This window comes from Scyliorhinus canicula, chromosome 2 (genome assembly GCF_902713615.1).
Source record: "Scyliorhinus canicula chromosome 2, sScyCan1.1, whole genome shotgun sequence".
Lineage (NCBI taxonomy): Eukaryota > Metazoa > Chordata > Chondrichthyes > Carcharhiniformes > Scyliorhinidae > Scyliorhinus > Scyliorhinus canicula.
In genome coordinates this window covers 245,217,671-245,361,849 of record NC_052147.1, presented here as the reverse complement: position 1 = coordinate 245,361,849, position 144,179 = coordinate 245,217,671, and the positions used below count along the sequence as shown (strand labels likewise).

The 144,179-nt window shown below is 46.8% G+C and overlaps 2 long non-coding RNA genes across 3 annotated transcripts; both read right to left on the bottom strand.

Annotated features, from left to right (window-relative positions):
- Positions 1–47,313: 47,313 nt before the first annotated feature.
- LOC119962079 lies at positions 47,314–52,333 on the bottom strand. The gene is made up of 3 exons (XR_005459804.1): positions 52,183–52,333; positions 51,826–51,946; positions 47,314–48,095 (listed from the first exon to the last, which is right to left on the bottom strand). It is a non-coding gene; the product is annotated as an uncharacterized LOC119962079 (long non-coding RNA).
- A 756-nt stretch (positions 52,334–53,089) lies between these two features.
- LOC119962078 lies at positions 53,090–113,631 on the bottom strand. 2 transcript variants are annotated; one of them, XR_005459802.1, is made up of 3 exons: positions 113,197–113,631; positions 89,905–90,020; positions 53,090–54,168 (listed from the first exon to the last, which is right to left on the bottom strand). It is a non-coding gene; the product is annotated as an uncharacterized LOC119962078 (long non-coding RNA). The 2 variants fall into 2 exon arrangements; XR_005459803.1 differs by lacking the exon at positions 113,197–113,631 and adding an exon at positions 98,570–98,647.
- Between the last annotated feature and the right edge of the window lie 30,548 nt (positions 113,632–144,179).

Sequence of the window (144,179 nt, the reverse complement as noted above, 5' to 3'; positions counted from 1 at the left end):
TAGTTTAGACAGGCAGGATGGTCGGCACAGGCTTGGAGGGCCGAAGGGCCTGTTCCTGTGCTGTACTTTTCTTTGTTCTTTGTACTGCAATTTTCTCTTATTCAGAAAATGTTGCTTACTCGTCTTTGAATTCTTCTGAACAATACCTTGGTCTCTGTTCTCTTACAGACTTCTTAAGTCCTTTTTGCCCATTTCACTGATTATCTGGGCTGTATCTTGTTCCTTGGGAAGCTTGTATACTTACAACCCTCCTGTCCTGTCCAGCTTACTACTGGCAGAATTGAGAGCTGTTCTCTCGCCAGTGTCATGTCTCCAATTTCCCACAAATTCAGCTAAAACTAAAACTTAAATGCTTCCCTGCCTTTCAAGGCCCCAGTTGCTAAGCAACCACCACTGGTTTATTTATTCTTCACATTGTAGCCCTATGTAAGCACAATAGACACACAGTTGGAACATATCCAACCTCCACATATAAACACCAGAGTCCCGAATGGACGGATCTGATCTCTTCACACATCTTCTCTATTGAGTAGTACTGTACTCTGTATGCTCAGCCATTGCCTATATATTTCCATACATCCTGGGCTGGATTCTCCATCCCGCCAGCGGAATGCACCATTACGCCGGCTGGTGAATGGGGTTTCCCATTACAGGGCAGCCCCACGCAATCGGGAAACCTGAGGGCTGCCGGCAAATGGCGGAGAATCTAGCCCACTATGTTTCTCTTTCATATATGGAACAATTTTCTGGACAGTACACAGAACAATACTCTTCACTGTACCTCAGTATAGATGACAATAACAATAAATCTAAATCTTACACCTTTGTCCAGCATGAATCTAACTATAGGTTTACCCTTCTGGTAACAGAAACATTAAATTAAACACATTTAAAATTGCAACCTCATTTTTAATGTTTGCCAATACAACTCTGATTCCTTTAAAACTGTCTTTGTTTTCCTCCAAATACATCTCTCAATTAGAATTCTGACTAATGCACCTCTCAGTTAATGAACGGGGTTAATATAATTATTGGAAAACAAGCCAAAGGGTTGGCCTACCTCATTAATTGTAAAGCGTAGATACTTGGGCCATGTCACTTTTTGAGTTTTTCACATTTGAGCTCAACATAGAGAAATTGGATCACAATGTTCAACTAAACTCAAGTGAGTGACTTTATCTTCTTGTTTAGGGATTGCTTCACTCTACAATGACTTTGAGTCAATGTTCTGTTTTGTTCATAGAGCTCGTAAGAAATTTAGTGGGAAGCAAAATTGCACCAGCAGTTTCATTTTATCCATAGGAGACTTAATTTATTATTTTTAAACTGTATTTTTTACTGTTGACACATTTATTCCAGTTCCATTGATAGATAAGTCTTTAGACTGCATTCCCAGTCAGGCTGCTGAAAGGCACGTAGTTACCTTTATAATGTGATGGATAGCATATTTCACATAAAAACGAGATTGCTGAGTTCTATCCTTATATGAATTCTTTCAACCTATTTTTCTCTTTTCTAACTGCTTCTTTTGCAGTTTACATTGATGACACTAAGATGAGTGGTAAAGCGAAAAGTGCAGAGGATACTGGAAGTCTGCAGAGGGATTTGGATAGGTTAAGTGAATGGGCTCGGGTCTGGCAGATGGAATACAATGTTGACAAATGTGAGGTTATCCATTTTGGTAGGAATAACAGTAAACGGGATTATTATTTAAACGATAAAATATTAAAGCATGCCGCTGTTCAGAGAGACTTGGGTGTGCTAGTGCATGAGTCACAGAAGGTTGGTTTACAAGTGCAACAGGTGATTAAGAAGGCAAATGGAATTTTGTCCTTCATTGCTAGAGGGATGGAGTTTAAGACTAGGGAGGTTATGTTGCAATTGTATAAGGTGTTAGTGCGGCCACACCTGGAGTATTGTGTTCAGTTTTGGTCTCCTTACTTGAGAAAGGACGTACTGGCACTGGAGGGTGTGCAGAGGAGATTCACTAGGTTAATCCCAGAGCTGAAGGGGTTGGATTATGAGGAGAGGTTGAGTAGACTGGGACTGTACTCGTTGGAATTTAGAAGGATGAGGGGGGGATCTTATAGAAACATTTAAAATTATGAAGGGAATAGATAGGATAGATGCGGGCAGGTTGTTTCCACTGGCGGGTGACAGCAGAACTAGGGGGCATAGCCTCAAAATAAGGGGAAGTAGATTTAGGACTGAGTTTAGGAGGAACTTCTTCACCCAAAGGGTTGTGAATCTATGGAATTCCTTGCCCAGTGAAGCAGTTGAGGCTCCTTCATTACATGTTTTTAAGGTAAAGATAGATAGTTTTTTGAAGAATAAAGGGATTAAGGGTTATGGTGTTCGGGCCGGAAAGTGGAGCTGAGTCCACAAAAGATCAGCCATGATCTAATTGAATGGCGGAGCAGGCTCGAGGGGCCAGATGGCCTACTCCTGCTCCTAGTTCTTATGTTCTTATGTGTAAAAAGGTACCGGTCAGAATTACAACGGAAACACATCTGCAATCCCCTCGCTGTCTACTCCAGTTATTACTGCATGCAATCATAATTATGCACCTGTATAACTTGGCAATAAGATTATTACAGTAGGTTGTACATAACAAATTTAGATTTTAAGTTTGGCAATTTGCCATTTTTCAAAATGGCATTTGTCTCAATCAAAATTAAATACTTGAAAATGAAATGAAACTCATTTATTTTCACAAGTAGGCTTCAAATGAAGTTACTGAGAAAAGCCCCTAGTCGCCACATTCTGGAGCCTGTTCGGGGAGGCTGGTACAGGAATTGAACCGTGCTGCTGGCCTGCCTTGGTCTGCTTTAAAAGCCAGAAATTTAGCTTTGTGGTAAACCAGCCTCTATATCTGCATCTGGTCATTCTAGCATAAAAGGTATTTGAAAGATTCATACTTAATAACCTAAACAATTGTTCTTGAACTGATCAAGCAGCTATGGCCTAGAAATTTGAATGCAAGACATTTGTTGAGTGCTAAAATGGTCTCTGAAGTGTCCAACATTACAAGCTGAAAAAGCACCATATGAGAGCAGATAAAAATAAAAATCAGTTTCCAGGGCCCAAAACTGAAATGGACATTGTTATACCACAATTTGTGGTAATATGTCGTTATTCTTTGCCTTTTGATCCAGAATGGTCTGCTGAATTGATGACAAAGAAACCACCAATCTTTAGATTGAAGCAAAACTAATTGATTGAATGATGATGAATTAAATAAAGTTTGCACACACTACTGAGCTATAACTACTAATAAAGTAAGGTTGAATCTGTTAAACAGTAATCTATAATCTAGTATTAACTAATGATGCCCTCGTGCTAACTCTCTCTAATCTAAACTACGCCTCATGCTGTCCAATACTTCTCAATACTTCTCTTCTGCTAACACCTAACTACCCAAGATTCCCTGAGGTCTAATATTTATACTGGGAACTGGTGGTGCCCTCTAGTGTTTGTATTACACTGAGATGTAATAATTAACCCTTCACTGGCGTACCTATATACATATCATTACAGGCATTTGACTCCTCATACATTCAACTGAAGAGCTGTTTGAAGCCCCCTTTACAATATTGAGCTACCCTGCTCATAGCTGGTGGTGGGCCAACTGCAGTCAGGAAAACCAGCTCTGTATTGCCGATAAGATGGGTGTTAGGAATCACTGAAAGTCACCACCAACAGAAACAATTTGAAACATACTGATCTGAATGTGATACTAGGAGGAACAATATTTCTCGTGATCCCACATTAAAACCAAATCATGGCTCCCTCCTCTTCCTGATTTCCCCAAAATCCCAGATCCTGTTTGAGATGCCTATTCATTTGCAATTGTTGATTTCTTTTTGAAAAGTAGCTGAAATTTAATTGCAAAGTATTTGAGACTGGATTACTGCAATCAGCTCAATCACACTGATTGTTAGTATTTTCATGTTAAATACATGTGAAGCCGACTCAATTTTGACTGTGATTCAAAAGTCTCATTGACTTTAATAAAACCTTTACTATTTGCAAATTATCATACTTATATTCTGGGAAATTTCAAATCCCATAAGGGATTGGAACAGGTCAAAGAGAAGTTGTATACCACTGACATGTTAACAACCTTTATAAGGAGTGATTTTCACAATTAAGAATTGACAAATACCCTCTTGAAGGCTTGTAGAAAGTTTGCAGTCATCACAAAGCCTGTAACTTATTCCATCAGTCTTATATTTATTTTGGAGCTCCATAACTCAGTAGACTAACAGAAATTAACAGAAGGACAAATTAAAAGGGGCCGCACCTATTCGGAACACAGTCCAAAAATAACAAAAGAGAAGTGGAAATTTAAAAGAATCAAACCAAAATGTGGAAACAAAGGTCAATAAAGCAATCCAACCCCTGTGATTCCCACTGAGCACGGGAGGCCTCGCGTGTGCCCATGGATAATGCATGCCCCCTCTCCAGGGATACTTGGTCGCGAATGAAGCCGCGGAAGAGGAGCGGACAGTCTGGTCGGATGATTCCTTTGGTCGGCTGCTGCCTGGACCTGTTAAGGCAAATTTCGCTAGGTCCAGAAGCAGGTTCATGAGGAGCTCTTATGCCTTCCCCACCCCCTCCCCTCCGGATGCTCATTGATCAGGGGCTTATGTGCAACCAGAACCTTAACAGCATTGTTAAAAAACTGAAAAGGGAGTGCAGTCCAGGACATTCAACGTAGACATGGCTCAAGGATTCTAGAAGACCGCAAAAAAGGCAGGAATCTTGGGCGTCCATGAACTGGTGCAACCGCCGATTGCACAGTACGTATGCATGCACAATCCTCCACCCCTGGTCCCCAGGTTTTAGGTGGAGGACGCCTCCGAAGAAGGACCTCCAGCGGGGACCTCTGCCGCCAGATGGCAATGAGGTATGCCAAGGCGTGTCTGGATGGTGGGCGAGGGTAAAGAGGTGGAAGGTGTGCAGTAGCAAACCGTACAGGAAACCCCTCTGCGAGTGCGAAAAGGTACGGAAGGTATTTCCTTGAGGCGGTTAGGGTTGTGGGCCACTGGCGCCCGGGGGAGGTTCCGGGGTTTGGAGCCACTGTGGTATTCCATCCGAGCAGGAGTTCACTCATAAGGGATGCCACCATACACCTGCACCACCTCGAGATCGAGAGTGCCCTCGGGCACGAGCACGACTATTTTGAGGCATTGAATGGCTGTGGCTGCAACCTGGACGGAGACCACTTCACACTCAGCACGCTCATAGGGCACCATCCAGCTCACTTCTCCACCACATAACATATCCCTGATCCTGGTCACTCCGCCAGCCACCTGAAAGGATGCTGGTTGAGGTGCAGATTCCTGAGTAGTGGCTCCTCAACGACAGCCACTACTTATGATGTGGGGGGTGCTGCGGCACATGGCGACCATGCTCCAGACTTTAAGAAGGTTCTGGTCCAAGATGGCCAGCGGCAGCAAAGATTCCCAAAGACTATGCTGGTCAATGCACAGGAGTTGTGCACCATAGTTCAGGCAGTGCACTTGGTGGAAGAAATACGTCACCACGGCACGCCATCCATCAGTCTTCTATCTTCTCGGAAAATAAAAGGCATCTGAAAATTAACCTAATGCTACCCTTGCATAGCTAAACTGAAAGATTAGCACTTGGCTCCATTTATCGCGTTGAAATGGCCCGTTAAGAAGAAGTCAAGTGTTTTAACTATGATGTACATAATGAAATCATCTTTAGTCTACATCTTCCAAAGAAAACAGATCCAGCCTTTTTGAAGAAACAAATTATTTAAAGTTGTCTGGCCCTCATTTTCATGTTTTCTAAAGCTTCCATATTTCTCACAATGTGAGGACACTAAAACTGGATTCCAAATGGGGCCTTGGGCGCCATTGCACTTATCTAACTTATTGAACTTATTGAAGACTATTTTACAGAGTTTGACCTGTTTTCCCAGCACATTTAGATACAATTGTACAAGATTACTTTAGATTTGTTCACAAATGTATGCATATGCCTAATTCTGTTACCATAGAACATAGAACATAGAACAGTACAGCACAGAACAGGCCCTTCGGCCCTCGATGTTGTGCCAAGCAATGATCACCCTACTCAAACCCACGTATCCACCCTATACCTGTAACCCAACAACCCCCCTTAACCTTACTTTTTAGGACACTACGGGCAATTTAGCATGGCCAATCCACCTAACCTGCACATCTTTGGACTGTGGGAGGAAACCGGAGCACCCGGAGGAAACCCACGCACACACGGGGAGGGCGTGCAGACTCCGCACAGGCAGTGACCCAGCCGGGAATCGAACCTGGGACCCTGGAGCTGTGAAGCATTTATGCTAACCACCAAGCTACTGTGCTGCCCTTATGGGAAAGGTTCACACCACTATGGGAAAGGTTCACAGTTGGGCAGCACGGTAGCATAGTGGTTAGCACTGTGGCTTCACAGCGCCAGGGTTGCAGGTTCGATTCCCCGTTGGGTCACTGTCTGTGCGGAGTCTGCACGTTCTCCCGTGTCTGCGTGGGTTTCCTCCGGGTGCTGCGGTTTCCTACCACAATCCAAAGACTTGCAGGTTAGGTGGATTGGCCATGCTATATTGCCCTGAGTGTCCAAAAAGGTTAGGAGAGTTTTGTGAGGGCCACGAAGAATCCAGCAGGAGTTGAAGGATGGAAAGAAATAACATTTATATACAATAAGAGATATATATATATACACACACAACAGCAGCAGCAACTTCCCTTGCTGCTCACTCTCCTCTAGCCGGTTCCAAACTGGCCAGCTTTATTTAAGCAGGGAATCTGCTCATGATTTCTCCGCCCCCCTCATTGGGAAGCTCATACTCCCACAGGATTGTGGGATTGTCATTAGTCCCCAGCCAATGGTAAGCAGGCAGGTTATAACATCCCTCCCCCCCAAAGTCCAAGGAATCCACCGAAGACCCTGGCGAAGGAGGGCATCGGACTCGTTTTGCTGTAGGCCGGACACCATTTGCACGAGGCGCTGGATTGGGCGGTGTGTAACGAAACGGAGAACGGCGCTTCTACGATGAACGGCGTAACGGTTGTACATCCACGGCCCGTGGGCCCGAGGATTCTCCTCTGAGGCGTCTTGTGTCTCCATCTCGGAGTTGGAGTCTGCTGCCTCCGTCATCTCGGCGTCTCTATCTCCACGCAGTTCTGCAATGACCTGCGCAGGCTTTGAGTGCAGCACCAGAGGAAGATTGTGAGGAATACTTTCCACTGTGTCTGGTCTCTGTGGCTGTAGAAATGAGCTCTGGGGGCGGGGTATCTTTGGAAGGGGTGGTCTTCTGGACCGAACGTGGTCTACATGCTTGCGCTGGAGACGACTCTGGGTTTGCACCTGGTAATAGATAGGGCCCATTTGGCGAAAGATTACGCCAGGGACCCACTGGGCACCACCTGCAAAATTCCGAATTAACACTGGGTCACCGGGCGCAAACTGCCGAATCGGCCGATGCTGAGAAAAACCATGTCCCTGCCATTCTTGTGTGTGGCGCACTTTTGCGCCAATGTCCGGGAAAACCATGCTAAGGCGGGTGCGAAGTCACCTGCCCATAAGGAGTTCTGCGGGAGCTACCCCAGTCACTGCTTGTGGGGTGGTCCTATATGAAAACAAAAAACAAGCCAGTCTCGTGTCCATTGACCCGGAAGACAGCTTCTTTAGGTCTCGTTTGATTGTCTGCACTGCGCGCTCCGCCAACCCATTTGAAGCTGGGTGGTATGGGGCAGTGCGGATATGGCGTATGCCGTTCAACTTCATGAACCTCGCAAACTCCTCACTTGTGAATGGAGTGCCATTGTCCGTGACCAGCACCTCGGGAAAGCCATGCGTACTGAAAGACAAACGCATCTTCTCGATTGTTGCGCAGGACGCTGTGCCTACCATCTTATGCACCTCTAGCCATTTAGACTGGGCATTAATTAATAGAAGGAACATGGATCCTTGAAAAGGGCCGGTGAGATCCACATGCAAGCGCGCCCAAGGTCGCCGTGGCCATTCCCAGTGATGTAGGGGTGCTTCTGATGCTCCTGGCAAATGGAGCAGTTTTGGGCCACCTTCTCAATGTCAGTGTTGAGGCCTGGCCACCAGACATAACTCCGGGCAAACATTTTCATTTTGGTCACAACTGGATGCCCATTGTGCAAGTCTCTTAGTATCAGCTCCTGTCCTTTTTCCGGGACAATCACACGCGTCCCCCACAAGAGGATGCCGTCTTCCACGCTAAATTCGGACAGCTTGAAGGAAAATGCCCGCAACTCGACATTCAGGACTATGTGCCGAACCTTTGACAGGACTGGCTCCATCTCACAGATCTGGGATGCCGTGACAGGCAAGGTGTCCATAAAATTTAGGGTTGCAACCACGTGGGGGTTGACATGGGACATGCCGATAAAGGCAATCGGCTTAGTGCGTCGGCATTCCCTATGTGGGTCCCTGGTTTGTGCTCCAGAGAATACTCGTATGCAGTGAGCAACAAAGCCCACGTTGGATTCGGGCGGAAGCAATCGCGGTATTGGCTTATCCTCTCAGAAAAGTCCCAGCAGAGGCTTATGATCAGACACGATAGCGAAGTGGCGGCCATACACATACTGGTGGAAGCGTTTCACTGCAAAGATCACTGCCAGGCCCTCCTTCTCGATCTGCGCGCACTTTTTTTCCGCTGCACTCAATGTGCGGGAGGCGAAAGCTATCGGCTGCTCGGCCCCGTTCTCCATCTTGTGGGACAGGATGGCCCCAATACCATACGGGGATGCATCACATGTGATGAGCAGAGGCTTTCCAGGATCATAGTAGGTTAGTAACCCAGACGATGACAGTTGTTGTTTTACCCGACGGAAAGCGGTTTCTAGCGGCTGACCCCAAACCCAGGTGTGATTCTTCTTTAACACAAGGTGCAACGGGGCAAGCGCAGTTGCCAGAATGGGGAGGAACTTCCCGTAATAGTTTACGAGGCTGAGAAAAGAACGAAGATGCGAAGTGTCAGTCGGGGCGGGGGCCTGTTGAATCGCATGCACCTTCTCTGCGAAGGGGGGCAAACCTTTGCGGTCCACCCCATAACCCAGGTAGACTTTTTCCTTCGCTTGAAAGATGCACTTTGTGCGACGTAAACGGACTCCGGCCTCCGAAAAGAGTCTCAGGACAGCCTCCAAATTTTCCAAATGATCCTGCTCCAACTTCCCTGTAATCAAAACATCATCTAAGTAAACAGCAACACGCGGTAAACCTCTCAAAATGCCCTCCATGACGCGTTGAAAAATATCGCAGGCAGAGGATACTCCAAAGGGCAACCGTGTATATTCATACAGGCCCCGGTGTGTATTAATCATTACGTAAGTTGAAGGTGCACCTGCATCAGTGACCCGAGGAGTTCGACAGGTGAGCATCCAGCAGAGGGCAGCAGAGCAGAGCTTCTGATTGGCTGTTCCGGGGAGATTTGCATACGTGCAGTGCGGTCAGCGTAAGTTGAAGGTGCACCTGCATCAGTGACCCGAGGAGTTCGACAGAAGGTGAGCATCCAGCAGAGGGCAGCAGAGCAGAGCTTCTGATTGGCTGTTCCGGGGAGATTTGCATACGTGCAGTGCGATCAGCGTAAGTTGAAGGTGGTTTGTGAAGGGGCTGTTCTCGAGTGACAGCTTTACCCGAAACACTACTTACGTAGTGTTTCCCACCCATCCTCCTCCTCTAACCAAAAATAAAGCTCTGTCCGTTGGATTACTAAACTAACAAGTTTTTTATTTTTTTTATTTTTCAGTAGTTGGGAAGTTAGTTCAGTGGGAATGGAGGCTAGGGCAGTTGAATGTTCCTCCTGCAGAATGTGGGAGGAAAGGGTCACCTCTCGTGTCCCTTCTGATTACATCTGCGGGAAGTGCACCCAACTCCAGCTCCTCGAGAGCCGCATTAGGGACCTGGAGCTGGAGCTGGATGAACTTCGGATCATTCGGGAGGCAGAGGAGGTTATTGAGAGGAGTTATAGGGAGGTAGTCACACCTCAGGTAAAAGAAGAAAGTAGATGGGTTACCGTCAGGGGAGGCAGAGGGAACCGGCAGGCAGTGCAGGGATCCCCTGTGGTCGTTCCCCTCTATAACAAGTATACCGTTTTGGATACTGTTGCGGGGGACGACTTACCAGGGGTAAGCAATAGGGCGCAGGTCTCTGGCACAGAGTCTGTCCCTGTTGCTCAGAAGGGAAGGGAGAAGAGGAACAGAGCACTTGTCATTGGGGACTCCATAGTTAGAGGAACAGACAGGAGGTTCTGTGGGAACAAAAGAGACTCACGGTTGGTGTGTTGCCTCCCAGGTGCCAGGGTTCGTGATGTCTCTGATCGTGTTTTTGGGATCCTTAAGGGGGAGGGGGAGCAGCCCCAAGTCGTGGTCCACATAGGTACCAACGACATAGGTAGGAAGAGAGATGGGGATTTGAGACAGAAATTCAGGGAGCTAGGGTGGAAGCTGAGAGCTAGAACAAACAGAGTTGTTATCTCTGGGTTGTTACCCGTGCCACGTGCTAGCGAAGTAAGAAATAAGGAGAGAGAGGAGTTGAACACGTGGCTACAGGGATGGTGCAGGAGGGAGGGTTTTGGTTTCCTGGATAATTGGGGCTCATTCTGGGGTAGGTGGGACCTCTACAAACAGGATGGTCTTCACCTGAACCAGAGGGGTACCAATATCCTGGGAGGGAGATTTGCTAGTGCTCTTCGGGGGGGTTTAAACTAATTCAGCAGGGGGATGGGAACCTAAATTGTAGTCCCAGTGTACAGGATGTTGAGAGTAGTGAGGTCAGGGATAGGGTTAAAAGTTCGAAAGAGGGCACCGGCAAGCAGGACGCTGGTTTGAAGTGTGTCTACTTCAACGCCAGGAGCATCCGGAATAAGGTGGGTGAGCTTGCAGCATGGGTTGGTACCTGGGATCTCGATGTTGTGGCGATTTCGGAGACATGGGTAGAGCAGGGACAGGAATGGTTGTTGCAGGTTCCAGGATTTAGATGTTTCTGTAAGAACAGAGAAGATGGTAAAAGCGGGGGGGGGGTGTGGCATTGTTAATCAAGGAAAGTATTACGGCGGTAGAAAGGACGCTCGAGGACTCGTCTACTGAGGCAGTATGGGCCGAGGTTAGGAACAGTAGAGGAGAGGTCACCCTGTTGGGAGTTGTCTATAGACCTCCGAATAGTCCCAGAGATGTAGAGGAAAGGATTGCAAAGATGATTCTTGACAGGAGCGAGAGTAACAGGGTAGTTGTTATGGGGGACTTTAACTTTCCAAATATTGACTGGAAATACTATAGTTCGAGTACTATAGATGGGTCAGTTTTTGTGCAGTGTGTGCAGGAGGGTTTTCTGACACAGTATGTAGACAGGCCAACAAGGGGCGAGGCCACATTGGATTTGGTACTGGGTAATGAACCCGGCCAGGTGTTAGATTTAGATGTAGGTGAGCACTTTGGTGATAGTGATCACAACTCGGTTATGTTTACTTTTGCAATGGGCAGGGATAGGTATATACCACAAGGCAAGAATTATAGCTGGGGGAAAGGCAATTATGATGCTATTCAGCAAGATTTAGGAGGTATAGGATGGGGAAGGAAACTGCAGGGGATGGGTACAATCGAAATGTGGAGCTTTTTCAAGGAACAGCTACTGCGTGTCCTTGATAAGTATGTACCTGTCAGGCAGGGAGGAAGTTGTCGAGCAAGGGAGCCGTGGTTTACTAAGGAAGTTGAAGCACTTGTCAAGAGGAAGAAGAAGGCTTATGTTAGGATGAGACATGAAGGCTCAGTTAGGGCACTTGAGAGTTACAAGTTAGCCAGGAAGGACCTAAAGGGAGAGTTAAGAAGAGCGAGGAGAGGACACGAAAAGTCGTTGGCGGATAGGATCAAGGAGAACCCTAAGGCTTTCTATAGGTATATCAGGAACAAAAGAATGACTCGAGTAAGATTAGGGCCAATCAAGGATAGTAGTGGAAAGTTGTGTGTGGAATCAGAGGAGATAGGGGAAGCATTAAATGGATATTTTTCGTCAGTGTTTACACTGGAGAAAGACAATGTTGTCGAGGAGAACACTCAGGTTCAGTCGACCAGGCTAGATGGAATTGAGGTTCAAAAGGAGGAGGTGTTAGCAATTTTAGAAAATGTCAAAATAGATAAGTGCCCTGGGCCAGATGGGATTTATCCTAGGATTCTCTGGGAAGCCAGGGAGGAGATTGCTGAGCCTTTGTCCTTGATCTTTATGTCGTCTTTGTCGACAGGAATAGTGCCGGAAGACTGGAGGATAGCAAATGTTGTCCCCTTGTTCAAGAAGGGGAGTAGAGACAACCCTGGTAATTATAGACCTGTGAGCCTTACTTCGGTTGTGGGTAAAATGTTGGAAAAGGTTATAAGAGATAGGGTTTATAATCATCTTGAAAAGAACAAGTTGATTAGCGATACTCAACACGGTTTTGTGAAGGGTAGGTCATGTCTCACAAACCTTATTGAGTTTTTTGAGAAGGTGACCAAACAGGTGGATCAGGGTAAAGCTGTTGATGTGGTGTATATGGATTTCAGTAAGGCGTTTGATAAGGTTCCCCACGGTAGGCTATTGCAGAAAATAAGGAAGTATGGAATTGAAGGTGATTTAGCGGTTTGGATCAGTAATTAGCTAGCTGAAAGAAGACAGAGGGTGGTGGTTGATGGCAAATGTTCATCCTGGAGTTCAGTTACTAGTGGTGTACCGCAAGGATCTGTTTTGGGGCCACTGCTGTTTGTCATTTTTATAAATGACCTGGAAGAGGGTGTAGAAGGATGGGTTAGTAAATTTGCAGATGACACGAAGGTCGGTGGAGTTGTGGATAGTGATGAAGGATGTTATAGGATACAGAGGGACATAGATAAACTGCAGAGCTGGGCTGAGAGGTGGCAGATGGAGTTTAATGCGGAAAAGTGTGAGGTGGTTCACTTTGGAAGGAGTAACAGGAATGCAGAGTACTGGGCTAATGGCAAGATTCTTGGTAGTGTAGATGAACAGAGAGATCTCGGCATCCAGGTACATAAATCCCTGAAAGTTGCCACCCAGGTTAATAGGGCTGTTAAGAAGGCATATGGTGTGCTAGCCTTTATAAGCAGGGGGATTGAGTTTCGGAACCACAAGGTCATGCTGCAGCTGTACATAACTCTGGTGCGGCCACACCTGGAGTACTGCGTGCAGTTCTGGTCACCACATTATAGGAAGGATGTGGAAGCTTTGGAAAGGGTTCAGAGGAGATTTACTAGGATGTTGCCTGGTATGGAGGGAAGGTCTTACGAGGAAAGGCTCAGGGAATTGAGGTTGTTTTCGTTAGAGAGGAGAAGGCTGAGAGGTAACTTAATAGAGACATATAAGATAGTCAGAGGGTTAGATAGGGTGGACAGTGAGAGTCTTTTTCCTCGGATGGTGATGACCAACACGAGGGGACATAGCTTTAAATTGAGGGGTGAGAGATATAGGACAGATGTCAGAGGCAGTTTCTTTACTCAGAGAGTAGTAGGGGTGTGGAACGCCCTGCCTGCAATAGTAGTAGACCCGCCAACTTTAAGGGTATTTAAGTGGTCACTGGATAGACATATGGATGAAAATGGAATAGTGTAGGTCAGATAGGCTTCAGATGGTTTCACAGGTCAGCGCAACATCGAGGGCCGAAGGGCCCGTACTGCGCTGTAGTGTTCTATGTTCTATGTTCTATGTTCTATTACGTATGGCCGGGAGGCAGGGTCCAACTCCAACTGTAGGTAGGCGTGACTCATATTTAATTTTGTGAACAAGAGTCCGCCTGCAAGCTTTGCTTAGAAATCCTCTCTGCGAGGCATTGGATATCAGTCGAGTCGGGAAGCCGTATTCACTATAAGTTTATAGTCGCCGCACAGGCAGACTGTGGCATCTGGCTTCATTACAGGTACAATTGGTGCTGCCCAGTCAGCAAAACGGATGGGCCTGATAATACCCAATGTCTCCAAACAAGTGAGCTCCCCTTCTACCTGCTCGAGCAAGGCGTAAGGCACCGGGCGCGCCCGGAAATAGCGCGGTGTGGCTACTGGTTCGACTTGCATACGAGCTACTTCACCTTTTATTTTCCCCAAACCAGGCTGGAATACATCTGGGTATCGTCCTCGCACCTCAGTCAACCCTCCAGAAACTGTTTGGAGGATGTGCTGCCACTGCAACTGCAAATGGCGCAACCAGTCCCGACCCAACAGGCTGGGCCCATGGCCGCGCACCACGATAAGTGGGAAACGCCCCTCCTTGCATCCATAAACAACAGGGGTCATTGTAGTTCCTGCAATATCCAATGATTCCCCCATGTAGGTGGCCAACCTGGCCTGTGTGTCGGTTAAGGGAAGGGTCTGTATACCCTGCTTGATGCAGTCGAATGTCTTCTGGGAGATGACGGAGACTGAAGAGCCAGTGTCCAACTCCATCTCAAGCGGGTGACCATTGACCCGTACTGTCACCTTAATGGGGGCCACATGGGGAGCTGCCACACAATGCAGCTGCAGGCATTCGTCCTCCGTCTCCACGTCCTCGGGAGTAGTCGCCGCAGGTTCATCCAAATGGAAGGTATGGCCCCTGGGCTGACCCCAGTTACTGTTGGAAAAACGGCGCCTCTGGCACCCCCAGGACCGGCGTCCGCGACAGGGTCGGCGCCTACAAGTCTGACACTGACATGGCTCCTCATCCATTGGTTCTGCAGAAGGCTCCCTTCGGTGAGGAATGTCTGACGGCCACTGGCGTCCATCCGGACGTTGTCTCGTCCAAGGTACCGCAGGTGTGCGGGGGGATGCTTTCGGATGGAAGGGTTTGCGCCCCAAGGCATGCACCTCCATTCCCTGTAGCTCCTGCTCTCCTCGTTCTGCGCTCTCTCAGGACAATACTATTTGAATGGCCTGTTGAAAAGTCAATGTTGGCTCAGCTAACAACTTTCTCTGGGTGGCCGCATTATTAATAACCCAAACCAAATGGTCGCGTAACATTTCTGACAAGGCCTCACCATAGTCACAGTACTCCGCAATCCTGCGTAGCCTGGATATAAAGTCGGCAAGGGATTCTCCTGGGGTCCACTCAGTGGTATTAAACCAGTAACGTTGGTCTATCGTGGACGGGGTTGGGTTAAAATGTTGCCCCACTAAGTTCACAAGTTCATCAAACGTTTTGGTGTCTGGCGCAGCTGGGTACGTAAGGCTCCTAATCAACCCAAATGTATGCGGGCCGTAGGCGGTGAGCAATATGACCACCCGCCGCTTATTTTCGGTGATGTTGTTTGCCCGGAAATAGTAACGCATCCGTTGTGCGTACTGGTTCCAGCTTTCCAGCGCAGCATCAAAAACATCCAAACGTCCATACAGAGGCATGGTGTGATAGAAAACAACTTCCAACCTGTATCCAACAAAAATCCAGGGAGTTGGCTTCAGCAGTGTAGACAGCTATTCACTTTAACCCTCGTCGCCAGTTTTGTGAGGGCCATGAAGAATCCAGCATGAGTTGAAGGATAGAAAGAAATAACATTTATTTACAATAACATACATATACAATAGCAGCAGCAACTTCCCTTGTTGCTCACTCTCCTCTAGCCGGTTCCAAACCGGCCAGCAGGGAATCTGCTAATGATTTCTCCGTCCCCCTCATTGGGGAAGCTGATACTCCCACTCCTTGGTGAGGATTGGAGGCAGTGATGGGGAGTGGTGGTGGCCTATTCAGTAATCGGAGGCCTTGAGAGAACTTCAGTTTCCTGGAATTCAGCATCAGATACCTGGGGCGTTCAGAGGCCTCAGAAAGCTATTGGAGCCTCTGAGGGAGAGCGGAGGCCAGAGGGGTGGGTGAATTAGAGCCCTGCCTGGAGAATCAGAGGTTTAAAGATGAGGGGCGCGATTCTCCGCACCCGCGGAAAATCGCGAAGTTGGCCGTGAAAACGGCCGACTTTTGCGACGGACCGACACGGCCCATTTCCCGAGGTATTCACGTCCGGGAAATGGGCTAGGAACGGGGCCGCGTCAATCATGTGCGCGATGACGCCGGAATGCGGCGACGCTACGAACACGCCCACGTGACGCCGCCCGACGCTGTAAAAAGGCGCGGGAGAGCACAGAAACTAGGCCAGGATGTCGGAGCTCAGGAGAGCAGCCCCTCGATTCGTTGAGGCTGACGTGGAGATGTTGCTTGAATCAATCGAGCAGAGGAGGGGCATTATCTGCCCGCGTAGAGGGCATCGCCACCCTGCCAGCGTGGTGCGCCAAGCCTGGCGTGAGGTGGCTGTTGCCGTTAGTGCTGTGGGGCAGACCCCTCGCTCTGCAGACCAATGTCGGAAGAAGATGCACGACCTCACCAGGGCTGCCAGGGTAAGTGGCAAGCGGATGTCCCCGGGTCACAACCATCCCTCCCCCCTTAACTTAATCACCCACCCCGCCCCCCCCCCCCCCCCCCACCCGGCACGGGGGGTGGAGGGGGATTGGGGCTGCAATGGTCTTATTACAACTTGACCCCCAAACTGTGCCAGGATCTGAACGGCCTGCTGATACCTGCCGTACTGTAATGATATACCTATGCCCCCTCCCCCAACAGGACAAGACCGCTCACAACACCCGTGAGCGGAACAAGACTGGAGGGGGTTCGCCCATCCTGCGCCCCCTCACCATGTTTGAGCAGAGGGCACTGGACCTTGTTGGGGGATCTGCCACCCGAGAGATCGCGCAATGCGAGGTTGGCGGAGCTGCAACAAGTGAGACAACCCTGCATGACAAACACACACCCTCCCCCATCCTCTGTCCCTTCACACACCCTGCCCACTGGGACACCTCCCCCATCCTCTGTCCCTTCACACACCCTGCCCACTTGGACACCTCCCCCATCCTCTGTCGCTTCACACACCCTGCCCACTTGGACACCTCCCCCATCCTCTGTCCCTTCACATCCTGCCCACTGGGTCACGGTCCAGCGCCCGGCCGAGCGAATCTAAATAACCCGTTTCATTCTCTTCCCTAGGACGTGATGCCGAACGACCAGGGCTCTCTGCCTCCAGGCAGACACAGGCATCTGCCCCCACCTCACCCAGGGCCGCACAAGAGAGGGTGCCCGATCAGCGGGGAGTCCCATCCTCCCCAACTGAATCTGTGGAGCAGGACGCCCAGAGGGCGGCGACAGAGCAAGAGAGAGAAATGGCCCGCGAATGCCCTGCGGCCTCTCAGCGGGCCGATGACATAGAGGAGGCGTCAACCCAAGACGACCTCGAGCTTGCGGCACAGCTATCTCCCACACCATCCACCATCCGAGAGACACTCACCCCGGTTGGCCTATTTAGTGATGAGGCTCCTGGGTCACAGTCTGGGTCGCACATCACAGCTGAGCAGGTACAGCAGGTGGAGGTCGGAGCAGCCGAGGGCCCGGACTGGCGGAGGCCAGGCCAGGCCCAGCATGCAGCTGGCTCCCAGATGTTTCCGGAGTTCCTGGACTTTTTCAACCCACCCGCACAGCCGATGCATCAAGAAACCCAGGGAAACAATGACGGGATGAGGGCTGTCTTCCAGACTCTGCAGACGCTGTTAGAGGAGTCGAACCGCGTCCACGAGCAGGGAGTGGTGCCGCTCATGGCAGCAACCCAGGCCGACACCGCACGGGTGGCATCCGCGGTGGAGGCAATGGGTCAGGTTATGCAAGGCGTTGGGCTTAATGTGCACGCGTCATCCTCGGCCCTGGACAGGGTTGCCCTCTCACAGGCAGCAATGCGCCAGAGCCCACACGACATTGCCGGCGCGCTGCGGGCCTTGGCCGAGTCTCAGCAGGTCATGGCCCAGTCGCAGCACGCCATGGCACAGTCACAGCAGTCGATGGCCCAGTCCCAGAAGTCGATGGCACAGTCCCAGCAGTCAGTCGCAGAGAGCATCAACCGCCTGACACATGTGCTGGATGGTGTCGTGCACTCACAGGTTGAGATCGCACAGTCCCTGGCGGGAATGTCTAACTCCCTGGACTCCGTCTCTGCAAACCTTCGGATCCTGGTGGATACCGTTGCAGGCATCCAGGACTGGCAGCGCCAGGTGTCGGTGGCGCGATGGAGCACCTCCCCACTCGCACCTCTGTCCCAAAGTGAGGCCCGGGGGCCACCGGGCTCCCCGAGGGAGGAGGAGGTTTCGGGGCCCGTCCCATTAACTCCATCACAGGACGTCCCGGAATTCTCGGCCTCCCCCCGTCCCATCCCTGGTGCATCGGGTGGGCAGCAGGCAGAGCAGGGTGGCACAACGTCACCCGAGACGCCCGCAGAGCAGCCTGGCCCATCAAGACCGGGTCGCCCCAGGAAACGCTTGCCGAAGGAGAAATGAGTCGAAGGGGACGATTCGCAGCAGTCCTCCTCCTCTCCTGCTGTATCATCTGGGGAATCACTTAGACGTAGTGGTAGGGCCCGTAAGGCAACAAAGAGAGACACTGAGTAAGTTGGCACGGGTGAAGGGCACAGTTTAGTTGTAGGGGCTAAGGCACCTGTAAATTTTTGTTCACATTAAACGCACTGTTCCACATTACTTGTAATACCGTGTGATTGTTCCACAGCCACAGGAATCGTGATGGTGACCGAGTGTCGCTGGGGTTGACGAGCGATGAAACTTCGGTGCCGGGTGTGCAGTCCCTTCCCCCCACCCCCTCCCACAGCTAGCCCACATGGGCACGTGATGGAGTGTCCGTGACGATCTCAGCGGCCACCAAGGTGGATGGTTCAGCTATTGCCATGGGTCAGACTCTCTAACGATTCTGAGCTCACAGCTCTTCGCAGAGCGGCCTGTCATCATTCCACATGGCACTGATCACACCCGCTGACACAGCCATCAATGTTGTGCCATACCGTCTGGACCCAGTGGTAAGGGTGATGTCGAAGTGGAGCAGTGTACACTGAGAGGGGGTGGGGGTGGGGGGTTGTGGTGGTGGCAGTTATGTGTTGACCCTCTGCACGACTAGCGATGCAGGTGGTGGTTTGGTGTTCAGCGGGGACGTCGCATACGACGCGTGAACCGTGCTGCCACCAAGGCGTCACGTGCCCGCCATCCTCGCCGAGTCCGTTGTGCTGCCTCCTGGACATCACCAGCACCTGGGTCGTGTCTGCGTGCTGCGCCCGCCACTCCGCCCGCCTCCTCCTCCTCCTCTGTGCTGGCACCACTGCCACTTGCTTCTCCCTCCGCCTCCTGCAGCAGGTCATCTCCCCTCTGCATCGCGATGTTGTGCAGCGCACAGCAGACCACAACAATGCGAGCGACCCTGTCGGGCTGGTACTGCAGGGCCCCTCCGGAGCGGTCCAGGCACCTGAATCTCATCTTCAGGAGGCCAAGGCAGCTCTCCACCACACCCCTGGTTGCTGCATGGGCCTCGTTGTATCGGGTTTCCGCATTGGTCTGAGGCCTCCGTATAGGCGTCATCAGCCAAGACCTCAGCGGATAACCCCTGTTGCCTAGCAACCAGCCCCTCAGCCGGGGGGACATCCCTCAAACATCGCAGGGATGTACGACTGCGCCAGTATGTAGGAGTCATGCACACTCCCTGGGAACCTTGCACAGACGTTCATGATCCTCATGTGGGGGTCGCATACTACCTGGATATTCATGGAGTATGTCCCCCTCCTGTTTGTAAACACGTCCCTGTCCCCTGCAGGCGGGCACATGGGGACGTGAACACAATCGATTGGCTCCTGCACCATCGGTATCCCGGCCATGCTGGCAAATCCACGAGCTTGTGAGTCTTGAGTTGCTCGGTCCTCGGGAAAGGTGATGTAGCGATCGGCGATGGCATAGAGGGCGTCGGTCACATCCCGGATACACCTGTGCACCGATGACTGGAGATCCCGGAGAGGTCCCCGCTCGGAGACTGGAAGGAGCCGGTCGCATAGAAGTTAAGAGCGACCGTCACCTTGATGGCAACCGGGATCGCGTGTCCTCCCCCCGTTCCACGTGGGGCGAGGTGCGCCAAAAGGTGACAGATATGTATCACCGTCCGCCTACTCAGCCGGAGTCTCCTCCTGCAGGTGATGTCCGTCATTGTTAGGAAAGAGATCCGGACACGGTACACCCTCGGCCTTGGTCGTCACCTCTGGTGCCGTGGTTGCACCCTCACTCTCTCCTCCTCCCCCTCCTCCTCCTCCCCCCCATGCTGCTCGACGACTGGCAACTCCTCGGCCCTTCCCTCTGCTGCTGCAGCTGGCCCTGCATCCACTGCGGGTTGTGGCTGTGGATGCTGCTGCATCTCCAAATGCAGTGCAGCAGCCCCAACCACTGCGCAGAACATAGCCGTTCTGTTCGCAGACATTGTGCTAACCTACAGAAGGGTGGTGGGGGGCAGAGAAACGGGACATGTTAGACGGACATGTTAGACGGAGGTTAGTCAACACCTCGGCAGCCGCCTGCCACGGGATACCTGTGTGTCCCGGTGGCCTGGTCACACTGCTGACACGCGAGCAGCCTAACCCCTAGCCACTTTCTGCATCCAACGGGCAGTTAACTACGTCCTCTTCAGGGCAGCACGGTGGCCTAGTGGTTAGCACAACCGCCTCACGGCGCTGAGGTCCCAGGTTCGATCCCGGCTCTGGGTCACTGTACGTGTGGAGTTTGCACGTTCTCCCCGTGTCTGCGTGGGTTTCGCCCCCACAACCCACAAATGTGCAAAGTAGGTGGATTGGCCACGCTAAATTGCCCCTTAATTGGAAAAAAATAATTGGCTAATCTAAATTTAAAAAAAATTTTTTTTTTTTTAAACTACGTCCTCTTCCCCGGTGCGTCAGTGGCCTGTGGCCGTAAGCCACAGGGGAACCAGCGGCCGTGTCCTCGTGACCGGCACGCCATGGCATGGTGGCAGACATTTTGTCACGGGGTTGGACGGCTCACTCGCTCACTCTCTCCCTACCCCCCCACTCTCACTCCCCCCGTCTCCCCCACTCCCCCCTCCATCTCCCCCACTCCCCCCTCAGTCTCCCCCACTCCCCCCTCAGTCTCCCCCACTCCCCCTCAGTCTCCCCCACTCCCCCCTCAGGTCTCCCCCCACTCCCCCCCTCAGTCTCCCCCACCTCCCCCCTCAGTCCCCCCCACTCCCCCCTCATCTCCCCCACTCCCCCCCTCAGTCTCCCCCACTCCCCCTCAGTCTCCCCCACTCCCCCCTCAGCTCCCCCACTCCCCCCTCAGTCTCCCATACTCCCCCCTCAGTCTCCCCCACTCCCTCTCCCCCACTCCCCCCTCAGTCTCCCCCACTCCCCCCTCAGTCTTCCCCACTCCCCCCTCAGTCTCCCCCACTCCCCCCTCCAACTCCCCGCACTCCCCCCGCCAGTCTCTCCCCTCCCCCCTCCAGTCTCCCCTACTCCCCCCTCAGTCTCCCCCACTCCCCCCCTCAGTCTCCCCCACTCCACCCCCTCAGTCTCCCCCCACTCCCCCCTCAGTCTCCCCCACTCCCCCCCCGCTCTGGACCCCCCTCCCGTTCTCAGGGATGCCTTCCCTGTTGTGGCCAGACTCCAGCAGTGCGCTGAGCGGTGCGCTCACCTAATCGAAGCTCTCGTCAGCCAGCACGACTGGTTCCAAACTTGAAAAGCAGGTGTGTTGGCCGGCGTGAAAACAGTGCGTGATGACGTCGGGACTTCGGCCCATCCGGGCCGGAGAATAGCGGGGGGCCAATAAGCAGCGATTCTGGTCGTGTCGGGGGCGCGTTCGAGGCCTTTGCCGGGAATCCCGACGTGTAGTTTGTGCGGGGTTCGGAGAATAGCGGGAGGGCATCGGACCTGCGTCGCCGTGAAAATTTGCGCGGCCTGCTATTCTCCGAACCGGCGTGAGTGCGGAGAATCGCGCCCGTGATCTCAGGGTACAGTGTGGAGGTCATGGCAAATGGTGAGGAGATGTCCATTTGCAACGTGTTATCCAGGCAGAGGCACACTGCATCCAATAGGTAGGTGGAAAGGCCTTTACCTCCAAGATCTGAGCATGCAGGCCGAAGCTTAAATGCTGGGTCATTAAAATTAAATCCCCTCCTGTCCATAACCCCAATGCTTTTTATGGTATTTTAAATAGATAATGTTCTATTAAGCTTTTTGTTAAAATATAACTGAGAATTAACATTCAAAATTCTGTAATTTTCACGTTGAGCTCATTGCAAAAATAAATGTGCTCCATAGTAACTTTGCAAATTTGGTGCAAAGACTTTGCTCTTCAGATACTGGACAATGCACGGACAACCCACTGCCTAATGCTTTTCAACTGTTCAAATGCAGAAGGCAAAAACAATGTTTTTTCTACATTTTGTTGCTCGTCAAACTGTGAAGAATTACAAACATATGAAATCAGAGCCTTTTACAAAGTACAGTGTATAACATCTAGTTGACTTCTTGTAATACATGTGATTATGTTTTCTTTCAACTGCATTATTTTATTGCAAACATGTTTACATTTTTCCTGATCCTTCACAGAGTGAGTGTCTGATCTCAACCACACTGCTACGAGAAATCGCGGAACAGAGGCACAGTGCAGCACTCGAAGGAAAAGATGGAAAAGAGAGAAAATTGTTCAATATATATCCTAGCAGAGAATGCAGATAGGCAAAGACAGAGACCGAGAAGTGGTTCTCCGCTTGATGTACTTGACTGAGTACCAGAGTGACAGAAGAACAATATGTAATTTACATTCAACAAACCTTGTAATGTAGGGCAGCACGGCGGTGCAGTGGTTAGCACTTGTGGTGATATGATTTGCATAGCTGTCTGCCATGGGGGCAGAACACTGGCTTACCATTGGCCCTGGTCGGTCATGTGCCTCTCGACCGATTGGTTGAGACCAGTCATGTGACAGCTCTCCGATTGGTCGAGAGGCTGAGTTAACCACGCCTCCTTGCCGAGGTATAAATAGTCAAATGCCCGGCGGTCGTCCATTTTATTGCAGACAACCGCAGGGCTAAGTTCTAGTTTATTAAAGCCTAACTTTTGTAAAGCAACTCGTCTCTCGTGCAATTGATGGCTCATCAGCACTGCTGCCTCACGGCTCCGAGTCACTGGTTTGATCCCAACCCCGGGTCACTGTCTGCGTGGAGTTTGCACGTTCACCCCATGGCTGTGTAGGTTTTACCCCCACAACCCTAAAGATGTGCAGGGCAGGTGGATTGCCCACGCTCAATTACCCCTTAATTCAAAAAATTTTTAAAAATATATTTAGAAAGGAATATGCTCTAGAAATTGAAAAAAAACTTTGTAATGTGAATTAGTCATGTGAATTAATTAATAACAGTGGCATTTTGAAAACAAAAAGACACAAACCTCAGGTGGGATCTTCTGCGCCTCCAGCTTCCTGTCATTGGCCAGCAGTGAGGTCTTCTGGGGTTTTCCATCCTATGCACCAGCAGGTACGACCAGAAAATTCCTCTTTCTTGTGTTTAGATTGTTGTAAAATACCTGCCGATTTTTTTTCCTATCCACAAGATTGAATTACCTAATAACTTTTCAAGCAGTTCTACAATAGATGCAAGCTTTTCTCAGCTCGTTAACTTTTTGCTTTGCATATGTTTTATAGTTTGAATGCATAGAATTTTCAAACAAAAGTTTACTTTTTTAGCTATTGTGTCAATTGAATAAGGTACTTTTAAAAAATAGTTTATGCAGGTTTTCAATTAAATTTTCATTAAACAAGTGAACAAGGAAAATCTTGTATAAAAATATCGATTGTATTATGGATTTATTCAACAGTAATTTTATAGTTTATCAATTCAGCTTATGTAATCATATTGGATTAGTTTAATTATTTATTGCTATAGCCCAATATAAACCATTCATATTGAAACGTATTACAATCGATATTTGCATTAAGTATTCTCTTAATGATAAATTATTCCTTAATTTCAAAATCCTATTTAGGCTTTCTCCTTTGCAATGGATATAATAGTATTGTAAATTTCAGATATTTATCATTTAAACATTTATTTTTATTATAGATTAGTCCTATGTTCCCATGAATTATTGGTGTTGTGATTCATTATGTGACCCCTCATAACTCCATCAACTAAAATTAGATATATCTTGGGTAGTTTTGTGAGTAGCCTCCTGTGAGTCCTTTTAAGGACCACTGCTGAGGAACATAGGCATTATAGCCATTCAGCCAGTCCTGCCTGCTCCACCATTCAATAGGACTATGGCTGATTGGACACTTGCGTATTTCACACACACTATCCCCATAATTATTGTTAATGAGGAATCTATTAATCTCTACCTTAAACATACTCAATAGCTGAGATCCCACCGCACTCTGGGTTAGAGAGTTACAAAGATTCACAACTCTCTGTATGAAGAAATTTCTCCTCACCTCCTAAGTGTCATTGCCTTTATTCTGAAATTGTGCCCCCTGGTTCTAGACTCTCCAACCAAGGGGGAAATCTTGTGTGCCTCTACACTGTCTATTCCTGTAAGTATTTTGTAGGTTGCAATGACATAATGTCTCATTCTTTGAAAATCTAGAGAGTAGAGGCCTAGTTAGCCCATTCTCTCTTCAGAAGACAGCCCAGCCATCCCCAAAACAAGTCTGGTGAATCTTCATTGCACTCCCTCCATGGCAATAATATCCTTTCTGAGGTAAGGGGACCAAAACAGCACATAGTGCACAAGGTACGGTTTAACTAAGCTTCTATATAATTGAAGGAAGGTTTTACTGCTCAAACCCTTTTGTGATAAAGGCTGACATTCAATTCGCCTTCAAAATTGCTTGCTGCATTGCAGGTTAGTCTTGAGTGACTTATAGACAAGGATATCCAGGTTCCTTTGTACATCTATACTTACTAATTTCTTACCATTTAAGAAATACCCTGCATAGCTTTTCCTTCTACCAAAGTGGATTACCTAACATTTTTCCACATTATATTCCATCTGCCATGTTCTTGCCCACTCACTAAATCCTCCTGCAGCCGCTTTACATCTTTCTCACAACATACATTCCCACCTAGCTTTACATCATCTAAAAATTTGGAAATTATACATTTGGTCCCCACAGCCAAATCATTGATAGATATTTATCGGGCAGCACGGTAGCATGGTGGTTAGCATAAATGCTTCACAGCTCCAGGGTCCCAGGTTCGGTTCCCGGCTGGGTTACTGTCTGTGCGGAGTCTGCACGTCCTCCCCGTGTGTGCGTGGGTTTCCTCCGGGTGCTCCGGTTTCCTCCCACAGTCCAAAGATGTGCGGGTTAGGTGGATTGGCCATGCTAAATTGCCCATAGTGTCCTTAAAAGTAAGGTTAAGGGGGGGGAGGGGGGGGTTGTTGGGTTACGGGTGTAGGGTGGATACGTGGGGTTGAGTAGGGTGATTATTGCTCGGCACAACTTCGAGGGCCGAAGGGCCTGTTCTGTGCTGTACTGTTCTATGTTCTATGTTCTATATTGTGAACAGCTGGGGCCCAAGTACTGATCCTTGTGGTACCCCAATAGACACAGCCTGCCAATGCGAGAATTACCTGTTTATTGCTACTCTGTCTTCTGCTTGTTAGGTAATCCTTGATCCATGTCATTATATTGCATCCTATCCCATGTGCTGTTATTTTGGTAATCAATCTCCTGTGGGTTACTTCATCAAAAGCCCTCTGAAAATTCAAATATGAAATGAAATGAAATGAAAATCGCTTATTGTCACGAGTAGGCTTCAATGAAGTTACTGTGAAAAGCCCCTAGTCGCCACATTCCGGCGTCTGTCCGGGGAGGCTGGTACGGAAATCAAACCGTGCTGCTGGCCTGCTTGGTCTGCTTTAAAAGCCAGCGATTTAGTAGAGTGAGCTAAACCAGCCCATATACTATGCCCATCGACTGTCCTTTGTCAATTTTGTGAGTAACATTCTGAAAGAACTCCAACAAGTTCATCAAACGTGATTCCCATTCGTAAAACCAGACTGACTGTGCCCATGATTGTCCAAGGGTCCACTTATCACATCCTTTATAATGGTTTCTAACATTTTCAGCTCAGACCGCTTGCTGCCAGGTATAAATGGATGAAGTGTATGCCCACCCTCTGCTCGCATGTACCTCAAAATTGAATTTATAGAATAGAAAGAGGCCCTTTGGCCCATTGTGTCAGCTCCAGCCATCAAATACCGATCTATTCTAATCCCATTTTTCAGCACTTGCTCCATAGCCTTGTGTGCTATGGCATTTCAAGTGCTTTCGTGAAAGCTTCTTAAATATTGTGAAGGTTTCTCAAATCCCCTCTAATTTAGGACTGCATACATGTCCTTGAGTCTTATTTCCATATTTCAATAAGAATCTTGCCTTCTTCAGGCAGGTGCCTGAACCACCTTTGTGAAGAGTCTGTGCAAAATGGTGCCGAGTGGGAATGGATGGTAAGAGCGACATGCCAATTTCAGGGCCATTAGACCTTATCCAGAAGAGCGACATTCTAATTTCAGGTGCATTAGGTCCTGTCTATTAGAGTGGATCAAAACCAGCCTTGGTGTGCTGTCTGTTCTTTTTAAATTGGATTAGCGCCTTCAATGGTCACAACACCTAGTTTCATTATCTTTAAAATGAGAAATTTCAGATTAAATTCCCTATTCATCACCACTGTGTGAACAAAAGGTGTGAAAATTAACTTCGCAGGTTCTGCAATTATGACAAGTCCAAAACATCTGCACAAAGTGGTCACATCTTCCCAATTAACAAAAAAATTAATGAGGATATAATCCACACCAATCAGCCAAAGTCTGGAGAGTTAATCACAAAAAAGTATCTTGTGTCAAAATGCTTCTAGCTCTCACTGTGAAGCTCATTCCCTGCATGAAGAAAGATTCGAAAAAAGTAATATTTCAGTAGCTCGGAAGCTTTTTCACAGTTAACATTGGAGTCAGAAAAGCTGTTTATTGTTTAATTAACAACTTAAGTTAAGCCAAAGTTTGATTGTCACTTAAAAATTAATTGCAGTACTGGGACCAGAGTATGACAAAGGAATGATTTAAACAAAGCGTCACTTAGCAATATTTTATTTACCACTCAAAATCAGTTACTCTGTTTAAATGTTCAGTGGCATGTTTTAGTTTAGTTTCAAATGATCAATTTTAAATGTGAGATACTTCAATGCTGTATAATGCTAATGCTGTATAATATAACCGTTAAACTGTTAATTGCTGTACATGATTGCTTAAATTCCAACAGTGACTAAACATCAGGAGCAATTCACCAACCGTGAAACATTTTGGGACCTTCGGAGAGGTGAAAGACACTGTAGTCCCTTTATCCCTTCTGTAGACCCATCGAATAACACAAATTGTTTATTGTCATGTAACTGCTAACATCAGGGGTTCTCTGTGAAAAATGCCATTCGGGACAATATAAACATCCGGCATTAACTCAAACCCAGCAATCTATTTAATTTGGGAACAATTTGTTTTTTAAAAATTTCCGATGTCGAGTATCTGAAATAAAATCAGAAATATACTGGAGAGATTTAGGCCTGCATTTTTGCTCTCGAGTCAGTTCGCTCAAGTTGTGAAATTTCTCGGCCTCCCAGCACCTTTCTCAGTGAAAAACTGTCGCGAAAGGCAGGATCATCTTGTTGGGGGAGGGGGAATGTTGTTCAGATAGGGGTCAAGCCTGCTGCTCCCAAATACAGATTGGAGGTGGCCACAGCGACTGCCAAGTGCCAAAGTGGGTTATTCAAACAACCTGCTTCAGTTCTCTGCGATGTTGTCCTGGCTGTTTTCTTAAACATACAGGCATCTAGCATTCACATCATCTCACTCCTTCCCCATGCCACACAAGATTCCCCCTTCCAATCATAGAACATCGAACATAGAAAAATACAGCACAGAACAGGCCCTTCGGCCCACGATTTTGTGCTGAACTTTTGTCCTAGATTAAGAACAAGTTAATCTACACTCCATCATTCTACCGTAATCCATGTACCTATCCAATAGATGTTTGAAGGTCCCTAATGTTTCCGACTCAACTACTTCCACAGGCAGTGCATTCCATGCCCCCTCTACTCTCTGGGTAAAGAACCTACCTCTGACATCCCCCCTACAACTTCCACCATTCACCTTAAATTTATGTCTCCTTGTAATGGTTTGTTCCACCCGGAGAAAAAGTCTCTGACTGTCTACTCTACCTATTCCCCTGATCATCTTATAAACCTCTATCAAGTCACCCCTTATCCTTCTCCGTTCTAATGAGAAAAGGCCGAGCACCCTCAACCTTTCCTCGTAAGACCTACTCTCCATTCCAGGCAACATCCTGGTAAATCTCCTTTGCACCTTTTCCAAAGCTCCCACATTCTTCCTAAAATGAGGCGACCAGAACTGCACAGAGTACTCCAAATGTGGCCTTACCAAGGTTTTGTACAGCTGCATCATCACCTCACGGCTCTTAAATTCAATCCCTCTGTTAATGAACGCTAGCACACCATAGGCCTTCTTCACAGCTCTATCCACTTGAGTGACAACTTTCAAAGATCTATGAACATAGACCCCAAGATCTCTCTGCTCCTCCACATTGTCAAGAACCCTACCGTTGACCCTGGGCGCGATTCTCCGCTCCCGGGAAAAATCGTAAAGGCCGTCGTGAAACTCGGCCGAGTTCACGACGGCCGAGTTTCACGACGGCCTCGGAGCCCGCTCCTCTCACTAAATTCACGCCCACCCGGGGGGGGCTAGGAGCGGCGCTCCGTTATTCTCGGCCGCCGGGCCTTGACGCTTGCGTCAAGGCGGCGCCTATGTGACGTCAGCCGCGCATGCACAGGTTGGCCGGCTCCAACCCGCGCATGCGCGGCTGACGTCATGATGGCTGACAGCTCAAACCCGCGCATGCGTGGTGGCCTTCTTCCCCTCAGCCGCCCCACAAGACGTGGCGGCTTGATCTTGCGGGGCGGCAGAGGGGAAATAGTGCGTCCGATTGAGATGCCGGCCCAATGATCGGTGGGCACCGATCGCGGGCCTGTCCCCTCCCGAGCACAGTCGTGGTGCTCAGTCCCCACCAGGCCCCCTACAAGCCCCAAACGGGCATCACACGGCATTTTCACGATGGCAGCGACCAGGTGTGGTTGCCACCGTCGTGAACCGGTCGGGAACATCGGGCCGCTCGGCCCATCCGGGTCGGAGAATCGGCGGTCGCCGTGAAAAACGGCGAGCGGCAATTCTTCCGGGCGGGGGGGTGGGAGAATCGCGGGGGCGCCAGAGGGTGATGAAATTAGTCAGGGGGCCCTCCCGCGATTCTCCCACCCGGCATGGGGAGCAGAGAATCGCGCCCCCTGTATTCCGCATTCATATATGTCCTTCCAAAATGGACAACCTCACACTTTTCAGGGTTAAACTCCATCAGCCACTTCTCAGCCCAGCTCTGCATCCTATCTATGTCTCTTTGCAGCCAACAACAGCCTTCCTCACTATCCACAACTCCACCAATCTTAGTATCGTATGCAAATTTACTGACCCACCCTTCAACTCCCTCATTCAAGTCATTAATGAAAATCACAAACAGCAGAGAACCCAGAACTGATCCTTGCAGTACGCCACTGGTAACTGGGCTCCAGGCTGAATATTTGCCATCCACCACTACTCTCTGACTTCTATCAATTAGCCAGTTCATTATCCAACTGGCCAAATTTCCCATTATTCCATGCCTCCTTACTTTCTGCATAAGCCTACCATGGGGAACCTTATCAAATGCCTTACTAAAATCCATGTACACCACATCCACTGCTTTACCTTCATCCACGTGCTTGGTCACCTCCTCAAAGAATTCAATAAGACTTGTGAGGCAAGACCAACCCCTCACAAATCCATGCTGACTATCCCTAATCAAGCAGTGTCTTTCCAGATGCTCAGAACTCTTGTCCCTCAGTACCCTTTCCATTACTTTGCCTACCACCGAAGTAAGACTAACTAGCCTGTAATTCCCAGGGTTATCCCTATTCCCTTTTTTGAACAGGGGCACGATATTCGCCACTCTCCAATCCTCTGGTACCGCCCCTGTTGACAGTCAGGACAAAAAGATCATTGCCAACGGCTCTGCAATTTCATCTCTTGCTTCCCATAGAATCCTTGGATATATCCCGTCAGGCCCGGGGGACTTGTCTATCCTCACGTTTTTCAAAATACCCAACACATCTTCCCGATGGTTCCTTATAGCCCCAGTGAAAACGTAGGGACAATTCATGCCAACCTGTGATCTTTCCCCCACACACCCATGACCCCTTATAGTCCTGATTACAAATTATCGTCATCTCATGCCAATTCATGATCCCCACCCATCACCTTTAGCCTTGACGTTCTCCATGCTAACTCACCCAGTATACATGATGGGCAGACCTCAGGAACTGTGCTGGGATGAAATTAAATAGCATTCTAAATATCTATTACAGAATTCAATATATTATAAAACAGCCCATTCATGAAAGCCCTTTCAAAACATTTAAACCCCCTCAAGTAATTCATCCCTTATCAAAAAGAATTATATTCATAACCGTACATCACAGTACACCAATCCTATTTGATAGCTTGACAGGTCTGCAGACATTATTTGCCCTACAAGAGCGATTAAAATTTGTAACTCACGCACTGATAGATAAAGCTCTTCCTCCAGCAAAAATGGGATCTATTTGAATACAGCACCATCAATCATGTATCTGTCGAGACTACTGGTGAGTAGCATCATTGATATATCTTTAGACTTGCTGGATGTAACATTCTTTCATCTGAGTCAGAAGTTTGTGAGTGAAAGTCCACTTGGCCCAAGACCACAAGAAACTTTATAGAGTTGTGAACATAGCCCAGCCCATCACACAAACCGTCTCCCATCCATTGACTCTAATACACCTCCCACTGCCTTGAGAAAGCGGCAGCATAAGACCATAAGACATAGGAGCAGAATTAGGCCACTCGGCCCATCGAGCCTACTCCGCCATTCAATCATGGCTGATATTTTTCTCATCCCCATTCTCCTGCTTTCTCCCAATAACCCCTGAACCCCTTATTGATTAAAAACATATCTGTCTCTGTCTCAAAGAAACTCAGTGATTTGGCCTCCAGAGCCTTCTGAAACAAAGAGTTCCACAGATTCACCACCCTCTGGCTGAAGAAATTACTCCTCATCTCTGTTTTAAAGGATCGTCCCTTTAGTTTGAGATTGTATCCTCTACAAGTGGAAACATCCTCTCTGTGTCCACTCTACCAAGGCCTCGCCGTATCCTGCAAGTTTCAATAAGATCGCCCCTCATCCTTCTAAACTCCAACGAGTACAGACCCAGAGTCCTCAACCGTTCCTCATACGACAAGCTCTTTATTCCAGGGATCATTCTTGTGAACCTCCTCTGGCCCCTTTCCAAGGCCAGCGCATCCTTCCTTTGATACGGGGCCCAAAACTGCTCACAGTACTCCAAATGGAGTCTAACCAGAGCCTTTATAGCCTTCTGAAATACATCCCTGGTCTTGTATTCTAGCCCTCTCGACATGAATGCTAACATTGCACTTGCCTTCCTAACTGCCGACTGAACCTGCACGTTAACCTTAAGAGAATTGTAAACAAGGACTCCCAAGTTCCTTTGTGCTTCTGATTTCCTAAGCATCTCCCATTTAGAAAATAGTCTATGCCTCCATTTCTCCTTCCAAAGTGCATAACCTCACATTTTTCCACATTGCATTCCATCTGCCAATTCCTTGCCCACTCTCCAAGTCCTTCTGCAGCCCATCTGCTTCCTCAATACTACCTGTCCCTCCACAGATCTTAGTATCATCTGCAAACTTAACAACAGTGCCTTCAGTTCCTTCTTCCAGATCATTAATGTATATTGTGAAAAGTTGTGGTCCCAACACCGACTCCTGAGGCACACCACTAGTCATACACCGCCTACCATCCTGAAAAGGACCCCTTTATCCCCACTTCCTGCCTTCTGTCATAATTGACAGATTTGTCAGACATAACCTCCCCTTGACAAAGCTCTGCTGACTCTGTTCTATTTTATCATGCACTTCCAGGAACTCCACAATCTCATCTTTAATAATGGACTCTAAAATCTTACCAATGACTGAATCATGCTAACCGGCCTATAATTTCCCATCTTCTACCTCCCTCCCTTCTTGAACAGGGGTGTTACATTAGCCACTTTCCAGTCCTCTGGAACCCTTCCTGCCTCCAGTGATTCCTGAAAGATTACTACTAACTTTGTTGCTAAAGTGAGGGAATGAAGTGGCAGGCCCCTCCTTCATGGTAATCTTTTCCTCAGGAACATAATCTTCATCACTGTTGTCACTATTCACAGACTTAGGGTGTAAAACTGCTTCAATTATCGCTGAATCTGTTACTTGTTGCACAACTGAAGAATCATTGTCACAATTTAGCCACGTCATAATGTCTTCCACATCTACGTCAGTGCCAAATCACTTTGCATTCACTTGGCATAAGACAAGATACCTCTGTGTTTGCTATATGGTAATGGTCAGCACGGTAGCATAGTGGTTAGTACTGTTGTTTCACTGTACCAGTGACCTGGGTTTGATTCCCAGCTTGGGTCACTGTCTGTGCGGAGTCTGCACGTTCTCCCCATGTCTGCGTGGGTATCCTCCGGGTACTCCGGTATTGTGATGATTGGTATTTTACCTTTAATACCTTGCCCCTTTAAGAGGCTTGGAACCCTGGGGGACTCCGCCTCTGGCTACGCCCCCAGGAAGCAGTATATAGGATAAGGCTCCATGTTGCGAGCACACTTCTCTTGAATGCAGTCCTGTTCTCTGTATATTAAAGCCTTTGATTACTGACCTCGCTCTCGCGTCGTAATTGAGAGTGCCTCAGGTATCCTCCCAAAAAGTCCGAAAGATGTGCTGTTAGGTGAATGGGACATTCTGAATTCTCCTTCAGTGTACCCGAACAGGCGCCGGAGTGTGGCAGCTAGGGGATTTTTCACAGTAACTTCATTGCAGTGTTAATGTAAGCCTACTTGTGGCACTAATAAAGATTATTATTATTAATATCATTAAACCTTAAAGCCCTCAACATTTATACCTGTATCTTCATCATTGCACATAGTTACAACCAAAAATTATGCCACATATTTTGCAATGCCCTCCACGCATTTGTCAAAGACCGAATAGTACATTTGATATTGAAGGCTTTCCTAAAAGCATCAACAGCACAAGTATTGCGACGGTACACAAAGACAACACAAAACTGTTCTCGTTGTGATTTTTCGTTTTTCTCTAAACTCCCAGATCCTGGCTGAATATAAAGTTGCGCAATTGTTGGTGAACATGTTTACATCTAAATGCTCCACAGAGGGATAAGGTGAATAATTGTCCAAAAGAAGCATAATTTTGCAGTCCACAGCCAACTCAACTGTACATTAATGTACATGAACATCACGGACAAAATTATTATGGAACAAGTTATTCATGATATCCTGGGTGACCCATATATATTTGGTGGCCTCATGAAGACATTCCGAATGCACGCATAGCGTGGTGCATAGTCACGTCTCACTGGAATTAAGAGAGTTTAAGCGCACCTACCTGCTCTGGAAAACGTTGTTGAAACCTTTGCTGGCTGAAGCTGCTTGGGGCCTGCAGTGAAATATCACTGAAGGACACAACTCAGTGCAACTCCAGCAAACTCAGGGAGGCCACGTTCCCCTTTCTTAACTTCCCAGAATATGGGGGGTATCCTGTGCAGGGCTCAGTCTGGGTGATTGAAATAGTTGCGCTAAAGTTACAATTTATTTCATTCCTTCGAACTCTTTCAGTGTTTGGTCTAAAATGAGCAAAACTATCCAAAGTTAGCAATTTAAATAGTTTTGTGCCAGTTGGTTCCCAGAGCAACGCAATTGTCCAGGGGAAGTTTGAGCTTCTGGACAATAGCCATGTAAAGCCTTACCTGAGAACTTCCGAGAGGGATACCCCAGCGTATCTTTGGGATACCTCTGAAATGCGATGCGAGGGAGCCAAGAAGTTAGAGTTCATTATTTTCATCCCTTTAAAAGCACCAGGCTGAGCACTTCGAACAATAACCAAACATTTACATTTTGCTGTTCCAATGCCATTTGTGTATGTAAGCATGTTCAGCCTTTTTTTTTAATCACCACCATCTGCTTTGATCACCACTAAATCCATGCATCTTGTCAGCATTGTTATCTATTCAAAGCTAATTTTCTCGTCCTACATTAACTTCACAAATTCATGAATAAAAAACATTTATAAAAAAAACTTCACAAATTCAGTTACATAACATTCATCAGTCTCTCTCTCTCTCTCTGCAAAGCTTTATTCAGTAGCAGCTTTTAAACAGTGAATTCCATGCCTAAATTTTAGGTTTTCCAACCAACCTTGAGAGTTCTCATGCACCAAATTTATTCTCACTGCAACATTGTTGGGACCGTTTGTGACATTAATAATAATCGCTTATTGTCACAAGTAGGCTTCAATGAAGTTATTGTGAAAAGCCCCTAGTCACCACATTCCGGCACCTGTTCAGGGAGGCCAGTACGGGAATTGAACCCGCGCTGCTGGCCTTGTTCTGCATTACAAGCCAGCTGTTTATTCCACTGTGCTATAACCAGCCCCTATAATAATCACTTATTGTCACAAGTAGGCTTCAATGACGTTACTGTGAAAAGCCCCTAGTTGCCACTTTCTGGCGCCTGTTCAGGGAGGCCGGTAGAGGAATTGATCCCACGCTCCTGGTCATGCTCTGCATCAGAAGCCAGCTGTTTAGCCCACTGTGCTAAATCAATTTTACCAATTATGTAGAATATCTAGAATATAAAGGGTTAATGTAATATCATAATTGACCACTAGATGGAACTAAATGCAGAACTATATAAAGCATTGACTCTCAGACTTATGGGAGAGGGCTGGAGAGAATGCAGAGAAGAGGTCTAGAGAGTGCAGACTACAGTTATAGATAGAGTGTAGAGACTAGTGTTAGTAGGGTGTAAATTGTGGATTACTAGATTATTGCTTGATGTAGGAGTAAGTGGTCGAGTTTTAATAAGTGTAATAAATTTTGCTTTGTTATTGAACTCAGCTTCTGTGGTCTTTGTAATCACTACGTCACCCATCCTGATAATAAGAATCACAAAGAACACCACACCATTCATACAGCACATTATCATGGTCAGCCTCAGGACTCTGAGATGCCAGAGCTCCAGGAAAACCAGGGGGTAGAGGTGAATGCAGCGGCCATTACAAAGGAAAAGGTTCTGGGGAAACTGAAAGGTCTGAAGGTGGATAAATCACCTGGACAGTATGGACTACACTCCAGGGTTCTAAAAGAGGTAACTGAGGAGATTACAAAGAACAAAGTAAAGTACAGCACAAGAACAGGCCCTTCGGCCCTCCAAGCCCATGCCGACCATGCTGCCCGACTAAGCTACAATCTTCTACACTTCCTGGGTCCGTATCCCTCTATTCCCATCCTATTCATGTATTTGTCAAGATGCCCCTTAAATGTCACTATCGTCCCTGCTTCCAACACCTCCTCCGGCAGCGAGTTCAAGGCACCCATTACCCTCTGTGTAAAAAAAACTTGCCTCGTACATTTACTCTATACCTTTCCCCTCGCACCTTAAACCTATGCCCCCTAGGAATTGACCCCTCTACCCTGGGGAAAAGCCTCTGACTATCCACTCTGTCTATGCCCCTCATAATTTTGTAGACCTCTATCAGGTCACCCCTCAACCTCGGTCGTTCCAGTGAGAACAAACCGAGTTTATTCAACCGCTCCTCATAGATAATGTCCTCCATACCAGGCAACATCCTGGTAAATCTCTTTTGCACCCTCTCTAAAGCCTCCACATCCTTCTGGTAGTGTGGCAACCAGAATTGAACACTATACTCCAAGTGTGGCCTAATTAAGGTTCTGCAACATGACTTGCCAATTTTTATACCCAATGCCCCGACTAATGAAGGCAAGCATGCCATATGCCTTCTTGACTACCTTCTCCACCTCTGTTTGGTGGACCTGTGGAGCCCCTTTCAGTGACCTGTGGACCTGTACACCTAGATCTCTCTCACTTTCAATGTGGAGGCATTGGTGATAATCTTTCAGGAATCACTGGAGGCAGGAAGGGTCCCAGAGGACTGGAAAGTAGCTAATGTAACACCACTGTTTAGAAAGGAGGGAGGCAGAAGGCAGGAAAGTATAGGCCGGTTAGCCTGACTTTGGTTATTGGTAACGTTTTAGAGTCCATTATTAAAGATTAGATCGCGGAGTACTTGGAAGTGCATGATAAAATAGGACTGAGTCTGCACGGCTTTGTGAAGGGGAGTTTATGTATGACAAATCTTTTAGAGTTCTTTGAGGAAGTAACAAGGAAGTTAGACAAAGGAGAATCAGTGGATGTGATTTATTTAGATTTCCAGAAGGCCTTTGACAAGATGCCGCATAGGAGACTGTTAAATAAGTTAAGAACCCATGGTGTTAAGGGTAAGATCCTGGCATGAATAGACGATTGGCTGACTGACAGAAGGCAGAGAGTGGGGATAAAGGAGTCTTTTTCAGGATGGCAGCCGGTGACTAGTGGTGTACCTCAGGGGTCGGTGCTGGGACCACAGCTTTTCACAATATACATTCATGATCTGGAGGAAGGAACTGAAGGCACTGTTGCTAAGTTTGCATATGATACAAAGATCTGTAGAGGGACAGGTAGTATTGAGGAAGCAGGCGGGCTTCAGAAGGATTTGGAAAGGCTATGAGAGTGGGCAAAGATGTGGCAGATGGAATACAATGTGGAAAAGTGTGAGCTTATGCACTTTGGAAGGAGACTATTTTCTAAATGGGAAGATGCATAGGAAATCAGAAGCACAAAGAGTCTTGGGAGTCCTTGTTCACGATTCTTGTTCACACAAGGGGCTTTTCACAGTAACTTCATTTGAAGCCTACTTGTGACAATAAGCGATTTTCATTTTTGTTTCATTCTCTTAAGGTCAATGTGCAGGTTCAGTCGCAAGTTAGGAAGGCAAATGCAATGCTAGCATTCATGGTGAGAGGCCTAGAATATAAGACCGGTGATGTACTTCTGAGGCTACATACAACATACAGTGCAGAAGGAGGCCATTCGGCCCATCGAGACTGCACCTACCCACTTAAGCCCTCACTTCCACCGTGTCCCCGTAATCCAATAACCCCTCTTAACCTATTTGGACACTAGAGACAATTTGGCATGGCCAATCCACCTAACCTGCACGTCTTTGGACTGTGGGAGGAAACCGGATCACTCGGAGGAAACCCACACAGACACGGGGAGAACGTGCAGACTCCGCACAGACAGTGACCCAGCGGGGAATCCAAACCTGGGACCCTGGCGCTGTGAAGCCATAGTGCTACCCACTTGTGCTACCGTGCTGCCCTTTTGGGCCCCATATCTAAGGAAGGATGTGCTGGCCTTAGAAAGGGTCATGAGGAGGTTCACAAGAATGATGCCTGGAATGAAGAGCTTGTTGTATGAGGAACAGTTGAGGACTCTGGGTCTCTGGGTACTCGGAGTTTAGAAGGATGAGGGGGGATCTTATTGAAACTTACAGGATACTGCAAGGCCTGGATAGAGTGGACATGGATAGAATATTTCCAGTTGTAGGAAAAACTAGAAGCAGTGGACACAATCTCAGACTAAAGGGATGATCCTTTAAAACAGAGATGAGGAAGAATTTCTTCAGCCAGTGGGTGGTGAATCTGTGGAACACTTTGCAGCAGAAGGCTGTGGAGGCCAAATCACTGAGTGTCTTTAAAGCAGAGATAAATAGGTTCTTGATCAATAAGGGGATCAGGGGTTACGGGGAGAAGACAGGAGAATGGGGATGAGAAAAATATCAGCCATTATTGAATGGCGGAGCAGACTCGATGGGCTGAGTGGCCTAATTCTGCTCCTGTGTCTTATGGGTGTACTCTTCGATACTCACTAATTCCATTAAAGACATCACTTTCTTCATAGAATTGAAGTAATTTTTCAAATTGTTCCTTTCATATTTCAAACTATGGATGCACCCACTGTCAGTGCCTCACACAATTTTTCAATGAAGCATCCTTATCCTTATGATTGCCACCAATGTGATTATGTTTTGCTGCATTATTCTCAGATGCCAAATGTGAAGGTCTGCTAAAACTGCAAATGGACTGAGAGTAGAAAATGGCAGGCAATTGGAGACGCAGTGATTGGGCAACATGAGAAAAGACTGCGTGATGTGACAAAACCACTTCGTTCATGAAGCCCCATGAGTCCATAGGTCGAGTGAGCCCAAACCTTCTGGATTGATTGCAGCGCCTGAACAGTCGAGTGGCAAGTCTGAGAGTCATTTGTGTCTGTTCAGAAGATTTCCAGAAAATTGGTATTTCCCAACCTAAGATTTCCATGCTGGAGAGGTTAGAGCGTACTGGGGCTTTTAAAATTTATTCCATGTTGTAAAGCTCGCAATTTGTTGCCAGTCAAATGTGAAATTAGTACAAGTGGTTTCTGAGAATTCCTGAGCCATCTTTTAGCAGTGAGACACGCTCCGGTGATTTCTTCTCTTGGTCTCGTTGAGGCAAATCTTCCAGCTGAATCCTTAAATTGCTGCAGGTTCCTTCCTCCAACAAACTTTCTCCAGCATTTTCTCTGGTATTTAACACAGAAAACAGTCTTTTCCGTCTGCAAACTGCTATAACGGCTGTTCTCTCTCTCTTTCTTCACATGCTTCACATCCACACTGATCTTCAGAACTGAGCCAATGTTTCTACAAATAGAGATGATCCTGTTAACCTGGCCACTCTGAAGCCGCCTCAGGGCTACCACCTCTACCTGATTTTAGGTCAGCCCCCACCTTCCCTTGATGAAAATCCCAATGGTTGGCACTACCGGGATGGAGGCAGGATTATGATCTTGGGAAAATTTCTTTAAATTCCACCTCCCTGATGAAAATCCGACCCGCAGGATATTTACAGCAGGAAATGGATGCCTTCCTTCTGTAAGAAAAGAAAACATAGGGCGGGATTCTCCGACCCCCCGCAGGGTTCGAGAATCGCGGGGGGGGGTGAGGGGGGGGGCGGCGTGAACACCTGCTCCGCCGCCCTGACACCAGCTGCCGAATTATCGCGCGCCGGTTTTTGGGCGGGGGTGGGGATCGCGTTACGCCGGTTGGGGGACGTTGGCAGTGCCCCCCCCCCTAACAGATTCACAGACAGAGAGATAGAAATGTGTTGCAAACTTCAAATTAGCCATTAGTTACAAATCCTTAGTTGTAATGGATTAAATGCTCAATATCATTCAGCTTCAATGGAGTTTTAAAATAGATGCGGGATTTCTAATACACTCACCCAACAAAATAAATAAAGACCTGGGGACAGATATGCACAAATTATTGAAGGTAATTCGGCTAAGTGAGGAAGTTCTGAATAAGTCATATCCACTTGCCTGGATGAGTACAGCTCCATGAACATTCAAGAAACTTGAGACCATGCAGGACAAAGCAGCCCACTTGATTGGCAGCCCATGAACCACAATAAGCATTTGCTCTCTCCATCACTGACACATGCTGCCAGCATTATATAACATCTACAAGATGCATTTAGCAACTCACCAAGGCTCCTTCGACAGTGCCTTCCAAATGCATGACCTTTTCCACCAAAAGGACAAGGGCAAGGGGTGCATAGGAACACCACCACCTGCAGATTTCCCTCCAAGTTGCACACCATACTGACCTGGAAATGTATAGCCGTTCCTTCACTGACACTGGGTCAAAATCCTTGAACTCCATTCCTCCCAGCACTGTGGGTGTCCAGAGAAAACATGCACTCCAGGGGTTTAAGAAGGCAATACACCACCAACTTCTTAAGGGCAATTAGAGATGGACAACAAATGCTGGCTAGCAACACCCAAATTTTATTAATCAATATCCTGGACGTTATAAATAGAGCAATAACTGGTGCACAAAAGCAGGAACGTTATGGTGAACATTTGTAAAATAGGTAAGAATGTGAAATCTTCAGAGAAGGAGCCGATAAGATCAACAGGAATGATTGCCAGGTTGAAGCACTTCAGTTATATGGATGGAAGTGGGTTGTCCTCCTTAGGGAAGAGGAGGTTGAGAGGAGATTTGATAGAAGTGCTTAGAATCATGAGTGATCTAGTTAGTGTTGATGGAGAAAATCAGTTCCCATTGTTGGAAGGGCCAAGGAAGAGTGGGCATGGATCTAAGGTGAATAGTAAAAGAACCGATGGCAACATTAGGATAAGTATTTTTACGCAGTGAGAGTTCAGGATTTGAATTCACTGCCTGAATGGAGGAGGGGGATTATCCAAAATAGATTTGGATAATCACCTGAAGTAAAAGGAATTCCATGGCTACTGGGAAAGTGGAGCTAGTTGAGTGGTTCTGCACAGAGCCAGCTTTGTACAGAATGGGCTGAATGGCATCTTGAACTATGCTGTGTTGCTCGTTATGCTCTCCTTAATTTGCTCTGTTTTAATTACGTTTACTCAAGAGTCGGCAGGTATCTTTTCGATACCGCCATAAGGTTCAAAACAGAATACTGATCAAAGACTCGATACACCAGTTAGTAAGTTTGAAATCAATGCACATTTATTTACACACACAGTCAATTATACTCATGCACAAACTCTACTCACGAAACTACAACTACTACTAAAAGCCTTTACTTAGCTTTGGGTGCCCACTCAGTCAGAGGGACAATGGCCGTTGTCCGATTCTGAGGCTGCTGGCTTCGAACTGGTGTAGAATAGTAGCTAGGAGCGCCTATATCGTAGCGTGCGTTGACCTTAGACATACTTGCCTGGTGCTTGGCGGGTCTCTTGTTGCTGAGAGCCAAGGCCAAGGTGAAGATGAAGAAGAAGAGAGCGATCTGTCTTTGGGGACTCCTCTTTATACCCCAAAGGGGCTTTGCGCTCTTTTGGGCGGGCCCTGAACTTGGCCCCAATTAATTGGACCATGTCCTAATCATTTGTATTGATTTCTCCAATAAAGGGGTCGTTGCTTGATCACTGGGTGGGTCCTAGGTGACCGTTGGCCTGCCTTTGTTTTAGTCTCCACTGCCATTGGAGAGTCTGCCCTGGTACTGATTGCTTAAATATTTCTCTTTTGTCCTCGGAGATAGCTCATTACTATGCTAATGGCTTGTAGTATCGGTTTTGTCTGGGAGCTGCAAGCTCCAATCCACAGGCAAACCTTGCACCTGCTTGTTTCCATAAAACTGTCCAATTTTCCCTTTACTCTTTGCAAGTGTCTATTTTGAAATCGGGACATGGCCACCCCAGGTGGCTACACTCCCTCCTTGTGATCCTCAATGCGAAGCGTGAAGGATCACATTACTGCGTTGTCTTCATTCTCTGACCAAGCAGGGCACCCATGACTAGGGTCTACACTGACCTATACTATGCAACACAATTTTACATAAACAATTTTAAATACATACATTATCCAAAAAAACTCTATGGGGCGCTATGGCATTAAGGCATGCATTATAAAATAAAAAACTGGAACCTCTAACTATTCTCAATAAACTATCCTCACTCAAATAATTCAGAAAATATCCTAACATTTTAACTGTACAAAAATAGCAGCATACACATTTCTCTGCCTTGGATCGAGTCAATCCGCTTTTGCTCGATCTCGCAATTACCATGCGTGATAACTGTTCCCAAGTATATCACTTTCTCTTCCAAAATCTGGGCCTTTTTGGGATTTACCTGACAGTCAATTTCTTCAGGATTCCTAGGAGTTCTGCGAGAAGTGAAATGTGCTCTGCTTTTGTGTCTGTCTGTAGTAGCAGGTCGTCTACATACTGGACCAGACATTCAGGGCAGGAAACTTTTGCTTGTCCATTTGCCAGCTGTCGGTGGAAAATGGAAGGGGAGTTGTGGAAACTTGTGGAATGCATGTCCATGTATACTGCTGTCCTTTAAAGGTGAAGGCAAATTTGTACTGGCACGCTTTAGCCAATGGAATGGACCAAAAGCCGTTACTGATGTCCAAAATTGAAAATAATCGTGACTGGAGTCCCTGTTTGAGCATGGTCTCGGGACTTGTGGCTACGGTGGTGGCTGCTGCTGGGGTTACTTTGTTCAGTTCCCGGTAATCAATGGTCAGTCACCATGATCCATCCGGTTTCCTGACGGGCCAAATCGGGGCATTGTTTGTGGAGGCTACTGATCTCAGTATGCCTGGGTCTTATAAGCTATTTATAACTTTTAAGTTTTCTCCCTCTGCTTCCTGGGGAAATCCGTATTGCTTCTGGGGTCTGGGGTCCGGACCTGTAATCTGCACAGAGCCAGCCATACTGCCACAGTCGTGCTTGTGCTGTGCAAATGCTGCTTTGTATTCTTGCAGGACTGCCCTAACCTGTCTGTCTGCACTAATGGTTCGCGGGTCGAACCAGATGTCTCCTACTGAGCTAAACCTGTTTACATACTCTCCTACTATGAGCGTGGTGGGGGCTTGTGATGCCTTTGCCATTTTCCATGCACATTTGTTGACTGGATCAAAGGAAAGGTTATGGGAGCTCATGAAATCGATCCCTAAAATATGTTCTACTGTGTGGGGCAGATCAACTAACACTATGGGGTGCTTTGTGGTGATGTTGCCGATTTGTATTGCTACAGGGGCTGCGATGTGTCCCTGCTGTAAGTGGCCTGTAAAGCCGCTGAGGGTGATGGTGTCTGTTGTGGGCCACGTGTCTCTCTGAAACATCGTGGAGGAATTGAGTGTGGTGCGGGACCCTCCTGTGTCCCAAAGAAATTCTACGGGCTGACCCCGGACTTTGCCTGCTACGACCGGTCGACCGGACTTATCCCAAAGGGTGTCGCAGACCCAAGTTGGGGAGCCCGAGCACCGTCAGTCTGTGCCGTTCATGTCGCCATTCTCTGAACGGGCGCTATGAATAGGCTTTGCCCTATTCCGATTTAGGGTGCCTGTCTGTTGGACTCTTTGTTGTTTCTGTGGCGCATTGCACTCTCGTGCAAAGTGTCCTAACTGTCCACAGTTATAACACTCCTGTGATTTGGGCTGGGGTAGGTTGTTCCTACTCTCATTTACCCATGCGGGGTCTGGTGCGCTTTAACTGTATGCATGTCTGCATCTGCCTGCTCTTCCTCGGGTTTCTTAAATGTGGTCTTGCTGTGAACGGATTGCTCCCATGCGCGGGACAACCTTTTCAAAACCAATTTCTCATTATGGGCCTCAGCTGAGGGGTGGTAATTTATGCAAGCTCTCTGTCCTGCCTCTGTTGCATGAGAGACCAGGATTCAAGTCCATTTTGCCATGTTATCTGGGGACAAATGGGCGCGGGCTAATTCTCCAAAAACTGCTGTGAAGTGTATCCACAAGCGTCCAGCAAACGCTGTGGGGTGCTCCGTTTTCTTTTGCCTACATCTGTTTAGCCTTCTACTGGGTCTCCTCTGTAAGGGGCAGTTTAGCACAGGGCTAAATCACTGGCTTTGAAAACAGACCAAGCAGGCCAGCAGCACGGTTCGATTCCCGTAACAGCCTCCCCGAACAGGCGCCGGAATGTGGCGACTAGGGGCTTTTCACAGTAACTTCATTTGAAGCCTACTCGTGACAATAAATGATTTTCATTTCATCTTTCATTTCATTTCATTTCATTGTAGCCGATCGCATCAAGGATTGCTGTTTGCATCTCTGTTAGGGTGCCTCCTCCTACATTCTGTGGGTCGGGAAGGGCTGCCACGACTGAAGGGTCGAGGCTTAAAACTGTGAGCTTTACCTGCTCTCTCGTCCAGGCCGTACATGGTGGCCTGCTGTTTAACCTTAGCGAAGAATTGGTGGGGGTCTGAAGTGGGGAGGAACGGTGTAATTTTTTCACAAGCGTCCCGTAATTGGGTCACGGTTAAGGGGGTTGTGTACAGAAAATCTGCTTCTCCTTCTGCTGTGGCCCTGCGGTGTGTGGTTACTGGGTTCATGGGGGTTTGTTCTGCCTGTTCAGTGGGGTGTTGGGGTGCTCTCCTTTTCTGGGGCTTCTCCTGTGTACATGCTCCATGTTCGTATCTATGGGCTGTTTCATTTAATTCCTGCCAATCGGGGCCGTTTTCCTGATCTAATTGGGGTCCGAATGTGCTCTGAAAGCCATTTTGAACTGAAAGCAGGGATTGCAATTCTGCAATTTGCTTCTGGCACTTTGCGTGGTCTACGGAGCTCTGCCTTTGTTCCGTTGTGGAAGCATGGAGTGCTCATAGGGCTGCTTTTAAGTCATTGCACTGTTTCTGCAATGTTTCTACCTGCTGCTCGGTTTCCTGTCTTACCAAGACCGCACGTTGTGTGTCCTGGTAGGCCTTATCATACTGCGTCTGGAAGCTACTTAAGTGCGCAAGACAAGACTGGTATGTCCTCTTGGCATCATCCACCTCTCTGTCCTTTGCTGCTAGCTTCTCTCCCAACTCTTTATCCTCCTTCTCAATTGCGCTCACGTCTACCTTACTGGTCCTATCTCTCTCCTCTATCTCTCTACGGAGCGTCCGAACGACCTCCTCTGTGCCTCGCAATTGTGCCAGATAGGACACGATTGCCATCGGCTTGCGAGCTTTTCCCAAGCTCTCCTTGTGGATTTCTGTCAGGTTCTCCCACCAAGTATGTCCAATACTCCCGGGACCTGTTTCCTCATTAGCGCAGAATTCGCTCCAAAGGGGCCATCCTTTCCCTTTGAGGTATTTCCTAATTTCCTCTTCCCAAACGGGACACTGTCCTACTCTACTGGTCGCTGTGACCTCGAATTCCTGGGGGTACATGAGGCGTTCCATTGCCTTCAATGCCATTTTTTCTAACTCTGGGTTCTCTACTCAATTTGGAACAAGGGGTGATAAAGCGGTGATGTAGACACGGGTACGGCTTACGCTAATTTCCAGCCTACAAAACTCCCGACAGTTTTACGCAACAAAATCTCTCAGGTTTATCCCTGTTAGTACGCATGCATTAACACACTTCCAAATTCTGGAGGCTTGATCAGTACTGCTTAAACACTTGTGGTTTTTCTGTTTCCAATTGAATTTCTAATTCAAATTTTGGGTTCTCTCGGAGTAGTGGGGCCACTTCTAAGTCGAGTCCCGTCAGATGTTGCCAGTAAATGTTGCTCGTTATGCTCTCCTTAATTTGCTCTGTTTAAATTACGTTTGCTCAAGAGTCGCTAGGTATCTTTTTGATACTGCCACAAGGTTCAAAACCGAATACTGATCAGAGACTCGATACACCAGTCAGTAAGTTTGAAATCAATGCACATTTATTTTCACACACAGTCAATTATACTCATGCACAAACTCTACTTACTAAACTACAACTACTACTAAAAGCCTATACTTAACTTCGGGTGCCCACTCAGTCAGAGGGACAATGGCCGTTGTCCGATTCTGAGGCTGCTGGCTTCGAACTGGTGTAGAATAGTAGCTAGGAGCGCCTATATCGTAGCGTGCGTTGCCCTTAGACTTACTTGGCTGGTGCTTGGCGGGTCTCTCGTCACTGAGAGCCAAGGCCAAGGTGAAGATGAAGAAGAAGAAAGCGATCTGTCTTTGGGGACTCTTCTTTATACCCCAAAGGGGCTTCGCGCTCTTTTGGGCGGGCCCTGAACTTGGCCCCAATTAATTGGACCACGTCCTAATCATTTGTATTGATTGCTCCAATAAAGGGGTCGTTGCTTGATAACTGGGTGGGTCCTAGGTGACCGTTGGCCTGCCTTTGTTTTAGTCTCCACTGGCGCAGGGTAGTCTGCCCTGGTACCAATTGTTTCAATGTTTCTTTTTTGTCCTCGGAGATAGCTCATTACTATGCTAATGACTTGTAGTATCGGTTTTGTCTGGGAGCTGCAAGCTCCAATCCACAGGCAAACCTTGCACCTGCTTGTTTCCTTAGCACTGTCCAATTTTCCCTTTACTCTTTGCAAGTTTCCATTTTGAAATCGGGACGTGGCCACCCCAGGTGGCTACAGCTGTAACCATGTTATGATCCCATGATTAATGCATGTAAGTAATGTCTTGCATATAACAGCATCTGAGCTCTGGGCCCAAAACCCATTTGTTATGGACATGGTGAACATTTAGTCACTCCTACATTAGGTAAAGTCGCCATAGTTCCAGATGACCATAGGCTGCTTTCCCGTTTTGAGGGGGAGAGCTGACTGGTGATGATTTAACCTCAGGGTCACAACATCTCAGGCTAGGGGCAAGGTTGACAAGGTGGGGCCTTCATGAGTCAAGTACTGGTTTTGATTAGCTCCATATACCAGTTTTAATGTACATATTTTGTTAGTGATACTGAGGTATTATGTCTTGTTACTTGATTGCACAATGACCCTCTTGCTGTGATTTAACAGCAGGAGCATATTTTCCACAATTCAACAAGGACTCTTCCAAAATCTACTTAATCACACACCATCACTCCTCTTGCCTTCATGTTCTCTTTATTTAAGCAACTGCTTAATATTCCCCAACTCAATGGCTGCTTCCTTTTTCGCCCTCTGTACAACCACCATGTTCCAATAAATTAAATGACCCAAGTTATTAAAAACAAGTGTATTAGGCATCCAATTGAAGCAAGCATTTTTATATTTTCAACATCAAGGAAGTTTCAAAAACAATGGGGGCGTTTCTCCAAACTGGAGACCAAGTATTCGCACCTATCGTGAACGCCGTCACGTTTCACGACGGAGCGCAAAGGGCATGGGGACAACTGATTATGGCCCCCAAAGTTGGGCTGTGTCAACCTGCGCATGCGCGGGGGACTTCTTCAGCGCGCCAGCCCCGACTCAACATGGCATCGGGGTTCAGGGGCCGGCCGCGCAACAAAGTAGGCCCGGGAGGGGAAGAGGCTGGCCCGCCAATCAGTGGGCCCCAATTGCGGGCCAGACCCCATTGGAGACACCCCCCCGGTGAAGGAGTGCTTTTTCCCACCCCACAGGCCACCCCCCAACCCTTCGCGCAGAGTTCCTTCTGGCAGCGACCAGTGGTGAATGGCGCTGGCGGGACTCTGTCGTATCCGTGCGGCCCGATTCCAGCAGCCGGCACCACGTCAAACGCGCCGGCACAAATGGCGCCGATTCTCCGCACCTCGGAGAATCGCGCGCCGGCATCGTGGCGCGGTTGTGCCGATTCTCTGGCCCAGTGCGGGGCTCGAAGAATCACGCCCAATGTGTAACATCTTCATTAAATGTATGTAGATGAGATTAAAGTTGACAGAGCTTGGCAGTTTCACAGATGAATGTGGTGGTGGCACTGACAGTTTCCACTTGTGCCTGTTTCATTTTGAAAACTGATCTGCCATGTCTCGATAAATTATCAGGCGAACGCATTACAAGTGCTGCATTTAAATTCATGGTTTTACTCCAAAAGAAACAGGCTGCAGTTTACATACTGATTTTAAATTATGCAATCTTAAAACACAAAATAATTGAAGGGAACTAACCCTATAATCATTCTTACTGGTAAACACAATGGCCAAAAAACGTGAATTTCCTTCCAGTAACAATCGAGTCAGCTTCTCAGATGTTAAAGGAGAACATTTCTTGAAGTTAATTGAAAGCAATTACTTTCCTAATACTATCCATCCACGAGTATAACTAGTTGTCACTGTAAACATTTTAAAATTAGATTTTTGACATAAAAATACAAAATCAAAGCTAATATGTTGATGAAGATCATTTGAAGCAGTACATGGGCAATAATCTTATTCCGTGTAAAGCAGCCAAATAACCATATCAGTACAGTATATGATGCAGTGAGGGTGGAAAGTAAACTCCTGTAGTGTTGATTGAACATTACATGTTTATTTTTCCTGCTGCATTTTAAAACCTTGAATGAACATGATTAGAACCCAAACTCATGATAAGATGAACGGGTTGCAAACAACATTTGCATAAACCGAATTTGCTCAAACCGCTTTTGGAAATAATTACATGAAGGAAGGCTGAGTGGGATAAGTGCTGAAGATGTATTTGCAGATTTCAGCCCTAGTGTAGGGTGAGCACTCTGTCTGCAGCACATCTGCTTCATTGGCTGAGGAATGCCAGATGGCACACGGCATAGTACATGGCTGCATCTCATGGCTGATTCATAGAATAGCATGATGACTGAAGACCACAGCAGAGCTCACAGGCTGGTTATCAATCCTGGCAGCTGGATGCAGAGGTGGATGCCTATTGAAAGCGACAATGACAAAGGCGGATGTGAAAGTTAATTCTGCACATCACACATTTCCACTTGAGGATTTTACGCAATATTTTTTGGAAAATTGCTTTCCTTGATCGCGATAGCTAAGGTTTTGGAAACCATGTCCAGGTACCAATGCAACACGACCATTCAATGGAGCAATGCGCAGTATTCAAACCTCAATTTCACTTGGTTCGCACTGCTGCCTCACGGCACCAAGGACCCGGGTTCGATCCCGACGCCGGGTCACTGTCCATGTGGAGTTTACACATTCTCGCTGTGGGTCTCAACCCATAGCCCAAAGATGTGCAGGGTAGGTGGATTGGCCACACTAAATTGCCCCTTATTGGAAAAATTTAAATAAACAAAAAAAGATTCACTCGTGACTCGAAAACTGAATCACTTAATCCCTGCCTTATTTTATGCAAAGCATTGAATATTTATGATGGATTAATAATACTTGATAAATGTCAATCATTAACATTTCCATTGCAGTACTGCAGATATATAAAAGATTACAAATAGCAATAAAATGATGCACAAAATTAAAGAAGATTGGAAACTGTTGTCTTCATTAGTCTTGGTGCGAAATCATTCTCTGTACTCAAAACTAAATGTTAAAATCTACACATGCAACATTTATCAATTATCACTGCTGAAGCTTGTGGCCTCAATTTCCTTCTGTTGGCAAATTAATGGTGGAGCAGGAATACCACCATCAATGTAATCCACTGCTAACATTTCTCTGCAGGGTGGGTTTAACACTGGTGGGAGGGAAGAATGTTAAATGTTGGTTCCTCGAGCTTTGGAATGATTACTGAGACTTTGGTATGTATTGAAACAGAACCCGGTTTCTTTTGTACACCGGCACCAGGTACAGCTACATGCTCTGGCCTATAAACAATTATTGAGGATAGAATTGATCGTCACATGGAAAAATGTAGATTGATTAGGAAGAGCCAGCATTGGTCTCTCAAGGGGGAAGTCATATTTAACTAACTTGCTGGAGTTTCCAGAGGAGGGAACAAAAGGCGTTGATGAAATGTAATGCTGCTGATGTAGTGTACATTGACTTTCAAAAGTACCACACACCAGACTTGAGAAAAGTTATCGCTCATGGACTAAAAGAGATAGTAGCAAAAAGGGTACAAAATTGTCTCAATAATAGGAAGTAGATAGTAATGGTCAATAGATATTTTTCAAGTTGGAGGAAGATTTTCAGTGGATTTCCTCAGGGGTCAGTATTGGGACCATTGCTTTTCCTAATATATATATATTTAGTCTAGATCGTGGTGTGCAGGGGATAATTTCAAAGTTTGTGATGATTCAAAACCTGGATGCATTGTAGACTTCAAAAAGACAGAGCGAAGTTAGTGGAGTGGGCAGATAGGTGGCAGATGAAGTTCAATGTAGAGAAGTATGAGGTGACAAGAAATAACATGGACAGACAATATAAAATAAGTTGTGCAATTCTTAAGGGGGTTCAGGAGCAGAAGGACCTGGTTGCACATGTTTGTGGATCATTGAAGGAGTCAGGACCGGTGGAGATCAGCTTATAAAGCATATCATATCTTGGGCTTCAGCAATAGAGACATAGAGTACAAGAGCAAGGAGGTTCTGGTGAACTCGTACAAGACACCAGCTAGACCTCAGCTGGAATATTGCATGCACTTCTGAGCTCCATACTAAAGGAAAGAAGTGAACGTATTGAATAGAGTGCAGAAGATTTGGCAAAATGGTTGGAGAGATATGAAATTTCAGTAATGAGGAAAGATTGGGTAGGTTGGGACTGTTCTCCTTGGAGTGAAGAAGGTGCAAAGGAGATTTAATATAGGTGGTCAAAATCATCAGGGGCCTGGACAGAGTTACTGGGGGAAAACTATTCCCGCTGATGAAAGGATTGAGATGAGAGGGCACAGATTCAAACGGATTTGCAAAAGAAGCAAATGTGATGTGAGACAAAGCAATTTCATACATGGAGTGTTTCAGGCTTGGAATTCATTGCCTGGTAGTGTGTTGGAGGCAGATTCAATCGAGGCATTCAATTGGACATTAGATGATGATTTGAACAGGAAGATATGGTGGGTTTTCCATCCTTTCCCACTGGTGGGATCTTCCTGTCCCGCGGAAGGCAATAGCCCAGTGGCGGGCTGCCAGGCAGTGGGGCAGGCGGGCCATACAGAATGACATCAACCTTGGTGGGACCAGTAGATCCTGCTGGCAGCCAACCTTGAGCCGCCTCCGCCACTCAAAATCTCGTTGCCAGGGGGCCATAAAATTCTGGCCAATGAGTAAGGGATCAGGCAAAGGGTAGGAGAAAGGCACAAAGTCAGCATACTCATATGGACAGTTGGTGCAGACATGATGGGCTGAATGGCCTCCTTCTGCGCCATAACACTTCTGAGATTCTGTGATCCATGACTCGGGATTACACAGCTGAAACAATAAATATTGGAGTCCAGACTGAACTTGCGAAATATTGAAGAAGTCGATATGCAGGCAAACTAATAGCTGCCTTCAGTAAAATGTCTTTCTCAATTTAGTCTTCACATTGGGAATGCCTTTCTGTAGCTCCCTCCATCACCTATCATGGTGGTAATTATTTGGATTGGGTGGGTTGGTGGGATTAACCACACCATATAGAACACATTTATATGAAGAAAATTGTTCTGTCAGCAACTCTTAAAAATAATTGGTGCTTTTCTGAGAGGATACTTAGGTACATTGTTTTTGTAGTGGGTCTAAAGAATAGGCTATAAGAGCTGGATTTTTGACCTGGAGACAGAAAACAGGAGTAGCATGTTTTTGTGTCAGAATCCCAATTCTGGCGGGAATTGTATGAGTTGCAGATTTTCCTCGTGGTGAGCCTTCATTTGGGACAGAAACGGGTTTCCTGTTGGTGGGACAGGAATAGAGACGAAGTTTCACACATCCACGGCAGGTATCACTGTGGCTGCAGATTGTCCCAAGGAGATAGTTTGTGCCATAGCCAGCCATTACACTACCGGCACCAGAGATGGCACAGGGACGCTGAAGGCCTTGCGCACATGAGGGAAAGGAGGGAGGTCCCTCCCTAGAGATTTTCTGGAGAATTCCACCTCACCATGCATCAGGTACATCTCTCTCTTCAGCAACACCTCCCTCTGCCTGCATGGCAAAGCACCACCTGACCACTCCAGGCATCCCACCCCATGCTCCCTGAGCCAGTGTCACTTTATCAATTATGATTCAGATACAGTGCATCAGTAAAGAGGACATCTGTCACCTGGGTGATGCACCAGTGTGCAGCCACCCATGAGATGTCACGAAGAACTGCAGTTGATGAAGGCAAAGTTGTCTGAGATCACCAAGCCTGGAGAACCTCAGTTTAATTTCCACTGTCCACAGTTATACACCTCTGCCTGTCGATCCGATCCTCAGAGTTGTGACCCTCTTGTCAGCCTCCTGAGGTCTGTGTTCTGCTCTTCCTGTGTACGCAGGTACTCCTCCTTTCCAACGGCCTCGATTTCTGAGGATGCAGCACCAATTTCCAGCTGCACCCTTACTGGTAGTCAGGTGGAATCCACACCGATTTGCCCGTTGCTTCCATGCTGCCTACAGGTTGCCTGTTGGTTCCAAGAGGGTGCCAATGACACCGTTTTTAATTCTCCCTCCGCCCCTGACCTGTAATGGAACTCTAACTCCACAGATTAGATTTTAAATATAATTTTTACTTACACTTCATTCCCACCTCCATGACATGTTCTTGCCTTCATGCAGCTCCTCTGACAACAGACAGCTACTGAATTGTGGGGCTGCCTCACTGGAAATGTAAATAATCCTTTCCAGAGGCAAGCTCCTAACAAAATGAAATGAAAATCGCTTATTGTCATGAGTAGGCTTCAATGAAGTTACTGTGAAAAGCCCCTAGTCATCACATTCCGGCGCCTGTTCAGGGAGGCTGGTACGGGAATTGAACCGTGCTGCTGGCCTGCCTTGGTCTGCTTTAAAAGCCAGCGATTTAGCCCGGTGTGCTAAACCAGCCCCTAAACCGAACTCACAAAGATACAAATTAGTCGCTGAATAGGAACAGACCTGCTCTGAACTTGGCTCCCTCCTCTGTGCTCAGGTAGAGGCGAACAGGCCAAAATGGGGATGAGACTTCTGACTGCGTGGTTCTGTGCACATTTTCTACTCAATCCCACCTCTGTTTCGGTTCAATCGGATCTGGTAAAATTGGCCCTAAGGATCTATCGCAGAAGGTCCAAATTAACTCCAGATGACAATCCAGGTCAGCGTGTATGTTTAACATGGTATTCTTAATCCAACTACTACCTAAAAGAGTACATGTTGGGGAGAATTTACTCTGTGTACAACAATGTTGTAATTTGTTTTCATGAAGATTTCCTCAAAGTGATATCTCTATCAAAATCAAAAAGAAAGTTCCAAAATAATTCTTTGCAAAAGATATTAATCAGAGAAAATCATCATGAACTCAGTCATACTGTCACCACACACTACACCTGGAGACCAACTCTGTTTCTCTCTCCATGTTAGGGTTCTGTTCTCCATGTTCGGGTTCTGCTATATTTACCACTCAGCAAGATAATGTATTCAGTTTAACTTCTTGCCACTTATTTCTCAACTAAAATAGGTTTTAAATCACCATAAGAGCTTTAGTCAGTTGTGCTAACTACCGACTTGGTTTTCAGGTAAAATGTCTCTCTCCCAGGAGCATTTCGAGTAAACAAATATATCTCCGAATAAAACATACATTACATTTTACAGATACATTACATTATAGCAAAAATCTTTCTCTTGAAGAATTTACCTTTCCAAGAATATAGAATTTACGATTAGAGAATCCGAGAAGGGTTAGGAGTCTTGAGGTTTACAGAGTGAGTCAACAACTTTTTAAATGGTTACTTAATACTTTATTACAAGCTTAAATCTTAGATTGCATTCTAAAAATGTTTGCTAATATTCCAGAGTATAAAATACAAAGTAGATATTTGCTTAAATGTAAACTAAACATTCAGCTGCACTTAGAAAATAAAAGTTGGATATTCAAACAAATAACAACGTTTTTATACTCACAATCAAAAGTATATCTTTTTGTTCTCTTTGTCTCAGCTTGAGGGACAACTATATTAGGTCTAGATTGTCAGATGGCTATAGAAAGCTGACTGACTTGTTGATCTAAGTTTTTAATTTAAAGGAAATCTGTTGCCTTTAGAATAACCTAACCATTGCCCAACTCATCGTTAGACCCTTTTGTTTGAGGATTTCTTGAGGAGCAAAAAAAATAGAGGTTTTTCTGAAACACAGCTATTGCTTGTTTGCCTCTCTGGCAAAATTGTGTTCAAGGCCCTTGTGGCTGCATGTGTGTGCGTGTGCAACTAAGGTTGTTTTTCTCTGCGTTTTGCAAAGGGTTTTTAGCTGTGCTTTTTGCTGAGTTAATGTTTTAATTCTTTAATTGACTGAGTCAAATTGATTAAGTTTTGAATGCCCACGGATGCTGCCAGACCTGCTGAGTTTTTCCAACACTTTTTGCTTTTGTTACCCTGTCCCTAATCTGGGATTTTACCAGTTTATTATGATGGGTTTAAAGAAAATATTTAAGAAGGTACCCTTTGTCTGAAACAACCAAGAGTACAGTTGAATTGTAACCAAGTTACAAGGTTTCACATTTTCCGACTACATTTGGATTAACCCGTTTACTTTCTTCTGCTGGTCAATTCATCTGATCTGTCATGGAAGAAGAGCAAGGAAAAATAATGGAAAAGGAGAGCAAAAGGCAGACAGAGGAAAGGGGAGCAGAAGAGAGTGGATAAAAGAGGAGTAGTGAGAAAGGAATGAAAGAAAGGTTCAACATTTGTAAGAACATAAAAGATATTTAGTCCAATAACACATCCCTGGATTGGCTCAGGAACTTGCGAGGAATAATTCTTTGTTGCTGCCTCTTCTTCCTCTTCGAATTCTAGCTATTGGATTTCTAACGTATCTGAAAGGAATCCCTCTGGAAACCGGCATTTTTTGGAGGGAGGTATCAACAGGAACTTGCAAAACTTATGGACAAGACTGTAAAGTAGAAAGAAATTGAAGAGGCAAATCACATCCTGTTACGTGCAATGATCACAAGGACAAATTAAATTAAATTATTGATTTTTGAAAAGAACAATATGAATATTGTATGGCAAATGAAGGATTACTAATTTTAAGTAAATGCATCTGACCACCAGGTGGTGATCAAGAGCAGTCACGTAGATCACGTGACACCCTTGATTCTGGGAGAAGGTGATGATCAGACGGGATAGAAAGTAATCATGTGTTCAGTTGATCTGTAGATAGAATTACAGCATAGTTTATTCAGCAACTTTTGTATCTTAGTAAGATGTTTGAATCTAGTTATAAGTAGTGTTAATAAATTAGCTTTGTTAATCAACATAGCTTGATGTTCTTTGTTGAACACGGCACATCAAAGCCATCCTTATCAAGAAAGCAGAGAACATCACACACGATCCTTCCATTGACTTGCCCCAAATGCAACACAAAACAAATGGTAACCTCAGCAATATTTTCTGAATAGCTTCAAGAAATCAATGACCATGCCACTGGAGATACTTTAACATTGCAGCAATTATGCATAACTGCACAGCACATTAACAGCTCACCATGAAAAATATGAATCTTACTTTTTCAGCTGACATACAGCAGATCTAATCTTGAATTGAAGGAAAAAGAGTCACAAATTGAATTTTGTACACCATTGATAATGGAAGGGAAACTTTACTCACATTTCCAAAGCTACTTTACACTGATTGCCAGTCACCAATAGAACTTAATGGTGATCGACAGGTAGCAAAGTTCATACAAATATGAACAGGATCAAAGGATTAAAAACACTATTGCTGTTATTATATAGTTTTTGCACACTACTTTATATTGCATTGGTGAACTTTAATGCATCAGCTTAAAACTGTATATTAACCCCAGAAACAAATCTGCAAACTGCTGACCGTGTCAAATTATTGGTTGTTTTTAATAAATTCTGATGAAAGGTCATTGTCCTGAAACAGAGGTATCGAATTTATCCCAGAAGTCACACTTTGTATGATCTGGTCAATTTCTATTCCGTGTTTATTGAAAGAGCATGTATTGCGCACTTTCTGTGTGGCAGTTAAGCATTTATTATCAGCAGAGGCTCTTTAATATGGCCATGGTTCCTTTAGTTAAAAAAACACTTATATGGGATGCTTAGTTTGTTTCTGCCAGGATAACTAATATGTATTTCATTATAAGAACATAAGAACTAGGAGCAGGAGTAGGCCATCTGGCCGCTTAAGCCTGCTCTGCCATTCAATAACATCATGGTTGATCTTTCTGTGGACTCAGCTCCACATACCGCCCGCTCACCATAACCCTAAATTCCTTTACTGTTCAGAAAATCTATCTATATTTGCCTTAAAAACATTCAATGAGGTAAATTATAATTCCACAATATCGTGTATGTTGAGCATTCTTGACATCACAACACATTTAGGTGCACAGCCTGACAGAGTAAGAGCGCCACCAAGTGGAAATAAATAAATTTCAGTTTCAAAAATTGTGTTTTCAGGGGTCTTCCTTTCACTCAGTAGAAACAAATGCTAACCAGGTTGCCACACCGCAGGGTACTTCACCAGTTGTCAGAGCATGTTACAGAGATGTTCTGCTCACAGTCTAAAATGGAAGAGCGGAGAAGCTCCCAAGTGGGTCTGATGATGTCACCATTTAATCATTACTTTACTTAAAATACAGAACATCCCGCCCCCTTTGCTGCTGTAGTGCGACAACAAATATTAACTTAAGCTTTTACTCATGGTGAACAGTGAAGATTTAACAAAGTGTTATTGTACTATTTTTTATGTATGTATATAGTATTTTAAGTGGAGGATCGTTCTGCTTCGGCAGAATCCATTGTTCAGGAGTCTATTGTTTTCACACTCTCGGTTGTCTGCTCCACACTTGGCTCAGGCACATCATCTAATAAAGTTGGTTCTTCTTCAGCTTCTAAAGATGCTGTTGGTTCAACTATTTAGAATCTGAATTCAACTCAGATCATAGGATCAGGGATTTCCAAACCTCGGCCGATGTTGGCCTTTCACTGACCGACTCTGCAAATTGTCTTTTCAAAACGAAGATTTGATCAGTGTGTCCCCTCCAAAATATATCATTGTCGGTTTGCACTGTATAAGAAATAGGCCACTGCCTTTGCAAGTGATTTGGCAGATACCCACTTTTCACTTGAAGAGTAGTTTCTTGATAAAACACTTTCTCCTTGATCAAAGCTTCTTGGTTATGATGCCTGTTCACAGGGAGTAACTTGGTTTCGTCGTTGCCGCTCTATAAAAGGTAGCAGTGTCAAGCAGTAAGAGCAACTCAAACTTGGTTCTCAATTTCCATTTTAAAGACAATATTGCCGGTGAGTTTTGTTGTCACATGGGCAGTGTTTCTACAGGAAATCAGAAACTTGTGTACTCTTAGCTAACCGTCCTTCGCCCTTTGATGCTTTGATGGCATTCTTCAATGACTGTACCAACCTCTCTGCCAATCCAGTTGTGCAACGGTGATAAGGAGCAGTTTTTATTTGTTGTATACCATTGTTTCAAAGGTAGTTTACAAATTACTTTGACATGAACTGAGTCCTATTATCACCAATTAATTGTTGCAGTTTGCCAAACCATGCAAATACTTCATCCAGATGTTCGGTTGTCTTTTCAGTAATCGTTGACTTCATTATCATTTTTTCATGCCATTTGGAATGTGCATCCGCTAGGATAAGAAACATATCCTTCAATTGGTCAGGCGAAATTGATATGTACTCTTTGCCATGGTTGCTTTGGCCAATCCCAAGGGTGAAGTGGTTGAAGAAGTGGAGTATTTTGTATTCGAGCACAAGACTGGCATTGACCTCCTCTTTCTTCAATCTGTGAATACAGTCCTGGCCACCATAAATAATTCCTTGCTAGTTCTTTAACACGTACAACTCCTCAATGTCCTTCGTGGAATCGATCCAGTACCCGACTCTGCAAGCATGGAGGACCGATGACTCTGATCTCCCACAGAAGGCTTCCATTTTGTACTGTTAATTCAAGTTCCTTTGTTCGGTCCAGCTTGAATTCTGGATTCTTCCTCTGTTTATCTAATGGTATACCTTCCAAAATCATGTCCAGGACCTTCCCCATCACTGGACCTGACCTCATGTGTCTTTGCACTTGGAGATGCAGTAACAGGTACACTATCCACCTGGGAACAGTACACGTAGTTCAGAGTTCCCCTGTGATTCAGCTTTTTCAGGCATTGGTAAATGTGATAGAGCATCAGCGTTTGCATGTTGCTCAAATCTTCTGTATTTAATCTTGGAATTATGCACTGATAAGATGAAGGACCATCTCTGCAAATAACTCATGGCTAGAGACAGCATTCCTTTGTCTGGACCAAAAATCATTGTTATAGGCCTGTGGAGGTCCATTAAAAAGGTAAAATGTCTTCCATACAAGAAATGATGAAATTGTTTGACTCCGAATATTATACTCAAGGTTTCTTTTTCAATTGAGCATATTTCTGTTCAGTGCTTCTCAATGTTCTCGAAGCGAAAACTATTGGTCTTCCATCTCCATTTGGCATTACATAAGAAGAGACAACTTCATCCACCGCATCGAGAGATGTGTCACATGCAAGTTGTAATTTTAACTTCGGGTCAAAATGAAGTAAGACTTCCGATTTCTTCAGCATTTTTGACTTCAGTATGTGCCTCTTTGCAGTCTTTTGTCCAAGTCCATTTTTGGCTTGTGTATAATAATGCATGAAGTGGTTTTAATATGGTAGTGAGATTTGGAATGAATTTTCCAGAGTAATTGATGAGCCCTAAAAAAGATCTTGGTTGCAATACATTCTGGAGCCTTGGTGTACCTAAATTTCCAGTTATATTCTTAGGTTCCTTGTGCAGTCTGTTGTTATCAATTCATTACCAAGATAGCTTATTGATGATGCACATTTCTTTCTCTTGACTTTAAGATATGTTTTTCAAGATGCTCCAGTGAGTCTTCTAAATTCTTTAGGTGCTCTGCTCAGTCCTGCTTGTAATTAAAATGTCGCCCAACTAACAGTAAATACTGTTGAGGCCACTAAGGATTTGATCCTTAGCTGCTGGAAAATGGGATTAGAATAGTTAGATGCACTTTTGGAATAGGGCCAGTGCTGATGTTATTCTGAATGGTAGGTACCTCTACGTAAACAGTCCTTTGTGTGTTACAATGGCTGGAAGAGGTTGTGTCTCAGCTGCCATCTTCATCTGGAGGTATGCTTGGGACAAATCTATCTTACTGAACTTTTGTCCACCTGCCAATCCAGAAAATAGATCCTCTATTAATGGTAAGGGACACTGGATGGCACACAACTCTGGTTTAAAGTCACCACAGATTCTTACTGAGCCATCTGGCTTGATAACTGGGACAACAGGGGTTGCCCAATCGCTCTCCGGCACACTCTCAATCACTCCACCTTTGATCTATTTGCGAAGTCCCACTTCGACTTTTGGTTTGATAGCATATGGCAGAGTTCTTTCCCTTAAGCATTTAAGGGTGCTATCACGTTTTATCCTGAGATATGCCTCAAAAGCGGTCATTTCCCTTAAGGGTTTTCAAATATCTTCTTGTACCTTTTTAAGAGTTTCGGTAATATATTCTTTCCATCAACCAATTGGTTCACAGCTTGCCAATTTCATTTGATTTTGTTCAGCCACACTCTTTTTGGGTCATAGTCAGAGAGGTCTACAGCACAGAAAAGGCCCTTTGCATCTATGTCAATCAAAAACAAACATCTAACTATTCTAATCCCGTTTTCAAGCAGCTAGTCCATCAAATTGTATGCCTTTGAATCGTAGAATCATAGAACGTCAACAGTGGAGAAATAGACTATTCGCACATTGGATCAGCACCAACCCTTTCAGGTCCACTCTACTCATGTCTACAACCCCATCCACCCTGCCCGATCCCTGTAACCCCATAACCTAACATCCAAGCCCATGGACACTAAGGGGCAATTTAGCATAGCCAATTCACCTAACCCGTATATCTTTGGAATTTTGCCAGTGCATATCTAAATATTCCTTCAATGTTATTTGCATCCACCAATCTGTCAGGCAGCAGATTCCAGACTCCCACCACCCTCTGGGTGAAAAGGTTTTTCCTCAGGTCCTCTCTAAACCTTCTGCCCCTTACCTTAATCTCTGCCCCTGGCCATTGATTCCTCCACCAAGGAGAAAATGGTCTTTCTGTCTACTCTATCTATGCCCCTCATAATGTTATACATCCCTCCTCAGTCTCCTCTGCTCATAGTAAAACAACCACTGTCTACCCAATCTCTTTCATAGCTAAGACTCTCCAGCCCAGGGAACATCCTGGTAAATCTCCTCTGCACCCTTCCAAGTGCTATCACATCCCTCCTTTAGCAGATGCATGGGAACACCAGAAACTGCAAGTTCCCCTCAAGTGGCATGGTAGCACAGTGGTTAACACTGTTGCTTCACAGCACCGGGGGCCCAGGTTCGATTCCTGGCTTGGGTCACTGTCTGTGCAGAGTCTGCATGTGCTCCCCGTGTCTGCGTGAGTTTCATCCAGGTGCTCCGGTTTCCTCCCAAAAGGCCCCAAAGATGGCTTGTTAGGTGATTGGACATTCTGAATTCTCCCTCAGTATAGCAGTGTGGCAACTCGGGGATTTTTACAGTAGCTTCATTGCAGTGTTAATGTAAGCCTACTTGTGACACTAATCAAGATTATTATCTCTGAACTAACCAATGTTTTATGCATCGGCTAATAGAGGCAAGTATCCCACATACATTCTTAACCATTGTATCCACCTACTCTGCTACCTTAAGTATGGCATACTTGCATTCATCAGCCGGGGCATTGAGTACAAGAGTTGGGAAATCATGTTGCAGCTGTATAAAACCTTGGTTAGGCCACGTTTGGAGTATTGTGTGCAGTTCTGGTCACCACATTATCAGAAGGTTGTGGGAGCTTTGGAGAAAGTGCAAATAAGGTTCACCAGGATGTTGCCTGGTCTCAAGGGTGTTGGCTATGAAGAGAGATTGAATAAACTAGGATTGTTTTGACTGGAAAGACAGAGTTTGAGGAGAGACCTGATAGAGGTCTACAAAATTATGAACGGCATAGACGGGGGTGGATAGTCAGAGGCTTTTTCCAAGGGTGGAAGTGTCAATTACAAGGGGGTACAGGTTCAAGGCAAGAGGGGGAAAGTTTAAGGGAGATGTACGAGGTAAGTTTACACACGGAAAGTGCTGGGATCCTGGAACACGCTGCCAGAGGATGTGGTGGAAGCAGGCACATAAGCAACATTTAAGGGGCATCTGGATAGGTACATAATTAAGGAGGAAATAGAGGGATACGGAGCGAATAAGGGCTGAAGGTTTTTATTTTTAGCTAAGGCATCATGATAGGCTCAGGCCTAGAGGGCCGAAGAGCCTGTTCCCGTGCTGTACTTTGCTCTCTCACAATCATGTCTCGGTGACAGCAATTACATCATATGCCATGTTTTAATTTCTGCCCTCAATTCATTCGCTTTGTTTATCACATCCTTTGCATTAATATAAATGATGTGGAGATGCCGGCATTGGACCGGGGTGAGCATATTAAGAAGTCTGAAAATACCAGGTTAAAGTCCAACAGGTTTGTTTCGAATCACAAGCTTTCGGAGCGCAGCTCCTTCCTCAGATTCACCTATATCACCATCTAATTTTGCCAAACTCCCTTGTCACTTAATTAGTCTGGACATTCTATGCCTTCCTGACTCACCTGATGCCTCTTCTAAATTTGGCTGTGCATCTATCCCTGCTGAACTTTCTCTCAGGATCCCAGTCCCCTGCCAAGTTAATTTAAACTCTTCCCAAAAGCATTCGCAAACCTCCAGCAAGGACACTGGTGCCATTTCAGTTCAGGTGCAGATCATCTGCATTGTACAGATCGAAGTGTCACCAAAAATGTCCCAGAAATCTAAAGCCCTCCCTCTTGCACCCTTTCTCCAGCCATGCATTCATCTGGACGAACCTCCTATTTCTACACTCACTAACAAATGGCACCAGAAGTAATACAGTGATGACAGCCTTTTGGGTCCTGTTTTTTAATCTACTCCCTAGCTCCCCAAATTTTACTTGCAGAACCTTGTTCTTTTTCTGCCTATAATGTTGGTCCCTATGCGTACCACGATATCTGTCTGTTTTCCCTCCCCCTTCAGTATGCCCAACAGCCATTCAGTCTGACCCTGGCATCAGGGCGGCAACATGCCATCTTGGAGTTTCTTTTTTGGCACAGAAACATCTGCCTGTTCCTCTTACAATTTAATCCTGTATCACTATAGCCCTGACATTCTTCCTCCTCCCTTCTTGTGCAGAAGATTCACCCATGGTTCCATGATGTTTGCTTCCCCTACACAGTCATCTCTCCAGCAGTATCCCACAGTATATCTGTTAGAAAGAGGGGTGACCACAGGGGACTTGCACTCCCTCCCTTCCTCTACTCTGTCATCCATGCTCTTTCTTCCTGTTCAGTGTTCACATGGAGCATGGCCACCTCATTGAACATGTTATCCACAACTTGCTCAGCATTGCAGATGCTCCCCAGTGACTCCAGCCCCAAAATACAGTTAGCCAATGGCAGCAGTTGGACACACTTCCTGCACATTTAGTCCCCAAAGACATCTGAAGCTTCCATGCTTTGCCACATAGCACAGGAGGAGCACATCACGGGTGCAGGCTCTCCTGCTATGACTCTCTTTCAGTCCCTTTTTGAACAAAGATTATGCTTATGTAAGAATACTATTTTCTCTTTTTGCGTCTCCGACTCTCCGAGTGCTCTTGAGTTGGTCACTTGGAAAAAAATTTAAGGATGGTCCTGAGTGCTCTCTGTCACTTCTAAACTTAACATGTACTTGAACTGCGTTTCCGATAGCCCGTTTGAGCGGACATTTATGGATGGTGGAGTGGTCCCACGAAAATTGATCTTTGCCTTGAGGTCTCAGTCTGGCTGTTTTTGTTTCCTAATAATAATCTTTATCAGTGTCACAAGTGGGCTTACGTTAACACTGCAATGAAGTTACTGTCAAAGTCCCCTCATCGCCACACTCCGGCATCTGTCCGGGTACACCGAGGTAGAATTCAGAATGTCCAATTCACCTAACAGCACGTCTTTTGGGACTTGTGGGAGGAAACCCACGCAGACACGGGGAGAACATGCAGACTCCAAACAGACAGTGACCCAAGCTTGGAATCGAACCTGGGTCCCTAGTGCTGTGAAGCAACAGTGCTAACCACTGTGCTACCATGCCACCTGATTATTTCACTGGAAAAACACCCTCATTACCAGCTTTGATTTGAATACTGTTATGTTTTCAGGGGTTTTACTTTTGCCCACAATATAAACAAAGGATAACCAGGCTGCCACACCCGAGGTTACTAAACCAGTTGCCCAGAGTTTATTGCAGAGGTGTTGTTTGCTCACATTCTAAAACGGAAGAGAGGAGAATCTCCCAAGTGCCTCTGATGATGCCACCATATAATCATGTGACATTCTACACAAAAAGGAATTGGGTACAACACACAACAAAAACACAATGTATACTAAGGACATAGTATTCAGCTGAGTTGCACTCCTGGTTTTTGCACCAAAGGTGGCGTTTTGGTACCAAAATGATGTCAGTTTTGTGTACGCACACTTGTGTTGCAGTTTGCGCTGGACACAGTTCTGGTGAGAGTATTAGCTAGGAGCACACAAGTGGAAGCACATAAAATAGGCTGATAGTAGCATCGTCAGTATGTCAGTCTGATTTGATGCTCGTGCTGTTCCGGCCAACACCCGCCTTTAAATAAACAATGGCCGGAATTCTCCAATCCTGCGGCCAAGTTCTGACGCCGGCGTGAAAAGTGGCGCGAGCCACTCCGGCATCAACTGGCCTCACCTAGCAGCTATCCACTCCTTCCAAGGGGGCTAGTACAGCGCCGGAGTGGTCTCCGCAGCTCCGGCACCCGAAAACAGGCACGAGTCCACGCGTGCGTGCCACGGATGGCGCGAGTTTGCACATGAGTGCCACGGCCAGCACGAGTTTGCGTACAGGTCTGCGTTCCCGTCTCCGCACTGGCCCCCGGGCAATATGGCAGAGCCTTACAGGAGCCCAGCGCGGAGGAACATGGAAATAGTCCGCCCGCTGATTGGTAGGCCCCGATCGCGGGCCAGGCCACCGTGGAGGCCCCCCCCAGGGGGTTGGATCTCCCCGCCTCCCCGCCCCTTCCCCCCCAACCAGGACAGCCCCCGCCGACAGAACTCGGAGGTCCCGCCGGGTGGGACCATACGTAACCCACGCAGGCGGGACTCGGCCAAACTCAGCGGGCGCATTCAAAGGCCCCCGAACAGCGTGGTGACGATCCCGGGAGCACCCGAAAATCGGCACCAGAGAATCGGCAAGCTGGAGTCGGGATGGCGTGTCGTGATTCCCGCGCCCCCGCCCCTCCCCCCCCCCCCCCCCCCCCCCCTCGCCGATTCTCCGACCCGCCACGGGGTCGGCGATTCCTGGCCACTATATGTAACTGGAAACACATTCAACTGCAGGAAGGACACCATCACCTGTGCTATTTAAAGGAATCATCAATGACTTAGTTGCTGATTGATATCTCCTTGTTCTGTTTAAGATTGTAAAAGTGTTGTATGTTTTCTGGTGCTGTTTAAAGTTGATAAGTCACAGAATCATAAAATCCCTCTGTCAAGAAAAGGGCCATTCGGCCCTTTGAGCACCTTACCTCACCACCCCCACCCCCCACCCCTATCTTTCTAACAGTTGGACACTAAGGAGGAATTTAACAAGGCCAGTCCACCTAACCTGCAAATCCTTTTGCTGTGGGAGGAAGCTGGAGCACCCGGAGAAAATGCATGCAGGTAATGTGCAAACTCCGTACAGACAATCACCCAAGGCCAGAATCAACCCTGGCGCTGTGAAGCAGCAGTGATAACCACTGTGCCAACATGCTGCCGAGTCGACAGGAGGTGTTGCATGTGGTGAAGAACTGTGTTCTGGCTTCTCACTTAGTTTCTCCCAGTCATGGGTGTGACATTATACAAATGTACAGCATGTGAAGAGTTAATGTTATGTTAAGCCTAGCCACTAGAGGGAGCTAAGGGACAGTACTATAAACAGCACTGGCTCTTGGGCTCGGGGAGGAGACTTGGTCTGGAGCTGACAACAATAGTGTATTGCAGAGTTAGTTAAGATATAATTGTTATCGTTACTAGATAGAGATAGTGTTAATAAGTGTAGATTAATTCTTACATGTATGTTTGCTATTCAGAATAAGTGTCAAACTCAAATTTAGTCGTGTTAATAAAATTAGTTTAGTTCTGTGGCAGAGTGGTTAGCACTGCAGCCTCACGCTGCCGAGGGCCCAGGTTTGAACCTCCACCTCCGCGTGGAGTTTGCACATTCTCCCTGTGCCTGCGTGAGTTTCGCCCCCACAACCCAAAGATGTGCAGGGTAGGTGGATTGGCCATGCTAAATTACCCCTTAATTGGTAAAAATGAATTGGGTGCTCTGGGTGGGATTGTCTGATCCTGAGGCAAAGTGTTGACGCCGTCGCAAACGACTTTGCATTTCCCGACGATGTCAACGTGCCATCAGGGTCAGCGATTCGGACCCCCTGATCGCTGGCCGGGCCACAGCGAAGGCCCCCCCGGGTCGGACCCCCCCTTCCCCCACCCCCCTCCCCCCCCCCCCCGGGCCACCAGGCCACCCCCGGATGCACACACGCTGAGGCCCCGCCGGGTACGACCACACGTGGATGGCGCCAGCGGGATTCAGAGTTTTTGGGCGGCCCCTCGGCCCATCCTGAGCCGAGAATCACCAGAGGGACCGCGCCAGCACCAATGGCAGCGAGTATCCGCTCTCCGGAGAATTGGCGGACCGGCATCGGGGTGTCGTCGTGCGATTCGCGCCCATCCCGGCGATTCTCCGGCCCAGCCTGGGCTGAGGGAATCCCGCCCCCCAAATTTAAAAAAATGTGTTTAGTTCTTCAAAAGAGCTTTGTGTGTCTTTGTGATGACGACACCTTCCATCCTGGGAACCCCTCACAAAGATCACCACAATGGATACTGCAGTTACCAAACCCCCCCCCCCCCCCCCCCTTGGCCTGCAGCATGACAGGGTGAATGAACAGAGGCAACACAGAGCAGGACAAATTGTTTTCAGGTGGAGGAGAAAGGTGGATGAAATGAAATGGAGGGGGTGGGGGAGAAAGGTGGAGGGAGGGGGGGGGTTGGGGGTGCTCAGCAAGAGGTCTTATCCACCCTGACTCTTCAATGATTCATTTTCTTCCCTTACGTAAGCCAAGAACAGTGTGCGTGCCATTTCTGATTTCTGAAGGAAATGTTCACTACAATCTGTGCCTTTTTCCGGGAGACAGACAGCTCAGAGCAGAGTAAAGATGGTGCTGTCAGACATTGTAAATGTGGTTATATCCTTGAATTCTTGAATTTCAGGATACATTCATTCTGGAGCAGGCAACATCTGTGAAATCTCTGTGTGCTGTCCACTGATGCTCTTCCTCACAAGAGAGGGCAATACATCTCTCTGTTCAGAGAGAGGCAGGCAGGCAATCTGCCTCCCCCTGGTGGAGACTGCCATTAACTGCACACACATCTTTGTGTCTATATGTACGGATGTACCGTAACTACAAAAGGTTTCACTCTCTGAATGTACAGTTGCTGCGGCCATGCTCAGTACCTCATGCAACTGAACACCCAATATTCTGGCAGTCGTACTGTCTTTGTTCTTTATCAGTCTACTGTACTATCAGTATTTAATACCACATCAAATCCGAGCGTGCCTGCTGAACAACTCGGTCTATCTCTGACCTCCTGTCTCATGACACCAGTGATCAGCCCAGCTGCATGTGGGCAGCATTCATATGGTGACAGCCATGCTGCCAAATGAAGCATCACTGAGCCAAACATTGAGATGCTGAAGCAGCAGTTCCACTGACTGGACTTGCTCTGAGGGAGACCTGCAGTGATCATCAGTCTGAGTTTAAGTTTGTCATGGTTTGCTGTGTCCTTTAGAGCAGTATTTTCCAAACATTTTTGGCCAGGACCTATTTCTACCACCTGGCCATACTTTGGGACCCACTCCAGCCAACCTTCACGGCCCACTGTGCCCGAACTTCATGACCCACTGTGCCCGAACTTCATGACCCACTGTGCCCAAACTTCATGACCCACTGTGCCCAAACTTCTTTTCCCACTGTGCCCGAACTTCACATCCCACTGTGCCCGAACTTCGCGACCCACTGTGCCCGAACTTCACATCCCACTGTGCCCGAACTTCGCGACCCACTGTGCCCGAACTTCACATCCCACTGTGCCCGAACTTCGCGACCCACTGTGCCCGAACTTCACATCCCACTGTGCCCGAACTTCACATCCCACTGTGCCCGAACTTCGCGACCCACTGTGCCCGAACTTCACATCCCACTGTGCCCGAACTTCACATCCCACTGTGCCCGAACTTCACATCCCACTGTGCCCGAACTTCACGACCCACCATTTTGCTTACCTTTAATGTGACAGGCGAGCCTGCTTGGTCCTCCTGATCTCACTTGCTTTGTCAATCAGTGTTACATTTCTGCTCAGGACATCAGCTGATGATTAAGTTCTTACTACATCCGTTGCAAAAAATCAAGAGGCTTGTCCTCGAACTTGCCATGCTTAATCTTGAAATGCCTTTGAAGTTTTTAGGCTTTTAAACTTTCATATTGATGCACCATCAATTGGCTCGAGTCGTAGTGAAGTTCCAAACAACAGGCTTTAATACGCTAGATGTGAGCCAGGCAGTGGTCGTACAGAGAAAGGCCGACTGCCAGCCAACACAAGCTCTTATACCCAGCCTTGTAGGCGGAGTTACCAACCTCTCAGCCAATCGGCGGGGAGTCACATGACCAGCGACAACCAATTGGCAGAGAGGCACATGACTTGCCTGGGCAGCGAGGCTGCTGTACCAATGGCAGCCTGGTTCTCTGGTAATATGATCTCTCTAGCCATACTACCACATATATGCCAGAACTTCCCTGCATATAACACATACGAACTTTGTATCCTGATTTGCATTGGTACAATTAATAAACCCACACACCTCAAGAAATCATCTTTATACTGCTTTGTTCCTGTTTTCAGCTTCTTCTTCAAGGGTTGTTCACCAGAGGCCATGGAGCTAACACCAGCACTGCTGGCAGCTACAATATGGAAGAATCTCTCTCGTACCCAGAGCATGTGATGCCAGTGTATGCCCCTTCTGGAGAGAAGACGCCAATAATGTTTTTGTGAAAGAATCTGCCCCTGGGTCAGTATACTGATATCAGGAGGAAGCCGTCTGCCTCTCTGGTCTCTGAGGGGTCATGCATGCGTGGGACGGCCAGCATTTTTATAAGCTAGTCGCGGCCGTTGGGCACTTCCTGCCGGGATCAGGAATACTGCGACTGATGGCCCAGTGACCCTCCCGACACCCGTCCGCAACACACCCGCGGGTCATATCCCTGACTTTGAAAATTACTGCTTTAAAGTTTCATCATCGGGTGAGTGTATACAGCTCTTGCGATCATGTATACAGGAGGAGGAATGGGAAGAGGAAGAGGAAAAAGAGGAGGAAGTGAGGAATCTCCCATTTCCAGCCGGGCTGCTTGTGAGCACATTATCGGACTACAGTTCCAGTAAGTACAACCCCAATTCACATTTGTACAACTGTCATGTACCTCACCATCCTTCTCTTACTGACCATCATATCATCATTTTGACCACAATGCTGAATTAAAAATAATGACGAATCAATGGCTGACGGAAAGCTGGTGCTTTTCAATTGGTGAGGTAGATGACCTTGCACGATGCTTACTCGGCTCTGGGCCTGGTAGGCCTTACTTCAGACTGCACCACTTTGACACGGACAACAGTAGTCTCGGCTGGCTAGCTGACAAGTAACAGACAGGGAAATGATGGAGTGACAGTGGTGGGAGCATGGTAGCATAGTGGCTAGCACAATTGCTTCACAGCTCCCGGATAGCCACGAGACCTTGTACTCCTCTTTCAGCATTGATATCCGCAACCATGATGGAAGCAGCCTGAGCCTGCCAGACAGAAAACTGCACTTAAAAGGCAACAGGCCAAGATTGCTTTACTGCAGTCTTGAGCTTCTACTGAAGCACTGAGACATTGGCCGACCTCTGCTTACTCTGCAATGAAAGCTGAGATATCAGCCATCGGACATTGCAGCGTGTTTAGGTCTGGATGTTATCATGGAATCACCCATCACTTCCTGGCTGAAGAGAATGCAAAGCTCTGTGCTAAGTTTGTGCTGGACTCCTCCATGTTCCTTAACAGTGTTTCTGGCATGCCTGCCAATGCACCAAGCTTTTCTCTGTACTCCACTCCATCAACTTCCTCATCCGAGACCTCTGCAACAGAACTCTTCTGTGGCCTCACATTCTGTTGAGCTGTCACCTTCGCAGTCTTTCCCCCAGCTGGCTGCAGGACGCTCATGGCCAGTGACTCACCTCGTACTGATTCTATGCTTCTTTCTGAATGTGCATAATATTAGAATCTGAGCGGATGGCTGCCAGTGTTTGATCGAATGATGGTAATTCATCATTATCAGTCTTTTGTTCCTCTTAGACGTTATGCTCCTGGATCCATGCAAAGCCAGGGAGCTGTTCTTGAATATCTGATAGGAGAAATGCACAGAGCTAGGGTTGTAATGAGGAAACAGCGGGGGAGGTAAGAGGTGCTTGCTGAGACCATCTGCAACTTTTAAATCATAAATGATTGTGGGATGAGGGGGAAGTGGCACGTGAGAGGGAACATCCCATTATCTTCAATGGTTTTAGCACCGTTGCTAGTGTGGCCTCAGTCATGGCCATTTCAGTGATGGACAGCAGTTTTAGTGATGGAAACTGCTGGCCAGAAATGTTACCTCCACCAGTGTGAGAACACACAGCCATGCATGACCTTCAATGGTAAAGTATTGATGTCTGCTGGTGTCTGCCATTTATTCTGCAACAGAGAGAGAAGTCTATGAGTCTTGTGCAATATATTTGGGCAATGTTACAAAATATGCAATACTCACAGAAACTGCGAGATATAAGATTTGAAAGTGAACAGACCATTAATTGCAATCAGGGGGATAGCAGAAATTAAAAGACAGGTGCTTCTCAGAGCAGTGAAAGTGACCATGTGAGTGATAAAAATGATTCAAGTAGACCAACTTCTTACTTTTGCTGCAAGACAGGACATGCAAAGGCAGACTGTTGGAAGTTGAAATATAAGCCAGTAGTTTTTGTGGGAATGTCCAATGTTTCTCTGGAAAATGCTGCGCCAGTGAATGAAACTTGTGACAAACGTATACCATCTAATGGTGGAATGAGTGTAAATCAGAATTCCCTCTCGGGGACTTTATGGCGTTCAACAATATGAGCCAATTTTGAGGTGGATGGAGATTTCATTCCAGCAATCGCCAACAGAAACTCATGTATTGGGCTAAGATTTTACATATCTGAAACCTGGCTAATTTCCCTGCCCACATTCCAGCCTACGTAAACCAGAGGTATACCATGCACATTTGGATTATCAGGCTGCCCAGAAGGCTCAGTTCTCTGTTCATATCTTGCCCAGCTCTGTTACCTTCAACCTTCTATAGTAAGAGTAAATATTACTAAGGATTAATTATATTTGGGTGATGTTACAAATTATGCAATAAACACATAGGTGGCAGCAAACCTTAGTTTGGAGCTGGATGAACTTCGGATCATTCGGGAGGCAGAGGTGGTCATAGAAAGTAGTTTCAGGGATGGAGTCACTCCGAAGAATCAAGATAGGTGGGTGACGATGAAAGGGGCTGGGAGGAAGCAGTCAGTGCAGGGATCTTCTGTGCTCGTTCCCTTCAGTAACAAATATACCACTTTGGATACAGCTGAGGGGGACCACCTACCAGGGATAAGCCACGGTGAACGGATCTCCAGCACTGAGTCCATCCCTGTGGCTCAGAAGGGAAGTAGGGAGAGCAGGAGAGCAATAGTTATTGAGGACTTGATAGTTAAAGGGACAGATAGACGGTTCTGTGGCAGCGAAAGAGACTCACGGATGGTATGTTGCCTCCCGGGTGCCAGGGTCCGTGACGCCTCGGACCGTGTTTTCAGAATCCTTAAGGGGGAGGGGAAAGAGTCACAAGTCGTGGTACACATCGGTACCAACGACATAGGTAAGAGAAGGGACAGGGATTTAAAACAGGAATTTAGGGAGCTAGGGTGGAAGCTGAGAGCCAGGACAAACCATGTTGTCATCTCTGGTTTGTGCTGGTGCTACGTGCTAGCGAGTTGAGGAACAGGGAGAGAGTGCAGATAAACATGTGGCTGCAGGGATGGTGTAGGAAGGAGGGTTTCAGTTACACGGATAATTGGAGCACATTCTGGGGAAGGTGGAACCTGTACAGGAAGGACGGTTTGCACCTGGACCAGAGGGGCACCAATTTCCTGGAGGGAAATTTGCTACGGCTCTTCGGGGGGGGGGGTTTAAACTAATTTGTCAGGGGGATGGGAAAACGAGCTGTAGTCCAGAAGCCAGTGTTAAGAGTAGTGAGGTACTGAGGAGGGTATCAAGGTCGCAGGAGTGTACCGGCAGACAGAAAGGTGGGTTGAAATGTGTTTACTTCAATGCAAGGAGCATTTAGGAATAAGGTAGGTGAACCTGGAGCGTGGATTGGTACCTGGGACTACGATGTTGTGGCCATTACGGAGACATGGTTAGATAAGGGACAGGAATGGTTGTTGGATGTTTCAGTAAGAGGAGGGAAGGTGGTAAAAGAGATGGAGGAGTAGCATTATTATTAAGGATAGTTTAACGGCTGCAGAAAGGCAGTTCGAGGGGGATCTGCCTGCTGAGGTGATATGGGCTGAAGTTAGAAATAGGAAAGGAACGGTCACGTTGTTAGGAGTTTTCAATAGGCCCACAAATAGTAATAGAGATGTGGAGGAAGAAATTGCAAAACAGATTACCGATAGGTGTGGAGGTCTCAGGGTAGTTGTCATGGGTGACTTTAACTTTCCAAATATTGATTGGAACCTCTATAGGTCGAACAGTGTGGATGGGGCAGTTTTTGTTCAGTGTGTGCAGGAGGGTTTCCTGACACAATATGTGGATAGGCTGACAAGACGGGGGGCCACATTGGACTTGGTACTGGGTAATGAACCGGGCCAAGTGTTAGATTTGTTTGTGGGAGAGCACTTTGGAGATAGTGACCACAATTCGGTGTCTTTCACTATTGCAATGGAGAGGGATAGGGCCATACGGCAAGGCAAGGTTTATAATTGGGGGAGGGGTAAATATGATGTGATTAGGCAAGAATTAGGGAGCATAAGATGGGAACAGAAACTGTCAGGGAGAGGCACAAATGAAAAGTGGAGCTTGTTCAAGGAACAAATACTGTGTTCCTTGATAGGTATGTCCCTGTCAGGCAGGGAGGAAATGGCTGTGTGAGGGAACCAGGGTTCACAAAAGAGGTTGAAAGGAAGGTCAAGAGGAAAAAGGAAGCGTATGTAAGGATGAGAAAACAAGGTTCAGTTGGGTCGCTTGAGGGTTACAAGGTAGTAAGGAATGAGCTAAAAAAAAAGGACTTAGGAGAGGTAGGAGGGGGCATGAGAAGTCCTTGGCGGGTCGGATCAAGGAAAACCTCAAGGCTTTTTACTCTTATGTGAGAAATAAAAGAATGACCAGGGTCAGGTTAGGACCGGTCAAGGACAGCAGTGGGAACTTGCGCATGGAGTCAGAAGAGATAGGAGAGGCGTTGAATGAATACTTTTCTTCATTGTTCACCAAGGAGAGGGGCCATGTTTTTGAGGATGAGAGTGTGACACGGGCGGGTAGGCTGGAGGTTGATGTTCTGAGGAAGGGTGCATTAGCAATTTTGAAAAACCTTAGGGTCGACAAGTACCTGGGCTAGATGGGATATATCCTAGGATTCTTTGGGAAGCAACGGATGAGATTGTAGAGCCTTTGGCTTTGATCTTTGGGTCCTCACTGTCCACGGGGATAGTGCCAGAGGACTGGAGAGTGGCGAATGTTGTTCCTCTGTTCAAGAAAGGGAATAGGAATGACCCTGGTAATTTTAGGACGGTTAGTCTTACTTCGGTGGTCGGTAAGTTAATGGAAAAGGTCCTGAAGGATAGGATTTATGACCATTTGGAAAGATGCAGCACCTCTTTGGATTGTGGGGGCGAAATCCACGCAAACATGGGGAGAATGTGCAAACTCCACATGGACAATGACCCAGAGCTGGGATTGAACCTGAGACCACGGTGCCATGAGGCAGCAGGGCTAACCCACTGCACCACCGTGCTGCCCAAGATCCTGGCATAGATAGAGGATTGGCTGACTGGCAGAGGGCAGAGAGTGGGGATAAACCAGTCATTTTCAGGATGGCTAGTGGTGTGCCTCAGGGGTCTGTGCTGGGACCACAACTTTTCGCAATATACATTAATGATCTGGAAGAAGGAACTGAAGGTACTAAGTTTACAGATGATACAAAGATCTGCAGAGGGACAGGTAGTATTGAGGAAGCAGGGGAGCTGCAGAAGGACTTGGATAGGCTAGGAGAGTGGGTAAAGAAGTGGCAGATGGAGTACAATGTGGGAAAGTGTGAGGTTATGCACTTTGGAAGGAGGAATGCAGGCATAGACTATTTTCTAAATGATGAAATGCGTAGGAAATCCGAAGCACAAAGAGACTTGGGAGTCCTTGTTCAAAATTCTCTTCAGGTTAACGTGCAGGTTCAGTCGGCAGTTAGGAAGGCAGTTAGGGTCTGGTTTAGCTCACTGGGCTAATCGCTGGCTTTTACAGCAGACCAAGCAGGCCAGCAGCACGGTTCGATTCCCGTACCAGCCTCCCCGGACAGGCGCCGGAATGTGGCGACTAGGGGCTTTTCACAGTAACTTCATTGAAGCCTACTCGTGACAATAAGCGATTTTCATTTCAAATGCAATGTTAGCATTCATGTGAAATGAAATTAAATGAAATCGCTTATTGTCACGAGTAGGCTTCAATGAAGTTACTGTGAAAAGTCCCTAGTCGCTACATTCCAGCGCCTGTCCGGGGAGGCTGGTACGGGAAACGAACCGTGCTGCTGGCCTGCTTGGTCTACTTTAAAAGCCAGCGATTTAGCCCAGTGAGCTAAACCAGGGATGTACTTCTGAGGCTTTATAAGGCTCTGGTCAGACCCCATTTGGAGTACCGTGTGTAGTTTTGGGCCCCATATCTAATTAAGGATGTGCTGGCCTTGGAAAGGGTCCAGAGGTGATTCACAAGAATGATCGATGGAATGAACAGCTTGTTGTATGAGGAACGGTTGAGGACTCTGGGTCTGTACTTGTTGAAGTTTAGAAGGATGAGAGGGGGTTCTTATTGAAACTTACAGGATACTGTGAGGCCTGGATAGAGTGGATGTGGAGAGGCTGTTTCCACTTGTAGGAAAAACTAGAACCAGAGGACGGTTGGAGAATCGCCGGGGGGGGTGGGCGGTTCACGCGACGCTGGTCCGTTGATCCTCTGGTGACCGGAGAATTGCCGCCATTGGCGCCAGTGCAATAGGCGGCCGCTGTACATAGCCCCTCCCCGATGATTCGCCATGTGGGATAGGCTGAGAGGCCGCCGAGATAGGCCGAGTCCCGCCGGCGCTGTTCACATTTGGCGGGACCTCAGCACGAGTTCGAGCCAGTTGCAGCAAGCATGCCCAGACCTGCGGCACCCATTTTACGCCGGTATCGGCAGCTATGGCAGCTGCCGTAAACGCGACGGCGTTTACGACGGCATCAACACTTAGCCTCAGGATCAGAGAATCCCACCCCAAGTTTCAGTTCCTGAAATGAGGAACCCTCCCACCCAAAAGCTGAGATCAATTTAAAATGTTTGTACTGACATCAATAGCTTTTTGGTAGGCAAGGATAAGAGTTATGGAAGCAAGGTGGGTAAATGGAGCCATGTCACACATCAGCAATGATCTAATTCTCTGGGCGCGATTCTCCCATATGGGGAGAAATCGTAAGGCTGGCGTCAAATCCGGGCGGGTTTGACGCCAGCCCCCCCCTTCCCGACCGGGAACCGATTCTGGTCCCCGGTCGGGTCTAGCATCCCGACGCCGTAAACTCCGGCATCGCGGGCTTAACGAATTTCGTTAAACCCGCTTGACAGAGTTAGCGCCGGCTGACGCGTCATATGACGCCAGCCGCGCATGCGCGGATTGGAAGACTCCAACCCGCGCATGCGCGGATGACGTCATCGCGCATTTGCGCGAAACCCGCGCATGCACGGGCCGGGATGCCCCTCAGCCGCCCCGCGAATGGATACTGCGGGGCGGCGGAAGGACAAAGAGTGGGCGGGCATCGGGCCCGCTGCCTGCGATCGGTGGGCACCGATCGCGGGCCCATGGCACCCTTGGCACGGCCGTGGTACTGCCGTGCCAATCGGTGCCATGGTTTTAAAAATCGACAGTTTATGGCCGTTTTTACGAACTGCCAGACCAGGTGTGTTTGCCGTTCGTAAAAACAGCCGTAAAGGGCTGGGAACTCGGCCCATCCATCAGCTGAGAATCGCTGCCGGCCGTAAAAAATCGGCGGCAGCGATTTGTATCGGGAGTCGGGCGTGGGGGGGGAGAATAGCGGGAGGGCATCGGAACAGCGTGGCCGTAAAAATCTATGAGCCACGCTATTCTCCGCACCGTCGGGAGTGCGGAGAATCGCGCCCACTATTTTTCAAACTTTTTTCCCGGGACCCATTTTTATCAATCGGCCGAACTTCGGGATCCCCGCCGTCCAACCATTGCAACCCATGCCGGCCGACCTTTGTGGCCCATGCCAGCCGACCTTCGTAACCCACGCCGCCCAGACCTTCACGATCCACCATTTTCTCTTACCTTTAATGTGACAGCTGAGCATGTTGGTCCTCATGATCTCACTTGGGTGGTCTTTCAACATTACATTTCTGCTAAGGATTTCAGCTGATGGTATAAGTTCTTACTTCATCCGTTCAAAAAAATCAAGAGTTATGTCCTCAAATGCGCCATGTTTAATCTTCAAATGTCTTTGAAGTTTTGAGGGTATTAACCTTTCATTTGCCAACACGTCCCTGCATATTACTTTGGTTTTGCATCCTGATTTGCATTGGCACAATTAATAAATCCATACCTCAAAAAAAAAGCCTCTATACTGCTTTGTTTCTGATTTCAGCTTCTTCTTAATCGGTTGTTCATCAGAGGCGCCGGAGCTCACACCAGCACAGCTGGCAGCTACAAAATGGAGGAATCTCTCTCATGCCAGTGCACATGACGTCAGTGTGCGGGACAGATAACCAGCTCTCTGCCGCCACTGCTGGAGAGAAGACTCCAGCGACTTGCAAAAAGAATCTGCTCCTGGGTCAGCGCACTAATGTCAAGAGGCGGTGTCTGCCTCGCTGGGCTCCGGTTGCGGCCGGCATTTTTAAACGCCGGTCGTGGACATTGAGAACCTCTTCCCAGGATTGGGAACGCTGCAACAGGAGGCCCCGCGACCCTCCCGACACTCAGCGCAACCCACCGGTGTCTCTGAGTTTGAAAATGAGTGTTCCAATTGAGTGTGGAACAGCTCAATGGCTTGAATTACCATTTCTAGTCCTTTAATGATGTTAATCTGTTGTAACAAAGAATCCAATCTGTAAACCAACCCAACTGAACTTCCTCAACCATTGCAAAAAATAGCAATCAGATCATAGAGAGTAGCAATCTGAGGTTTAAATAATGCGATGCAAACATCCCACATCATAAAATTGCAATATTTCAAAATTTATAGACCTGCAAGTCTAACTTGAAAATAAATGGTCATACTTAGAACTTGCAGATTTACAATCCAATCTAAACTGAACACTTTATTTCCTATGATTTATGAGAATCATGAAACAAAATCTATTGATAAATGGGGTTTGCATCCCAAAGCAGTTATTAAGTTCCCCTTTCATGCTGACTGAACCATTTCATTTTCATTTACACAAGCTGGTAAATGAAAAATAGATGTGCTGCTTATTTGGAAAAATGTGACATCAAATGAATAGTAGCTGTCTGCGTTGAAATGCTTGTGCAACCAACTGAAACAATTGGCTTTGTGAAAATGACACTTCAATTCTGTGCATAATGGAATGTGCACAATGCTTGTGCAACATCTTGGAGTAGAATTATGTGTTTTTTCCTTTGCTTTCCAGATACTGCTGGAATCGGGGATGAAACTGGGACACAAAGCCTATCTGCTACCTCAGTATCCTGACTTGGATTTTCTTTATTCATTTCCGCTATTGCATCCCTGCAGTCTTTTCCCTTCTGGTGTTATTTTCACTGATTCCCAAAACTGCTGTGGGAGCATGCTGGCTGTTACGTATCTGGGAATACATTCCTGCTGGTTCTGTGGTGATATGCATCACTATAAATACACAAGGGGTTAATGTAAGTACACATAGACTAGCTAGACACTAGAGGGAGCACCAGAGACACGCCTCACAGACATTCAACCAATAGGTCAGTAAGATAGGACACGAGCAATGGGCATTCACGATACACACAGAGGTGACACTACCACAGGAGGGCATTACACCAACCCATATATAAAGGACACAGCACACATGATCTTCCTCTTTCCAGTGGAGATACTCAGTGAGTACAGACACAGGGTTGATTGAACATCACACCACCACCTGGATTGTAGCAGACTGGTTCGTCAGTCTAAGTAGCTATAGAAGGATTAACAGTAGAGTCGAATCAAAGTTGAAGAATTGTTAATAGCTTAATAAATGTGTTAAAGCTATCTCCAAGTCTGGACCTTCCTTTGTCAGAGTGCACATCAAGGAAGCATCTTATGCCACGTCAAGAGCATAGCAAAACAGGTTCCACATCATGTGATGTATGGTGATGTCAGCACATTGCTTGTGTGGACTTTGAGCAGATCACCATCTTGATTGAATGAGCAACACCCTTAATAAACCTCTCACCGTGTTTTAATAGAATCCAGAGTGTGGCCATTTCCATACCTTTCCTCCATGCGGAACAATGAAATATAACAGGAGAGAAAACTGGCGTTGAGGATTTGGAGCCAGAAGAAAACTTGTGATGAGCATTGAAGCAGAAAAATTTCTGGAAAGAAGATTTCTGTTGACAATCTGTGGGACGGAATCGAGAACAACGGTAGATTCTCAGAACCAGACTCACACACAAACACACACACAGGCATTGGGTGAAACACTGTTACCAACAGTCATCTGCTGACTGAAACTGATTTAACTCTGTAAGCTGCTGTGGAAATTGTCTCACTATGAGCTTGCTATGAGTGAGTCTCTGCAAATAGGACCTGAAGCGAAGATCTCCAAGATAGATACCTCAAGGAACGGGACTTTAAAGGTAAAACCATGTCACCGTTATACACAGGTTAGACACTGAGCGGGGGAATGCTGGAGTAAATCAAATACATGCAAGGACTGTGGTAAGAAGGGCCACATTGCCAGAGGACACAATCTCAGACTAAAGGGATAATCCTTCAAAACAGAGATGTTTCCATTTGTAGGAAAAACTAAAACCAGAGGACACAATCTTAATAATAATAATCTTTATTGTCACAAGTGTGCTTATATCAACACTGCAATGAAGTTACTTATGGTGTTATCACTCAAAAGACAGTGAAACCAAATTGCAGCGAGGCCAAAAGTTAGGTATTTTGTCAATACAGGGAGATCAACAACGTTTTTGGGAATATCCAAAACTTACAGGTCATGAAATTAAAATGGAAGTTGGTCGGGGAGCAGCAGTATCACTAATCCCCATGATGATTTATCATTAAAAATTGAGGCATCTGCCATTAAACCAGTCAAAGATAATCTTAAGGATGGACACGGAATTGGCCTTCCCATTGAATTATGGCGAAAGTAGAAGCAAGTCGACAGGCGGTGAAGTTGCCTCTTCAAGTTGTCCGTAGAAACCTTCCTGCTCTATCTGGCAGAGCCTGGTTGCCGAAGATTAGGCTGCACTAGGAAACAGTCAATCAATTAGTGGATTTATTGAGAAACGTGCAACAACTTACGAAGAATTACAAGAAAATTCTTGGGGGCAGCAGGGTAGCATGGTGGTTAGCATAAATGCTTCACAGCTCCAGGGTCCCAGGTTCGATTCCCGGCTGGGTCACTGTCTGTGTGGAGTCTGCACGTCCTCCCCCTGTGTGCGTGGGTTTCCTCCGGGTGCTCCGGTTTCCTCCCACAGTCCAAAGATGTGCGGGTTAGGTGGATTGGCCATGATAAATTGCCCGTAGTGTCCTCATAAAAGTAAGGTTAAGGGGGTGGGGGGTGTTGTTGGGTTACGGGTATAGGATGGATACGTGGGTTTGAGTAGGGTGATCATGGCTCGGCACAACATTGAGGGCCGAAGGGCCTGTTCTGTGCTGTACTGTTCTATGACTTCTATGACTTCTAAATGTTCGTACTGGGTTCTATAACTCGAGTTGAAGTTAATCCAAAAATCAAGCCAGACAGCACACTCAAATATCTCAAAGCCAGAACCGTACCATAAGCTATCAAGCTTAAATACGAAGACGAACTAGACAGATTCAGAAGGACAGAAGTCATCAAACATATTGCTACATGTGAATGGGTAACACCAATCATTCCTGTATTAAAATGAGATGGCTCAGTGCGAATTTGTGGAGATCCTAAAACTACTATTAACCCAGGTTTGTGCATAGATCATTATCCACTGCCTCTGGTTTAAAGACTTATTTTCTGGACTTTCTGGAGTACAGAAATTCAATAAAATTGGTCTTTCACAGACCCATCTGTATATTAATGTGGTTACCAAATCATAGTCACTACTCACCATCGTAATGCACAATTGTCTGTTTTATTACAGGAGACTTCCTTTTGGAATAAGGAATCTGGCCTGCTCTTTTGCAAAGATCCATGGATCAAATTCTAAGTGGGTTAAATGGAGTGCAGTGTTATTTAGATTATAGTTATCACTGGTTCGAGCGAACAGGAACACTTGATGAATTTGGAAGTTACTCTGAAGCAGTTATAGAGCCACAACCTGAGAGTTAAGAAGGAAAAGTGTGACTTTTTCAAGTCATCCATAAATTACCTGGGTCATGTCATTGACAAAGACCTTTTTCTCAAAGAACCAACGAAAATGTTAGCATTCTTAGAAGCACGACGTCCTCAAAATATGACACAATTAAGAACTTTTTCGAATTGATCAATTGTTAAGGCAAATTTAGCAACACGATTGAAGCATTTACACATGTTGCTATGTGTCAAACAGGCATGGCACTGGTCAGAAGAATGTGAAAATGCATGCAATGAAATGAAAGAAGCTTTACTGAAATCAGAGCTGTTTGTTTATTTGTAGTCCAAAAATGAAGTTGCAATGAAGGGGCTGGTTTAGCACAGGGCTAAATAGCTGGCTTTGAAAGCAGATCAAGGCAGGCCAGCAGCACAGTTCAATTCCCGTACCAGCCTCCCCGAACAGGCGCCGGAATGTGGTGACTAGGGGCTTTTCACAGTAACTTCATTTGAAGCCTACTTGTGACAATAAGCGATTTTCATTTCATTACATTTCAATTAGCTTTCAATATGGTGTTGGTGCAGTCGTCTCACATATTCTGCCTTTGAGAGGAATGACCGATAGCATTTGCCTTCGCACTCTCACTAGCGCTGAAATGAATTATGCTCAGCTAGAAAAAGAAGCTTTGAGCATAATTTCCAGTGTAAGAAGGTTCCACCGTTACCTTTATGAGCATCATTTCACCCTTTTGACAGATCATTGACCCTTGAGTACAATCTTTGAGTCATATAAAGATATACCTTCATTGGCAGCGAATAGATTGCAAAGGTACTCGTTGAGTATTGCAAGTCAGAGCAGCATGAAAATGCTGATGGTTTATCACAATTGCCATTACAAGTCAGCAATGACTCTGAAGAACATTTTGTCAATATTTTGTCTTTCTCACTCATGGATGGTGTGCCTGTGACTTCATCTGAAGGTCAAAGGTATGGTTGGAGGGAAGAAAAACCTCAAAGTCTGTTCTCCAACACCGTGTGGTGTTGGTAAAACTTCATTTAATTCGGAAAAACTGTGTGCACACAGGAGAGATAGATTCTGCAACTATCCTGTAGCTTGCAAAAGTCAGCTCTGCCTGTCCTCAGAATTACATGCATATATATTTAAAGTTCTTCAGAGTCACAAGCAGGTACTGACGTCACTGGATCATTCGGAACAATAATTCGGAACTTAATTAAGGCATACAAGATGATCAGAGGATTAGGTACGGTGGACAGTAAGAGCCTTTTTCCTCAGATGGTGATGTCTAGCACGAGGGGGCATAGCTTTAAATTGAGGAGAGATAGATATAGGACAGATGTCAGAGGTAGGTACTTTACTCAGAGAGTAGTAAGGGCGTGGAATGCCCTGTCTGCAACAGTAGTAGACTCGCCAACACTAAACGCATTCAAATGGTCATTGGATAGACATATGGACGATAAGGGAATAGTGTAGATGGGCTTTAGAGTGGTTTCACAGGTCGGCGCAACATCGAGGGCCGAAGGGCCTGTACTGCGCTGTAATGTTCTATGTTCTATGTTCTAATACAAAGTGATCAGTATGCATATTTTCTGGTCCCCGTAATGGGAAAACGATTAAAGAATACAATGTTTCCTTACAATCTCATGGGTTTGTGCTTAACATATTTAACTTCTAGAGAGGTGCGAATGTGTTGGACAATGGATTCCTTAGACATACTGGGGCCTCCTGTGTTTCCCTTTTCATATTCAAATGCTCTGTGAGATGATTAAATTATTTTCACTGTGGGTGACTTTAATCCCTTGCTTGCTGGTTTTCCCTTGGTTTATGTTTAACCCCTTGCCTGCTGATTTGCCCTTGACCTGTGCTATTACAATGCTTTGAGACATCTTTATTATACCAATCCTGACACATATAGCAATTTCTTCCGCTAACAATATACAAGGACTGATCCAGTGATGGGGAACGTGGTGGACTTGGCCCAAAAACGAATGCTGTCAGACACTTGAGCTGACAGTACAGAACGGAGTTCTATTGTGGGGAATCCGTGTGATTATTCCTCCGTGCTTGTGTAGTAGAGTCCATGACCAACTGCATGAGGCACATCCTGGTGTGGTAAGGATGAAGGAATTAGCACAGTTATTTTTGGAGACCAGGATTAGGTGCTCAAACTGTAGAGAAAGTTGGGCAATGTCAGCCTTGCGCCAAATTAAGGAACATCCGTGGAAATGGCTGATTAAGCCATGGTAGAGAATACACATAAATTAAACTGGTCGACTAGAGGTTACATGTTCTTCCTCATTGAGGGCACACACTCAAAATGGGCAGAATGAAGTCAACAATGACTGAACAGACAATTGAGAAACTAGATGAAGTATTCGGGGCATGGAGCAGATTGTCAATGATAATAATACAGTTTACTTCAAAGGAGTTTGAGGACTTCTTGAAAGGGAACACCATATCAAGTCAGCTCCACATTATCCAGCAATTGGCTGAACATTTTGTGCAATCATTAAAGCCTTCTATCAAAACATTGAAGAACCTGGGAACATTATCGTGAAGAGTAAATAAATTTCTAATATCTTATCGGAACACCACACACACTACCTTGAAAAGTTTACCGGCAATGCTGTTGTTCAAGAGGAAACTACAAAGAGAGTTTGACTTGTTAACTCCACCTGATACTTCAGAGATTGTCAAATGACAACACAAATTGCTTGGAAGAAGAAAACCTCTAAAAGGCGAGTATTCAACCAGGGAGAGCGAGTACTAGAAATGAGTTACACCACCAACAGGAATGGTTGCCAGCTATGATCCCAACATAGACAGGTCCAATATCATACACCATACAGACAGATGACGAAAGAGTTTGGACACATCATGCTGATCAGTTACTTGGTGCATGAAGTAAGTTTGCAGAAACTTCTCAGTAAGTTCTACCTGTGGAAGATCTGGAGAGCTATACTTTGGAAAAGAGACAGACAGAGGCGAACTCAGATCCTGGGCGGGATTCTCTGACCGCGGGCTGGGTCGGAGAATTGCCAGGGGGCTGGGGCACGATTCACGGGACGAAGCCCCAACACCGGTCCGCCGATTCTGTGGTAGCCGGAGAATCGTCGCCATTGGCAGCGGCGCTGTCAGTGCGGCTCCAGTCGGGGGCCATGCTACGTGTCCACCCCCCCCCCGGCGATTTTCCGCAGGGGATGGGCTGAGTGGCCGCTGAGATAGGCCGAGTCCCGCCAGCGCCGATCACATGTGGTCCTACCCGGCGGGACTTCAGCGTCCATCCTGCGGGGGGCGACCTGAGGGGGAGAGGGGGGTCCGACCCCGGGGGGGGGGGCCTCCACTATGGCCTGACCCGCGATGAGGGCCTACGGTTCAGCGAGCCGGCTTCTCCTGGTGGGGGCCTCTTTAAATTTGCGCCAGGCCGCTGTAGCTCTCCGCCATGTTGCGTCAGGGCCAACGCGGAGGAGGAAGCTAGTGCTTTTGTGCGAGTTCTCAGTGGCCACAGCACGCATGCACAGATCCGTGGCGCCCGTTTGGCGCCAGTATCGGCAGCTGGAGCTGCGTGAGTCGCTCCAGTGTTGGCACCCTGTAGGGCCCAGGATCGCTGATCCTGGCGGACTGTTCACGCCGTCGTAAAATGCGATGGCGTTTACGGCGGCGTCAACACTTAGCCTCAGGATCAGAAAACCCCGCCCGTGTTTCTGAGGACCTTTTAATACCGATAGTGACAGATACTGAATTGCCATCTTCAGAAAGGAATGAGGACACTTCTAAGGTCGAGAGTAGCCGAGTTCACGAACACCGAATTCTACCAAAAAGGAATAGACATCCACCAATACCTAGGGCATGATTCTCCCAGCCCCGCGCCGGGTCGGAGAATCGCCGCAACCGCGCCACCCCGCCCCGTGAACCGCTCCAGCGCCGTGCTGGCCCCCTGTGGCGACCAGAATCACTAGTGCTCGCGCCCGTTTCGCACCATCGTGAAACGCGACGGCATTCACGTCGGCGCAGACACTCTGTCCCGCGATCGGAGAATCACACCCCTACTGTCTCATTGAATTGTATATCTGTATAGAAATAACAGATCAGGGGATCTGTTGTATAAATGTTACATAGAACATAGAACATACAGTGGAGAAGGAGGCCATTCGGCCCATCGAGTCTGCACTGACCCACTTAAGCCCTCACTTCCCCCCTGACCCGCAACCCAATAACCCCTCCTAACCTTTGTGCTTGCTAAGGGCAATTTATCATGGCCAATCTACCTAACCTGCACGTCTTTGGACTGTGGGAGGAAACTGGAGCACCCAGAGGAAACCCACGCAGACACGGGGAGAACATGCAGACTCCGCACAGACAATGACCCAGGCAGAATCGTTCCTGGGACCTTGGCGCTGTGAAGCCACAGTGCTATCCACTTGTGCTACTGTGCTGCCCTGATGTAAATTGATGTTATTTTACTAATGAAGTAAAGAGAGAGGGTTTTAAGTATCTGGGACACAATCGTGCTGGTTATGTGTCATGTGATGTGTAGTGACGTCGGCAGAGTGTTTGTATGAGCTTTGAGCAGATCACTATCTTGATTGTATTGAGTAACACCTTTAATAAACCTCTCATTGTGTTTTACAAGAATCCAGAGTGTGGGCACTTCCATACTTTTTCTCTTTGCGGCAAAAAAGAAGTATCACAGTGGCAGACTTGGACTGTCAATAAGAATGATCCCACATATGGCAAATGCAGTGTGCCCATTGTGTGGAAATCAAGAATACCATTACCCTGCCAATCCCCAGTGGAAACATTGCAAGTCTCAATTCGTCACTGAATCCATGAAACATATCGGGCCAGATTCTCCATTCCTGAGACTAAGTGTTGACTCCGGGGCAGGATTTGTGGGCTTCTCCAACAGAAAAACTGGCGCTGCACCTGGACCCATTCAGGATGCAGAACCGGCGCTAAGTGGAACACAATCGATTCAAATCAGGAATGGTGCGAGATTGGAGATTGATACTCGGGAAGCTGACAAGCTGCAGCCATATATACACACTTAACTCCCCATGCAAATTCATCCCAGCCAACAAGATGGCAGCAAGGAGTGCCGCACCTGTTTTCACGGACGTTGAACTTGAGATCCTGCTGGATGCCGTGGAGCAGAGGTAGGTGGCCTTGTAGCCCGGCTGCCAGCCGTCGCCATCAGCCATTCCGCCATCAGCCATGCCTGGACGCAGGTGGCAGAAGTCATGAATACAAAAGGCAACACCACGTGGACCGTCCAGCAGTGCCAAAACAAACTGTACAACCTCTTGAGGGTGGCCAGGATGAGCAGGCATCATTGTACACCGAGCACCAACCATCGTCCGACACACCCGTAACTCCCTCCCCGCCACCAGGAGGGTGGGCGAACCCCCACCCTGCTCCACATGCCGGCACCCATACCCGCTGCCATGGCAGGATTCTCTGGCCACTGAAGCCACCAGCTACCCACCCCCTGGGCTGCATACGTCAGACTGTCTGACATTGTTGGTTTTCTGATTTCCTCCCCCAGGGGAAGGCCGCTCATCATTGCCGTGACAGGGAGAAGACTGGAGGGGACTGCCGGTCCTGTGGTCCCTCACTGCAGTGGAACAGAGAGCACTGGATGTGGCCTATGAGCCCAAAGAAAGGGCAGTCGCCAGGGCGGATGTCGGCTTAGGGCAAGGACTGAGATCCTGCTGCATTGTGTTTCCCCATGGCACCTGTGGCACCTCCCACCACCACCCACACCACCACCCATCGGCCTACCACCAACCCCACAGCCCCGCTCCACCACCACCCACACCACCACCCATCGGCCCACCACCAACCCCACACCCCCGCTCCACCATCACCACCCCCTCTCCACAACCACCCCCTCCCCTCATATTCCCCCCCCCCCCTCCCCACCTCCGCTCCCACCCAGCCCGCAGTCCAATCAAAGGTCTAGTCTTGTGTCTTGCAGGAGCTCCTGGAGATGGCGCAGTCCCTTCTGGTGTCTCCCGCCCCCAACCACATGTGGGAGCAGCGACGATGCGGACCCAGACAGCCAACGGGAGGCCTCAGCATGCATTGTTCCATGGCACCCTTGAGCTTTAATCCGGGGAAGGCACTGCCTTCCCGTCACTGCTGCCTCCAACATGCTCCACCATCCCAGAGACACTCACCTCGGTTGGGCACATTAGTGAAGAGGCTCCTGTGACACAATCTGGTGCACACCACACACATGCTCCAGTACAGCAGGTGGAGGTAGGAACCCCCAAGGGGGAGGACGGTCCCAGAGCAGGCCGATCCGAGGGCCTAGCTGCTGTCCAGGTGGGTTTTGGGCTCTGGAATGGACGGTCCCATTGATTGTGGAAGTGTAGTCTCAAAGCCAGGGACTACATGAGGGGTTGTCAGCAACCATCCAGTGCAAACCTTGAGCTGTTGGAGGAGTCCAACCGCATGCAGGAGCAGGAGGTGGTGCCAACCATGCGTGCCGCCCAGGCCAACACCGCATGGGTGGCGTCCATGGTGGAGGCTTTGGGAGGGTGAAGGTTTCCGCCATGGGTCGGGATGTCCAACGCCTTGGATAACCGATGCAGGCAGTGGCCGAGGTCCAGAACAGGACTGCCCTATCACAGGCAACTAACAACCAGAGCCACCTGGACCTGGCAGCAGCACTCCAAAGTGTGGCCCAGTCACAGCGGGCCATGGATATGAGTACGGCGGCAAATCCCGGCCACTGGCTGATGTGGCACAGACACAGAGGGAGGTGGCCCAGTTCCAGAGGGAGATGGCGCAGTCACCGGCTAAGGAAGCACAGACCTAGAAGGTGGTGGCGCAGTCACTGGGTAATGTGGCACCCCAGAGGGAGATGGTCCATTACCTGTACTCAATGGCCTCGAGCAGGGAGACCCTAGTTGAGAAGAGCTGGCCTCCAGGACCCGCAATGGCAGGTGGCGGGGGAGCCTCAGCAATTTGCGCCATTCGGCATCCCGAAGTAGGAAGAAGGTGTGATGTTCTCTGTGGAATTCCTCAAGGTGCCTAAAAGTCAAAGTGATGACAAATAACATCAAGCTATGTGTTTCAAACAGGGTTTATTGTATGTATGGAGTGGAGAATTTCAATTTGGCGTGAACCAGGCGGCAGCCACTATTTCGGCATCAAGCCCGATTATACGTTCAATCCCCTTTCCTGATTTCAGCTTCGGCCGGCTGAGAATCCTGCCCATAGATTTTGCAAACTTTAATTTTGGTTTTAACCCATTCTTGTTGATGGATGCAAGACCTATTGATGAATGCATTTAGTGCAGGTCTGTCAAATGATGCCTCAGGGACACAACAGATCTGTTCGGATGCTTCATTCTCAGGCTTCTGTGTTGAGAAAACCCACCAGAGAGTAGCTTGAAGGATGTGCTGACTTAAAGATCCCTTAAATTTGTTTTACAGCAGATTTACCATTAAACTGCAAGTGATGCCTTCCATCGGATTAAGGACATGACTTGACTTGCACTGCCTTGTAAGCATGGATGCGAAAACCAGGAGAAAGTCTTCAAACATGTTTGGTAACTATTTTGAGGTCATTGCCAGTAAAAAGTCTGTGCATGGTAATGTCCAGTATCAAAATAATTGTGACTTTAAATAAGTACCACTGATATTAATCAATAAATATTACATTCAATTTTGGTTCTTCAGAGGCTGTGCCTATTCAAACAAAAATACCGGACATGAAGCTGTCCAGTACCAAACAGGGGACACACTGACTGCAAACCCAACCGTCCAGTATAAAACCAGATGAATAGTCACGAATTGTCACCCCAGGGAAAAGGAAGAATTATTTGCTGTAACTGCCAATGTCTTCACATTGACGAAGAATCATCCAGACTCAAAATGTTAACTCTGTTCTCTCTCCATAGATGCTGCCAGACTTGCTGAGGTTTTCCAGCATTTTCTGTTTTTGCGTCAGATTCCAGCGTCCGCAGTAATTTGCTTTTATCTTCAGGAAATGAGCCGGTCCAGTTTTGTGGCCCGATTGACCCTTTTCGCCTCTTTGGGTGCTGGAGTAGCTGTCTCAGTGCAGAATTAGCTTAATTTACCTGAATATCTCCTGGCTGACAAGTGTTCCCATCAAAAGCTCACTTTGAACATCGAAACCAGGAAACAGAACTGGGGGTCAGTGCGGACTAAGGATGGTAAGTAAATATCTGGCTTGACTCTGTTGAAATATCATCAGAAAAATCCAAACCTAGCTGACCATTAAGGGCAGTAATTTAAAAATGCTTCTCCATCACCATCCTTGGATATGTCCTGTCCCACCTGCAGGGCAGACCATCAGAGGGGCGGGCGGCAGAGTGGTATAGCCTCAGGAGGGAGTGACACCGGTAGTCTCATGGCATCAGTTCAAACATGGGCAAGGAAATCTCCTGCTGATGATCGCCTATCAACTTTCCCTCAGCTAATTATTCTGTGCTCCATTTTGAACACCACTTGGAGGAAGAACTGAAGGTGGGCAGCACGGTAGCACAAGTGGCTAGCACTGAGGCTTCACAGCGCCAGGGTCCCAGGTTCGATTCCCTGCTGGGTCACTGTCTGATCAGAGTCTGCACTTTCTCCCCATGTCTGCGTGGGTTTCCTCCGGATGCTCCAGTTTCCTCCCATCCAAAGACGTGCAAGTTAGGTGGATTGGCCATGATAAATTGCCCTTAGTGCCCAAAAAGGTTAGGAGGGGTGATTGGGTTACGAAGATAGGGTGGAAGTGAGGGCTTAAGTGGGTCGGTGCAGACTCGATGGGCCGAATGGCCTCCTTCTTCACTGTATGTTCTATGTTCTATATTAAGGAAAGAGAATGCATGCTGGGTGGGCTCTTAAATGCACATCCACAAGAGTGGCTCGGTACCACCATTAGAACAAAGCTGGCTAAGTCCTTCAGAAGTTATCTGCCAGAGTGGTCCTGTGCCAGGTGATGGGAGAACCAATAAGGGGGGAAAACCTACTTAACCTTATTATAATAATAATCTTTATTAGTGTCACAGGAAGGCTTACATCACACTGCAGCGAAGTTACTGTGAAAATCCCCTAGGTGCCACATTGCGGCACCTCTTCGGGTACACTGAGCGAGAATTCGGAATGTCCAATTCACTTAACAAACACGCATTTCGGGACTTGTGGGACATTGGACTGACATGGGTGGCAGCAGGCTGGGAGAAAGTGTGGTACAATTGCCTGCACACTAGAAGGCGCATTTGCTCATGAGTTCTGCTGTAGGGAACGTCGATGAAGACTTCAGTGAACTCACAAAAAGACTTGTGTTTGCACAGAGATGCTTGATGCATTGAGTGGCTAACTCTCCCCCTCTCGTCCAATGCACAGCAACAGGCCTCCCTGAGCATGAGATCTCATCAGCAGCTCCTGCTGAGATCAACGCTGTGTAAGTGCTGACTTCAAGATCAACAGAGAGCCTTCCCATTTAATTGTGCTCTTTACAGGTTGGGGTAATAACTAGTGTGGCAGCCTTCTGCTTATTTGCATGGAAACAAATTTAAATGAAGTCATTGGGAAGGTGAATGGGAAGAGGTGGAATCCCCTTATAACATGTGATAAGACCATCAATTCATGCGACACGTGGTTAGAAGTGAACAGTGGTTTTAATCGTCATACAACAGAGCCTGTCTGTGACAAGGTGAACTCCAGATGAACTGGCAGGCAGGCTCTCAGCCAGGGCCGGTTTTAAGCCTATTTGACCAATTTCATCAAATTGGGCCCCGCACCTTAAGGGGGCCCCGCGCCAGCGGCGACAGAGTTACCGTTTGAAGCCTTTTCTGTATTCTAAGAGGAACTATAGGGTAGTTTTTACTTTTGGGGAACGCACCGCATTACCGTCGACAAATCCTTCAGCCCTGCGCCGCCAAATCCTTCCGCCCGGGTAAGTAAGTTTCAAAATTTTAGTATATCAAGCATTTAATGTTTTTTTTTGGTTAAAGGCGAGCATACTACATGAAATATAAACATACATAAATTTTTACTTTTGTAGAGTAGGGGCCCCGCCATCACTTTTCTAATTGGGCCCGCAATTCCTAGCACCGGCCCCGCTCTCAGCATCAACCTTTATACTTCCGGTTAGGGGGAGGAGCCGTGGATGGAGCCAAGAGTGGAGCCCAGTACAAACTCCCGTACACTCCTAGTGCATCTCCCCCTAGTGGCAGAGCAGCGCAACTGCTTGTGTGCCGAGCTTACAGGGACATAGTACAACATAAATAATACAGTGTGAATTATGCGACTGTGATTCGCCACAACCTGTCAACAGGCGTTTTTTTAACAAATATTACTTATTCTGACTAGTTAAAAAAAATTAAAAAATGGCAGTTATTTCTTAACAGAGGATTGAAGTTCAATTTCTTACTGATATAAAAATGCATAGTGAGTTCTCATTCAGTCCATTTGCTGTAAACCATTTCTTAGATTCGTCATTAGAGAAATGGAATTTTCTCAAACTTTGCATTGAACAAAAATAACCTGAAAGGAGGCGTCTGTTTCAAATACACACAGATATTAATATATCCTTTGCAGGAACTGACATTTGTGCCTGCGATATATTTATATATATACTTCACCAGTTCCTAACCTCAGCAAATTAAGTCTCCCACACCTCAGAAAGGAAATCTCACCCACAGTGGCTTGTTGTTCATCAGCCAAACAGGACAAAGGTAGAAAAGAAGCGGAAAATGATTCGGAGCACACCTTTGGAAAAAATGAAAAAAGACAGAAGAAAATCAGAAGTAGCAAATGCAAAGTACAAAGAACCACATTTAAGTATAAATTCGCATTATCAGTGTATTGTTTTCAATGATTAAGCGCCTGTAATCAGATCAGAAGTGAAGATCTCAAATTTGCGTCTAATTTGAAATATACCTCCGCAGTGTGGGGTTTCCCAGCTGTAAATCTATTATATCAATGTTCATTGGAGGTGAGAAGCTGGGAAGGGGAGATAACCCCCACCTTACCTCATTCAAACCACATTTTCCTGTCTGCCTCTGTGGTGTAATTTATAGAACTCCTCAGCTCAGACTGTTATACAAAGGCTGTGGCCAATTCGCGCAGGAAGAAAAGAAGGAACAGCCATGGGAGTCAAAATGAGGGGAAAGTTTTTAAAACTCCAATTTCAAAATTTTTTGACCAAATGGCCACTGATAAAAGTGGTGCAACAGATAATTAATTGAGCCATGTCTGAAGGCTGCAGAGTTTATGCATTTGAGCATCTTTATCTCTCATCACTACATTAGCCTCCCGTACCAGCCTCCCCGGACAGGCGCCGGAATGTGGCGACAAGGGGCTTTTCACAGTAACTTCATTGAATCCGACTCGTGACAATAAGCGATTTTCATTTCATTTCATTTCTTTCTAACCTGTTGATTGAAATTCAGTAAGTTCTGATGACCTTTTCACTATGAAGAGCAAGGCCAATTTAAATGATCCCACAGAAGATTGATCATTCTGATGTCTGACCTAAGAGATGAATGTACAGGGATGGGGGAGGGGTACGAATTTGTCATTAGAATAATGAAGAGAAGAATTTAACCAAAGCACAATGAGCATTTAAACAAAATAGCTATTGAATAATAATCTTTATTGGCAGAAGTAAGTTTAGATGAACACTGCAGTGAAGTTACTGTGAAAAGCCCCGAGTCGCTACATTCCGGCGCCTGTTCGGGTACACAGAGGGAGAATTCAGAATGTCCAATTTACCTAACAAGCACGCCTTTCGAGATTTGTGGGAGGAAACTGGAGCCCCCGGAGGAAACCCACCCAGACATGGGGAGAACGTGCAGACTCCGCACAGACAGTGACCCAAGCGGCGAATCAAACCTGGGTCCCTGACACTGTGAATAATAATATAATAGTAATACCCTTTTATTTTCTTTTAACAACAGTGCTAACCATATTACTGGATCCCAAGTCATTGTGGTGATGCTGGTAAAATAGCGGGGAGCCAGGTCGGGAGGGTTCATCGTCATATAGGGGCTGGTTTAGCACAGGGCTAAATCGCTGGCTTTCAAAGCAGACCAAGGCAGGCCAGCAGCACAGTTCAATTCCCGTACCAGCTTCCCCGAACAGGTGGAGTGTGGCAACTAGGGGCTTTTCACAGTAACTTCATTTGAAGCCGACTTGTGACAATAGCGATTTTCATTTTTCATTTCATTTCACTGCACCACCACCACCAGGAAATGTTCTTCGTGTTCGGCAGGAGGTGGGATGTGATGTTGATGTTGAAGTTGTCCACTCCACAAAATCAGTTGATGTGCAATATTAAGGGCCCAATTTGGGCCATCTTATTAAGCCAGCTGCAGTGGGAGCCCACCCGTCCTCCTTAAATGGACAACAAGCTTGCAGGCGGTCAGTTAGGACACCCACCGTCTGCGGTAAAATTGTCAAGTTGGCCTCATTGTCGCCAAGTGTGAGTTTGGGATTTGCTCTTTGGCTCGGTATCGGTATCCCAAAGCTCCCTGAATAACTTGCCAATGATTCTGAGTTCTGTTGCCTTTTCATTCGTTAAAAAATCATAATCTCAATGGAGACAGGAAATCCATGGTTGTTAGAACAAATGTTTTATATTGCAATAAAATGTTTCCCCTCTCATTAAAATCTCTTATAACCATTGTTTTTTTTGTTTCAGATTTTCTCTGTGTACTTTAGCTATTACTTTCTTCAACAAATGAGAGAAGCAGGAGTTCTTTAGTTTATTGAATCACAGGAGGGCAGCACGGTAGCATTGTGGATAGCACAATTGCTTCACAGCTCCAGGGTCCCAAGTTTGATTCCGGCTTGGGTCACTGTCTGTGCGGAGTCTGTACTTCCTCCCCGTGTGTGCGTGGGTTTCCTCCGGGTGCTCCGCTTTCCTCCCACAGTCCAAAGATGTGCAGGTTAGGTGGATTGGCCATGATAAATTGCCCTTCATGTCCAAAATTGCCCTTAGTGTTGGGTGGGTTTACTAGGTTATGGGGATAGGGTGGAGGTGTTGACCTTGGGTTGAGTGCTCTTTCCAGGAGCCGGTGCAGACTCTATGGGCTGAATGGCCTCCTTCTGCACTGTAAATTCTACGATAATCAGGTCACTGAATATTATAATTCAAGCCAAATAAAATGCTTGGTTTTGAACATAGAGAAGATTGGAAGAAGACATAGCTATGGATTTTGGACTTTCATTGAAACTGAGCAGGTGAAAGGATAACTAAAGCTTAATATTTGAAGGATATGATAAAACACATAGCAAGACATTGTTTCAACTGATTTGGGAGAAGGTAATGAAATGGCATAAAATTAAGTCAAGTGCAAAAATAATTATAAAAATCAGAAACGCTTGATGTACGAATTGTAGGAATTTTCTTCTACAAGGCATTGAATGACACCCCATGTGCAGGTTAGGTGGATTGGCCATGATAAATTGCCCTTAGTGTCCAAAATTGCCCTTAGTGTTGGGTGGGGTTACTGGGTTATGGGGATAGGGTGGAGGTGTTAACCTTGGGTAGGGTGCTCTTTCCAGGAGCCGGTGCAGACTCGATGGGCCGAATGGCCTCCTTCTGCACTGTAAGTTCTATGTAATCTATGTAAAAACGCCGGAGAAAGGTAACACGTCTTTGGAGAGAGAATCGGAATTGACGTTTCGAGTACGCCTGCCTATTCTTCTGGGATAAAGAGGAGAAATGTGATGGAATTTGTAGTTGGAGAGCACAGTGGAGGAAGTGGAGCAGAATAAAAGGTCTGGCATAGATGACAGCTCCAGAGGGATTGACAAAGGAGAAGTGGACACAAGCCAAAGGGAGCGTTAACGGTAGTGTTAAAAACTAAAGTTGGTGCTAACAGCTGCATTCAGGGAAAGTGGCAAAATGTATTAATAGCAAAACAAGGATCAGCACTCTGTGAAAGCAAAGCAAGTTACGGGTAACCCTGTAAGGGAGGGGGTTGGGGAACAAAAAATATCACAATGTAGGAGAGTGTTGATGGTCTGAAGTTGTTGAACTCAGTCCTAAGTCCTAAAGGCTGTAAAGTGCCTACCCGCAAGTTGAGGGGCTATTCCTCCAGTCTGCGTTAGGCGTCGCTGGGACATTGCCAAGGATGGAAATGTGTATGTATGAACTGAGTTAAAATGGCAGGGGGAGGCATGGTAGCAATCCAAAATCCCGGCCAAGTATTCACGCCGGCGTCAAAATCGGCACGAGCGATGCTGGCGTCGACGGGCCTCCAGGCCCAGGCATTCACCCCATCCTTGGGGGCTAGAACTACTCCGGAGTGCGGTGCGCTGCTCCAGCACCAACAGCCGGCCCGCCACAGCTGCGTGGGTCCGGCATGGGTTGCCGTCTCTGAGCCGGCCCCCGGACAATATGGCGGAGCCCTACAGGGGCCCGGCGTGGAAGAACATAGACCCCCCCCCTCCCCCCCCCCTCCCCCCGAATGAGCCCGCCCGCCAATCGGTTGCCTCCGATCGCGGGCCTGGTGGCCATGAAGATACCCCCCCGGGGTCGGCCCCCGCCCCCCCATCAGGACGCAGCCAGAACGCCGAGGTCCCGGCAGGTAGGACCATAAACAAACAACGCCAGCGGGAACTGGCGGAACTCGGCGGGCACTTGGCCCATTCAGCGGGGAGGCTTGCCGGGGGGGGCTGCTTACAAAGGCCCCTGATCGGCCCTGTGGCGATCGCGCCGGCACGATTGGCGCCGATTCTCCGGTCGCCGGAGAGCAAGTTCAACATGACTAATAAGTCAGAAGGTCTGGAGGTCATCGCTGTCTGGACGGTTGACTGTGAAACTCTCGCATCGTCTTCTTCTTCACACTGGTGTAACTTTTGGCATTTCCTCTTTGCACTGGCCCTTTCCTCTTTGGACTAACGTCTTCGATGTTTGGTTTAACCGGTGTTGTCGGAGGAACTAGAGATTGTCCCTGTGTCTGATCAGAAGGTGAGGTGTTGCTTTACATAACAGTGTCTATTAAAATCAGGGTTGTAGGTAAGGTCAGGTCACGACTTTGTAGGATTTTCCACAGGCCCCGATTTCGTTCTCCCAGCCAGGAACTGGTCTGCATGTAACTTCAAATAATGGCAAGTAACTTCCTGCCACAGGTGCGTGGCGTGACGACTCGGAAATGTGGACGTTCAGGCATCTGCGCACATGGCATTCAAACACCCTGTGGCTGGATTCTCCAAAAATTGGGCTCTGACCCCACGCTAGCGTAAAAACGCTGGCGTTTCACTCTGGACTTTCCTTAAGAAAGTCCTGAGCGATTCTCCTGCCTGCGTGGGGCTGGCAGGGCCCTGGAGTGCTCCTCGCTGCTCTGGCTGCGGATACGGGACCCTGAACCTCTGGTCGGGAGTCCGCGCATGCGCATGGCAGTGGCCTGCTGCCTCCGCGCCGTGCGACAAGGCAGACTCGCACCGCGGACCATCATCAAAAATGTAGGCTCCTCCCGAGATCGTGCTGGTCCGTGCCGCCCAATCGCTCCCCTGGCCGTCCATGAGGCTCCCCGGTGATCGATTCCCCATCTCCACACCAGTGCGGCCGCGGACTGAGTCCACAGCCTCCAAGGTGCCCAACGGCCGATATGTGGCTAAACCACTGTCGGGAACTCAGCCAGTTTTGCGCAGAGAGTCGCGGGGCGGGGTTCCTCTGTCAATGCCCCCTACCCTCGCCGCGTTGATCGCATGACGACTCCGGGGAATCGCTTCAGCGGCACCGGTCCCAATTTCCGGGTAAACGGCCATTCTCCCCACCCCACGCCGAATGCGATTTCGACGCGGAGGCTCAGAGGATCCAGCTCCCGGATGTTTCTTTTTAGTCAGCTTCAAGCCCTGCGCTGCTGAATGAAAAATCCAGCGACAGCGCGAACCTGGGCACTTACTCTGATATTTGGTGAGTTTTTACACCTATTTATTTACACGGAGGTTTTTCAGTCTAGCAGAGGCAGGAGACATTGGAATACATTGGCCGGGATTCTCCAAAAACGCGGCTAAGTGTAGACGCCAGCGTAAAAACCGGAGTGTTGCACGGCGACGTCAACGGGCCTCTTGGCCCACCAGTGGCCCATTGGGCGCCAACACAGTGCCGGAGTGCTCTGCGCTGCTCCAGCTGCCATGCATAGCCCTGCACTGCTGGCCGAGGGTCCACGCATACATGCAGTGGCTGCTTCCGCACCAGCGGCGCGTAACATGGCGGAGCCACGCAGTGGGCCGGCATGGAAGAAGGTAGGCCTCCCCCAGACCGCGCGCATCCGCCGATCGGTGACTCCCGATCGTGGGCTTGGCCTTCATGGAGGCCTACCCCAGAGACTGATCCCCCTGCCCTCATCAGGACGGCCACCGCAGCCACGACACGGAGCTCCCGTCGGGTGGAGCCATATGTGAACCACGCCGGCGGGAACTCGGCCGGTCGACAGAGGAGAATCGCCGCGGGGGCCTCTTTCAACGGCCCCCGACCGGTGCCGCGTCGACCGCGCACGTGCGACTGGCGCTGGTTCTCCAGATGCCGGAGAATCGCGTCCTGGCATCAGACCCAATCGTGGGTCAGAGGCCCCATTCTCCCCCCCACTATGCCGAGTGCCATTTCGGCACGGAGGCTTGAAGAATCCCGGACATTCTTTTGGGAGGTTAAAGTTTTATATTATTAGTGCTCAGCCTTTTTAAATATGTTTAAAATGCAAATAAAATGAAAGGAAGATACATTTTTTTTTTCAACTTTGGTTTGCCGTGAGGCTGTTAATTCCATTAAAAGGGTACTTTCGTGCATAAAGTGAGGTTGAAGACACACAAGGTGAAATAACTTTTTTTAAACTTTGGTTTGTCACAAGGATGTTAATTCCATTAAAGGAACTGTAATGGATAGAGTACGGTGATCACTCGCTAACGGGCATGATTGTCCACCTACGATCCTCTGTGTTACTGACCATGGATTCTGGGGGTCCTTGCATAGCTGATGAACCCAATCCTAGAGACGCATTTTCAATCACTCACTTGGCAGAATTCCCAAAACGTGGGATCAAACCTTGGGGTTTAGGTCACTAGTATTCCTTTCTCAGGCTCCTTTTCCAGACCTCCTCTTGCCGTCGGTGTTTGTGAAGAATTGTGACGCTTCAATCAGAAGGTTCTTCCAAATAGATTTCTTCTGAGCAAGGATCTCCCAGGCATTGATGTCTAAGTTCCATTTCTTGAGGTAAGCCTACAAGGTGTCTTTGAGGAGCTTCCTTTGTCATCCACTTGTTTGGGTTCCTTCATTGAGCTGGGTGAAGAAGATTTGCTTTGGCAGTCGGGACACTGACATCATAAGCACATGGCCGGCCCAGAGGAGTTGGTTTTAGATGATCATAGCCTCAGTACTGATGTTATTGACTCCTTCAAGGACAGTAATGTTAGCACACCTGTACTCCCAGCTGATTCAGAGCTAAAGTACATTTGGATTCTGCAATGTATTTTAAGCAGAATTGTTTACGAGTCTCCCTGAAGTAATGTTCATCCTTAGAAGACTCAGTGATTACTTCAAATGCTTTAACGTTTAATGCCGTAATTGACATATGCAATCTTCCTGTAAGCTAATATGAACTCTCCGTCTGACAAGTATTGCAGCGCACCATTCACCCACCCCCTCAGACAGAGTGTACAGCCAAAGGGCATCCCAAAATGATGTCAGAGGAGATGTGCGCCAGGACACTGCACTTCAGCAGCTGCTGCTTTTGGACATTGAGCTTGTCAATTAACAATTGTCAACACCCTCCCCCCATCTCCCCCCCCCCCCCCCCCAACTCCCTCCATCCCTCCTCTTCTCTTCCTCCCCTTTACAAATAGACTGGTCCGTAATGTTTGGGACCATTGCGTTTAAGTGAGAAAATATATTTTATTGCAAGAACTTTGTAAAAGTTGAGGCAGTTTTATGTCATTGCTCAGCTGATAAAGTTAAACGTTAAGTTAGATGTTCACTGGTTTCAAAGTTTTGTTTACATAACATAATTTTTATTAATAAATGGTTTACTTTTTAAAAAATAAATTTAGAGTACCCAGTTTTGTTTTTACCCAATTAAGAGGCAATTTAGTATGGCCAATCCACCTACCCTGGACATCTTTGGGTTGTGGGGGTGAAACCCACGCAGGCACGGGGAGAATGTGCAAACTCCACACAGACAGTGAGCCGGGGCCAGGAATGACCCCGGGTCCTCAGCGCCATAGACAGTGCTAACCACTGCACCAGCGTGCCACGCAATAAATCATTTACATTAAACTTTAAAAGCTTCTGCAAATGTCTTACTGAAACAACAGAACACAACATTTAATTGAGATAATTATAAATGAATAAGGTAGTTAAAGTAAATTAGGCGGAAGCATATTTAACACAGTGGCACATTGGCTAGCATCACAGCCTCATAACACGAGGGACCCGTGTCCAAATCAGATTTGGGTGACTGTGTGGTGTTTGTACATTCTCCCTGTGACTGCATGGGTTTCCTAGAACCGTGGAATAGGACCATAGAATTCTTACAGTGCAGACGGAGGCCATTCAACCCATCAAATCTGCACTGAACCTCTGAAGACTTACGCTACCTGAATCCACTCCACGCCCCATCCTTGAAACGTAACACATACATCACTGGTGTCATGGGAATGTCACTTTAAGAAATGTTTGTCTTCTCAAGTGGGCTTTGAGCTGGAAGCTGTTTTTAGCTCTGAGTTTTAGTTTCATTTTCACGTGGGGAGCTGCATTCAAAACAAAGAGGTGTCTAGGTCTCTCTCTCTGCCTACTAAAGAATGTCCCCAGATCACTTGATGATTTCAAAGTGATACCTATTTCTGTAAGGAATGTAAACCTACTGTCTTTGTTAAATGTTGTTAGGGATGTTATTAAGGTTGCCTATAGAGTATTGTATCTGTGGGGATTATCAGTGTTGGTCATTGAGAAGATGTTCACTGTGTGTTTATAAAATGTTATCTGGATTCAAAGAATAAACATTGTTTTGTTTCAACATTCTTTAGATCTCTGTTGCATCACACCTGTAAAATGGGCCCTTGTGCTCCCCATAAACAAAATCTATTAAAAGTTGTGGGTCAGGTGAACTCCATGATATACTTTGGTGTTCTCTAAACCCTGGCCCATAATATTGGACACTAAAGGGCAACTTAACATGGCCAATCCACCTAATCTGCACACTTTCGGACTGTGGGAGGAAACCAGAGCACCCGGAGGAAAATCACGCAGACATGGGGAGAGCAAACAAAGTCCACATAGAGAGTCAGCCAAGGCCGGTATTGAACCCGGGTACCTGATGCTGTGAGGCAGTTGTGCCGACCACTGTGCCATTGTGCCACCGCCGCTTTCTCCGGGTGCTTCGTTTGCTCCTAGAGTTCAAAGATGTGCAGGTTAGGTGGATCAGCCTTGCTAAATTGCCCCTTTGTGTCCAAAGGTTAGGTGGCTTTATGGGATTAGGGGGTGGGGGGGGGGGGGGGGGGGGGGGGGGGGGCTGGGTAGAGTGCTCTTTCGGAGTGTCAGTGCGGACTTTATGGGCCAAATGGCTTTCTTCTGCACTGCAGTTATTCTAGAAACACTAATCAAAAAATAAAATCAGATGCCTTAGGGCAGCATGGTAGCATAGTGGTTAGCACAAATGCTTCACAGCTCCAGGGTCCCAGGTTTGAATCCCGGCTTGGGTCACTCTGTGTGGAGTCTGCACGTTCTCCCCGTGTGTGCGTGGGTTTCCTCCGGGTGCTCTGGTTTCCTCCCACAGTCCAAAGATGTGCAGGTTAGGTGAATTGGCCAGGCTAAATTGCCCTCAGGGTCCAAATCGCCCTTAGTGTTAGGTGGGGTTACTGGGTTATGGGGATAGGGTGGAGGTATGGGCTTGGGTAGGGTGCTCTTTCCAAGAGCCGGTGCAGACTCGATGGGCTGAATGGCCTCCTTCTGCACTGTAAATTCTATGAAATCTATGTTACAAGGACAGGGACAGCAAAAAACCCGTAGTTGCGCAGAGTGATACCAGCCATCTGGGTGCCCCCACCCAACTACGCCCGTGAACCCCAGCCCCCACCCTCCACCCCACTAACTCCGCACACCACCCCCCCCACCCTCCACCCCACTAACTTCGCACACCACTCCCCCCCCCCCCCCACCCTCCACCTCACCACCACCGCACCCAACCCCCTAGCCTACCAATTCCACACCCCCGCCCCCCCAATTCGGCTGCCACCTCTCGGAGGGGCATCACAGGACCCACCCAAGGCAATGCACACAGTAGCCTATACAAGAGGGTGCCAGACAAGGGCTGCAGAGCATAGTGCTGGCATGAATAGGGCCAGCCAATGGTACCCTTGGCAGCAGGGACAAGCGCCAGGGCCAAAGATCCCCACGGTGCTGGGCACCAATGGAGCAGGGGTGCGGAGGGCAGCGTGCCAGGAGGATCAGCTAGTTGTGGGCATGAGGATGGGAAGAGCTGGTGGAGGGGGATATGTAGGGGCAGGGGCTGCAGTCCAGGCCAGGGCCACCATGTAGCCTGGTGGACCTGGTTGGGCACCATGCTAACATGTCTGTGTTTCACCCCCTGTGGACAATGGCTATCGGAATCCAACCAGGAATTGTGGCCTTCACCTTGGCCGCTGCAGCCTGGAGGATGCGCTGAGGCTGTACGAGCAGGAGCTGCTGGAGGAGGATCCTGCAGCAACGAAGCCTGCCAGAGGAACAGGAGCCAACCTGGTGAGGATGGAGAGTCTGCTGTACAATGAGGAGGAGGTGGGAGGGAGACACTGCACCAGGCCTTGTGAGTACTGTCAGCACCTGTCATTCGAGGACCAATCGAAGACTCCGGCTGAGCAGGGGACAGTGCAACATATTTGCCGGATCATGGCACGCCTGGCACGGCGGGGATTTGTGGGAGAACACCCACTCCCGGTGGCCGTCACGGTTGCCCTGAACCTTTACACCATGGGGTCCTTCCAGGTGACAAGTGGAGACCTGTCTGGAATCTGGCAGACTCAATGCACAGTTGCATCCATGCTGTCACGGAGGCCCTATATGCCTGGTTGGCACAATATATCAGCTTCAATGTGGATCAAGCCCACCAGGATGCGGGGGGTGATCGATGGAACGCATGTCACCCTACAAGCACCAACCATTGGCGGGCTGGATTTCACAAACTGAGAGGGGTTAAAGTTGATGAACGTGCAGCTGGTGTGTGACCATGAGCTGCGCATCATGCACATCTAGACCAATACCCGGGCAGTGTGCAGGATGCCTTCAGCCAGACGCACTCGACGGTTCCTGTCATATTTGAGATGCACCCCGGCTGAGGGGTTGTCTCCTGGATGACTGGGGTTATCCGCTGTTGTCATGGCTGATGATGCCTATCTGGAGGCCACAGACTGACACGGAGATGCACTCTGACACCATGCAGTGACCAGGGGTGTGATCGAGCGGTGCTTCAGCAGCCTGAAGGTGCGGTTTAGATGTCTGGACCGCTCAGGAGGAGTCCTCCAGTATACCGCTAGGTGAATCTCCCACATCATGGTGGCCTGCTGCACCCTCCACAACATCCCGCAGCAGAGTGGCGACATGCTGGAAGAGGGGCAGGCCTTGCCCAATGAGGAGGATGCAGGGAGGGACAGGATGGGCAAGCACAGGCAGGCTGCACAACATGTGCTCCTGGATAGGCTTGCACGGGATTTTCTTTCTTTATTCATTCATCAGATATAGGCAGCATTGACCAGGAACCATTTATTGCCCATCCCTGAGGGCATTTAAGAGACAATCACATTGCTGTGGGTCTGGAGTCACATGTAGATCAGACCAAATAAGATGACAGATTTCCTTCCCTAAAGGGCATTAGTGAACCAGATGGGTTTTCTGACAAATGACATTGGTTTCATGGCCGTCATTAGACTTTTACTTCTAGATTTTCATTGAATTCAAATTCCACATTCTGCCGTGCTGGATTTGAACCCGGGTCCCCAGAGCATTACCCTGGATCTCTGGATTGTGGTGTTCTTTGTGATTCTGTTATCAGGATGGATGTTGTGGTGTTCACAAAGACCACAGAAGCTAAGTTCATTACCAAAGCTAATTTATATTTACACAACTTAAATTAAGCTCGACCACTTACTCCTATAGTAAACAATAATTATAGTAATCCACACTCAACTAACACTAATCTCTAAACTCTAACTCCAACTGTATTCGGTACTCTCCAGATCTCTCCTGTGCAGTCTACTCCAGCTTTCCCTCTCCCAGAACCTGAGAGTTAGTGCTTTATATAGTACTGCATCTAGCTCCATCTAGTGGTTAATTGTAACATGACATCAACCCTTTGTATATAGGGCAGCAAGGTGGTGCAGTGGGTTAGCCCTGTTGCCTCACGGTGCCGAGGTCCCAGGTTTGATCCCGGCTCTGGGTCACTGTCCGTGTGGAGTTTGCACATTCTCCCCGTGTTTGTGTGGGTTTTTCCCCCACAACCCAAAGATCTGTAAGCTAGGTGGATTGGCCATGCTACATTGACCCTTAATTGGAAAAGATGAATTGGGTACTCGAAATTTAAAAAAGAAAACTCTTTGTATAATGAACATTTCTATAATGTCACAAGGCTTACTAGTCCAGTGACATTACCACTGCACCATTATCTCCCCCATTGTACTTCTGCAGTCCATCTACCTCCTCATCCCACACATTTTTCCAATTTATCAACTCCAGGCATGCACTTCCTAAACGACCCCCATTCTCGGTACTATAAGAGTCTTTTCTGTTCATTTCCTTTGTTCCCAGTGGAGGATGTGTGGTATTTTACAATAGCAAAATCGGCGCAACACCTGCACCGTCACTACATGGAACGCAATCAATTCCATGAAAAACAGCGCTGGATTTGTCGGGTACGCGATTAGCACTCATGAGGCTTAGTCACGCTTAAGCGGTCCTTCCCCCCACACACAACATCCCAGCCAACAAGATGGCTGGAAGGAGAGCAGCACCACGGTTCAGGGACACGGAGCTAGACACCCTCCTAGACACCGTGGAGGAGAGAAGGATGACCCTGCACCCGGCCCTGGAGGAAGGCCGCCAGGCGCTGCCGTTCGCCGTGCCTGGGTGCTGGTGGCAGAGGTGGTCAGCGTCGTGGGGAACGTCGACCGGACTGGCATGCAGTGCAGGAAGAAACTCCATGACCTTCTCAGAGTTGCCAGGGTAAGTTGGATGCTCCATTCCTCTGGAACTAACCCTGCCTAGCCGCACACCTGTAACCCAGCATCTCCTCCCCTCCAGGGGGATGGCTGAACCCCCACCCTGCCCCACATGCCAGCACCCACGGGATGGGTGTCTCCAACCACCTCCACCATCCCAGAGACTATCACCTTGGTTGGGTACATTAGTGAAGAGTCTCCGGGGACACTATCTGGTGCGCGCCACACATCTCATCCAGTATAGCAGTTGGAGGTAGGAGTACCTGTGGGGCCGGACAGTTGGCAACAGGCCGGCCCAGGAACCAGCTGCCGTCCAAACAGTGGAAGAGTGAGTAGCCTAGTGGGAGGGGTCTTTGATTATGCTGTCCGCTTTCCCAAGGCAGCGGGAGGTGTAGATGGAGTCAATGGATGTGAGGCAGGTTTATGTGATGGACTGGGCTGTGTTCATTACTCTGTGAAGTTTCTTACGGTCTTGGGCAGAGTAGTTGCCATACCAGGCTGTGATGCAGCCAGATAGGATTGCTGGAGTGCAATGTTGGAGGAGTTGCATTGGCTGCATGGGGCACAAACCAGCAATCTTTCTCAGGAAGACTGCATTGTTCCTTTTGCCCCTGCCTCTATGCCAGTGTCCTTGCTGTTGTGTTCCATCCAGTCAGCCCGCACTGGTCATGCAAAGATGGTACAGTCCAAAGCCAGGCCAAACTGGTCCACAGCTGCTGGAGGGCACCCTGCAACACGATCTTCATTGAAAGCCAGCAGCCTTCAATCAGCCAGGCTGTAGCCACTGTGTTAGTGGCCGTGTCATGGATGGTGGAGGAAAGATTTAAATTCCAAATGATATAGACGGGTTGGTGGAGTGGGCTGGAAAATGACAGATGGAGTTCAACTCTGATAAATGTGAGGTAATATATTTAGGGAGGTCAAACAGTAAAATGGAATACACAATAAATGGGAATATACTGAGAGAGGTAGATGAAGTGAGAGATCTTGGCATGCAACACACGTCCCTAAAGGTTGCAGTATAGGTAGATATGGCTTTAAAGAAGGCATAAATTTTACTTCAGTGTAGCTGAGCAGGCACCCGACTGTGGTGACTCGGGGATTTTCACAGTAACTTCTTTGCAGTGTTAATGTAAGCCTACTTGTGACACTAATAAAGATTATTATTATTATTATTATATGGAATGCTCTCCTTCATTGGCTGTGGTATAGAACACAAAAGTAGGGATACAATGATGGAACTATATAAGACACTGGTGAGGCCATAGCTGGAGTATTGTGTGCAGTTCTGGTCACCACATTACAGGAAAGATGTAATTGCTCTGGAGGGAGTGCAGAGAAGATTGACTAGAATTGTGCTAGGCTGGAGAATGTAGCTATGAGGAGAGATAGGAGAGGTTGTGGTTGTTTTCCTTGTAACAGATAAGGCTGAGGGGTGACATGATTGAGGTATACAAAATTGTGAGGGATGGAGATAGAGCAGACAGGAGGAACCTGTTTCCCTTGGCAGAGAGTTCAAAAACCAGGAGTCATAGATTCAAGCTAAGTGGCAGAAGGTGTCGAGACTGCAACTCCTCAAACATTGGGCTTCAGCAATCCTAGCGATCTGTTAGAGGATGCTGCACACCTTGTAAAGAACAACGAACAAGGAAACGCATAGCACAGGAACAGGCCCTTCGGCCCTCCAAGTCTTTGCCAATCATGATGCCCCAACTCAAAAAAAACCCTTCTGCCCTTACTCCCTCTATTTCCTCCCTATTCATGTATCCATCCAGGTGCCTCTTCAATGTTGCTAATGTGCTTGCTTCCACCACATCCTCTGGCAGCATATTCCAGGCACCCACCACTCTGTGAAAAACTTACTCCGCACATCTCCTTTAAACTTTCCCCCTCTCACCTTGAACCTGTGTCCCCTTGTAATTGACACTTCGACCCTTGGAAAAAGCCTCTGATTATCCGCTCTGCCTATGCCACTCATAATTTTGTAGACCTCTATCAGGTCTCCCCTCAGCCTCCATCTTTCTAATGTAAACAATCTTAGTTTATTCAACCTCTCCTCATAGACAACACCCTCGAGCCCAGGCAATCTTCTTTGCACTCTCTCAAAAGCTTCCACGTCCTTCTGATAATGTGGTGACAAGAACTGCATATAATACTCCAAATGTGACCTAACCAAGGTTTTACATTGCTGCAACATGGCTTCCCAACTCAATACCCCAGCTGACGAAGGCAAGCATGCAATATGCCTTCTTAATCACCTTGGCCACCTGTGTTGCCACTTTTAGAGGGGAAATAGGAAAAACATTTTTATGCAGAGGGTGATGGGTGTCTGAAATTCACTGCCCGAGTTGGTGGTGGAGGCAGTGATCCTCAATGCTGTAAGCTGCATGGTTATGTGCCATGTGCAGAAAGATGCGATTAGAAAGGGCACCGAGATATCTTTGGGATGGCATGGACAAGATGGGCTTTATCGGGGCTGTATCATTTCTATGGTTCTGTGGTTAGTACTGAAAAGGAGCATTCTCACATGGTAGATACACAGGGAGGGAATATCCAAGGCTGAGTATTTGTCTTTTGGATATTGGGTGGTTTGATTTCAAAATTTGGTTTGGAATTATTATTTTGTGTTAACTTTTATTTTTTCATCAAGTGGACACTGTGACCATCAATGACAGAGGGAAGGGAAGATGGGGAACAGTTGTGAATCAATAACTTTGTTTGCAATTATTGGCATTACACCAGATGAGTTCTTCACCAACAGTCTTGGACAGAGAGTGGCCATCTAGATTGCCTTCACTCTCCCTCTTGCTTCGCTTTATACTCCTCCTCATGCACTACCTCTTCATGCTCCTTTTCCTCAGTTTCTTGCTATATGGTTGGCAGGAAGGGCTATCCCTCACAAACATTTCATGCTGGCAAGGTTATGCTGCATGCAGCAGACCAGAGCAGTTCAGACAGTGGAAGTATTGTTTCAGCATGCTTGTGCACTGGAGGTCTGAGTCATATTGTTAGAGTTCTTGGCGCCCTTTGCTTTGGCGTGATGCAAATGCAGCTGACAAAGCAGACTGTCATGGAATTGAAGTGCCGTGACTGCTGCCAGGATACTGGGCATTGCCCTGCTAGATTCTCTACCCATGGTCACACACCAACTGGACTTTGAGCAAGTGGAGCCCCTTTTGCTTTCAGTATAGGGAACAGTTGGCATGTGCTGCCCGCAAATCCATGTGTATGCACCTTGCACCCTGGGGAAAGCTACGGTTCTAGTGAATTGAGGTTGTCACACTGCCTACTTCTGTCTGGCAAAAGAAAATGGACTGTAGTTCACTCCCTCCCTTCGCGATAGTGGACAGCCAACTGTTGCAAATATCTTCAGCTCCAGCCTGGAAAGAGTCAGATGGACAGAAATTCACAGCCACAGTCACCTTTACAGCCACCAGCATCATAGTCCTTGCTCTGCTCTTGGGTTGAAACTGTGGCTGCAGCAGGTGGCAGATTTCAGCACATTGCTGCTCCTCCAGGTTGAACAGAATAATTCAAAACAAAAGGTAACTTACTTTTGGACGGGATCCACACAAGGAAAATCACATGCAGCGGAGTTTCTCAGAGGGGTCACTGATCCTTCATTAACACATAATGGGTTGAACAACACTTTGGACACATTAAGATTACGTGAGGTAAAATATAAAATTGAATGGTGAAATTGATTATTTTTTGACACATTTTTCCATTTGGCAATGGGCAAATTAAAGATCAACTTCTCATTGTGTCTTTTGAAGTTGGAAACCGATATGCCATGGCTTAATAGAAACATACATATAAAATAGAAGCAGGAGGAGGCCACTTGGCCCTTTGTGCCTGCTCCGCCATTCATTGTGATCATGGCTGATCGTCAATCCCGCCTTACCTCCTTGATCCCGCCTTACCTCCAAATCCTTTGATCCTTTACACCCAGGAGCTATATTTAATTCTTTCTTGAAATGGCACATTTTCTCCTCAACTACTTTTTGCGGTGGTGCATTTCACAGATCCATCACTCTCTGGTGAAGAAATTTCTCCTCACCTCAGTCCTAAAGATTTACCCCTTATCATCTAACTATAACCCCTAATTCTGGACTCCCCCACCATCGGGAACATTCTTTCTGAATCTACCTTGTCTAATCCTGTTAGAATTTTGTAAATTTCTATGAGATCCCTTCTCACTCTTCTAAACGCCAGTGAATATAATCCTAATCTCTCCTCATATGACATTCCGCCATCCCAGGAATGAGCCTAGAAGACCTTTGTTGCACTCCCTCCATAGCAAGAACATCATTCCTCAGATAAGGACACCAAAATTGCAGACAATACTCCAGGTGTGGCCTCACCAATGCCCTATACAATTGCTGTAAAACATCACTATTCCTATACTCAAATCCTCGCCCTATGAAGGCCAACAGACCATTTGCCTTCTTTAATGCCTGCTGTAACTGCGCACTTACTTGCAGGAGTTCTGTACTTTTGATAAGCCCAGTTTTCTTATCCCACTGTCTCACTAAAGATAAATAATAATTATATTGCACCCGAAGGAATTAATTTAAGTTCTTCTACATTCATCCTGACCAACACTTTTAAGCAAATTAAGTTTGTAGATTTTTAGATGTCCAGTTTTTGATGATATATTACAAAAGGCTAGTTTCACACTGCTCACACAATGTACTGATCACTTTCAGAATAAGCAATTAATTCTGATTCAGTATCTGCACTTTATGTAAACAATTTCAAACATGCCGAATCTTAAACTGCATCTCAAATCGAATATCTCAGACAAACAGAAAGCTAAACTTAGCTGAGTGTGTTATCAAATGGCCTCCTGGCATACAGAATTTATGTTCTTATGAGGTCAACCTATCTGATTTGCCACATTGCTGTACCGTTGACAGATAACCATCTTTTATCACAAGTATTCCCTAATGAACAACTGGTAAGTTAACCCTCTGACTGCTTAATTTATACTTTCTCAAGCAGCTTTCGATGATTTGACAGATTTGTCATGGTACAATTCTCTAAATATACCAAAGAATTAATTCATTCTCTGTCAAATATTAAGGTGAATTTTCCAGACCCTTTGGGGCATGGGCTGGGAGGGGTCGGAATTTTGGGAAGGAAGCCCAGTGGTGCTGAGTGGCTCCAATGGTGGGCAGAATAGTGCCTGAACACAACGGGAAGGTAATTAAGCAAATGAATTAACCAACTCAGAGCAATTTTACAGAGAAAGATGAATTATAAAATGGCGCATGGGAGCCATAGGGCTTCAGAGCCTCGCTTGCTGGACAACTAGCAAACAGGAGTTCAATGATGGCTCAAATTATGTATTTGCATCAATAGCAAGAAGGGATTCAATTTAAACTCACGGAAAATGTGACATCATGGATTAATGAGCATTCGCAAAATGGTTATATTATCACCTGTGGAGCCATCTCACTATAGCTTTCAGAGAAGTGAAGAAAGGTGATATTCCAAAGTTCACGTTGAGTGCTGGTTATTGCACGAGATTCATGGAAAAGCACAATTTAGTATCCTGCTATAAAATGGAAATGTTTTGTTTTTTGCAACCTTAACTCAATGGATAGAATTTTAAGGATAGTCACAAGCTTTTCCCCAGGATGGAAGAGTCAATAACTGGGGGACATAGGTTGAAGGTATGAGGGGCAAAATTTAGAGGAGATGTGCGAGGCAAGTTTTTTACACAGATGATGGTGGGTGCCTGGAACTCGCTGGCGGAGGAAGTGGTGGAAGCAGGTACGATAGTGACGTTTAAGGGACGTCTTGACAGATACATGAATAGGATGGGAATTGAGGGAAACAGACCCCAGCAGTGTGGAAGGTTTTAGAGTTAGACGGACAGAATGGTCAGCGCAGGCTTTGAGGGCTTTTCTTTGTTCTTTGCACGCGATTGGGCCTTGCCATCATGAGTTCTGGCACCAGACCAACAGCTGCTGACTCTCTAAGTCCCATTGCCATTTACTGCTCACCTGAGCATCGATTTGAAGTGGGCGGGGATTTCATCTGCCTTTGGAAGGAAGATTGGCTAACAGCTTTTCAACCTAGCCAGGTACAGCGCTGTTCTGACCAGAAGCAGTATTGCCATGCCCTGCCTGTGACTAACGCCTGAGACCTTTGAAAAGTTAAGCCTTGAGGGGGGGCTTCCGAAGGGGGGAATCCTGTCCATTCAATGTTATGCTTTCCCCCTCTGTCTCAGAACTCGCCTTGGTGAGAGTGTAGAATTCTGCCCAATGTAACATCACCAAATCCCAACATTTTAAAGATGAAGATTGAACGCCGAGAAGAAGGTAGAGCAATTTACCTGTATTGGAAAGATATTGGAAACATAAATGAACTTTGACATGCCAGCAAGCAAAACCATAACAGGATTGGTAAAAATATCACACTTGTAAAGACGACTGGCTGAGGCACAGTTCCCAGTGATTTCCTCAGATGGATCTACACTACTCTTATCATAGAATGTACAATACAGAAGAAGGTAATTCGGCCCATCGAGTCTTCAATGGCTTTTGGAAAGAGCAACCTACCCAAGCCCCAAATCTCCACCCTATCTCCATAACCCAGTAACCACACCCAACACAAAGGGCAATTTTTGAAACTAAGGGCAATTTAGCATGGCCAATCCACTTAACCTGCATATCTTTGGACTGTGGGATGAAGCCAGAGCACCCGGAGAAAACCCGCGCACAGACGGGGAGAACGTGCAGACTCCGCACAGACAGTGACCCAAGCTGGGAATCGAACCTGGGACCCTGGAGCTGTGAAGCAATTGTGCTAACCACTATGCTACCATACTGCCCACAATTCACCTCAATCATCCCATGCAGAAGCAATTTAGCAATTTCAGCTTTCCAACCACTTTCATCGATTTGCTTTTTGGGTTTATTCGTGACTACTTCATATTTATGGTAACATTGGTTTCTTTGTTCCCCAAAGTGAAATGCATTCTTTTTACTTTTAAATTTTCATTATATAATATAATTCAAGCATGCACTTTTTCGCAAACAATTACAAGAATACATTAGTTAATTAACTTTTTGTATCTGGAAATTTGTGCTTAAACTGTCCACTTCTCGGCTTTTATCTATAACAACCACAAAAAATAGGTATTCCCGATAGTATCTATTCCATCTGAAAATATGACTGATTTTCGTGCTAACTAATGAATGTGCTCAATGAATATGTTTATTGTGTTACTGAGGAAAGTTTTCATCTTAATGGCTCCAAATAGCTGTAAAATGTATTATTGCCAGTTTTCTCTAGTGGTAATACAAGAGCGTGAACCTGAAGGTGGCAGTAGAGATTTGTGCTCTCGCAGGTTTAACATTTCATGTGCAATTTTGCAAGATCAGAAAATAGTTACAAATGAGGAGCGCCATTCATCCCTTAGTGCATCATCCAGAAAAATCCTGGTGCCACCCCTCTCCGCATTATGGGGCAAATTGTTTTTTAAATGATTCGAGCATTTCTGTCGCAAATAAAATCAATGACTTCATTACGAATTCGATGAACTGCTACAAAGGCTTAATGGTTTCAAAACAAATAAATCCCAGGGATAGATGGTATTTATCCCAGAATGCTGAGACTAAGGAGAAAATCTGTAAGGCACTGATAATGTTTATGAGGGAGTCACTGTGCACTCATGAGGTGCCAGTAAATTGCAAACAAGCTAATGTGTGCCCATGCAATGAAAAAAAGATTTACGGAATAGACAATGACACTCACCCATTAATCATACCTTCAGCCATGTAAGTAATGGAATTAATTATCGGGGCAAACATCAGAGTCATCTGTTGAATAACATATTTAATAACACTATTTGGAAATAATGGGGAACCAAGGGTCCAGTAAGAATGAGGAACGTCAAGACGTTAGTAATACTGGAGCAATTAATGGAGCTAAAAGTCAACATAGCCCCTGGAACTCAACGCATACATTCTAGGTTTTTAAAATAAGTGACTACAGAGATAGGGGATGCATTGATTTTCATCTTCCAGAATTCCTTAGATCCTTAAGCCTATGGATGAAAAGTATTCTCTTGAATTCCATCTTAAATGCCAAGCCCTTATTCTGAGACTGTGATCTCTGGTCTTGATCCCCTTGCCAGAGAAACAAATAACAAGCAACCATTTTATATATTTCAGTGGGATCACCTTTCATTTTTCTAAACACTGAGGAATAAAGGCCTAGTCTACACGGTTTGGAGCAATCCCCGAGTCCCAGGAATCAATCAATGAAGTGTTGTTATACTTCCTCTCAGTATATCTTTCCTTAGGTAGATCGAGAACTGTAAACTGTACTCCAGGTGTGGTCACAAAATAGCCCTTTAATTGCAGTCAGGCTTCATTACTCGTATACCCCAATCTCTTTTGTCATAAAGACTAATATAGTATTTACTTTCCTAATTGCTTGCTGTAACTGCTGCCTATCTTTCCAACTTATGTACATGGCTAACTTCGGTTTCTCTGAATATCACCAATTCCCAGTCTCCTACCATTTGAAAAATATTCTGCTTTCCTATTTTCCGATCAAGGGGATAACTTTACACGTCATATATCAACAGTTATGCATGTGCCCATTCACTTAACCTACCTTCATCCCTTTGGAGTTGTTTTGTATCCTCCACACGTATTATCATCCCATTTGAATACATTACACTTGGTTCCCACATGAGACCAGAAGGCCAAAAGACATTGGAGCAGAATTAGGTCATTCAGCCCATCAAATCTGCTCCGCCATTCAATTGTAGCTGATATGTTTCCCGTCCCCATTCTCCTGCCTTCTTCCTAAGTCGTTGACCTAGATTTTAAGTAGTTGAAGCTGATCCTTGTGATGTTCCTCTAGCCTGCCAACCCAAACGTAGCCGATTCATTACTAATCGCCTTTTTCAGCCCATTAACCAACCCTCAACCTTTGCTAATATATCATCCGCAATTCCATGAGCCCTAATTTTCTGTAATAACTTGTTATTTGGCACTTCGTTAAATGCGGTGTGAAAATCCAAATGCATTAGAATCATCGGCCGCAACCTTCTGGCCCATACGTCAGGGATGGGTCGGAAAATTCCAGTCCTGCCTAAGGTGACCCCTGCGTTCCCTGGCAACAGAGTATATGGGTCAAACCTCGTACACATCAGCAAGACCAGAAGATCCTGCCGCCGACCAATGGCGGGCTGTATCCACCGATGGAAAATACTCCGTGGGAGAGGCAGGGGGAGCAGAAACCCTCATCCAAAGAGTAGTGAGAGAACGTAATGAGACCACTCAGTCCATCATGTCTGTACTGGATCTCTGAAGATTAGGAAAATAAACAGAATATTGAAGCAGCTGCTTTCGGATTGTTTTTCTATTGAATTGTTGAACCTGGAAAAACTCCCTTTAACCCTATTTATTTTTCCTTTTTCGATAATAATCTAATTTATTTTTCTGAACACATTAATTAAACCAAGCTCCACCACACCTTCAGGCAGTGCATTACAGATACTAACCAGAGGCGGGATTCTCCGACACCTCGCCGGGTCGGAGAATCGCCAGGGGCCGACGTGAATCCCGCCCCCACTGTCTCCCGAAGTCTCTGGCACCAGAGATTCGGTGGGGGCGGGAACCGCGCCACGCCTGTTGACCCCCCCCCCCCCCCCCCCGGAGATTCTCCAGCCCGCGATGGGCCAAAGTCCCGCTGCTCTCATGCCAGTCCCGCCGACGTGAATCAAATACCTATCTTACCAGCGGGACCAGGTGGCGCGGGCGGGCTCCGGGGTCCTGGGGGGACGCGGGGCGATCTGGCCCCGGGGGGGTGCCCCCACGGTGGCCTAGCCCGCGATCGGGGCCCACCGATCGGCGGACGGGCCTGGGCCGTGGGGGCACTCTTTTCCTTCCACGTTCGCCATAGTCTTCACGATGGCAGACGTGAAAATGATCCCCTCCACTGAGCATGCGCGGGGATGACGTCAGCAGCCGCTGACGCTCCGGCACATGCGCGGACTTCCGCCGGCCGCGCCAACCACTCCGGCGCGGGCCTAGCCCCTCAAGGTTAGGGCTTGGCCCCTAAAGGTGCGGAGACATCCGCCCCTTTGGGGCAGCCCGACGCCGGAGTCGTTCACGCCACTCCATCCCTCCGGGATCTCCTGCCGGGTAGGGGAGAATCCCACCCCTTATCTCCCTTATCTACTATGTTAGATACAACCTTAGAAAATGGTAACTAATTTTTCAAATTGAATTTCCCATTTATAAACCTGTACTGCCTTCACCGATACCTACCATGCTTTTTCATGTGCTTTATTATCACGTTCCTAAGAACAGATTCCTCCATTTTCCCTACTGCTGATGTCAGGCAGACTGATCTACCAGCGAGGGGACTGTTACTATTTTCCAACCATGGGGACCATTATAGAATCTAGAGAATTCTGGAAGATCAAAACCAATCCATCCACTGCAGTCACTTCTCCTAAAACCCTAAGATGTAGAGGAGTCCAGGGGATTTAATTTCCCATTAATTACTCCAGTATAATTTCTTTCCTAATTCTTCAAGTTCCTCATTATCACTAGACCAGTGTTTCCCAAATTTTTCTCTGCCATGTCCCCCTTTTAATGTCTCACACTTGGTATGATGCCAAGATTGGGTGCAGGGGTAGAGAGATATTGAGTGATGTGGATGTTCAAACAGCACAAAGAAAAGAAACATTGAAAATACCTACTATTTTGAAGGCTATGCTGATGTGATCAGGCCTCAGAGCACTTTGACAGAGGCAAAAAGAAATCATGGACATTTAAAAGGGCCTCACTGCCAACCCCAGGAACGTCAAATCTGAGTCTCCATTCCACTTCTGTTAAGTAATGGGTTAAGAGATATTCTAATTAGTTGTTTCATTTATGTTAAGTATCCAATAATTGACACTAATATGTAAAGGAGCTTCTGGTGGCCTTTGGGTCAGGTGTTGTAAAGATAGAGTTTTGTGCATAGTCTGTTAAAGTGAAATAATGGTGTTTGTAATTAGGAGCAGAACCTTTGACTCTTTATACAACAGCAGCTAAACGTCTAACAAATGGTAGCAGAGGATGGTTGCTGTGCAAATGTGAATGGTTGAAAGATACAACTTTTCCAGACCAAACCAAGGAGTGAGTGAGACGAAAAAAAAAAGAAGATATATGGCAGAACCTTGGATAAAGATGACCGGATATGACTATCCCCACTGATTTTCTGAAAGGGGATCGTACGACCAATGGAGAATTGCAGTAATTATATGGACTAAGGTAACTGCCTTGGGAAAGAGAAAACAAGGTATGGCATTGGCTCTTTCTCTACCTTATGACAGTAAAATTCAAAGCAAAATTCGAATTGGAAGAGTTAGACTCAGAAGAAGCTCTGGAGACTCGATTGCGTTGTATGGATAAGATTTATAAAAAGGATGACTTGTTAAGTGCATATGAAGCATGGTCAGATTTTGATAGGTTCCGGAAAATAGAGGATTTCTCCATGGAAGACTATATAATGGAATTTGGCAGACTATATAAAAGGCTGCAGAAACACAACTTGGAATTTCCACAGTCTGTGTTGGCCTTTAAATTACTTGACTGTGCTAGAGTGAGCAACATGGATAGACTCCTGGTTTTGACAGGAGTTTAGTTTGTGGATAAGGATACCTTATTCGATCAGATGACAGAAGCTTTAAAAAAGTTTCTGGGGAACCATTCGATTCCGATGGCTCTGATGACCCAAATAGGTCAGTCTGCAATAAAGCAGAATGTGGAAGATACACTACTAACAGGATTGCAAAGTCCCACGGCTACAAACAGGTTCCAAGACTATAGAGGGAGGTCGGGACCCAGAAATTATGAAGACAGAAACCCAGTTAGAACCTACAATAGGAAGATGAACCCCAGAAATGCCCGGGGTATGATAAATCGATGTTTTTGATGCAACTGTTTTCGATGCTTTCAACTGTCCAACACGTTATAATAGAGTGTTTGAAGCGACACATGACACGGAAGAGTCAGAAGAGGAAAAAGATAGTGACCAGAAATAAGGCATTGTCCTATTAGCAAGCAGTTTTACGCCTGTAATGAGGGTGTTGGTTGCAGAATCCTTCAATTGTACTGTATTGGACAGTGGTTGCACATCTACTGTCTGTGGAATTGACTGGTTAAAATGTTACTTGGACTCTTTGAGTGCTGAAAATCGTAACAATGTTAAGGAATTTGAAAGTTACACAAGTTTCAGGTTTGGGGATGATAATACTCTGAAGTCACTGAAAAGAGTGGCGTTCCCTTGCAATATTGCTGGAGTGAATCATTTCATTAGCACGGATGTTGTATCAAGTGAGATTCCTTTGTTTCTGAGCAGACCGTCGATGAAGAAAGCACACATGAAGCTGGATATGGAACAGGATAAGGCAACAGTTTTTGGAAAGACTGTGGACTTACAATTTACACAGTCGGGACACTATTGTATTCCATTACTGACAAATAATATTTCAAGTACAGTTGTTAAGGATGTGTTAAAGGCAGTTGAAAATGGGACTTTAGCTGATAAAAAGCTTGTCGTATTAAAACTGCATAGGCAATTTGCGCATCAGTCTCCTCGGAGGCCGAAGAATGTTTTAAAGAATGCAGGGGTAAGGGATGAAGACTATACTAAACTGATAGAACAGGTTAGTGATTGCTGTGAAGTTTGTAGGAAATACAGAAAGACACCAGCACGACCGATAGTAATCCTACCTTTGGCCAGAGATTTTAACGACAATTTGGCCATGGACCTTAAGATCTGGGATAAAGCCAATAATATATTTATTTTGAATTTTGTAGATTAAGCAACCAGATTTAGTCAATTAGCGATTGTACGAAGTAAAGAAAAGAGAGTAATTCTGGATCAAATTGTGGAAAAATCGATAGGGACTTATTGATGTCATCGTGACAGCAATAAGTTCCATCCCACCATCAGACTCACCATGGACTACTCTCCAAAATCAATGCATTCTTGGACACACTCATCTCCATCAAGGACGGTCACCTCAGTACCTCACTTTACCGCAAGCGGATAACCTCATGATACTCCACTTCTCCAGCTTCCACCCTAAACACATTAAAGAAGCCATCCCCTATGGACAAGCCCTCCGAATACACAGGATCTGCTCAAACGAGGAGGAGCGTAACAGACATCTACAGATGCTGAAAGATGCTCTCGTACGAACAGGATATGGCGCATGATTCATCGATCGAGAGTTCCAACGCGCCACAGTAAAAAACCGCACCGACCTCCTCAGAAGACAAACACGGGACACAATCGACAGAGTACTCTTCGTCATCCAGTACTTTCCCGGAGCAGAGAAACTACGACATCTTCTTTGCAGCTTGCAACACACCATCGATGAAGATGAACATCTTGCCAAGGTCATCCCCACACCCCGACTACTTGCCTTCAAACAACCGCGCAACCTCAAACAAACCATTGTTTACAGCAAACTACCCAGCCTTCAGAACAGAGACCATGACTCCACACAACCCTGCCATGGCAATCGCTGCAAGACGTGCTAGATCATCGACATGGATATCATCATTACACGTGAGAACACCACCCACCAGGTATGCGGTACATACTCGTGCTACTCAGCCAATGTTGTCTACCTCATACGCTGCAGCAAAGGATGTCCCGAAGCGTGGTACATTGGTGGGACCATGCAGACGCTGCGACAACGAATGAATGGACATTGCGCGACAATCACCAGGCAGGAATGTTCCCTTCCAGTCGGGGAACACTTCAGCAGTCAAGGACATTCAGCCTCTGATCTCCGGTCACCGTTCTCCAAGGCGGCCTTCAGGATGCGCGACAACGCAGAGTCGCTGAGCAGAAACTTATAGCCAAGTTCCGCACACATGAGTGCAGCCTCAACCAGGACCTGGGATTCATGTCACATTACATTCATCCCCCACCATCTGGCCTGGGCTTGCGAAATCTTTCCAACTGTCCTTGCTTGAGACAATTCACACCTCTTTAACCTGGGATTACCCCTCTCTCTGGATCTGTAAAGATTTAATTACCTGAAAATGCTCGCATTCTAAGCATTGTCCGGCATCTTTGAATTTTTCTATATATATGTTTCTGGAATATACCTCTTCATTCACCTGAGGAAGGAGCAGTGCTCTGAAAGCTAGTGCTTGAAACAAACCTGTTGGACTTTAACCTGGTGTTGTAAGACTTCTTACTGTGCTCACCCCAGTCCAACGCCAGCATCTCCACATCATTACAAAAAGAGAGGGCTGGTTCACAGAAACTTTTGGATATTGTTAATGAAGGGCGTCTGTTTCTGTGACTGTTTCTTTTTCTTCCAAAAAAAATAAAAATAGAAGGGGGAAATTGCGTGTGTGTTTTTGAGTTTCTTGTAATATTGTTTTCACCTCATAATTTTTTTCTCCAAGGAAGGGGAGACTGTTAAGTTATGGGTTAAGAGACATTGCAATTAGTTGTCTCATTTATGTTAGTATCCAATAATTGACACTGATATGTAAAGGGGCTTCAGGTGGCCTTTGGGTCAGGTGATGTGAAGATAGAGTTTTGAGCAGAGTCTGTTAAAGTGAAATAAATGTGTTTGCAATAAGGAGCAGTACCTTTGACTCTTTATGCAACAGCAGCTAAATGTCTGACACTTCCGCTATTGTTGCCTCATGGCTCAAGACGCACATTGCTTATCCTGTGACCACACTGAGGACCATGAACCACAGTTTGGCAACCTCAATGCTACACCCCTTGTTCCCCTCTCTTTCCAGAATGTTTAAATAAGCTATTGTCCAGATGATCTTCAAGTTTACACCAGATAGTCAATTCTATTATTTTATATGAATGAATGTGAATTGAATGGATCTGCAAACATAATTTTCTGCTTTATGAAGCTTTTTCATTGGGCAGCACATTAGCCTGTTTATGGTCTATTGGCACATCACGAGTGTTCAGTGACTTCCTCATAAACATAATCTGTGCCTTACAGACTTCTGCCTTAGTCACTTTCAGCAGTCTGGTATAAATACTATCTATCTCTGTGATTTATTTGTTTTGAACCTATTAATTCTGTGTAACCCTTCATCTCATTCATAATTAAGTCATTGATTTTACTTGCATTGTTTGAATACGTGTAGGATGTGGCTATTCAGAATATTTACTGTTTGATGCTCACCATTAGTTTCAAGGAAGAAGCTGCCAAGTTATATGTACTTTCAAATATGCAGAAGACGGGGATGTTGAATGAGGAATAAGTTTACTCACTTTAGGCGGTGTACAAAGTAAGACTAGTTGGATATTTTATGATAGAAAGTAGATTGCTAAGTCCAGCTCTTGACTGGGGTTGCATGCTAAGAGCTCACCAAGCAGGTATTTGTCAGATTCTATCAACATAACAGTGTTGCAGCAGACTACCTCTACAGGGGCCACTTCAAAATTGCTATAGTATCATTTGGAAAGGTAAGCCCACAACTCAGAAACAGACTTGGCTGCATGTTGCAAATTGATTGCACAGAATTTACACAGAGATAACAACAGAGGCCTTTAACAAAGGGTCACCTGGACTCAAAACGTTAGCTTTTTTCTCTCCCTACAGATGCTCCCAGATCTACTGAGTATTTTCCAGTATTTTCTCTTTTGGGTCAAGAATAACTTGGTGTTTACCAAGAGAATGCTTGCTATAGTTTTGTTGCTTAAAGCTGACTGTGAGCTGCAGGAATCCATAAACCTGGTTAGCATCAGAAAGTCATAATTCAATCAGAATGCTGACAAGCCTTAAAGTCTGAGTTTTGAATCCCTTTGTTAAGCGTGCAAAACTAAACACAGATAAGGAAGAAGTTGTTCGGAATTGTGTAATAAAGACATGAAATAGATATATTCACTTGAGAGTGACCAAGCAACAGACAACTAGATGTTGTAGTGGTTGCGCAACATTTGGAGTAAAGTGCATAATTTAGTCCCCATATTACATAAAGGATATAGCGGCACTGGAGAATGTGTTAAAAGAAATCATGAGAATGTACCAGAACTGAGACGGTACACTTATCCTTATGCGGACAGGATGAACTGGGGGGAGCTGTTTTCTCTGAATAAGAGAAAGCTAAGTAGGGGCCTGATAAAGGTCTTTAAGTTGATGAACGAGTGAGATAGGCTAATCATAAAAAACATGTTTGGACCTGTAGGGGAGATCAAAACTAGGATAATTGCCAGAATGTAACTTGTATTTATATAGGGCGTGATTCAACCCACAAATTCTATTTTGGGCAACTTTGGTAGGGTTCTTCCCATTGGCTTTTTGGGTGAGATCCACACTGATATTTACCCACACTTTGTTTGGGCCTTAGCGAGTTTCTACCCGGTCGAGGTCTCACTTGGAAATGTTTTCAGCATTGGGGTGCTGAAATCACTGGTCCAATCTCTAAGCCAGCTTGAGGGCCCCCACACACCCCACCTATGGGCAATGTCACCCTGCGCACACAAGGGCATTACCCCAGAAGCCGCCCAAGTGAGGACAGCCCGCTGTGGAGTCGCTGAGAGTTTGCGCTTTTCTAACCTCCAACCTCCCCCCTCCTTTCAGGCCCATCATCTGCCTTTCAGGACCCCCACCCTTCACCCCGCCCAATCTTTATGAGGTCCCTTCATTACTATCCTCAGTTCCCCATTTGTCATACCCCCCCTCATGCAGCCCTTTCAAGAGCATGGCTCCCCTCAGGCCCCAACCAATGGCAGTGTCACCTTGGCACCCGGGCGTCCTGGCATTGCCACCAAAGCTCCCTGGCATTACTCTATCATCCTAGAAATGCTACCTGGGCTGGCAGTGCCTAGGTGCACAGGTGCCAGAGGGAGAGACAGGGTGCAACCCTGCCCTGTCCCTGACCACCCAGGGGTCTCCAATGGCCTGGGAGATGCCCAGGTGCTGTTATGCCTGGTCCACATTTGTGTGGACCAGTATTATACAGCGTCCTTCCCAGGCCCCACTGGGGAAGGCCATTAGTTCCTGGGTGCCAGGAGAATCCGGTACATGCATATTTAAATGAACCTAGTAGCTGATTAAATATGCTGATCTGGATCTCGCCCAGTGCGGATGAGGTCTAGATTGCAACATCTCTTGAGATTTGGTTGAATCTCACGAGACATCTCGGGCGAGATTCTCCGCTCACCGGCGGGGTGGGCCATACCGGTGCTGAGGAGTGGCGTGAACCACTCCGGTGTCGGGCCGCCCCGAAGGTGCAGTATCCTCCGCATCTTCGGGAGCTAGGCCGGCGGCGGAGTGTTTGCCACCACGCCAACCGGCACCGAAGTGCGGAGTTGGCACATGCGCAGGAGCGTCAGCCTGTTCTGGCGCATGCACTGAACCCCTGGCGTGATCCCAGCGTATGCGCAGAGGGTTTCCTCTCCCCGCCGGCCATCGCGGAGGTTCACAGCGGCCGGCGCGGAGGGAAAGAGTGCACCCATGGCACAGGCCCATCGCGGATCAGTGGGCCCCAATCGCAAACCAGCCTAACGTGGGGGTGCCCCCCCCCCCCCGTGCTCCCCTGAGGACTCTGCAGGCCTCCCACAAAGCAAGGACCCGCCAGTAAGGACCTGTTGTACTTTACGCCGGCGGGACTGGGCGAAAACGGGCGGCCGCTCAGCCCATTGCGGGGCGAGAATCGCCGGGGGGGGCGCTGCCAGCGGCCCCTGACCAGCGCAGCATGATTCCCGCCCCCGCCAAAACCCCAGCGCCGAAAAATTCGGCAGCCAGCGGCGGGTCGGGATTCACGTCGCCCCCCAGTGATTCTCCGATCCGGCGGGGTGTCGGCAGATCCCGCCCCTCAAGTGTCGCGAATCACGCGAATGGCCTCTCATGAGAATCAATGTCCTTGTTAAAACACCAAGTCGGACACGACAAGGCCGGTCAATTGAACCCATAGTGTATTTTTGCAGGCGACTAGGGGCTTTTCACAGTAACTTCAATGAAGCCTACTTGTGACAATAAGCGATTTTTATTTTTATTATTATTGTTTAATGCAGCAAGCCTGAGGCTCTTGAAGTCTTCAGAACATTAAAGAATTGACAAAAGATCATGCCCCAGCCTGACAGGAGAGATGCCACAGAAAGAAAAGCTAAACTGTTGCCATTGTGAATTACTTCACAGAAATCAAACAGGAGATGGATGCAAAAAGAGTGGAGAAGGCTTTTTATCCTTCCTTAGCTTCAGGGACCAGGATTTGGCCCTGAGAGTGTCTGCATTTAAATGAGAGAGCTATTAGAGAGACACGTTTTCTTCAATCATTAGAGAAATATGGCCAAGTCATAGCCTGTAATATTATAAAGACCTTGAAGAATCCACCAGTCGTATCTATGTAGAAGCACATGACCATTTAAAGCAATTGTGGTTCAATATAAAATGACTAACAACTCCAGTTTATCCGCAGTGGAATGGATACAGTCAGAGTCAAGAGCATCTCTTGTGAATGCTCAGCATGTGGTTACAGCAGTGTTGGATTTCTAACAAGCCTATTCCAGCCATGTTCCTGCTACTGAGCACTGTGTCAGCATGTCTAATGATACACATTGGAGCAGACCTCTGGGCAGCAATGGAAGCGTAAAAGCTCTGTATAATCCTCCCATTCTCTAGAAAGTTGGAATAAGAAAAAACAATCTGTTTCATGTTGATTCTGATACAATTCTCAAGACATCACCATGGCACGATCCACAAAAAACAACAAAAATCTTGTGAATAGCATTATATATAAAAGCAATGGGCAGAATCTCAATTGAATGGACCGGCATTCAGCATGAAGGCTAGTTAATGGTTGGGAACCCATTTGTAATTGAAGGAGGTTTAAATTAAGCCATAGCATTTGCAGCCCACTCCTGGCTTTCACAGTCAATCAGAGATGGAGGGGCAGGGTGATATACTGACTCTGTCAAAAGAAGAGTTTGGGGCCGAGGGAGGGGTTAGGATGGCAACTATAGGGAAAGAGACCTTAGAAGGCTGTCACATCGGACTCTCACTCTTTACCAAGATATCTGTTGTGAGGTCTTGGGTGTATTTCAGTATGTCTTATTAAGGAATTAGATCTGCTGACTCTGCACACTTATTGCCTAGTCACCCTTCAGAAGTTAGCGGTGAGCTGCCTTCTTGAACTGTTGCAGTCCCTGAGGCGTAGATACACTCAGTGTGCTGTTGGAGAGCATCTACGTGCTTCTACATAAGAACATAAGAACTAGGAGCAGGTGTAGGCAATTCAGCCCCTCATGCCTGCTCCACCATTCAATACGATCATGGCTGATCTCCACCTCAACTCCACTTTCCGGCCCGTTCTCCATTACCCTTCAATCCATAACTAATTAAAATCTGTCTATCTCTTCCTTAAATTTACTCTATGTCCCTGCATCCACCGTGTTCTGGAGCAGTGAATTCCACAGATTAACGACCGTTTGAGATGAATAATTTCTCCTCATCTCTGTTTTAAATCTTAAAATTGTGACCTCTCGTTCTAGATTGTCCCACAAGAGGAAACATCCGCTCGACATCTGTCAATCCACTTTAGCATTTTATATACCTTAATTAGATCTCCTGTAACTGTGTTATTTTTATCACCACATTTTCTATCAATATAATGACCTTTCTCACTCTTAAAGCATTTTCTATGTTCTCACATGGAGCAGAGTTATCACATGGAGTCTCCGATATATATAGCGTTAAGAATGGTGTTAAATCGGAATTACCCCATTAGTTGATCAGATTACGTTGGTTTGGTTACTCCATTCAAAAAACAAGTAATCATGTGGTACTTCAGGGCAGCACGGTGGCGCAGTGATAGCACTGCGGTCTCACGGCGCCGAGGTCCCAGGTTCGATCCCGGCTCTGGGTCACTGTCGGTGTGGAGTTTGCACATTCTCCCTGTGCTTGCGTGGGTTTTGCCCCCACAACCCAAAGATGTGCAGGGTAGGTGGATTGACCATGCTAAAATTGCCCCTTAATTGGAAAAAATGAATTGGGTACTCTAAATTTAAAAAAAAAATTTTTTTAATTATGTGGTACTTCCATAGAAAATTTGGATACATTCTCCTACATTTATATGCAAGATATCATGGGGAACAATATATAAATACTGAAAAACAGAAAGAGTTTGTATTTATCTTACGCATTCTCACATCTAATCTGAAAATTGGTTTGGAGCAAAGTTGTAATGCAGTTAGCATAGGCCCACTAATAATGTGAACCATAAGTTTTAGAACTTAAATATTTTGAACCTAATTACATGATATAATTTAATGTTAAGTTATCCCCTTTTTTCTTCATGATGCGCAAACCAAAGGAGAGCAAACAATTGTGTTAGGGAATATTGCTTTTTGGAATCGGCCCTCACCACAAGCCAGGCTGCGGAACAAATAAACTTCCCCTTCCACCATCATGACCTGAGAAATGTGCCTACCATCAATATATTAACAATGCTGACAGGGGAAGGAACGCAAGCAGGGGTGGGTGAAAGTTCTGCCCTACCACAGACCTGCTACCATTGTGGTAAAGAGGAAATAAGGGACAAATGCATTCCAAGTAATTTATGCATCACCCAGAACCAAAATAAATGTTCCCGTATGACATGTTATCTTTCCTAACGTTTAAAGTTAAGATATGGGCCATGGATAAATGTGGACACTCTGATAATGAAATTGTTGACAACTACAAATTCACATAACCCAAAGGTGTATCCTATTTCTGATGTAAAAGATGACCACAAAGCATTGTACAATAAGATCCATTTGATTAACTTCTCCTTTCAATTTCCTGCACAGCTCCATTGGGACCACATCGTGTAACTTCTTGGTTTAATGGCGCAATACATTTCCAACGGTATATTTCCCTTTTAAAGTACTTTTTAAAAAGAAATAGAGCCATCACTGTGAACCATCTTTACACCCTTTGCTGCAGTATTGCAACATGAATGCTTAGAATCCAGCTGTACTGTTAGCATTACACAAACATCAGAGCAGTTAATTTTGTGAGTTGAAAATACAGCTCCATATCCTGTGTGAAATTTCCAAATGTAAAGGTTCAAAAAGCTAACTGGGCTCCTTCAGCACAACAGTTTTTCATGGGGTAATTTTAACCCGGTCTGCTCTCCAAGATTGGGCAGAAGGGCAATTAAAATGGCTGTATAATAAACACTGCTCCATCTTTACCAGCTACCATTTTAACAGCCGGCTTCATTTAATTGGGAAAGGCACCTTTCAGAGGGAGATGGGAGCCTCAGCAATGCATGCAAATCAGGGTCCCATGAAATACTTGTGATCCTGGTACTATTCGAATGCAAAATCTTAGGGATGGGTTTCTCCGCCGACCAACGCCGGAATCGAGAAAGGCGATTGGACGTAGCATTGTTTTTGAGGCCGAAATCGTGGCAGGTGCCGGTTTCACGCCAAATCGGAATTCTCCAACACCTCGACAGCGGCGTAAATGTGTTCCAGAACGCACGGAGAGTAAATGCCATTGGCATATCATTAGTGAGCCTGACCCAGTATTCTCCGGGGCCTCCGCAATCCTCCGCCTCCACTGGGGGGAATTCCCGACGGTGAGGTTCACTTGAGTTTTTAAAAATTGCGAGACAGGTGCCGTGGCTGCTGAAAGAGAGAGATGGGGTCCAGAAAGTGACCAAGATCGCCATAGTTCGTTGACAGTTGGGCCGCTGGTCGGGGGGCTTCTTCCAGGGCCGGGGGGAGTATGGGAGATGGGCTGTGGAGCTGGGGTGGACTGGAATGGAGCACCATTGCCACAGCCTGCAAGGCAGCCATGCAGCTGCGCATGCCGCTGACTGCCCACTGTGAACTTAGGTCATATGGGTGTCCCCCCAAGGCCACCCACCGAGGTGCCCTCTGGCCCCAGCACATCTGCCAGTGGGATGGGGCACTCCAGTGCAACTAGTGCCATCTTTTTGACTGGGATGAATGTGTGTGGGGAGTGGAATGCGTATATGCAGCTGCAGTTTGTCAGCCTCCCGAGTGTCAATCACAGACCCAGCGAATTCCACTCCGTCTCTCATTGGAATCTATTGGGTTCCACATGGCGCTGGTGATAGCCCCTCCATGGTCACTGAATTGCTCCAGGTGCGGTGCCAGTTCTGCTGTTGTGGAAATCCACAAATCCTGCCCTGGCGTCAACACTTACTCTCGGGAACGGAGAATCCTGCCGCTGGACTACCCCTATCCATCATGAGGACATTAAGGACCTTACCCGATGAAAATGAGTTCTCTTGACTCCAAGCGAACATTTGACCCTCAAGCAAGGCCACCATGACAGACAACTCAGTCATTTGTCACATTTCTGTGAACAATATCACTGCCATATTTGTCTGTATAGCAATGGTGACTGCACATCAAAGCAATTCACTGTTCTGTAGACAATGTCACACCTAGTGACAGCCTGAGATGTAAATTCTGTTTCGTGCTGTACATCGAAATATCGATTTGAAGATCAAATTGACGGCCAAAATAATATGAAAAGATAAATTATGCTTTGCATTTTTGTAAAAGAAAACAGGCTTTTCAAAAATCATTGTCTGCACGTGCCAGAAATTATAGAAACTGGAACGTTATGAATGTAGATCAAAAGGCAATATGCTGCAGCTTTAATATCTGCAGAGGAATCAAAAGTGGATGAGTGAAACATTAACTAGACATTGAAGAGATATCTTCAGAACAATCGTCTATCGGACAGTGCCAGGTTCCATTCCAGGCTTAGGTCACTGTCTGTGTGGAGTCTGCATGTTCTCCCTGTGTCTGCTTGGGTTTCCTCCGGGTGCTCCTGTTTCCTCCCACAAGTCCTGAAAGACGTGCTTGTTAGGTGAATTGGACATTCTGAATTCTTCCTCTGTGTACCTGAACAGGCGCCAGAATGTGGCGACTAGGGAATTTTCACAGTAACTTCATTGCAGTGTTAATATAAGCCTACTTATGACAATAAAGATTGTTATCACATTTAACATGCAAATGATTACGATCCCGCAGAAACCATAAACGTTTAAAAGAAAGGAATCCCCGCCAAGCCAATGGAAAGAAACTCAAATGGTAAAATTTCACATTTTAAAACTTTCACAGTAACATACCAAATAAAATTAACATCATTCAACCATTAATTAACAGGCAAAGGATAATTGAAATAAAAGTGTAAAATTCACTTCAGCTAGTTGATCCATCTCAAGTAGTTACAAACACTTGTGATTTTTCCCTCAAGCAACAAACAATTTCACAGTCTTTCTAACTCGGCCTTCATTTTATAAGACTTCTCACTTTCCATCCATTTACTTGGACCCTTGAGTCACATTCACCAGAAACCTTATTGTATCCAAAGTCCAGGACACGATTCCCAATGACAAGGGATGCATCTACGACCCCTCACTCACATGGATCACAAAAGCGCTGGTGGCACTTAATCCCCAGATACTCGTTTCTCTGACTCCTTTGAACAGTTTGGTTGGTTCTGCCAACACTGAAACAGCAGCAACGGGTCTTGTTCACAATCCATTGTCCATCCCATCTTCAGTGATTTGTATAGCACACAGTATAGCACACAGTGACACAGTTTATCCTCTAATTTTGTCCTGCGTCAACAGCAGGATCTATTTAAAGACTGCCAAACAGAAAACTATTATATTTGGAAACAACCTTGATTGTTTTCTCCCATATGAATTATTAATTTTTTCTGAGCTGCCTATCAAAAAACACAAGCGGACTCAATCCCACTGCAATAGCTTTTTATTTACCCTTTGCTTCTTTGCTGTTCCTTCCCATGGCAACCTCAGATTACATGGGCATTTCTTGGAACTAATGGCATCAAAATCAGGAAACCAATTAACCCTCTTTCAGAATACTCCCCAGTCCACTTTGGTCTTCATAGAATTTACAGTGCAGAAGGAGGCCATTCGGCCCATCGAGTCTGCACCGGCTCTTGGAAAGGGCACCCTACCCAAGGTCAACACTTCCACCCTATCCCCATAACCCAGTAACCCCGGCCAACACGAAGGACAATTTTGGACACTAAGGGCAATTTATTATGGCCAATACACCTAAGCTGCACATCTTTGGACTGTGGGAGGAAACCGGAGCATCCGGAGGAAACCCACGCACACACGGGACATGGGACATAGCGCAAGAGGAAATAAATACTTTCATTCAGGGCAGCACGGTAGCACAAGTGGATAGCACTGTGGCTTCATAGCGCCAGGGTCCCAGGTTCGATTCCCCACTGGGTCACTATCTGTGTGGAGTCTGCACATTTTCCCCGTGTCTGCGTGGGTTTTCTCCGGGTGTTCTAGTTTCCTCCCATATTCCAAAGCTGTGCAGGTTAGGTGGATTGGCCATGCTAAATTTCCCCTAGTGTCTAAAAAAAAAGGTGAGGAGGGGGTATTGGGTTACGGGGATAGGATGGAAGTGAGGGCTTAAGTGGGTCAGTGCAGACTTGATGGGCTGAATGGTCTCCTTCTGCACTGTTAGTTCTATGGATCATCAAAAAATGGAAATTCTTCCTCGGAGTTATAAAAAAAATAATTATTGGGATGAGGATATCATGAGAAAGCCTTGCATTTGTTACTTACCCTGAAGCTTCCTTGAGAAAATCTTCTTGAACCACTGACTTCAAAACATGTTTCAAGTTTCATTCTGCAATGTCTATCGAAAATCCCTGATGACATACAGTATTAAAATAGTGCACCTGATTACTTAATATTGCTTAATATTGCTTAATGCAAAACTATTAAAACATTGGACGATGGTGGAAACAATAGGCCGGTGATGTCAGAGGTGCAGACCGCTTCACTCTCTGTGTACCACTAGATGATCCTCAACCCAAATATCAACCCACAATTCCCCATTCCCTGAAACACCGCTGTACCTATCCTAAATTACCAGCCTCTGCTTTCCAAGAGTCGGTGGTGAAGTAGAACTGTCTGTCATTTCTGTACACATGCAACTTAATGTCAAGTATTCAGATAATTTAAAGGGAGAGCATTTAGATGCGAAGCGGAAAGGCTCCAGGAAATAGATCCATGAAGAACTCCAGAGATAATGCTATGGGATAGGAAGAATAGATAAGAATGGCACAAAGTGAGGGCAGTCGGACTCATAACATAAGAGAGGAAATGGATTGATTACCATATTAATAATTGTAGACAAGTTGAAGACAGAAAAGGCACCATGATCACAAAGAGCAGATTGGTGGCACAGTAGTTGCCTCCCAGCACCAGGGTTTTTGGTTTGATTCTGGCCTTGGGTGACTGTGTGGAGTTTCCACATTTTCCCCGAGTTTCCTCCGGGTGCACCAGTTTCCAATCACAGTCCAAGTTGGGGCAGCACGGTAGCATGGTGGTTAGCATAAATGCTTCACAGCTCCAGGGTCCCAGGTTCGATTCCCGGCTGGGTCACTGTCTGTGTGGAGTCTGCACGTCCTCCCCGTGTGTGCATGGGTTTCCTCCGGGTGCTCCGGTTTCCTCCCACAGTCCAAAGATGTGCGGGTTAGGTTGATTGGCCATGCTAAATTGCCTGCAGTGTCCTAAAAAAAAAAGTAAGGTTAAGGGGGGGGTTGTTGGGTTACGGGTATAGGGTGGATACGTGGGTTTGAGTAGGGTGATCATTGCTCGGCACAACATCGAGGGCCGAAGGGCCTGTTCTGTGCTGTACTGTTCTATGTTCTATGTTCTATGTACAGGTTGGGTGGATCGGCCTTGCTAAAATTGCCCCTTAGTGTCCAAAGATATGCAGGTTTGGTGGGGTTACAGGGATAGGGTGGAGGAGTGTGCCTAGGCAGGGTGCTTTTGCAGAGAGTTGGCACAGACTCACTGAGCCGAATTGTCTCCTTCTGCTCTGTAGGAATTCTAGAAAATAAAAATTTAATTACATTAATTACCCCCACACTTCAGCATTAGTCAGCCAACACATCCATCCTTGTGAAATCCTTCTTCAGCTGATTGGAAAGCAAAAACACTCTTTACTTAATTGACTGTCGGCCAAATGGCATTTTTCAACATTTTTATATTTGGTGAAGAGAAAAGTTCAAAGGAAGTCTTTTTTAATGTCCTCGTGGGCTTTTTTTCCAGGCTTGCACACAGCTGCGTGCCTGAAGATGGATCTTCAACTTTTGGAGTCTCCAGGCCAATCCTGGAGTGTTTGCAACCTTAATTAAGGCAGTAGGAGTTGGATCTCGTGGGTGAGGTGAGTTTGGAGAGGGCGTTAGTGGGGTGGGGGGGACGAGGTTGGGGGTGATGACGGTGGGGGTGCACGGTTTGGAGAGATTTTACAGAAATCGGAGAAAGTTACAGGATCAAGTGGAGGGCACGGGAAATTTTTGATTGGTTGTGCTGAATGAAGGGTCCCTTTTTCTTAAGATTCTGAGGTGTGGGACCAAGAACCATTGGAGCTCTTTAATATTTAATCAAGACTACTATTATTAATTGGTGAGCTTTGATTGTTACTCTGAGCAATTCTAACATGTGGAACAAGGTAGCTAAGCCTAATTGTTATCTTTGGCATCCATACATCAAATTTTCCAGAAGGAGTTTGTGGAAAGCAGATAAATCCTGGATTCATTCCACTCCCTTGTCAGCACTGCTGATTCTTCATTGTAGTACAAAACCGCTTCCCAGATGAGATAGATGAGATTGGAAGAGATCAAGATTTAACTCTCAGAGATTTGTAAGCAATTTGTTTGGAAAATGTAAGTGTGATATCAAAAATGTATCACTTGGACAAAGATACAAAAATGGTTTATTAACTATTACATGCAGGCTGAAGCAAACATTGCTTCTGTTTAAAGTACTTCAACCCTGACCATGACAAGACTACGTGATGAAAAGTGTGGTCTGCACTGTAACCCACAAGAGGAAACATTTATCTTGGCATCAGTCCAAACTTAACCAAACTAACGAAATTTAGAATAGGCAGGAACCGAGATCTTGCCCAGCCCTTCCGATTTCAGAGCTTTGTCACTTTATTGGATATCTGATAACAGGCATTTGGCATCTCATTGAACCCAGCTATAAATTCTAAATTGGCAGCACTTGGAACCTGAAATAGTATAATAATTTCACTTGCATTTGTTTGTATATAAGCCGCCTCTTGGTCACACTGGAAAATCGAATCCCTTTCTGCTAAATTCTTTTAGCATGTGCTGTCAGAGGTAAGCAGGAAGCCCCTTTTCAGATATTGGGCCAGTCATTTAAATTATTGAATAATGAACTGAGTTTTAGCCGCCAGCATACAAGTTGCTACAAATTTGTGGGAAGGGAAAGGCACCGAGGGAGCCATTGATGTCAACATTGAATTCAATAGTTTCACACCATGAACTATTTCCTTCAAGTATCCGTCTGGCTGATCTTCTCATGCATTTGCTTTCAGAAAGCAGTGACTTTTAATTTGCATTAATACATTCTGCCATTTTGCTTTCAGAGAGTGTTGAACTTAAATTTGGTATTAACACCTATTCTGGACAAGTGCATTGTATCTTTAATCATATCATTAGCATAACCTTTGCTTTGTGTACGACAACATTTTTTGTCATTGAATTTCCCCGCCCTCAACCTTGTCCCTGACCTTTGCTCCATCTTTATCAAGAGTATTAAATCCCACATTCCTACCTCTCTTCACCTCCGATGAAGAGTCATATTGGACTCAAAATGTGAACAATTTATCTTTCTCCATGGATGTTGCTAAACTGGCTAAGTTTTTTTCCAGCACTTCCTGTTTTTATTTCAGAGATTGCTATATTTTTCCAAGGTAATCACTTATATCCATAGAGTCATGGGCGAGGATTCTCCATTCCCCGCTGCTATGATTGGGAATCCTGATTAGGTGGAGAATGGAGCGCCGGCTGAAAAATGGGTTTGGCGTCGGACGCCAGACCCGCTGCCACTCTCTGCTTCCCCCACTGCCTACCAGAGCGCACCACCCATCCTGCACTGGTGGGAACATGGAAATTCATGATAAGCATGCATGAGCATGCAATTAAAAGGCTGGAAGCCCAATCCCCTCCCTCACCCTCCCATTTCACTGTAATGCTCCAATCATGGGGGCGCAGGGGCTGGTGCAAGGGAAGATATTAAGCTGGGATGTCATAGCATTGGTTTCCACCAGCATGAAATGGCAGTGGGATCTTTTACAGTAGCTTGCCATGGTGGGTCGCAATTCCCGTCAGAGGCTGGCATGAAAATTATGTGCATCTACCAATGGGGCATAGATGAAGGTCTGACCCAAATTGTCACCACCTCCGCAACGCTCCCTCCCAATCATGCCGAGACTACCAACATGAAGTCACACTGCTCCAGAAGATCTGTGAATAAGCATATCATGCACATATTGGGACTTACCTGAAGTAGACCTGGAGTGGCCTCTGGAGGTTGAGATGAAGGCCACCAGTCAGGGTGGAATCTGGAAGATACAGCGATGGGTGGGGGGAGAATCGATCTGATTAATCTTCCAGTTTCAATGAATTCCTGGACGTCCATTTTCTTTCTTCAACAGTGGGTCAGTGATGTCTAGACATCTTGCAAAAATGGCAGCTACATTTGATGTCAGGGTGTGAGCCATCCAGCCCACCCTGCAACGCGAGATGTCAGGAAACCCCCACTACGTTATTAACAAGGCCAGGGTTAGATGATACTGTGATAATCCCGTTGGCTCCAACAGGGGGAAACACTCCCCATTCCCACAATGGGGATTAGCGCTGATGGAAAAATTAGAACATAGAATATACAGTGCAGAAGGAGGCCATTCGGCACATCGAGTCTGCACTGACCCACTTAAGCCCTCATTTCTACCCTCTCCCCATAACCCAATAACCCCTCCGAACCTTTTTGGTCACTAAGGGCAATTTATCATGGCCAATCCACCTAACCTGCACATCTTTGGACTGATTGCACCTGAAAAATCCTTCCTCTTCCACTACTTGTTACTCCTATGTGGGGGCCACCTCTATAACTTCAGCAGAGGAGATGCCAGCAGTGGAAGTCCTCCGGCTTTTGGAACTCATGAGGTCTCCACCAAAGACTGTCCCCACCTGCATCACTGCGTGTGAGTCTCTGGCTGAGGCGGTGAGAACAGGAGTGCCTTGAACATAAGAGAGAAAAAGTTGATGTGGTGTATTTGAATTTTCAGAAAACTTTTAATAATGTCCCATATAAGAGGTTAGTATGTAAAATTTGAGCTGATGGGATTGGGGAAATACTTTGGCATGGATTGAGAATAGGCTAGAAGACAAAGTGTAGGGATAATCAGATCAATCTCAGGTTTGCAGGCTGTGACTAAAACGGGACCACAAGGATCAGCAATTGGGTCCCAGTTGTTCCCAATCTTTTTCAATAATTTAGATGTGAGGAGCAAATGTAATATTTCCAAGTTTTCTGATGACACAAAGCTTGTTGGGAATGTGAGTTGTGAGACAAATGCAAAGGGGCTTCAAGGAGATATGGACAAACTAAGTGAGTGCACTAGAACATGGCAGATGGAATATAATCTGGGAAACTGAAGTTATCAACAGTAATATGAAGAACAGAAATGCAAAACAGAATGTTCTTGTTCACAAATCACTGAAAGACAGCTTGCAGGTGTGGTCAGCAATTGGGAAGACAAAAGGTACATAATTTTTTTTGTAAGGGAATATGAGAAAGGCAATCTTCCTGCAGTTATATAGAGCCTTGCTGAGACCACACCTGGAATATTATGTGCAATTTTTTGCCTCCTTACGTAAGGACTGGTGTACTGGCCATAGAGGGAGTGCAACAAAGGTTCACCAGACTAATCTTGGGGATGGTGGGCTTATCCTACGGTGAAACATTGAGGAGATTGGGCCTGTATTCGCCAAAGTTCAGAAGAATGAGAGGTGATTTCATTGAAGTGTGCAAAATTCTGACAGGGCTTGACAGGGTAGATGTAGGAATAATGTGTCTCTTGGCCAGGTGGTCTAGAACTAGGGGACACAGTCTCAGAAGAAGAGGCAAACCATTTTGTATTAAGATGCAGAGGAATTTCTCCAGTCAGACAGTTTTGAATCTTTGCATTCTCTATCGTAAAGGGCTGTGGTGGTTCATTCATTGAGTATGTTCCAAAGAGTTTTAAAAACCAGACATCAATAGATACAGAATAGTGCAGGTAGATGACACTGAGGTAGAAGATCAGCCATGATTTAGTTAAATGGCAGAGGAGGTTCAAAGAGCTGATTAGCCTATGATCCTATGTACTTCCCATGTCCCTAAACTACTCCTCACTTACTTGTGTTCTTTCTTCATCTTCCCATTCATTGTCCATGTGCACTTTCCATTCAGCCTCAGAACACATTTTCTGTACTTCAGTGAGGTACTGAATGCCTAAGGGTAGAGACTTACTCCCTCCTATTTAAAGTGCAGACTAAGGGTACACACCATTGTTCAGAGACAGAAAACATCTGGTTGCCTGCCGCATCTTAATTTTCGATCCTCTTTATATGGAGATGGAGATCAACACAAATGCCGAACATACCATGATGCTTAAGTGAGAGGCAAACTCCTCCAATCTCTAGATTATTCTAATGCACCTCTGTTGCACTCCCTATATCTTTCCTTAGATAAGGATGCCAAAACTGTGCACAATACTCCAGGTGAAGTCTCACCAAGGCCCTGTAAAATTGCCACAATGCTCCCATTGGACACCCGCACTTACGAATAATAATCTTTATCATCACAAGTAGGCTTACATTAACACTGAAATGAAGTTACTGTGAAAAGCCCCTGGTCACCACATTCCGGCATCTGTTCGGGTACACAGAGGGAGAATTCAGAATGTCCAAATTACCTAACAGCACATTTTTCGGCACTTGTGTGAGGAAACCGGAGCACCCAGAAGAAACCCAGGCAGCCACAGGAAGAACAAGCAGACTCCGCACAGACAGTAATTCAAGTCGGGAATCGAACCTGGGACCTTGGAGCTGTGTAGCAACAGTGTTACCCACTGTGATATCATGCTGCCCATTTGCCAGCCTCTCACCATTTAGGAAATATTTGGTCTGAAGCTAAAACTCACCACTATTCTTAGAATTCCACCTAAATCAACCAAAAAAGGGTCGATATTCTAAATGGTGAACAGGGATTCTTACTCCCTGACTCCGATGCAGGCTTCGGTGGGTGCTATTCAGGTCAAACTATATTTTCACGTTATCCCCCAGTATAACCAATACCTTCACCAAAGAATTTTACCTACTTACCCCTTAGTAGCATCGATGTCCTGGGCCCTGCGTTGTTAAGTAAGTAAAGTAGGCTAATAACCACTGTTTCAGGTTAAAACTTTTAAGTTATTTTATTATTATAATTTTTTTTTAAAGCTGTAAACACTTTCTTAACAGAAAGGTAAAAAGATCTTGCTTCTGGATCCTTCCTGTTGGTTGAAGGGACCTTCAGGCCCACCTTGACAATCAATCTTCTTTAAAATCTGGTCTCCTTGAGATGTATTCGCTGGTGAACTTGGTTGCTGTGTCCTATCCTTCCCATGTACCGAGCTGTGAGAGCTGGCTCTGCTGGCTGTCCCCTTTCTTCGGGTTTATATTCTCTTTCGAAGAGTTATTAAGTTTTAACGACTTTATTGTAAATGAGATTGTTTCACTTTGATAGTTAAAAAGTATCTTTGATGTCAACATTTTAATACAACTAATTAATCATTTTGGGCATAACGTCACCTCTCAGATCTGATTAAAAAATGCTTTGGTTTCAATAGGTGTTACTTTTATTGCTGTGATTTCTAATCGTTTAATTTTCCAATTGTCCCCAGCTCATAACTTTGACTTTGATTTAGACTTTAAATTATGTTCCTCATAGACAGGTTGTCTCCAATTTTCTTTTCATAGAATTTACAGTGCAGAAGGAGGCCATTTGGCCCATCAAGCCTGCACCGGCTCCTGGAAAGAGCACCCTACCCAAGATCAGCACCTCCACCCTATCCCCATAACCCAGTAACCCCACCCAACACTAAGGACAATTTTGGACACTAAGGGCAATTTCTCATGGCCAATCCACCTAACCTGCACATCTTTGGACTGTGGGAGGAAATCGGAGCACCTGGAGAAAACCCACGCACACACGGGGAGGATGTGCAGACTCCGCACAGACAGTGACCCAAGCTGGAATCGAACCTGGGACGCTGGAGCTGTGAAGCGATTGTGCTATCCACAATGCTACCGTGCTGCATAATTGACTTGATGTTCGTAGAATTTTACACTTAGAATTGACACCAAATTCGACTGAGCATCATCCATCCTTTCCAGCTGTTTACAAAGAGAGTTTATTTCAATTAAGGTGTGAAACTTTGCTTTTAGCTGTATGCTAAAATTTAACTTGGTTATGACTTGAAAGACCTGCCTGTTTTAAACATTCGTCACTTAATTCAATTGAAACTCTCATCCATGCTTTTCCAGAAACTTCCTAAGATAGTTACATCCTATGAAGGTAGTAAGAAGTCTTACAACACCAGGTTAAAGTCCAACAGGTTTGATTCAAGCACGAGCTTTCGGAGCGCGGCTCCTTTCTCAGGTGAATGGCGAGGTATGTTCCAGAAACATTTATGTAGACAAAGTCAGAGATGCTGGACAATGCTTGGAATGCAGGCATTTGCAGGTAATCAAATCATTACAGATGCAGGGAGAGGGATAATCACAGGTTAAAGAGGTGTAAATTGTCTCAAGCCCGAACAGTTGGTCGGATTTTGCAAGTCCAGGCCTGATGGTGGGGGGTGGATGTAATGCGACATGAATCCAAGATCCCTGTTGAGGCCGCACTCATGCGTGCGGAATTTAGCTATAAGTTTTTGCTCAGCAATTCTGCGTTGTCGCGTGTCCTGAAGACCGCCTTGGACAATGCCGTCCAACGCCGGCATCTCCACATCATGCCTATGAAGGTGTTTGCCATTGTTTTAGCTAAATACCAGAATCCTGTGTGTCTGTAGTTCATAGAATCCATAGAATCCTTACAATGCAAAAAGGAAGGTATTCGCCCCATTGGGTCTGCACCAACCCTCTGAAGGAGCACTCTACTTAGGCCCACTTCCCCCGCCCAATTCCTGTAACCCAGTAGCCACACCTAACCTTTTGACACTAAGGGGCAATTTAGCATGGCCAATCCACCTAACCTGCACATCTTTGGACTTAGGCCGGAATTGAACACAAGTCCCTGGTGCTATGCGGCAGCAACGGTAACCAGTGTGCCATCATGTCACCCCTACCGCCATGCTGTCCATTCTTCATTTTCCATGCTTTCTCCTCCTTCCTTCTGAAATAGTGGGGTTACATTTTCGAAAGAGTTAATTACATTTGCTTTGCTGCAGTCGCCACCACTGTGTGTATTTCTGTTCTGTTGAAAGATGTGTGTGAGGCATCTGATCAAGCTCTCTCAGAGTGTGTAGCTTCCACAGAGGACACCTTGATGTCTTCTTGCCATTGTCCCTTTGAAGGACCCTTAGGAGATAAAAGGCATGAATAGAACGAACCTGTGGAAAAGATTCAAAATCTACATTCTGCAATTCTTGAGATTTCAGTTAGTAGTTACAAAAATTCCCCATGATGGCTGCTATTTCCCAAGTGGCTATGTAATATTGAATGCTATCAGCATGTATTGAATTGTCCTGGGCCCTCAGTAATTCCCCACTGCTGTCACAAACTCCCGCATCTGCTCCTGTTAATATGGGGCACTCTAGCTATCTGTACATCAGCACCTGCCAAAATGTGTGTAAGTGCCTGGTGGGGGATCCCACAGAGTGCATGAAGAGAGTTACCCCCCCCATCTCTCCATCCCCTACTCCATGGTGTGTGCGATTTTGCCAATACAATAATAATAATCTTTATTATTGTCACAAGTAGGCTTACAAGCACTGCAATGAAGTTACTGTGAAAATCCCCTAATCGCCACATTCCAGTGCCAGTTCGAGTACACTGAGGGAGAGTTCAGAATGTCCAATTCACCAAACAGCATGTCTTTCGGGGCTTGTGGGAAGTAACCGGAGCACCCGGAGGAAATCCACGCAGACATGGGGAGAATGTGCAGACTCTGCACAGACAGTGACCCAAGCCGGGAATCGAACCTAGGATCCTGGTGCTGTGAAGCAAGAGTGCTAACCGCTGTGCTCCCGTGCCGCCCAACACCTCCTTCTCCACTGCAGGCACTGTGACAACAGTTGCAATTCCACCACTGGATCTCTGTGTCTCCCTGGAGTTGGCATTTCATTCTTGTATATAGAGAGAAATAAGTGTGACAAGTGGAATGTTGTGGCATAATCATAGCTATGGAGGGTGATTGTGAGAGATGGCAACAAGACAAGGGTGAGTATAAGGATTGGCTATCTAGATGGATTTTTTTTTCTTATTATTCTTTCACAGGATGTATCAAGGTATAAAGGTCAGCACTTGTTGTCCATCTACCTTTTAAATCAGTGGCTTGCTAGGTCATTTCAGAGGGCAGTTAATCTGTGGATCTACTGTAGGCCAGACAGGTAAGGATGGCAGACTTCCTCGAAGGAAATTAATGAAATAGATGGGTTTTTACAGGTCAATGGTAGCTACCATGGTCACCATTACTGAAATTTCACCAGTTATCAGGGTGGGATTTGAACCCAGAGCATTAACTTGGGTCTCTGGATTACTAGACCACTGATATCACCACTTTGTCACCAACGCCTGCTTACGTGGCAGAGGTGTCTGGAGAGAGAGGAATGTTGTTGGAAAGCATTGTGCATGATGACATGGAGGAATGGAAATTCACAATTAAAATGGTACACCACTTACTTTTCCTGCCCTTATGAGGTTATCGAACCTCTTACGGCACCAAATCCTTCACTCCCACTGCTAATTGCCTCAGAGACTACTTGCCACACCTATTTAGTTTGCCTCTTCCTTTTGTCCACTGAAAACTCTTTAGACGCTCACCACCTTCAGAATTCCCATGAAGAAGTAATTGAGCCAGAAGGGCAGCCTTCCCACATCTTCATTTCATCCTTCTACTTCCTAAATCCTCCAGAAACAATATAGGATGCTAACCATTCCACCCACTCCAGGGACTCTTTTAAATAGGGATCCTTCTAATGGCAGATCCGGGACAAAATTATATTCACACTCCATGTTTGGTCAGGAAACCCAGAAGTGGAATGCTAATGTGTGTCTGAGTTGGAGAGATGTTGAAACAATTCAGCTCCTGACCTGTTGCCTTCTCTCCTGCTTCAAATATACAAACTACCACTTCTGTTTACATAATGAAACAAAGCCGAAGGGGCTTCATCGAGGAATTAGAAACAAATAGAGGCTGAGTTGATGATGGAAAGGCAGGATGGTCTGAAAAGTGGGTTCGAAGGTTGGACTTAAAGGAGCAGAGGGAGGTGAAAAGGCAAAGAACTTTAGAGAGAACATTCCTCGAGGAGAGGTGGGTGAAAGCATGGCAACCGATGGCAGGGCAAAGATAGGGAAATGTACAAAAGAATGAAAATGAATGAAATGAAAATCGCTTATTGTCACGAGTAGGCTTCAATGAAGTTACTGTGAAAAGCCCCTAGTCGCCACATTCCTGCACCTGTCCGGGGAGGCTGGTACCGGAATCGAACCGTGCTGCTGGCCTGCTTGGTCTGCTTTCAAAGCCAGCGATTTAGCCCAGTGAGCTAAACCAGCCCCTAAACCAGATCAGTCAGAGAAAGATAAGCATTGTGGTGGAGGAAGTTTAAGAGAAATAAAGAAGTGAGAGCATAGAGCGATTTAAGTAAAAGGTTGTAGAATATACATTGAAAGGGCTGGGTATGTTAGGGAAGATTTGGAATTATTAAAAATATATATGTTTTGCTTTTTTACATAGATTAACTTTAAACACATTCTATTTCTGCCTTTCAGAGAGTCTGATAACAGACTCTTGCTGTTTAAATGTGTTTTGCCGCCGAGGCCAATAAGCAACTCACATTTTAATTTATTTACAATTAATCTCCCAAATATTTACTGTTAACATGTGCATTTATTGTAGACCAGATTGAATAATCCCTGTTAAATTAATTCTGTTCAAAATTTCCTTCCATTCGAAATTTCCTTCCATATTGGTCTCGGACACTTACAAAATCTTAATGCAATCTGGTGGAGTCCACATTTTGTGAATGGGATATCATGTTTCAATAATTTATTACAGTTTTTGAATAGGTAGCAAGCAAGGTAGATGTGGTGTTCATGGATTTTCAAAGGGCATTTGATAAGGTGTGACATCAAAGGTTACTACACAAGATAAAGCTCTGATGGTGTCTCTAATAAAAAACTGGAAATCAAGTCTTGAATTCAACTCTGTTCTACAATCATTTCTCATCCAACACAACTATGCCATAACAAATGTATATGTATGTAATTGGCATTGGTTAGCACAGTGTTTAATCGGACTGGATGTGGGACAAGCACTCTGTTAACAACATAGTCACTGGAGGGAAGTGGTGGTGAGGTGACACTGGGTGTTTGTAGCATACATGTAGTACATGACATATGTCTTTGAATAATGTCTCCAGTCTAGATGAAAATGAGGTGGCCAAGGATAAGTACACTGCAGACTTCAAAAATACAGGGGTGGAGGGTTAGAGAACCCAATTGATCAATTTCTCTGGTTATGACTGGAGAAGCAAGAATCTGGCTGCTGATGGTCCCATTCAGTTTGATGAAAGAGGAAAACAGTTCACGGAGGATGGTGAAGTCAGTCATATCAAAGACCACGCAGGTTGAGATGGATTATCGGGGGTAATGCACCAGGGCAGCACGTAGCACAGTTGCTTCACCAATCCAGTGTCCCAGGTTCGATTCCCGGCTTGGGTCACTGTCTGTGCGGAGTCTGCACATTCTCCCCGTGTCTGCATTGGTTTCCTCCAGGTGCTTGGGTTTCCTACCACTGTCCAAAGATTTTTTTTTTTTAATTTAGAGTACCCAATTAATTTTTTCCAATTAAGGGGCACTTTAGAGTGGCCAGTTTACCTACTCTGCGCGTCTTTGGGTTGTGGAGGCGAAACCCATGCAAACACAGGAAGAATGTACAAACTTCACACTGACAGTGACCCAGAGCCGGGATCGAACCTGGGACCTCGGCGCCATGAGGCAGCAATGCTAACCCACTGTGCCACCGTGTGCCCCCCACAGTCCGAAGATGTGTAGGTTAGGTGGATTGGCTGTGCTAAATTGCCCTTAAGAGTCCAAAAAAGGATAGTTGGGGTTACTGGGTAACGGGGATAGGTGAGAAGTGTGGGCTTAAATGGGGTGCTCTTTTAAAGAGCCAGTGCAGACTCGATGGGCCGAATGGCCTCCTTCTGCACTGTAAATTCTATGTTCTGTGATCTAAGTAACAAGGAGATTGTTCTTTGGGCAGCACGGTAGCACAAATAGATAGCACTATGGCTTCACAGCGCCAGGGTCCCAGGTTCAATTAGATTTCCCGCTGGGTCACTGTCTGTGCGGAGTCTGCACGTTCTCCCCATGTCTGCGCGGGTTTCCTCCGGGTGCTCCAGTTTCCTCCCACAGTCCAACGACGTGCAGGTTAGGTGGATTGGCCATGATAAATTGCCCATATGTTAGGAGGGTTTATTGGGTTACGGGGATAGGGTGGAAGTGAGGGCATAAGTGGGTCGGTGCAGACTCGATGGGCCGAATGGCGTCCTTCTGCACTGTATGTTCTATTTTGCCAATAATATTAGCTGGGGCTTAACAGAATCAGAAATTGCCTCGAGATCTAAGACTAATAGAGAGACAAAACCCTAGGGTGGGATTCTCCCATCCCGCAGCAGAGTGTCCACGTTGTCGTAAACGGCGTCGTAAACGCTCCAGCTGCCGATCCCGGCACGAACTGTGAGGAACAGAGAGGCCGGCCCGCCGACCGGTGGGCCCTGATCGTGGGCCATGGCACAGTCCCAGCAGACCATGGCACAGTCCCAGCAGGCCATGGCACAGTCCCAGCAGTCAGTCGCGGAGAGCATCGACCGCCTGACATACGTGCTGGATGGCATTGCGCACTCACAGGTTGAGGTCGCGCAGTCCTTGGCGGGAATGTCCCACTTCCTGGACTCCATCTCAGCGAACCTTCGGACCCTGGTTGATACAGTTGCAGGCCTCCAGGACTGGCAGCGGCAGGTGTCGGTGGGGCGATGGGGCCACCCGAGGGAGGAGGAGGTTCCGGGGCCCGTCCCATTAACTCCATCACGGGGCATCCCTGAACGCTCGACCTCCCCCCGTCCCATCCCTGGTGCATCGGGTGGGCAGCGAGCAGAGCAGGGTGGCACCACGTCATCCGAAACGCCCGCGTAGCAGCCTGGCCCATCAAGGCCGGGTCGCCCCAGGAAACGAGTGCCGACGGGGAGACATGTCGCGGGGCGTGATTCTCAGCAGTCCGCCTCCACTCCTGCTGTATCATCTGAGGATTCACTTAGACGTAGTGGTAGGGTCCGTAAGGCAATGAAGAGGGACACAGAGTAAGTTGGCACGGGTGAAGGGCACAGTTTAGTTGTAGGGGCTAGGGCATCTGTACATAATATTCACCATTAAACTCACTGTTGCACCTAACTTGTAAGACTGTGTGATTTTTCCGTTGCCACGGGGATCGTGATGGTGACCGAGTGCAGGGCCGGCTCAAGGCACCGGCAACTCGGGCAGTCGCCCGGGGCGCCATGTGCTAGGGGGCGCCAGACTCGGGTCCCGCGCATGCGCAGTTGGGCCGGCGCCAACCAGCGCATGCGCGGTGGCCGCACTCCCCCAGTGTGGCTGCACTCCCCCCGGTCCGTCCCCTCGGTCCGCCCCCCTCGCTCGGTCCGCTCCCCCCCCCGCCTCGGGTCCGCTCCCCCCCCCCCCCGCCTCGGGTCCGCCCGCCCCGCTCCGCCCCCCCTCGGGTCCGCCCCCCCCCGCCCCCCCTCGGGTCCGCCCCCCCCCCGCCCCGCCTCCCCTCGGGTCCGCTCCCCCCGCCCTCCCCTCGGGTCCCCCCCCCGGGTCCGCCCCCCCTCTCGGCACCCCCCCCTCGGCCTCGCCCCCCCCTCGGCCTCGGCCCCGCCCCCCTCCCTCAGCCCCGCCCCCCCTCTCGGCCCCCCCCCCAAGGGCGCCGAAGTTCAGCTTGCCCGGGGCGCCAGCAACCCTAGGGCCGGCGCTGACCGAGTGTCGCTGGGTTCACGAGCGGTGAAACTTCGGTGCCGTGTGTGCAGTCTCTTCCCCCCCACCCCCTCCCACAGCTACCCCACGCGGGCATGTGATGGAGTGTCCCTGATAAACTCAGCGACCACCGAGATGGATGGTTCAGCTATTGCCATGAGTCAGACTTTGTCTAACGATTCTGAGCTCACAGCTCATTGCAGAGCGGGCTGTCATCATTCAACATGGCACTGATCACACCCGCTGACACAGCCATCAATGTCGTACCATTCCGTTTTGCCACAGTGGTAACGGTGATCTCAAAGTGGAGCAGTGTACACGGAGCGGGGGGGGGGAGCAGTTGTGTGCTGACCATCTGTACGACTGCCGATGCAGGTGGTAGTGGTAGTGTTCAGTGGTGCCGTCGCACGCGATGCGTGAATCTTGCTGCCACCAAGGCGTCGCGTGCCCGCTGTCCTCGCCGGTGCCGTCGTGCAGCCTCCTGGACATTACCAGCACCCGGGTCGTGTCTGCGTGCTGCGCCCGTCGCACCACCAACCTCCTCCACCTCCTCCTCCTCCTCCTCCACCTCCTCCTCCTCCTCCTCCGTGTTGGCACTACTGCCAGTGGCTTCTCCCTCCGATTCCTCCGCCAGGGCATCTCCCCTCTGCATCGCAAAGTTGTGCAGCGCACAGCTGACCACGACAATGCGAGCGACCCTCTCAGGCTGGTACTGCAGGGCCCCTCCGGAGTGGTCCAGGCACCTGAATCTCATTTTCAGCAGACCAAAGCAGCGCTCCACCACACCCCTGGTTGCTGCATGGGCCTCATTGTAAAGGGTCTCCGTGTTGTTCTGAGGCCTCCGTATGGGCGCCATTAGCCAAGACCTAAGTGGATAACCCCTGTCGTCCAGCAATCAGCCCCTCAGCCGGGGTGGGGGCCGTCCCTCAAACATATCAGGGATGAGTGACTGCGTAAGAATGTACGCATCATGCACACTCCCAGGGAACCTTGCGCACACGTGCATGATCTTCATGTGGGGGTCACATACCACCTGGATATCCATGGAGTATGTCCCCCTCCTGTTTGTGAACACTTCCCTGTTGCCTGCTGTAGTGGGATCCCCCTTTCTAACTCCACCCAACGGGCGTATATTGGGCTTGACACCCCTTTGTCCAAGCCCCACCACTGCCCGGGTGATCCCCTCTCTCTTACCGGTGGACTCACAACCACCTTGCGCCTACTCCACTTGAGCAGCGCCCTCGGGAGAGAGAGGAAAGGAAAGTCTCTGCCCACCTTTATCTGGCAGTCTTTCCTGAGTGGGCAGTTTCGAGGCGCCCAGGGCACCCCTCGGTCCTAGACACCGGAATTATGGTAAGGGATATTTACTATTGTGACTTGGTCAGAGATCGTTGGTGAGGAATTGAAAACTCAAAACGGACTCCAATTGAAAGCCAAATATAGGTATTTATTAAACGTTCAAGGTCAATATCACCAAATGCTAGAAAACACCACTAAATGCCTTATGCTTTACAAAACTATGACTATGGAAGGAATACTAAACGGGCACCATGTAAAAGCTTACTTTACACAATTTTAGCAGTGTCTTAAAACTATGATGGATGCATGCAACCCCCTTTCCCCAAAAGCCTCATCCACTATAGTAATCTTGGGAACTTCGCCAACTTCCAGAGGATACTCACAATCCAAGTTCAAACTTAAACTGCTCAATGGATCTCAGGCTGCGTGCTGGAACAAATGAAAAGGCAGGCATCAGAAGCACGATGATGATGAGCAGCAGCGAGGAGAGAAGCGAAGAAACAAAAAGGAAGAGCTGGCAGGTCTGACCATCCTTTTTATACACCAAGTAAAGGCTTCGGCCTTATCTCCTACTGTGACCTTCAGCTCCCATTGAAGCATCCGTGGGCTTAATCTCGTTATCTTCGGTATCAGGTGGGCTTAATTGCACCCTATTGTCTCTCCGGAGGTTGCTGAATGCTATCCCATTAGGGAAATGGGTTCTATCTTCCCTCTGGGCCAGGGCCATCAGCGCCTGTATTGAAACTATCCCAAGTGCATTGTTCTTCTGCCGGTCTAGTCTGGTGATGTCACAAACTGCTTTATCTTGCAGATAAACTAATCACCGGCCTGTCTGGGTTTTTGCTACTTGTGGATTTCGAGAGTTGCCCCTCTAAACACACACACAGGGCTGAGGTTGCTGGGAAGTTTAGTCAAGGTCCTGCAGCCCCAAACATGGCAGTTTTTTTTACTGCTTTGAGTTCAAAGTCCTTTTCCCAGCTCGTAAATGACTCGAATCTTGCCCGGAAAACCTACACTGCAGGTGGGCGCATGGGGACGTGAACACAATCAATGACCCCCTGGACCATCGGTATCCCGGCCATGTTGGCAAATCCACGGGCTCGTGCTTCTTGACTTGCTCGGTCCTTGGGAAAGGTGATGTAGTGGTCGGCGATGGCATACAGGGCGTCGGTCACATCCCGGATGGACCTGTGGACCGATGACTGCGAGATCCCGGATAGGTCCCCGCTCGGAGACTGGAAGGAGCCGGTCGCATAAAAGTTAAGTGCCAC